The sequence below is a fragment of the Vidua chalybeata genome, chromosome 1 (assembly GCF_026979565.1).
Source record: "Vidua chalybeata isolate OUT-0048 chromosome 1, bVidCha1 merged haplotype, whole genome shotgun sequence".
In the NCBI taxonomy this organism is placed as follows: domain Eukaryota; kingdom Metazoa; phylum Chordata; class Aves; order Passeriformes; family Viduidae; genus Vidua; species Vidua chalybeata.
This window is the reverse complement of record NC_071530.1, coordinates 29,919,257-30,063,435: the sequence shown is the minus strand read 5'-3', so window position 1 is coordinate 30,063,435 and position 144,179 is coordinate 29,919,257. Positions and strand designations below refer to the sequence as shown.

Here is a 144,179-nt window from a genome sequence, read left to right as displayed (position 1 = left end):
GAAAATGAATCCCAGTCTTTATGAACAATCATGCATAGAATTCTATGTCTTAAACACAGTCACAGTACTCCACTTTATCTAAAAAGAATTTATTTATCTAAATAGAACTTATGCCCACTGGACACAGTAACTAGAGGGTTACTAGAATCTGAATAAGAAATAAACATTCTTTCTGCATGAATCATGCTGCTGAAACAGCAGATTGAAATTGACTGCATTTCAAATTATTGTAGAGAGAAATGAAGAATTACAGGTTCTATAAGGGCACAGCTTCACTCTAACTCACTGTTCCAAAAAGTGAAGTGTTGAATGTGCCTTCTTTCTTTCAGCTTCTTTACTTCAGTTATTCAATTCAGTTATCGAAACTGTCCCCAGTGCTTATACACACACAAAAGCTGCAATTACCTTCTGTGGGACAGTACAAAGATAAAAGGGGAAAGACACCCCATTCTATAACAAAATTGCAGATTTTACAACCTTACACAGAATGGAGAGCTCTCTTGCTGATGTTTTCTTGTTCCAAGAATTATGCACTTAATAGTGAATAAATTCTATTATACTATTAAAACGGATTTATTTCCATTGGAACATGAAAGATGATTCCTTCTAATCAGGAACTCAGCACCAAAATAGAGCGGGCCTTCAAAAAAAAGAAAGAAACAATCAGGCTTTGTTATTATTTGATGTCATTGTCTATTCAAGCATAAATTATTCAAGTCTGTATATTGTATACATTTCCAGCACAGTTGGCATATGGGTATTCAAATAACAAAAATGTGGTTTTTTTGTTTGGGTTTTTATTTTTCACTTTGAGACTCTTTTTTAGATCTTTCAGTATTTTTCTCACTCATGATACATCTCATAGCTATGAGAAAGGGATATTTTCTTCTATGGTACCAAAGGTATTGGTATGGCAGGCAGAATGGAGATAGAGAGTTCTGCAATTACATGTTCACTTCCCATTGCTCTCCAGTGATAATTCTCTATTAGAGACAGTGATTCTAACTGCCATCAGCCAAGATGAACTTGCCTAATCCAAGTGCCTGTGTTAGCCTTTATATCCAACTCCAAAGCTTCCACTTGCTTCCCAGAAATACTTCCACTGGCTTTATCCTCACATGCAATTTTTATTTCTCCTCCTTTTTTTGCAGAACTGTAATAAAATAGGCAAAGCTTCTATTAAATTTCAGATGCATTGCAAAAGAAAAATCAATGTAAACTGAAATAACAGAATTCCAATTTATTACTATTAGGAAATGAGAACCACAGCATTGAATAATATTGCAGTTACTAAACTAAAGAGTCTCCTCATCTACTGCAAATTGAAAAAAAATATTTTTTTTGCTTAACTTACCCTTTATTTCTTCTAAAAGCACTGGTTTTATTGTCTAATCAATACAATTTTTAATGACTGATGCAGAATGAAGCATAACTGGTTTCAAGAACCAACTGCTATGTCTGCCCATATGCATTACAGCATTACTTTCACTTTAAACAATTAACCAGCTGCAAAATGGTCAGAACCAAGTGAAATTCTCATTCAGAGAGGATCGCTTCTTCAGCTATCTACTACACAGAAACTGTATTTACATTTCTACTTCTAGGAATGCCATAGCCAACACTATTCTATACCAGGGTAAATGTAGGCAATTCAGCTGTAGCAGTCATCTTTTAGAACAGAAATACTGTTAGTAGTACCTTCTTTTGTAACAAATTATGCAATTTCTCTAATTCAGTATTAGATAATAAATTATTGAAATAGATAATAAAATAAAACTGCGAAAATAAAAAAGGCGAAAAACCTTGAGGTTTATTTTCTATTCATGTTAATCCCTATATTTAATTACTGGTTTCTGACAAAAACTTCCTCACCAAAATGGTTATTTTCTTTAAACACTGTTTGTTTTTTCCAGAAATTTAATTTTTACAGAGAAAGTTCCACGGAATTTACATTATTTTTTAAAATCACCCTTATAACTTTACAAGAATTCAATTACTATTAAAATTCTGGGGCCTGGATGACGATATGCAATTAGATTTAATTCAGTATTATTAGACTGAGACAATAGCCAACACATTTTCAACCTGACGCAAGTCAGATTCTCTCTTTTTTTCCCTTGATACGTGTCAGCAATAACAGTTCCGTTAAGATCAGTAGAGTTAATTATTCCTTTGCCTAAGTGAAGCAGCAACATTACTGGGAAAAGTCTGTAGACAAGAGGATAACAGCCTGCATACAAAAATCTGATGGATCATTGTGCCAATGTACAGTTGCGGCTTTAAGGGTGAAAAATAATTGTCTTTGCTTTGCTTTATGTGTGCTTAGCATATAGTCCACATCCTGTTATGATTTTGGACTTAAAACCCAACTATGAACAAAAAAAAGATACATATATTAGACCCCAGTTCTGGCCTTGCCTATCTATGCATTTCCCATTCACTCTGAAATTCACTCTTCTCATTCACAAACCATAAATGACAAACATTGGTATTTTCATCATATTGACTTCAACATACTTGGAGCAAGAAGCTATATAGGGTTATTTTTCACAGAGGTGAGTAATATAAAATGACCATATATATAACACAGCAATGGCAACCTAAAGATGAGGTAATCCTATGATATTTTAAGAAAACTACTTTAGGTTACATATCACATAGTTAATCAGTTTTATGCAAGATAATCACCCTCAATCAGAGTAAGCAACCAGAATTTAAAACCTTTTTTAAATATAGTTTACTTTTAATTTGTTTTGATTACATTTATGGCCTTAAAATACAAAAAATATGCCTTTTTAAATTCTCTCTCCTGAAATACTTAGACTGAAATCACTGAAGAAAATCCATATCTTTTCTCTTAACATGATAATGGATTTATTATGTTGCTTCATTATCTACACAGAAGTGTCTTTTGAGCTGACACTTCTATGCATACAACCTAAATTATGGTCCAAATGACAGCTGAAAAAGACTCTCAGTTGTGGCTCCTGCTGACTCTCCCAGCTCAGTCTCTTTTTACAAAAACAGCAATACAAACACTCCACAGAAATAAAGAGTGAGGAAAAATGATGCACACAGACTCCACAGGCAACCAACATCCAAGCAACTCTCTCCAAAAGCATGAATGACCATTCTGAGGATAAGTACATGTGAAGCCGTGTCAGAAATGACGCTCAATTTGTCACTACAAAGTCAATTCAACAAAGCCCCTCCAGATTTTTCACAGGCATTGTATACAGACTCACCATAAAAATTGCAGTGAAATTGTGAAAGCAGCTCAGTTGCTACTCTGTGGCCTAAAGAAAAATTATTTCATTTGTCAGACACCCAGAAAAATCTCCTACGCATACCAGTACTCTCTGTTTGCCTGTAATCAGAGTACACTGAAGAAGCTACAAACTTATATTTAGGCATCACTAAGGAAAACCAGTTATGGAGGGAATAGAAGTATGCAGACAGTTTGATGTACCCAGAGTGCATGCCAAAATCTGCTAAATTTATTTAAAGGTAATTTGGAAAAGATAGCAGCAAAGAATAATCAGGAATTATCTTTTATACACTTTTCTAGCTCCTCCACTGCTTTGACTGCCTGTCTAAATTGAATCAGCTTCTATGGTTTGCCTTAAGGAATTAAAGATCAACTGCTGCTAGCTCCAGTCCCAGATTCCGTACTTCATGCCATTTCTGCTCCAGCTAGGAAGGAAATGAGTACACTACAGTCTTCCATGCATGTCTACAGTAGATCTCCACCTTGAACAGGGCTTTCACAAGTTCTCCTCTTAATCTGATCTGTTTCAACAACAAACAATAAACAGCCCATCAAAGAAGTGAAAATTTCACATGCAAAGGTGTCATTCTGATCTCATTATAGTCAATTGCAAAACTCCTCACACACAAGCAAAATTCATGACGTCTTCAATCAAGGTCCTAATACTGCTAATATTAGTGTCACCCTCAGCAAATTTTTAGATGTCATTTCCTTTCACCTTCTTTTGAAACCTGCATTTTCTTCATAATCTGGACCAGTATAAATGATGTGCATTAGCACAAGGAAGAAGAATGGTTGATTAGCTCTCAGAAGTCCTAAAGGAAGCCTCATCACATTAATACACTGATACTGATCCAGTCATATGTATCTCACTAAAATGCTACAAAAACCTAGGGTTACACACCCATTAATCACATAAAACCTGTCCCCTTTTTCATTAGTTTCTGAAGTTAGTAAGTGGATTTTTTGGTCAAGAGGCTAACTTCACTTTTCAGTCAAAAGTAAGCCTTGAATCCTTGTTCCAACCGTTCAAAAGATAACAATATTTAACCACATTTTCATAACAGAATTTCTTTTTTTTTTTTTTTGAATGGGGTGAAAGCATACAGCCAGATGGAGTGGAAGACAAGGTGTATATGATGGCATAGAATAAATATAAACACTTCACAGTCTTGCAAGAGACTCTGAGTAAGCAACCTGGATATACTGAGAGCAGTTGAATATTCTCTTAGGTGGTTTCTTCATTTACAGTCTTCATAGGAGACTAATATGTTTGAAATAGGAGAGCTAGCACCCCTAAAAGATTTTACTTATCTTTTCTTTGTTACACTCTGCTCAACAGTACTCGGTGTTCTGTGCAGACTGTCCACCTTCAAGCATGGAATGTACATATGCTAGAGGAAGGGACTGCTAGGCTAGTACTGCAGTGGGTACCCATAAATTGAACCTACAAATGTAATTTACAAATGAAAATACCTTTCTGTGATTCATACTTTGGCATGGATTCCCCCCCCTTAACTATTCACTCTTGTAGGCTGTGGTCCTGATTGCCATAGGATTGAATCTTGACTACGTCTTTACTCTGTTCCTGTGGATGAGATTCAACTTCAGTCCCCTGCTGCTTCCTAATTGCTCCGATTTTTATGTAAGGAAAACTGCATACATTGAGGCCAAAAATAATCCTATGACAGCCTCCAGCTAGATCCCTGGTACTGTTTATGGCAATTAGGAGGGCAGACCTAAACCACATTAGAGGACTATGATGAGTTTCAGGTATAGAAAATTATTTTCCATTTTAACTCACTGATCTTTCAATTATAATATGTTTTCAGATAATATATAGAGTAGTTATTTATAGACAATAATAAAACAGTCCTGTTGAAAGCTGAGAGAGCTGGACCTGTTCATCCTGAAGATGAGGCAGCCTTAGCAGGGACCTAACACCAGCCTGTCAGTGCCTAGGAAGAGCTTTACCAAAAAGATGGAGCCAGGCTCTTCACAGGCATGCATGGCACAAAAATGAGAGAAAATACTCATGAATTGAAACTGGGAGACTATGACTCAACATGAAGAAAAAGTGCTACCAGGATAACTAAGCATTGGGTATGATTGTTCAGAGAAGTTGTGGAATTGCTTTCCTTGGAGCTTTTCCAGGCAGAATTGAACTAATCCCTAAACAACACAGTCTGAATTCTATGTTGACTCTATTTTGACCAACAGGTCCCCTTCCAGCCTCTGTGATTTAGTGTAATCATGAGCATTACAAAAAGTAACAGGAAATTAAATTTTCAGACTGAGCTTAATACAACCTAGGACACATCACTGAAGTTTTTCAAAAAAGAAGATGAAGTATTACAATCTTTGGACAACACAATAGAGAGATTTCTGTGGGCAGAGACTATTATTCTGATCACATTTACTGAAAAAACCTAAATTCAAACTGAAAAGGATATAGAGAAGGAAACAGAGATATATGGTGGAATAGAGATATTCTCCCATGAAAACAAACTGGAAGAGTAAATTCATGCTGACTAAATAAATGATCAGCAGATGTACAACTTCTCTTTGACCAAGAAATAAAATGAGGTAAGTAAAATGAGGAAAAATTTATACCTATTTACATAGATATAAATTGTACTAATCTATTCACCTAAACTTCTCCCTGCAAGTATATAAACATTTCTATGTCCCTTCCTGATTTACTTGCAAAGTTTATAGCTGGCGACAAGCATCAAAGCCAACAATAAAAGTTCCTTTAGGGGAAAAAGAAGGCAGTGGGAGAGATAAAAACATAAAAAAGGGGGAAAGGTAACTGTAAAAGCAAAAGGAGAAAATGAAAAGGGGAAAGGGAAAGCTCCAGTGGCTAGTCAAGAAGAGGCCAGGGGTTTCCCCGTTGAACACCCTCTCCCAGATGTCCTCTCCAGTGTATCAGGTGATGCACCATACTACTTTTCCCACAGAAACCACATAAATTTCCCCATGATCTGTTCAAATTCCCTAATGCCTGTCCCCTGTTATGATGCCATTAGCCCCAGATGAAGTAGTTTTTGATCAGAGGCTGGTGTTGCAAACTAACTAGCTATTACTGGGGAAAGCTGGGCAAATACTTGTCTTCCTCCTAATGCAAACTAAAAGCTGCAAAAAAAACATGAAAGAAAAGGCTGGTGAAAGGGGTTGGACTTTTACAGCAGTGTCAGTCGCCTCCATGACATAAGAGCAGTAGCACAGTATGGAGGTACAGGGCCATGAGAATAACAGTATGAGACCAAGAGCATGAGGACAGGAAGGCAAACACTGCCCTAGAAGCTTTGGTGAAAGGTGACACAGCTGCAATGGAAAGGCAGCTGCAAATGGAAGATCCTTGGTGATGTAAAAGGCTGAGGCACAAAAGGCACTGTGCAGCACCACTTCCTTTATGAATAAGTTCAGGCTCAAGTCTTCACATATCTTGTATGCACACAAGATTGGCATCCTTCAGGCCTGCCAATTTCTCTTTTGCACTGGACATCACCTTTTCAAAATACTCTTTAGATGAGATCTTCACCTCTCTTGCAGGTTAATAGAGCATGGAAACAAAAGCTGGATGCTGAACATGACAGTAGAGGCTCATGCATGCTCAGACTAAACCAGAAAACCAGACTCAAGTCTGAATGAAACCCCAAGAGTGACAGACATCCATTCTAGAGAAGGAGCACTCTGTATCTTGAACAGAAATGATCTAAAAGACTGAGCATCTCAGAGCAGAAATCAAATGAAGATATATAGAATCCATCATCTTCAACTCCAAAACTGAGGAACTGGGAACAAATAAAAGACATACTGTAAGGAATCATCTTCTTACAGGCACTTCTGAGCTACCTTCACTGAAAAGCATTCAATTTTCTTAAACAAAAATAGCTAACAGTTATGCAATAGATTTAAAACAAATTGTCCTAAAAGTTGCTACATATCATAAACAAACTTCAACAATGTATCATGGTTTGTGAATGACCAATGTTAACATTATATTGAAATATACCATTAACAATAAATTACTGGAAAATAAGAACAAATATTCACTTCCTATTACCTTTCCATCTCATAAGCAACATCTTACATTGAGTTAATGCTAATTAATTCAAGTAAACATCTGTCTGAAGGTTGTGTAACAAAAGTTTCCAATCACTTTTCCTCATAAAAGAATGTCTAATTTGCATATCACCTTGTCCACCTTGACTGGGTAAACATGCATGAACAGTAAAATCTAACCAAACCAAAGACCTGCTCAGAATCCAACACTTTTTCCCCAGATGCCCAACAGCAAATGCATAACGAAAAGTGAGGAAATGCAATTCAACCATGTGAATGGTACCTTCTTAAAATACTCTGAAGCCTCTAGATTTTTTGCTGGTTAGGGACATTCTGATTCAGAAGTATTATGTCTTTGCTTTCTAGCCTTTATTTTTTTTTTTCTTTTTTTATTTAGGAATTTGTCCACATCTTTTTTTGAACTCATGTTAACTTTTTGCATTGACAAACTTCTTTGTCAGAAAGTTATACAACTATATATTGTACAAAAATGGAGAAGCAGGGAGAAGTGTGTATATATCCTCACAGGAAAGGTCTAAGCTGACCTCAAAGTATTGAAACATTAGTTTTGAGCAGTAGTTAAGCACTATTTCACCATAATTTTTTAGCTACTTGAAGATGAATCTATAGATTAGCAGCACAAATAAACTTTGCAATTTATTATTAAAGTTGTAACAAGAAATTCAACACTAGCACAGTCTTACCCAGCACCCACTGATGTTCACAACATAACGCATTCATTACAAGTTATATTGAATAAGGAAAAATTCTTTGGTCATGTATGATCATCCTAATTTAAAAACTCAAAACCAAAAGGAGAAAATGAAAGGTGATTTCATCAAGTAATGTCAGCTCTAAATTGCCTTACTCATCTATCAGTTTCAGCAAACAATATAACATTAAGTGATTCAGCAATGCAACATTCTCTGCCTATTTATCTGGAAATCATAGGCTTTGAAGCATGACAAATATGTTTTATCATAGAATAGCCTAATGTTCTGTCTTTACATGAGAGCTATCTTTAATTTAACTCAACAGATGTATTATGTACCTTCTACTTGATTGCAGCAACTTAAAGAACATTTTCTTACTTTTGAGGAGACTGGAAAACTCTGATGAATACTCATTCCTTTAATTTGAATTTATATGGAAAGTTCATGTAAAGAGCATGCTTATAGGACACAGCATATAATCCTCAACAAATCTGGCCCAAAACTCTTTTGTAAAAGGGAAAAAGCCTCACTCCTATGATGCACTAAGCTCTCTCAGCTAAATGGTTCAGCTATGAGCATGCTGCAAGCCACAATACTTTCTATTGCAGTTTCAACATTCATATCCTAAGTAGCTTTAAATTAGCTAGTCTGAATACTGATGAATATAAAATAACAATATTACAAACACTCTGGTAAATATGTGCTTAATTTACCAATTTGGAGATGATTAGACTACATCCCAACTCTTTTGTCATTTTTCATTGGTTATAGTTGTTCATTCACAACAGGATTTGATTACTTTCAAAGCTACATTTCACCTACTAACCATAAGATGAATACTAAGAAACTAACTATTGCAATTACATTTAGGTACCATCAGTATTCATGGTAACTCATATCAGGATTCATACAATTTTCAGGATAGGTAAACTTAAATTTGATACATATTTTCAGTATGCAAGTAATATTTCTAACAGCAAGTCCTATGGGGTAGAACTTCTGTTTCAGGTAGTGAGATGAAGAACTGGAAGTTATTTTCCAGTTTACATGCTTTTTAGAAAGTATATCATTTTTATAACTGAATCTCTTTTTAATGTTATTTTTAACAAGAAATTAGAAAATAGATACGCCACTTAATTATAGTATTATCTTTTTTTTTTTTTTCCACAGAAATAAATTCTAATAGGAACAACTGCTCTAAATGAAGCATGTATTGACTTCCAGCTGTGAAGACACTATTTCGCTTTTGTTTTTAAACTGCTCTGGGAGCAGGAAGATGTTGGTGAACTGAAGATACACAGCAGCTTACAAATTACTGTTCCCATTTAGTCATGTACACCAAGCTTCATTTGTGGAAAAACAATTTAATGGAAAACCAAACACTACTGTTTTCAAAACTAACATTTTAAAGTCAGATTCAAAACATTTGGGTGTATTACACATTTACACAGACTTACAGAAGAATCTGACACTGAGACCAGTGCTTTAGATAGGCTTAACTATGGTGCTGTGTTTGCATCAAGTTGGTCACCAAGAAGTATAATGGCTTTTTTTTCTCTTTTTTGGAATCCTGAACTGACAATGACATTTTTGTTAAAAAGACAGCTATTTCAATATTTATATGAAGAGACTTGCACCAGTGGTACACAAACATGACTGACTGCAGCTTTTCTCTGGAGCCATGTCATGTTTATTCCAAATGTTTTGGATCACAACTTTGCCATGACAATGAAAAAGAGCTGCTAAAATAGTGTATTTGCATCATTCATGGTAGAAAGTTCTATGCAGTTGGGACATAGCTATTTTACACAAATAACAATGCAGCTTAAGTGTATGAAGGGATGGAATTGCCTTCCAAGACTGCTCTAGTGTTATGACACAGAACAAGCTGGCATCTCTTTCTGAACAAAGTAGGTATTCCTGGTACAAAACATATATGAGCTGGGGCCACTGATACAGGAATATATTGGACATGAGAGAAAATTTAGAGACACTAAGCAACAAGATAACTCAAAAGATACAGGGATGCTTTTGCAGAGCTAGGTGTGTGGGAGAGAAGATAGGAGTAGGACAAGACATTTGAGCAGGACAGGACATTTGAAAAAGCTTAATGTGAAATACCTTCCTTTTTTTGTTCATGAGTTCTCATCACATCTACAGGCCTTTGTGAGCTTGCAAATTAAATGCTGAATAACTGTCACAAAACTATTCTGTCACAGAAAACAAAATGTCAAGGAACTAAAGCTGACAATGTTGAAAGACAAATGTTTAAAATTCCTCAGTTTCTGTGTCAGTGCTTGCTCTATGCTGTTTGTGACAGAGAATCTCAACTTTTCCATCAAAAAAGCACATTCATGTATTTTCATACGTCAAAAGGTCTCCACAATCCACCTCACTACTTCTTCCTGAAAGATCGGCTTGTTTTAAATATTTGTCTACACTTAAATTCTCATGTTGTTTAACAGTGGGTTTAGACCTCATCAGAGCACTTAAAAATATAAACTGCTGTGGCTCGGGGTAGATATTCAAAGATGAATACGCATTTTGTGCATTATGAGTAATACCTGATTTTTTTCTATAAGAATGATAAGCATGAATGATTACTGATTGCTATTATGTTCCATTTCATATCAAAACTCAGACATTTTAGATGACTCAAAACAACTGTACCTTTGCTGGAAACTACCTTCCTCACGTCCTGCGCTGCCAACCGGGAAGCTGCCGGCCAGGATGCACACACCGCTTTGCCACCGTAAATACAATTATACAAAATTCTGGCCACCCACCCGGCACGGGAACGGGAACGGGAACGGAACGGGACGGGACGGGACGGGACGGGACGCCCCCGCCCTCCGCCTGCCGCCTGCTCCGGGCAGTCCGACACCGGCCCGGCGGCGGTGCCCGAGGAGGGCACACCCCGGAGTCGCCCACCTGTTCGGCCACCACGGGGCAGCTCCCCCGGCGCCCTCCGGAGCTCCGCGGTCCCAGCCGACCGCGGGGAGCTGGCACCGCCCGCTGAGCTCCAGCAGCCGTTCTCCGGCCGGCACCCTCGACTCGACCAGGGCCCCGCAGGACGCGGGCGTCGTAGAAGATCCCTCGGACCCAGAAACGCACCACCCGCCTGGCAGGGCAAGCGCTCGGGGAACTGCTCCTCCACTCACCCTCCCGCGAAGTAAAACTTGCCAGGGGCGGCTGTGTCCTCCCTCCCCGCCACTAGCCAGCCCTTACACAGTCCAACTTCCCGAAACCTTCCCTAAGGTCCCAAAAATACTGCCGCGGCAGGTCGAGGACAACGTCCGGGTGACGGGACCGGCCGGCTCCGCACTCGCTGCCCGCCGCAGCCGGGCGGGCCGGAGCGGAGGGGCAGCCGGCCGGTGCCACTCACCTTCCCGCTTCTCCGCCTTATCTCTTCGCTCGCGGGCTGCAACTTCCAGCGCTTCCCCCAGTTGCCATCTTCCACGGAGCCACGGGGGAAGGAGCGGCGCGGCGCGGGGAGGAAAAGTTGCGGCAGCAGCGGCCGCGGCGGCGATGAGGCGGCGTTTAGGTGGCGATGAGGCGGCGTTTAGGTGGCGATTAGGTGGCGTTTAGGTGGCCATCGCGCCGGCGGGGCGAGCCTGTGCCGTGCGCGGCGGGCGGGCGGGGCGGCGGCGGCAGCTGGCGCGGGGCTGCGCGCTGCGATCGCCGCCCGTGGCGACGCGGGGAGGATTTGCTAAAAATAGCGGCTCGCTCGGCTCGGCGCGGCGCGGGGGGAAGCGGGGGGAGGCGGCCGGGCTGCGGCGCTCCCCGCCGCGGCCGCTGGGGGCCGAGCGGGCCGGGCCTCGCAGCGCCGCCGCCGGGGACAGCGCCGAGCGGGCTCGGGGACAGAGCGTGCCCCGGGCGGCGCTCCGGGCTCGGAGCCCGAGGAGCTGCGGCTGCCCGGGCCCGCCGAGGGACCGGCTGGCGGCGGAGCCCTGGGTTATTCCACGGCACCCTTCCCGCTGGTGGGCTCTGTCAGCCCTCGGGGCAGGGGACACACCTGCCTGCCCTGCCAGCCGAGGAACGGCGCCGAGGCAGCGGGGCCCGGACGGGTGGAGCGGGGACGCGCGTCTGGGACGGCACCCGCGCTGCTTCCACCGGGTCCCGGCTTTCGGCACAGGGAGAAAGGAGGTGTTAGAGGCCGTGAATGTGATTCTGTTCCCTTGGGCTGTCACAGCCCGGGATGATTGCACATTTCTCTAGTGCTGCTTTCATCTCATGCTCGTCTTATCAGTCTCAATATTTCTTGGTATCTTCAACTAGAGAATGTCCACCTTTCTGAATGCCCACTCAGTCCCTTTGGTAGTGATCAAGTACCTCCAGAATTCTCTTTTCCTAATACAGCTTTATACAGCATATATAGCACTTTGGTCAATGGAATCTCTCTTAGCCACATTTATTTCTAGTCTAAATTTTTTGATAGATCTCTTCATTACTCAGGAGAGAAAGTGTCACCTTTTATTTCTTCTCTTCCAGGGAAAGATTAGGAGTTTAGTTCTTGGATATCTAAGCAATCAAAGAAAAAGAAAAAAAAAAAAAAAAAAAAAAAGCTGTTTTTCTTTGGAAGTTTCATGCTGCATTTTAATAGATTTTTTTTTTTTTTTTTTTTTTTTTTTGAGATTGATTGTATTTATTCTTTCTAGATTGTATTGCTTTCAGATGTGCTTTTTGGAAACAAGTGTTTCAAATTGTTATTCCCAAAACTGGTGAAGTTAGAAAAAGGTAAAACTGCTAAAAAAAGAGGTTTGGAATTTGGGCTTGAATGACATTTATTGCTCAAGGAATAAAACAGATGAAAACTCAAGTATGGTAAGCAGTGGTTTTTGTGACCCTCAAAATAAATCTCACTTCTCAAAAACAGAGCTGTGTCTGAGTATGTTTCAACTTGGAAAGGAATCTCATTGGTTTGTTTTGGTTTGTGTTTTAGTTTGGGAGTCAATTTCAGTGCTAATGCTGGATGTAAAGTCATGGAGTGCCATGTCACAGATCCAAGTCCAGACTGGCTAATGAAATCACACAGCACTGTTTCCTTGACAGATCAATACACTTCAAACTGATCCATAACTTTTGTTTCATTATATACTCTTGCCCTCTGTCTACTCAAAGGAAGCATCAGCATTATAATTAGGTTTCAAAAGACTAGTCACCATTCTAATGCTACATTGGGAACTCCTGAATTTATATTGGAAAATAACGTCTCTGAGAGATCTCCATGTTTGGATACTGCTTTGTTTGCCCCACTTATTTCTGCTCAGTGCTAATAAATATAATAAAGTGGTGGTGCATTGTAGTTCTATTCACCAGTCTTTATCTTGCTTTTCCTGTATCTACTCATGCTGTTCCATTTCTTCATTATCTACTTCTAATCCTACAGACCAAAAAATGATTTATAGGCTTGACTGACTTGCTGGAGTGAATATGTGCAGTTCTTCATTCAAATGTAGCATTCCCTATGTTATCACTGTCTTTCTGAGTTATTACAAACATTTACTGAAAGTCATGAGGTTTACAAAAGAATGTGCTGTGCCTGCATTATAAGCTTAATTTATAAAACTTGAGATGGGGCGCTGAAATCTTTAAAAGATTTTTATCCTTAAAAAAAGACACACATCATCGTTGAAGCTTCATCTCTGCCACATTGTGAACTGATGCCTGCTGACCTTGAAGGCCACGATGCCCTTCATATATTCTCTAATTTACAATAATTACTGGATTTTTGAATGGAAAAACTTATGTATTTATCACACAGATCATTAGAATGGTCATTTTTTGGGAGGGCCACAAACAGTTTTGGAAACCACACAGAAAAAGAAAAATTGTCTTCCCCATAATTTCTTACTTTACATAGTGCCTAGTGAAAACAAAAACACTAGGAAAAAAAAATAAACATTTTTTCTCTTTTTTCCCTCAGTCATATAGAAACACTGCAAATATTGAAAACTAATATGTATAAAACACTGTAACATTCAGTAAACCATTTGACACATATTTAATATGGTTAATACTGTGGAGAAATAGCTTTTGGAAATTCCATGTTTTCACTGGAAACTAACTTAGGTATTAAAAAGGCTCTGAGGTATAACAGCTCATCAAGCAGTACCCAAGTCACATCAAGTAGTGAGCAATTCCCTCACTATGATACTGAAAGAGAGCATCTAGGATGTTCTGTACTGTGTGACCATTAAAAATCAAGATGGTATTCAGCTATAGTCCTTTCCAATCCAGTTCATAAATCACCATTTCACAAAAAGTGAAACCAATCAAGATGAACAGAAAAACCATTGGACATTTAACAAGAACAAGCTGGACTTCCACTGTACACGTGCGTATTAAATTGTGGGTCTGAATAAGATTTTTTTACTGAGAATGTTTGCATTGTCTGTCTTTAAAATTTTAATATTTGCCTTCCATAAGAAGACCATCAAAATTTGGTGAGGTGAAGGGATGTAACTTATTTGTGATGTCTGTTAGACTAAGAATTAGTTAAAAGCTCTTCTTTTGTGTGTGTCTTCCAGTCTTTTAGCAAGTACCTTGCTCAGTAGCTCATAAACATTTTTGCATGTTTTAGATTGAGTATAATTGTTGATTTTGTTTACAGAAAGTGATTGGGTATTTTTCCTGGGAAAAGATCAGCCATTTAGCTGATCGGTTTTACACAATTCGTAAATAACCTCTTAACTGCCACAGTTATATGCAATCTAAGTAAATTAAGACAGATGCCAACATTTTAAAGATAATAGGATTTTTCAGACTAACATTAAAAAAAAAGAATTCTTTTATATATACTTAAATGTCTTATGATAATATATTTCCCACACACTGGAGATAATTTAATGTGTGATTAGCTCTTTCAGTGCCTGGGCTTTCAGGAATGTGTACACAGATCTACATTCAACAGGACTATTCAGGTGGTTAAAATTAAACATGTTATTACACATTTGTTTTAGTGCCAGTGGTTAGCCAATATTTGGAAATGTGTGGGCTTTTTTTAAAAAAACATTATAAAGTCAAGTGACGTTTGACCCTGACCTATTTGTATGCAGAGAATATAGACATATCTTACTCCTGTGAATGCAGTAAATCATGAAATGAGTGACCATACTGGACTGCTCACTCATAATGCCAAGCCCGCACACAACCATGCATCCAACGTGGTTCTTCTACTCACACAAGCAAGGATGTTTAAGTGCCCCCTAATGCTGTGGTGAGCAGCACAGAACTCACAAACAGTCATATAAAAAGGGGATCTAAATACAATGATTGAGTGTTTGTTGAAAGATTTCCCGTTAGTTTTTGGACTACTGGAGCTGAAGCTGTATCCTGTCCTTGTTTTCCTATACTGCTCTTGATCCTGAATCCTCTTCTGTCCATATCATAAACACCTCTGATTGTTGCAGTTTTGCCTGCTTTTTGTTTAAATCCTTCTTTCCCATTCTTAATGTTGCCTAACTATCTGAACTTTGTTTTGAAGACATTAGTATGTCCCCTTATACTAGTGCAAAGGACCCCTCAGATATCCTAACCCTGTTCTGATCTCTGACCTTGTCTTCTACTCATTCTGAAGTAGGTGTCTTTCTGAAAGTCATCTAACAATAGATGACAGTGACAGTCTTATCTGGAGTTTTGTTCAGGCAGAGCAGCAAATTCTGTCACTCCATCCCTGTTTACATATTCGTGGTGTTTTCTTACTGTCTCCTTGATATTCTGATGTCCTTGCTTCTTCCTGGCATTAATATGTACAGCTCCAGCAAAAGAGTGCATTTGTATTCACACCTTATCTTGGCTTACAGACTGAGCACCTTTTTCTGTCTTATGCTGATCCCCAGTTTGGAAGGTAGTTTGTATTCTTTGCCACAACTAAGCTAGCAGGCATTAAAGTTTTCTTTACTTACCCTTAACAAAATATGGATGGAAGAATATATCACAACTACATCAAGAACTGCCCACAGATCATAAATATATCTAGCTTACAAAATTCCAAATGCATATATCTTTGCAAAACTTCTTAATAATTGCAAAAATAAAATTACTGACCTTTGCACTTGATGCGTTTTATTTGTTGTTCATAATCATTGTTAGAGGGAAAAGAATGTTATAGAGGTGAATTTCTTAAGTTCCTAACTGAACACAGTGTGTTTAAGTTGAGAAGAGGAACTCTTTAAGGAACACCCTGTCATTAAACCTGTCCAGATCATGCTTGTTCAGATGGATGCTAGTGGCAGGTTTTGTTATACATTTATTACAATTAACTGCAATAACAGATAATATGTGATTCTGAATGAAAGAGTGAGTCTGAAATCACACAAATCTTCCTCACTATAATGACTCATCAGTAGGATTTCTTTATTATTTATCTTTTTTTTTGTTATTATCCCACACTCTATAGCGATGACAGAGGTGTGATGGAGAACAGGCAGAAGTTACTGCTGGGAGCTTTTGTCAAAACCTTGATGCAGGCAGCCTGGACCTGATGATGATTCATTGATGATCAAGTGCAACAAACAATTCCATGAGAGTATCTGAGCAAGCCATTTCCTGATGTACAAAACAATTTGGCTCCATTATTATTATTCCTTTCTGTCATTTCTTGTTCTGAATTGCTAATTTCCAGTATTGTTTCTTGCCTGAGATCCCACACCTTAGTACCAGGACAGTATGAACCATGATGTTCATGGAAAGAGCTTTTCCTGCAGTTTTCAGCCAAGAGGAAAGGTCTTGGATTTTCAGACAGGGATAGGCTTCCATGATATGGAAGGCTATTGGTAAAATAAAATTTGACATGTAACTGCTGATCTGGTGGAAATGAAAGAGATGGGCTTAGTCCCCCTGTCTTTTATGAACTTTTGCAAATGCAGTATGCAGTTCCCGCTTTCAGGTATTACTGTCAGGCTATGTAACTCCTCTTTCAATTTAAGGTAGGGCCGCAGACACCCTACAATTATCAGTTCTATCTGGCAACAGCCTTGTCAGCTCCCTTTTGGTGTGCATATATTATCAATAAAATAACACCAGTTTCTGAAAATGACCAGTTCCATTTACATTTCATCATCTGTTGAAAGGAAAAACGTTTGTGACTGAGTAAGAGAAGGAAGGAGCTGTCAACCCTGTTTTGTGATTACTTCCCACAAATGTTCTCACATTTTGCTTTAAGAAAGTGTTCTGACAAAAATATTAGCACTAATAGTACAGTATACATATGTTCTCAGAGTATAAATAGTGCAACTTCATCTCATGAGATAGCTCAGGGCTCTATCCAATGACTTTAATGAGGTTTGAGGTTGCTCAGTACCTCACAGCAGATGCTCAGCACACCCCAGAAAGGTGACATGGTAATCATGTGAGGTGAAAAGCACCATCCGTGCTCGTCCAAGCCAATGAGAGTCACAAAGCCTTGGCACCTGCAGCATCAAACCTTTCATTCTCCAATGAATGCAAAAAAAACCATTTCTTTATCATACAGGATCAGCATACTCCAACAGATGCATCCTCCAAACCACAATATGTATTGGCATCCTGCTTTCAGAGAAGTGAAACTCTTTTGCCCTAGCTTAGGTGACAACATTGCCCTCAGCTCCCTGGTCAAGCAATAGAGAGAAATAGTTTCAGAGGAACAACTTTTCATTCAACTGTAGGTGCTGAACACACCTGCAGTGTCTGCTCTCTGTTATTCTTTTTTATTACATTATGTCTTACAGGGGAGTTTTTACCAGTCAAGTGGCCAGAAAGAAATTCTTTGTAGGCCACCAAGGAGACTCTTGCATAAGAGTGTCTACTCTTGCATAGAGTAGACTTGCATATGTCTACTCTTACATAAATTCTGGATTTGTAGCTATTGTTAGTTTACAGATTCATGTGCCATCAAGGTGATGTATTGTGTTCAAGAATATCAAATGGATACTCCTTCTAAAATTGTAGTGTTTTGCAATTTTAACACTACAGGAAGAAGTGGACATCAACAATTATAATACATTCAATTTAGAGACATTGAGACATTGATAGGGTCCTGAAAAATCTGAGGGTGATTTCAGGGGAAGAGTCAGAAATGGGATTTAACAAGGGGTGCCTTTTACTTACAAAAAGTCCTATTAGTAATTAGTATGTTTCAAATATTCCACTCTGGGTTTTTGTGTGTCCTCCACAGTTTCATTCTTTTCTTTCTTCTGATTTGATCAATCATTATGGTTATTATCTCTCAGCTACAGAAATTCAGGAAATGTTGCTGAAAAGAGCCTACTATTCCTTTGTCATGTAACCGAATAACTTTGTTGAGGTCACTTTACTGAATGAATTCCCAATTTCTGAAAGCTTTCACACAATCTGTTGTACCCTAAAGAAAAAAAAAATGTACTTGTTCACTGAATACGACCTATTCTGTAGGAGTGACATATTCTACATTTTGGAGCCTTATATTTTTTGTGTTAATGGTTAGTAAAAATTTTGCAATACAGCATAATATCTCACACACATAAATATAAATATATATGCATACCTGCATATGATCTCTAGCATATCAGTGTACCATGTAAATAAATATATATATATTATATTTTTACATAAGTATGTATAAACATATGTATAATATTTAAGCATGAACATACAGATATATTCCAAGTTATAGCTGAAAGCTACCTCCATCCCCCTACACAAAGTGAAAAAGTTTATCTCAACTTCCTGCAGTCTTTTTATTGTATAAAAAGAATTCATGGTTATAACAAAATTCACCTGTACATAACCTTTGAAACTCCTCCTATTCCTCTGAGTCACAGTACTAGAATTATATAAGAGAAGTAGACAAAGGCTGTTCTTTCTGGATTTCTGTCTTTATATGTAAGGGAGAGGAACTCTGATCTCTGCCCTAAATCTTTTCTGCATACAATGTAGCTACTAGAGAACATTCAGCTACTTTAAAACGTGAGACTAATAAAACAGCAGTAATATAATTTGTTACAGAACTCCTTTAACACACACATTTATTTGTGTAAGACTGTTCAAATGAAAAGTGTTACGACATTTTTTCTTGAGGGTTAAGACCATGCAACTTAAGTAATCACTATAAACAAAACTCTAGAAAATCTTAAACTCACCTATGAAGATTTATATTAAGCAAGGATTTATTAATTGAAAAGTTTCTATTGATTTACTGCTATTTGCAAAACATAATATGTGAGGTGAGGCTTGTAGTGATGCAGAGTCCCCAGGCAGGTGCAATGATGAGCCACTTTATTCCAAAAACCTGGCCTTTTTAAGCAATTAACTGATTATCAGTTACACAGTTTTAAATCATAAGAAACATCATTCAACCAACCACCATGCACCCCAGTGTGAACACACAATGATTACATAACTCATTTCTCTACCTCTAATTCAGCTGAGTCACTTTCCCATAGTCCTTTTCTGCTTAGCCGAAGTAGAAGGCCCGAGCTATGATTTCACCAGGCCTTCCTTTTGTAAGGTTTTGCCTATATGCAACAATAATACATACATATTTCTATGTGATTGTGCTAACTATATATGACATAAACTGTCAAAGCTATTACTAAATAGAACAATTATTATCTTACTTATTTGTGAGAAGCATATATGTAAGACAAAATTCAAGTGCTCTATTTCCCAATTTTTCTCTCCAAACCATCCCTAGTAAATTTGAATTTGTACAGTTTCTTGTCTAGGATGCAATGAAGGACAATTGTCAATTCTCTAGAATGCCATGTTTTGATAATTTGCCAATGCCTCACAAAGGTATTTGTGCATTTTTTTGATGGCTGTTTCATGTTCTGATACTATGATACCATTAAAATTTTGGAGCATAGACAGTTCTCGGCATAATAAAAAAATCTATGAGGAATCGACTTCATTATGACTCAAACCCATTTTGTCTTTAAAGGTGTTGTACTGGTCAGCAATGACCAAACTTTTGGTTATCTTGAATTAAAAAGAGTTTTTTTTCACTATTGTATCCTAGAAAAATTGTCATGCTGTTATAATTCTGTGTCTGTGCCTGTAGCCGTGGCTGATGTCTGGCAGGATTTAGTACAAAGCTAAATACTGTCAGCACTGCTGAAACAGAATTATGAAGCATTATTCCTGGTAGCATGATAAAGAATGAGAAATCATAGAACTGTAGAATCGTAGGAAAGTTTGAGTAGGAAGAGACCTTAAAGATCATGTTGTTTCAAACTCCCTGCTTTTGGCATGTATGCCACCTGCTAAACCAGGTTGCTTAGGGTCAATCCAACTTGGCCTTGAACACTTCCAGTGATGAAGCTTCCACAATTTTTCTGGACAACTGGTTTCACTGTTCCAATTTCCAGTGCCTTGCCACCCTCCACAGGAAAGAATTTCTTCCTAATATCTACTCTAAACCTACTCTTATTCAGTTTAAGGCCATTACCCCACGTCCTATCCCTGCATGCTCTTGTACAAAATCAGTCTGCAGGTTTCCTGTAGGTCTCCTTTAGGTACTGGAAGGTGCTGTAAGGTCTCCCTGGACCCTTGTCTTTACCAGGATTAACAAACCCAACTATCTCAGCCTGTCCTCTTAGGAGAGGTGCTCCAGCCTTCTGGTCATCTTTGCAGCCTTCCCCTGACTCACTCCAACAGGTCCATGTCCTTCTTATATTGCAAGTAAGGGTTTCATTTCCCCTGTTCCAGTCATCGGCAACTTCAGCAGACTGCAACAACTTCTCAAATATGGCGGATAGTGTCATAGTCACCTAATCCGTCTGTTTCCTCAGGACCTGCAGAGGCATCTCATCAGGTCCCATGGACTTGTGCACCTCCAGGTTCTTTACATGGCCTTGAACCTGTCTTCTCCTACAGCAGGTGGTTCTTCATTCTCCTAGTCCCTGTCTTTCATTTCTGTGACTTGGCTGGTGTGGCTGGAGCACTTGCCAGTCCAAACTGAGGCAAAAAATGTCATTGAATACCTCAGCCTTCTCCATCTGCCAAGTAACCATGACTCCCATTTCCATGTGGTAGGGTACAATTTCCCCTAGCCTTTCTCTTATCATTGACATACCCATAATAGTTTTTCTTGTTGCCCTTGATGCTCCTGGCCAGATTTAATTCTACCTTTAAATCTATTCACTTTCCTAACATGATCCCTGTCTGCTTGAACAATTTCTCCGTATTCTCCTCAGGTTCTTTGTCTTTTGCCTTTCTCTGTAAGGCAAATTTGTCCAGGAGGTCCCTGTTCATCTATGCATGTCTCTGGGTGTTTTTGTTTGACTTCCTCTTTGTTGGGGTGCAGCACTGCTGAGTTTGAAGGAGGTGATCCTTATCATCAGTCCATGCAAAAATAATTTTCTTTAGAACCCCATCATAACTCCAGTGCCAATAGAATCATCTGAATGAGAATTATTTTGGTACATGTAGAAAAGTACTTTTTTTAGCAGAAACTGAGGACTGGTATCAAATTTAGCATCTCAGTGTTTCTTCATATTATTGACTGTCTGATTGTTAATGAAAAGTGATCAATAATAGTCCCTGTAAAAAAATACAAAATGTGTTAGATCTGCTTGTGACACCTCTAATAGTGACCAATAGAACAATTCAAACACGGTTATCTTTGGCAATCATTAGGTCCAAGGAATTTGCTTTTTTCCCTTTGCTCTGTCCAAAACAAACAATCCCAACTATATTTTCTGGTGTTTTCTCTCTTGCTCTTTACCTTCTCTTTACCTGAAATCACCTAGCAGCATTGTGTTAAGTTGTCGGCCATTCCCAGTACACCATAAGGAATGGCTGCTATGTTTTTACCCAAATCTTGCAGAAAACTAAGCAGTAACTCATTACGGCATTTGATTGTATGCTGACATTGATATCTTGCAATATCTTACATTCTCTGGAAGTTTGGGCCAGTGCTTTGGCCAGTGATGCAGAAGCAGATTACCTGCAATTGCAGGTAGTTTTGAATGGTAGAGAAGCAACTTCCAAATTCCAGTTGTCAGAAGCTGGAGCAGGAGGAGATATCCACTCATTTCTTCAATACAGAATGATGGCCTTGTGATTTATACCAAATTCTTTCAAATGCAGGAACATAGAACTGAGCATCCAAATCCACAGTTATGTGTTTTTCTGTCTGATGTTAATGAAATACAGTGACTTTAGCTCAGATCATTTTTTTCTATGGTTTCATCTTGTAGTTCACATAGAGCTTGCCAGAGACCAGATGTGATTCCTCATACTGCTGATTCTTCACCTTTCAGATTTCTTTTCATAATGGAGGGCACCTTACAGACATATGAGCTGAGGTTTTCCTGGGACTGCAGGCTCCTGGGGATAAAGCTGGGGGAAGTGGAGTCAATGATGGCAGGGCTGTGGCAGCACAGCATAACATGCAATTGCCTCATGGGTTAAAGGAACGACAGCCTCAGAAGTGGCTGAAATGGGATGATGGTTAGGCTGAGGTGAGCTCCACAGGAGGGAAGGCAGAGACAGTAAGGTTTGGCAGTGCCTCCAGCGGCCTGAAAATAGAACACTGGACTGCCACACACCTGTGTATTTAATTATGGTAGCACTAACTTCAAGGAAAATGTCATGTACCCATGAGTTGTTTTTCCCATTCATTTAAGAGTACCATCTTGATCCACATGGCCCCTGTGACACTCAGAGCAGACATAATGACAGAATGACACAATATCCTTTTCCCTCCATAGCATCAACAGCAGTGCCATTAATCGGTGTATGTGGGTCTCTAATGTAACAATTTGGAGGTCAGGATTTTCAGCAGGTATAGTACAGAAACACCTATATCCCTCAGCAGTGAAAGATCTATTTGCCTTGAAGAAAAGCCAATTACTGAAAGGAGCCTTAAAGTGCTTCCATCTAAACGTGAATGCTTTGTTATTGCATTTTAATTTTTCCTAGGTCCAGTCAATGCTTCCTTATAGACATGATCTGAGAACATGTTGGTTGTATTATCCTGATGGAATATTTTTTCTTAATTTTTTACTGTAATTAGAAATATATGAGTAGATATAGGAGAACAAGTCTGACAAACCTCAAACAATTATAATCTTAAAGATTAATTTTTTGTCACTAAAAAGAGTTAAAATTGTTGGCTCTTCTAATTTTCTGATAAGCTTCATAACAATCAGTATTACTGCCTAAAGCTGTAAAATTAGATGATGTACTCCTGTAGCAATCCAATAATGTGAAGATTACTCCTGAAGTAGGTAATTCTTTTTTTTTTGTTATTTTTGAACGCATACATGCAAATATGACATTTCCTTAGAAAGAGTCAGAAATATTTCTTGAACAGAAAAACATTTTTGCAATATTTTATTGCCAGCCAGGATTCATGGGTTAAATGGTTGTGAAGAAGAGATACCATAATTTATTCACACATAGTCATGTAGAATTTGTTCACACATAGTAAATTAACCCATGAAGTCAAGTAGAGACATACAAGCTCAGCTGAGTAAGGAACTGAACAAATAAAAAAAATGTTTACATATTACATTTCAGTAGCTTATGAGCAAATTAATGATCCATACCTGAGACATCCTGTAATACTTTACCCCTAAAGATTTTTTCATACAAGTAAATAGAAGGGAAGATACCTGGGAATATATATCCCTATTCATGAAGAGCTCTGAGATGCAAGATGATGGTCCCTGTTCTCAAAGCAGTATTTGAATAGACTATAAATGAACCAAATAACTCGGCTGTTTTCCCAAATGAGGTAATAAATGTTAATGTCTTGGAGCACAGAAACAGTAAATTTATTTTCACATTTGTGAAATAGTAAGCATTTATTTAAATGCATGTCATTAAGGCTAAGTGAAAGGTCTGTAACCAGAAAAAAAAAAAAAAAAACAGGAGAGCAACCCATTCAGAATTCAAGGGCTTAAGCTGTATCACTCAAGATAGAATTTCACAAATATTCTTGAATATTTTACGATCTTTAGGAATGAATACAAGTTCATCTATATGCTAGTTACATAACACTGTCACTCATGAAAATAGAAAGTGCTAAAACTTCAGCTCTGCAAAAGGTATAGCTGCCCACAGTGTTCCAGTTTATGCGTTCCGTCCTCCAACGCAATGAGCACTTTGGTCCTGGTCCAGCAAACAACTCATAGATCTGTTCAACAGTTTGCACGTGAGTAACTGTCTTATGCTAAACTGCTACTACAGCTAAATAAGAGAATCACAAGGTCCTGATATCATAGATTACATCTCTTCCTCACTGTCTCTCTGAAATGTTAGCTTTACACTTACCTAATTCACTGGGGTTTTATACACCACCATTCATAAAACTTAGTCTATAATATTCCAGCGAGAGAGGACTACAAAATGGATAAGCAGATATTTTTTTCCCTCTTACAAGTTTCTTCCAGGAGGAGATGCTTCTGCGAGCTCAAAGGGAATTTTGGCATTTGGAGCAGTTACTAAAGGAGCTGTAGCTGCCTTCTCTCTATTAACAGTACATAATGCAAAGTATGCTGGACATCACCTAACTGAGAGACGTTGCCCCTCACTTTCTCACCTCTTTATCAGCCTTTGCAGAAAGGGTGAATGCATAGCTTTGCACTATCTGTGCTGGTTAGCAGATTTAGGCAGTGGCAGTTGACAAGGCTTATGCTGTACTCATCGCAACATTGAGGCTGCTCCAGCATGCCCACCTTCAGAACTTCCAAAAAAGTTCTTTCTGACCCAGCCAGGATTCTTGCCCATGGCAATATGTTTCCTCTTACCTCTCTTTTCCCCATGCTGTTTGTCCTCTTACCATCAAAAGCATTTTGAAATCCACATCAGGTCTGGCCTTTAATGACACACAAAGTAGTTTGTCATTACATGAATTGTGCTTTGTGATGCACAGTATTATTACTAATACTTCATCAACATTTTGCACATATCACATGATGAATGTGGGCTAGTGCACTATCCCATTTTCTCTGTGCATCATAAAGCTGCTGCCTTCAATCAGCATTGTTGCAATCTCAGTTATTTTCTTTCTTGCTATCTCTCCATCCGTGTATAATACGACAAATTTCTTAGTCTCATCTCAGTATGAAAACACCAAAAGAATTCTTACATCTCCAGAGCACCCTAGGTTACTTTTTACCTAAAACAATGTTCAGATGGCTGTCACAAAGAAAGTTAAAGTGAAATGTCAAAAGCTGTAAGGATGAAAAGCTGCACATGGTAGATTCAAGATTCAGTGCACGGCAACTCCCTCTTAATAAACAAGCAAAGATTTATTGGAAGGAAAATTTCCCTGCATTTGAAATTTAACTGCCAACCATCCACATCCTACACATAACTGTCAGAAAGGATGTCTAAATCTGTCCTCATTTATAACATGTGTTGTGACAAGATTTGACAGACTCTGAAAGGGCTATAATTGCCACCTAAACATCCAGCATTTTGTCAACTGCGATCATGTTTAGAGAAAGCATTTATTTCACTTAAAAAAGCTAGCATTTTTTCTTTCTTCTGAATGAGATGACAGATTTTTTTATTTCTTTTCTCATTAGGGGTTGCAAGTCAGATTTAAGGATTTTTTTTGTTCATTTTTTCAGTTTTTTTCCAGTGACAGGGTTAGAACTTTTCAGACTAAAAGAATTATTAGCTTGAGGAAACCAATAGCAATTTAACAGAAAGGATGTTTACTGACACCACCAAAATTTTCTGAATGTCAAGCTGGTTTTGATAAGCATGTGTTCTGAATATCACAACATGAACTGAGGTCAAAAAGGGGGAAGAGTACCCCAATATTTGCCATTCTGTTACTCTGGATAAATGTTAAATAGTATTAATCTGTGCATATAGTCATCCTAATATGACCATAAACATTTGTAGAAGATAGAGATGGGAGCTGTTGATGATATGCCCCTATCCCATGATGTGAACTGTTGGTCTGAGAATTGAATGAACATTTTGGATGAGGGAAATGAGACCTGTCTCTTGGGCATTAACAGCCCATGTAGTCAGGATTGCAATCAATGCATAACCAATTAACTGCCCTAATGGATCAGTAGTACACGAGCTGTTACCAGGTCTATGACTAAATTGTACTTTCTTGAAGTACTGAGCACTAAAACTCCCCGCTGCTACAGCAAACACTCCCCGACAGTATTGCTTCAACTCACTATGGCAGCATACATGGTTCTTCTGTGTTTATTCACCGAAAACAATCCAGCAGTCAAGTTTTATTAACAGGAACGTTGACAAAATTGAACAACAATCTGTGCTTTGGAGAGTGTGGTTACTAGAACTGGTACTTTTTCATCCATGGTGGCTGCAGTGGAGACATGGCAGCAGAGCTGCATACAAAGAAGTCCTGGGGGTCATCAGTACTGACCTGCTCATTCTTGCCTGGCCTGCCCTTTCCAGGTGCACTGTTGGTGAGAACTGTTTGTCACCTGGCACATCTGTACTGTACAGTCATGGGGCTTTTGAGGAAGAACATGGTAAACTCTTCCTCTGTTAGCTAGAGGGGTCAATAATGTGCTAAACATTTCCTCCTGACTGGAGTTTGTCTAAGAAATGGATTGGGAAGCCAAAAGAAAAAGACTTGCTGGACAAGTAAGAGCACAAGCTTGCTTTGAGTAACTTTCTCCACCTGTTCCATTCTAATTGCAAGATTCCTACACATTATACTCCTTAAGTCTCAGTTCAGGGTCTCTTACTCTCAAATTACAGCCACTACTGGTTCCTTCTTACACAGTTAACTAGCCATAATGGGTGTCCACAGTGATGCCACACTACAATCCTGAATGAGAGGTAGGATGGCCACACTGTGTAGTCAATCTAAAGCTCAGTTTTAGAGCAAACAACTCATAAAATAATAATCTGACACCAAAGAGTCAGTTCAGAAACAGGAAAAGCCTCACAAACTATTAACTGCTATTAGCCAAATGCATTTCCTTAAATGTGACTGGAAAGGACAATCCAACATCTCCAACATCCACAACTGCAGTGAGGTATTCGTTATGACATGAGATGCTTAAAGGAAGAAAACCAATTGATGCCTCTATCAAATTCTATGAGTTTACACTGAGATACTGACAACCAGTACATTTCCTTAGGAGTATCCTTATAAAACAGAAAGCTTATTCCAGCAAGAAAGTAAGTAACTGATTCAGGTCTATCTGTTTATCTGATCTATTTATGTGGGCATACAAAATTACAACTCCTGGTTCATTTAGATTTGCTTAAAGTTATTATCTGCCCATAAATCCGAGTCAATTGAAGAAATTAATAATGAGGGTGTTGGGTGGGGTTGTTTCTTTTCCTTTTCTTTTCTCCTTTTTTTTCTCAGATTATATATCCCTTATGTGCTGAGAACTTCTCAACATTCTTGTGTTGCAGTGATGTTGCTTGCTTAGAAAAACCAGTCTCCTACCTACATGCTCTGATTCCTCTGTTGTACATAATGTAAAAAAACTTTGGAGTTCAGCCCCTGAGTGGCTACCGGGGTCAATGGAAGCTGGAGGAGAAAATATTAGAAATAAAGGACAAACTTAGATACTTGACATTGAGATCAGATTTCCAGCAGCTCCAAATGCCTTTGCAGCTGAAAACAGAGGGATATTTCGGGTTTTGCCAGCTAGTAAACTCTTCCAGAGAAACTGTTTCATCCTCTCTCTATTGATCTGTACTATGCAGCTTGTAAACACTAGCATCCTGAATGACCTGAAAAATAAAAAGTGGTAGAGGAAAGTTGGAAAAGAGAAATCCTACTATAAGAGGAGGGAATGGAAGTATTTTCTGTGGGATGAGGGTAAGAAAGAATCACCTAGGACTTCAAGATGTCTGTGGTAAATGCAATCTTCAGAATTTTCAGCAAATTAAAATTGAATGACAGAGCCCCTTTGATGTCAGGTTGGAATTTATGGTCAGAAGTATTATCAACAAATATCTATAAGGAGAATTGAAAGTAGTTTTTTTTAAAAAGGAGATATTTTAGAAATGTTAATTACGTTGCCTTTTTTTTTGGAAGGAAGGAAAGTTCTGCTCTCTACTGGTAAACAATGAACTTAAAAATTTGACTAAAGTTTACATTTCTAATCAACTGTAACACTGATGCAGTATAGTAATTAAAGAAAGTGTTGTTTTTTCACTCTGTCTTTTTGTTTTTATGATCCCTTGTATATATCTACAAAATCAGACAGTATCTAACATTGCAGTGGGAATACATCCAGGAGATGACAGCAAACAGGAGTTTTTGAGCTGTTCCTTCTGAGAACATTCCCACCCCTGACTTTGTATAGGTATTCAATTAGTATTAAAATGTAGATCATATTTCCAAACCTTTCCAGATGCTAATTTGGAATTCCCTCTGGGGTACCTGTTTCTAGTTAGCAAAGTAGAAAGATAAACTCTTATGTCTGTGAACCTATGCAGCCAGGTCAAGGAGCGCAATAGAAAAGATCCTGCCTATCCTAAAACGTCATCCTCACTAGACGTAAATAAAAGGGTTTGAATATAAATGCTAGCTTCCATCAAAATTTTATGTACGTAGATGTGAAAAAAATGAAAATAAACTTTAAAAATTTGCAGTTAAAATCCATTCCCTACTCCAGGGGAGTTTTAATTATTTAGTATAATGGCTATAGTCATTAACATCTGGTAGTAGCTGTCCTTACATTTATGTGCTAATTACTCCATTGCCAGAGACTTTAGTAATCAGTCTTTGCATTTTGCTTTTGAGATCAGAAACATATTATGCTGTTTTTTTCTGAGTCACCTTTTCCTTAATACTGAAGAGCAAGCATTTGGTTGAAAAATAAGACTAAGCTGTTTTGATGCTCAAATGGATGGAGTTGTGCAGCTCTGAATGCTAATAAGCTGTAGGTAAAGAATGTTTCCTCTTGTGGGAGTTTGCTCAAGCTAAAAATAACCAGCTGACCTGCCCTCATCACAATAACATTGTGGAACTTGTTTCTCCTTGAGTGACTGAGGAGCAGGTGACATAGCCATACATTTTAAGAAAAAAGAGGCCATTTCTCTCATCTACAAGCTGACTTAATGCTGGAATGACATTATTTATGTATCTGATGGGAAACTTGCTTCATGAATTTGCACATAAAAATCATTCAAACATAAAAGTCAATTCAGGAATTCTCCAATTATTCTTTGTAACAAAACACTGCTGTGTTATTTGTGCTTTGCATTCTCTTGTGTTGCTATGATACAAAGATGCTAACTTTAAGCAGGCTAATGACCACGAGAGGAGCACAGAGGACCTGGCTTCAGCTCTCTGTTAGGTTAGGAGGGCTATAGGAAGGTCTGTTTTTGTGCTTGTCAGAGGCCTCAGCTGAATGTCCTTGCAAGAAAGCTTCTCTATGTGAGATAAAGAGCTGATCTTGATGGAAAGGGAGTGAAAGGTTTGCTCTCTAATCCTTATAAATGTGCTGTAGATGAGCAAAAGAACTGGGAAATATGTCAAAAAGACAACAATAATATTTTCAGATTCAAAATGGGTCAATAGATTAACAAGCACTTAGATGAAAATATATTTATCTCAAATGGCTATGTTTCTCGATTATGTTTGTTCCACATTAATTCCCTCATTACAGGATGACTTAGATGCTGTTCGAGAAGTTTTACTTTCCATTTACTAATTCAACTGCAAGGAATGCAGCTGTGGCTGTTTATTGTTCTTAAAGACAGTGATGTTTGTGTTCTGTGACTATAAAAAGACGACTATACAAATACACAGGCAACAAATTAATTCTGTTCTGGAGTTTTTCTCTCTAAAAGTAGACTATTTATTTGGAAAATAATTAAATAGATACAAGAGTTTAGTTCATCTTTATCACATGCTCAGGGTTTTATGAGAAAGGCAATAAACTGGAAGTATTTTGAATGCCCCATGTCACCAATATTAAATGTAATGCATTTTGTTTTCTATAAAATGCTATATGTGCTGGATTTTAGAAAATAAAATAGTTATCACAGAAAATAGATCAGCTGTGCCTTGTCAGACTTGAGAGAGATTTTACTTTATCATTGCTCTCAAAAACCTCTAAAGGAGAAGCTTACACAACCTCCCATGACATCTATTTTAGTACTTAGTAATCCTTACCACAAGATTGGCCTTGTCTAATTTAAACTTTCTCTGCTGCTGCTTTGCAGAAGGACTGAGGCAGTTTGGTGACTCATTGTTACCTGCAAAAGGAACAATTATTTTTCCCTAGCAAAAAAAAAGATGAACCTCAAAGCCACTATCTGACCATGTAGCCTCTGTGCTGAGTTTCTGGGAACTATGAGTGAATCCTGTGCAGACCATCAGCTTAGAAAGCATAACCCCTACAATTTAGTTGTGTCCAGATTGCCTACACACAATTTATGTATTAATTCTGCCTTTGATAATACAGAACACAATTGGTTTATTGATGGCAACATAACCCACCCACCTTGTTATATGAAAATAGAAAAAGCTGTTGGTAAAACAACATGAAAAACTGCATACCTCAGTTGTGGTTTGAAGCACTGGAAATGAAAAACTGTATATAAAATAAACAGAATTCACTGAAAATAATTACAGGCTGTTCTTCTGGAAAATTGCATATGGATATTGGAATTGCTTGTGTAACTTCTTCATTCCCCAGATTTTGCCTTTCTCCCCATTGCTCCCTACAGTCACTCACATAATGGAGGCTGTGAATCCACATTTTGGGATTCACTCAGGCACCCACATCAATGCCCTAACACATTCTCTTTGAGCTATTTAATATGACACATATTAAATATTATAGAAAACATTAAATTTAGATGCATCTAATTAAGCCTGTAATCTCCAGTATATTCTTTACTGGATAGCAACATGTCCTGTTTGGATCCTCTGTGATGAAGGTGATAAGGCTTTGCCTTCTCCAGAAATAATTTGAAGAATAATTCCTGCTCTCCAGGAATGAGTACATTCATATGAGCGCCCTCTCTTAGAGTTTAAGTTCCAGACTCCTTGTAGAATCACCACTGCATGTGGAGAATAATGAATTTCTTACCTCTTTGCAGTAGTCTTCTACATATTTGTCTGGTTTTAGGTGTCAGTATATGAATTTGTAGACCACAATGTTTTCTGAATTTATCCTACTTCTGTGTGGGTTTTAACAGCTCTTCTATATTTTCCCCAATAACAGTCTCTAAGCCATTCAATTTAATTAAGAACCATTTTTTCTAAAATCAATTATCTTGTACAGAGTAACTGTCAAGTCTTCAAATACAAATCCCATATAAATATATCTCTTTCTTCAACTTTTCTAGAATTTTACTTGCTTCACATAAAACTAACTGCCACTTTTGATTAAATACAACTTATTACCTTCAAGTTGAAATGTCTGTTTTTCCAAGAATGTTTCTGCACTCTTCTTGGAAGACTGGGATTACATAAAGTCACTTGAATTTTGATTTTTAAATTTAAAAAGTCAAATGATGATCCTGACCCTTCAGTGGTTATGCCTAATAAGCCTTCTTTCATTCAGACTCAATAGCAACTGCCAAAGTTATTTGAGATTTTTTAGAAGGAATTTAATATACAATTTTTTTCCAATGTGAACTCTGAGGAGAGAAATTACATTACTCAGATATTCAACAGGATCTTCCTGCAAATACAGCAAATATAAGAGGGACTGAATGGAGGAAAATACAAGGCTGGAGATTTTGCAGTTCAAAGTATAATTTCTTGGAAGTGACAGACTCTCCTTGGAAGTACCACAGTCATATATGATCGTGTTTCACATACAACACAGAGCTCAACAGGCTTTGATTTATTTATATGAACAAAAACATTTTAAAAGCTGTAAACAAGTAACCTGATAAAGTAATTAGTCATGCAATATAACATTGCTCTTCCATAGTTTATTTTCATCAGTCATATCAATCACTGCATAGTAGATGTATTAAGGGCGTTCTAAGGTTAAAGCAAATGCAAAATTATAAACTGGAGCCATAGCTTATAACCTGAAAAACTTTTTGATTTATAATTCTGAGACAGCCTGTTGTAGGTTTCAACATCAGCTTCATGTGAATCTATTTCCTTTTTAAGTCTGTCTTTGATCATGGTGATGTTTATTTTGCATTAATTTTATGTGCCTTTGGAGATAATGTAACTGTGATAAAAGCCAATTAGTTTTGCACCATCAAGAAGGACAATGAATTGCGACTTGGCAAAACAAAGATAAAATTAACCATTTGCCTAAATGGTACTGTTCATTGTTGTTTTCTCAGAAGGCTTCTTCTGTAATGTTCAGCTCCATGAACAAAATAACTCAGGATAGTCAAGTTTGCCTAAAGTAAAACACATTCTGAAATGAACGCTACAGGAATGTAGCAACACTGTGCAGTAATCCAATGTGCATTTTCCACAAGAAATTAGATCTCTAATGATTGTATTTCACACACATGAATAAGTGATGCAGTGAGGAATAGTGAGCAAGCAGTTCAGTTCTTGTGGCTAAAGCTTTTTAAATAAGTAAATTGAATTGGGTGGGGAATACTTCACACCAATCATATGAGGTTAAACAGGGGCAAGCACCAGATTCTGCAACTGGGACAGGGCAACCCTGGATGTACAGACAGACTGGGGAATGAGATGCTGGAGAGCAGGGCCAAGGAAAGGGACCTGGGGGTCCTGGTGAGTTGAACATGAGCCAGCAGTGCCCTGGCAGCCAGGAGGGCCAAGCGTGACCTGAGGGGCATCAGGGACAGCATTGCCAGCCAGGCAGGGGAGGGGATTGTTCCCTCTGCTCTGAGCTGGGGCAGCCTCACATCGAGTGCTTGGGTCAGTTTTGGGTGCACAACATAAAAAAGACATTAAACTGTTAGAGAGTGACCAAAGGATGACAATTAAGATGGTGAAGGGCCTTGAGGGGAAGCTGTATGAGGAGCAGCTGAGGTCACTTGGTCTGTTCAGCCTGGAGTAAAGGAGACTGAGGAAAAACTCCATTGCAGCTACAACTTCTTCGTTAAAAGCAGGCATGGATCTCTTCTCTATGGGGACCAGTGAAAGGACCTGACAGAATAGAGTTATTATATCTGAGGAAACACAGACCTAAAAGGAACCATAGGTATGCTAAAGCAGAAGATCAGAACTCAAATTCCTATTGAGAATTTGATTAGCAGAGAAACATGAAAAAAAAAAAAAGATGAAATACAATTACAAAAGTAAAAATACTAGGCTTGGGCAAGAAGAATGCAAAAATACAGTATTTCAGTTACGATAATTTGAAATAAAAGCTAAGAGTTATATCCTATTAGAAAGTGAGCATGAGTTAGCAGTTTCATGCTGCTATGAAAAAGCCAAACATCACACTAGAATCAATTAACAACAATAGAGACTGCAGGAGACCTGGTACAATATTCCTGTTCTGTTCAGATGGATTGATTACATCACCTCCCAAGGTTGCATCCATTCCTCTTTATAATGCTGCTAGAAGCACTGTTACAATACTTGCTTTATTTCAGAAAAATAACTTTCCTTTAAACCATTGAGATGTTGATTTAAGGTTGAAATTTTCAGAAGACCTAAGTATCCAACTGCTACAGAATTCAGAAAGGTTTGGATGCTGATGGTAACTGAGCAGCTCCTGAAATATTAGAGAATATCAGCAAATGCATAATTCCAGAAAAAAGATTAGTCACTTTTTAAAGTGAGTCAAAATGTTCTCATAACTAATACTTGGATTGGCTCAGATATTTTTTTTTTTTGTTAATCACCTCTATTTGTGATAGATTGCTGCAGCCCAATTCACAACACAGATTCTTCTCTTTTGGGAATCCACGTTTGCTTTCCTGTAAAGGTAATAACAACTGCATTTTGATTGGGATTTTTCTCATTTTCAGGCCTGTATTTCTCTGATAACTCCCACTGCTTCAGAGAGACATTTCCACCTCTCTTTGTATTCTGTATCTAAAACAAGGAATACTTTGGGCCATCTTTATTGAAACAGCTGAATTCTCTCATGTTTCAAATATTTTTTATTGTTCGAAATGAATACTTTGGAATCAAATCTGGTTTTCAAAAGATCTTTGAATTTTCATGTACAAGAAACTTTCATATCTTTAAAATAGTCCTGGGACATGTTATAAGCTTAAACTTTTAAGGAAAAATAGTCACATTTCATAGCAATTATAAATACAAATCATCAATCAATCATAGAAACAACAAAAAAAAAATGGAGAATCGATCCACAAAATTATTCTGTCAAAATAAAACTTGTCATAATTTCAACTAATGGGCAGGTAAGGTCTCAATTTCTTATTTTCATGAGAACAAAGGAGAACAGAGGATTACATGCAATGGATAGCCTAATGCTAAGATGCAGTGATCTGTACAGAAGATAACACAGCATAGTGTTTCTATACTGATGTTTAAAGGAGAGCAGAGAAAACTGATCAGGTTCTAAACCTCACTTGTTCTTTTAGAATACAGGTTAATTTTTTTTTCTAAATTTTGTTCAGAGACATGGAAAATGAGTCCTCTCTAAGAATGAGGCTTCCTATTAGCACATTTGGAAATCTACTTGAAGATGTGCACCTCTGGAGGAATTCTGGAGCATTGGAAAAGGTACAGTGGTAGCTGTAACAAATGTGTTTAGCACAGGGGGAGAATGAGAGAAAGACAGATACTTGTTCTGTTGACTTGACCTTAGTTTACCTTTCTTACTGTTTATTTCTGGTTATTGATGACAGGTTTCTAACATGCCTCTGTAGTAGTAGGAATTCAGGGAGTTAACAGAATATTAGAAATAAGGAATAAACATGAAAGTTTAAACTGCAGAAGAGCATAAAATTAACTACTGAGTTACTTTAAAGCAATTTGTTTTTCCATGGAAATTTGTACCTTTCCTAGCTGGCATCTTTTAAAAGATAATTTCACTCTGTTTTTCACATAATAATAGAAATATTGCAATTTCAGCAGTTCAATCAAGAGAAATTGACACTGTTTTGATGAATCATAGTAATGATAAATCAAGATAATTTTAATTAATATTAATGCTTAGAGTAGTTTTGAACTACAACTGAATGCTTTAAAATGAGAGTGCCTTAAACAAAAACAACTCTAGATGCCTTAACTTCTCTATAAATATAATTTCAGGGAAATCCAGTCCATGGTAAATCATGTTTTACCATCATTCTTTCTGCTATGGGGGTGATGACATTTCTAACACATTCCCATGTAAACACAAAACTTCCAAAACTGAAAAAGTACCACCTAGAGCTTGTACTTGACAACCTAAACTGGCCCATCTTTTTTTTTTTTTTTTTTTTTTTTTTTTTTTTTTTTTTTTTTTTGAGGAAAAAACTAAGTGACAGTATGTCTACTAATGCAAGAAGATATTTATCGAACAGACTTAACTTGATTTCTGAATCTGGAAACAGAGATGGAAGAAACCATGGTAATGAAGTCCTTTCAAGCCAAAAGCCTGAGAGATCAGGATTTTTATATTTTCACGATTAAAATAAAACCAAAAAGCTGAACCTCAAGAGACCCCTATAGCATATGGAAAAGTTTAATAGAATTAAAATCAAACTGCCAACCTTTTTTAATGACACCACTGCAAGAACTAGTGGTGCTGTCAGGGCCCAGTAGGCATGAGAGCAGAGAGAGAATGGGGATTCTGAAGAGAGAAATGATTGAAGTAGAGTAGGGATCTTGCCTTGACTTAAATTGTCATTAGTGAAAAAAAAAAAAAATCTATGAAAGACTGATTTAGGCTTGTTAGAGCTTGCTTTAGGCATCTTACCAAGAGTTACATAAACACTAGAAATTAGGTTAGATTTTAGGCTCCCCACATGCCAGTTTGATGCCCATGTCTCTCTACTCCAGATAGATTGCGTACAGTCTAACATGCCTTCAAACAGAGAAATACTCAAAATGAAAACTTATATTACTTTGGAAAGTTAAAATATCCTTACTTCTTTTAAAGACCTTAGGCTGTCTGCAAAGATTACAGTGGTAATCCACAGAGAATTTCTGACTCTTAAAATGAAGTAAATTGTTGGGACTGCTTCCCATAATCATTTACAGCAATCTATTATATTCCTTAGATATCACACTCATCTCAACTAGAAACAAGCTTGGGATTGGATATGTATGAATATGCAAAACTGCATTTTGAAATAGTATAGCTACCCAAAAACTCAAATTATCTTTATAAATCTATTTAAATTAAAACTTATAAACTGTCAGTCTTATCAGCAAGACCCATGTTATATAAGAGGCTTGGATCAGCAGCAATGCATACAATGACATAGTTCCTTAGACTCTCCCCTAACCCCTACATATTTAGTCACTTTTGAAACCAATATTTAGCTTTGGAATATGTAACTAATTGTAGAAATCCTGAACATCACCCAAACTATATTAAGTCTGAATTACTTTCGCACAGGGATTTTAAAACAAAAAGAAATATATAATTTCAGGCTACACCGGGGACTTTTTCCAGTTTAAACCAAACAGCAGACCTATGGTTGGTTGACCTGCATATTGGCTGGGTAGAGTATACTGTTCCCACCTCAGTTAATGGTGCTGAAGTTAGTGAGTCTGATGTGACCACAGCTGAAGGCACAGAATATTTTGTCACTGGCATCAGTTACAGCAGGATGGGATTGTTTTCTATTTAATCAATTCAAAGAAAAAATAAAAAATAGAAAGAAAAAAAGAAAAAAAGAAAAAAAAAAAAAAAAAAAAGAAAAAAGAAAAAAAGCTTATATATCAGTTTCTTTCTTGAAAATTTTACTTTCTTCTCTGGCTTCTACTTTCAAAATATACCAAATTAATACCCTTCTACCTAACTTTGAACATTTTCTTTTAATTGTACTTCTTGCCTTCCTATTTAGTAAGCCAGAGTTTGGTCCATCAGCAATAACTGCTGGAGTTTTAAATTTTAGATTTTCCAGCTGAAAATCAGTGTTCTTGATCATTGCTGCATTTCAAATATATGCCTCAAATGTCATGGTATGTCATGGTATGTCATTTGAGACCACTATTAAAATTCTTCATGTAGCTCGGGTCTATGTGGGATGAAAAGGAAATCTGTTCAGTTTTCCTAACACATAACACTCAATAGTATCCACTGAGTCTCTCAGTTATGAGTTATACTGTCAGTCTCAGTAATTCCTTCCTATTAAAATGAAGGATGGACATTCCTTTCCCTTGGCTTTATTTGCATGTGTAACTGAACATTGAAGTCATCAGTGTGCAAAATTAACTTCCCTGTAGAGGGAAGAGTAACCTGGCCTGACTCCTAGCTGACTGTGCCTTGAGCAGAAGGTAGGACTAGAACCCTCCAGGGCTCTCCCTTTCCAGCCTGAATTATTTTATGGTCCTGCATATTCTGAACATCAGGACCTTTAAGAGCAAGTAATGCAGCCAGGGGCTGAAAAAATTGTGCAGACTGCTCAGGAGCAGCAACCAACACCAAATACTTGAAGCAGCAGTTGCAAGACTACTAGAGACTATTTATTTAGTAGTTACTGACTGGTTTGGCCAAAAATACAGTAAAAGAAGAATTGCAGAGGTGTTTCAGAGCCAGTATCAGGCTCTTCCTGGCCATCTCAGAATTATAGAAAAGACTAATACTTCAGTAAAGTAAAACTCTAGTCATACCCTCTAAAATTGATTTGGTCAGTGACATGGTTATAGGAAGAATTATATTTAAAAAATCAGAATAACTATCACCACAGCTTTATTTGCTTTCTCTTTCAGCATTTATAATGTTGCATTTACAAAAGGGTGCTGATCACTGTGCTTCTGCTAAGACTGCATTTAAAAAAATATGGAATAAACTGCCACCTAGAGTTAAATCCTTGATGTTAATTTTGGTTACATTTATATTCAAGATAGACAGCTTTACTATTACAATGTTCAGGACCCAGGTACTAGGTGTCAGCATAGTCTTTACACACTGGCAAAGGAAGTACACATTTGATATAGATTACAAATGGAATCTGATGATGTGCCTAATTTCTTGACTTATATAAATCCATTTAAAAATCAGTAAGGAGCTAGAGATCATTACTGGCATATGTTATTCTCACTCTGTTAATGGTGAGCAAGTATTATTGAAACCAGGGTACCAGTTTTTCATTTGGCAGACGCTTTCTGTCCATTGGGACTGCCTGTGTATTAGCAAGTCTCAACAAATTTGTTAGATAGTTAATTTCATCCTAGATGCATTTTAAAGCAAATAAATATCTACTGCCCTCTATACCTGCTGCAAGAATTCTGAATTTTATTTTTTTATTTGTATTTAAACTATTATTAACTATGTTAAGTAAATGTTATGTGTTGACTGCTAGGTGCCCACCAAGATGCTTTTCAGCTCCCCTCCTCATCAAGGCAGGGAGAAAAGAAAATTAAAAGCTCATGGGTCAAGATAAAGGCACTTTAATAAAAGAAGCAAAGGCTATACATAGAAGCAAAACAAATACCAAAAGAAAAAGGAGGAGAATAACTACTTCTTATCAGCAGGCACTGTTCAGCCATTTTCTGGGAAGCAGAGCCTTAGTACTTATACCAACTACTTCAGAAGACAAATACCTTAAAAACAAGTTGCCCATTTCTACCTTTCCCACACCCCCAGCCCTTACCTTTTATTGCTGGACAGGATATCACATAGTATGGCAAATTCCTGTGGTGAGTGTGGGACAGCTCTCCCAGCCTTCCAACTCCCTGCCACCCCCACCCTGCTGGCCTTTGGCAGTGAGGGGATGAAGAGACAGCCTTGATGCTGTGCAAGCATCTCTCTGCAATAGCCAAAACACTGGTGTGTTATCAACACTGCTTAGGCTACACAGATAAGCCTCAGCACCACAGTGCTGCTATGAGGAAAGTTCATTCCATCCCAACAAGTAACTTGAAAGTGCTGACAAGTCCTCTGCTGCCCTGTAGAAAAATAATCTCTGCATTAAGGCAGATGTGACAGCTGAGGACAGCAGAGAATACTACAGGTGGCCTTTGACCAGTCCTTTAAATACTTACCTTCCCCAGACACTGATGGTTTGTGTAATCTGATTTCCCAGAGCAGTTTACACAGGCATTTTTAAAAAATCTCCCTATTAGAGATACAACAAGTACATAAAAGATGCATATCATGCAGTCTATAGCAGAAAGGGGCATGGAAGTTAGACCCCTTTAATATCTTTCCTTACACTAACACCTGTCAGTCCTTTAATGCAGAACAACTTATTACATACTCTTTTTTTGTGCTAGTATTCTGATAGAATGTGGTTGACCAAATCATGCCATATGTTCACAAGTCTGGAAGCCTCCTCCCAGTAAGATTTTAATGCATTGTTCCCTACCAATCAAACTGGAAATCAGATTTCAAATCCTACAAGCTGTGAAGAAATCTATGATTGAGTAGAGAGAATAAACCTAGTTAGTGAACACTTATAAAGGAATGGCCAACAAGATTAAGCTGTTTTACCTCCCCCTCCCCTCTCCTTTTGCAACCAACTGATCAGCTTGGGAGTGAAGAAGTGGTAGATCAGGTTTGGTAAGCAAAACTTGCTTGAAGAGAGGGATAAGGTGGACCTCCAAAACAAGGCAGAAAGGGGAAAAAAAGAACTGATGAGAGAGAAAATATTACAGGGAATGATTTAATACTTTCTCTTTTAAATCAGCAGAGTTGAGTGCCTCTTTGGTTCCTGAACTAACATCCACAGCACAGGGAATGGATGAGGGGAAGCAGAATGGTAGGATAGCTCATGACTGGAGAGCTGTCATGGGTGGATGTAGGTTTTTTAGGCTGGACAGACTCTGGATGGCAAGGAGAGGGAACAGCCTTTCATGTGTGAGAGCAACAGGGATGCCCAGAACTCTGCCCTGGGATGGACAATGACACAGTTGAAAGCTTATGGACTGGGATGAGAGGAGAGATCAGGATGGACAATGTTTGGTGGGTATCTCCTACAGACTGTCTGATCAGTGAGGTCTCTTCAGACAACTGAAGCACCCTCACATTTGTAATTATTCATCAGGAATGATTTGAACCACCAGTTATCTGATAAACAGACAACAGAGCAGAGCACAAACTATCCAGGAGGTTTCTGGAGAGCACTGGTGGCCACTCCCGAGCATGGGCAAACAGAGGGTAGCTTTGGCTGCAATGACTCCACATGACATTGTGGAGTTCAGGATCCTGAGAGAAGGAAACAATTCCAATGAACAGAATCACAGCCCTGACTTTCAGGCCTCTTCAGGGGGTTACTTAGAAGAATCCCATAGAAAGTCCCAGAGGAACGAGGGGTCTAAAATATCTAGGTGCTTCTTAAGGATCCTTCCAGCTGATAGGCAGGACATCAAGCAAAGGCCTGCATGGATGAATAGAGAGCTCCTGAAAAAAATCAAATCTAAAGAAATAAAAACAAAACCAAAAAAGTAGGTGGTTTTTGCATACTCATTGTATTGTCACTATATACTGGAAGCATAATGCCTTGCTCCTCTGTAATAACTTACAGCAAGCCTCAAATCCACCGGTAAATTCTATCTCAGACAGTAGCTGATATGACATAACCATGTTACTCCCTGTTACAGAGCTCTCATGCAGCATTAAGTCTGTCATTAATGCTTCAGAAGCATTTCTAAAAGCCATGCTGTTACTCTTGCTGTATCATCATCATGGTTTGTGAAGACTCCTCACATCACAGACACAGAAATAGTGAAAAAGTTTGCACAAACCCATTAAATGTTAAAAAAAGCTGCATCTATTCTTGCAATTGAAGTACTTAGTCCTTAAAATACAGGGAAGCTGCGCAGTTCAGTCCATGTCAAGTAGTTGTTTATCAAGCTGTTGTTATAAAGTAATAAATTACTTTTTCCCTACTTCTAAGTCTGCTCTGCTTATAAATTTTCCCATCCCATAGATACCTAGGACAAGCAGTGTGAATACCTGGACTATCCATAAATGCATGACTATTCCCTAGAAGCAGATTATTTTTTTTTAATGTAGAATTGCTGTCATCAGCAGTATTTACATACAGATTTCTTCAAGGACTTGTGCATCTCTGTATTTAAGTTCAATGATAGACAATTATAAAAGCAATGAAAAGCATTTGAAAAAGCATATCTTTTTTTCATTCAGACAACTTAACTCCTTTAAAATATAGGTTTCTAGCTGATCACTTTTTTTTTTTTTCTTTTAATTAGACCTATGCAAAGGCTGGGTTCTAACTCTACTAGTAGCTCAGGCAGCCTTTGTTCAATAAGCAGCCTAAGTATGGGCAAGATAAGAAAAAGGTGGTATAAAAATAAACTGCAGTGACCCAATTCTAATATGTACAAACACAACCTATGACCTCCACAGTCTGGAATTTTGAATCTCAGTCCCATCTGGAAGACAAGAGAAGGGGTCAAATATCCCTGTCTCTACCTGCCTAACACATTTGCTTTGCTGCAGTTGAGTTGATTCACTAGTCAAATGCTTTGCCAACTTCATCTAGGACCACTGAAATCATGTGAGTAACACTGAAGATAGTGCTGCACAGAAAAGACCTGCTGCTACACTCTAAATATACCTCTGGCTGCAGAACCCTCTGTTTTGCAATTCTGAAGTCAAATTGCAGAGCTTAGCTAAAAGCAGCAGTTAATAACTTGCTCTGACATCTGTTGTTACTGAGCAGGCTAATAAAGTTCACAATGAAGAAACACAGAAACCAAACACATACCAAATTTTCCTTACAGATCTTCTTCAGAAATTCTAACACTATTAATGTATACACCAAGTACTTGATAGAGAGGCAGGATTAGTCTGGAAAAAGTCCTTCCTCGAGAAAAGAAGTTCTTTCATCTAAATTTCTCAAGCTAAGTCCTGTTTCCTCAAGCACACATCACTAAAGTAGTATCAGTTAATGGCTGGTGGGTTTATTTAGTAAGAGTCATTATCTTCTGACAAAAAGAAAGTAAAACTAATGACTAGTCTCAATAAAAGCAGTGAATTGGGGTAGGAGGACTGGAGGGAGCAGGCTGAGCCACAGCGCATTTCCCACCGCGCAGCCACACTCCGGCGCTGCTGGCCCTGCCGAAGGCCGCCACAGGGCGCTGGCAGAAACCACGGCAGTGCCCGGAGCTGCAGGAGGGCATCGCTAAGGACCCTTTCAACCCAAACCATTCCACAGTTCTCCAGCGTTTCTTGCTGAATTATGCATGGCAAACAGATCAGCATAATTCATAGCCGCACCCAGTGTAAAAGTCATAACCTCAGTACAAAACAAAAGTCACCCGGCACATGTTGAGAAACACCACACAGGCCCTTCTAAAGCATAAGGAAGCATCCAGTACCTTTGATTCTCCTAGGAAAGCATATTCTTGCTTATTTCACTCCTACTGCTTTTTCCACCACTCCTTCCTCTATTTTCTCAGATGCTACTGTGGAAACTTAGATCAAGCAATACATTAGTTGCAGATTTTTAGACAGGGAACTTGTTTTATTAACTCTACTCTGAGATGTTGAGCAAGGGAGCTTGAGAAGGAATAGGTTTGTAGTACACATGGAAAAATGAGAATTTTGGCATGTTTTTGCACCCAACAACAATCAATGGTAAGGGCCTTAATTTTCAAATAAAGGACAAGACAGAGCTTAAATGGAGGTCTAGGGCAGGGGCAGAAGTTGTGTGGGTCCAGGTCTCAGGTAAGGATTCTCACAGCAATTGCAGCCTCTCTGTGTGCTTGGGACCCTGACATGAGCCATAGGTCTTCATTCACCACGAGAATTCCTCTGGAATTACAATCATCATGATGAAAAAAAGTAACTCCAAACTTTTGCTTTGAGTGGCTCAACTGTTGACATTAAACAATCAGATCATCTCTGAAATCCTCTCAGAAAGAGAATTATCCTACAAGGGTCATTGAACATAGGTATACCTTTAGAAATATTAATAACACCAGTTGGGATGAAGACTTGGGAAAATACTTAATTCCCAATAGTAATGATCTGCTTTGCATCAGAGAATGCAATTTTTAATCTTCAAGAGACTCTGTACTAAGCAATTGTTGTGAAGAATAAGATACAGTAATTCTTGAAAACAATTTGTCCTAAATTTATAAGAAATGTGTTTTTTGACATGGCTGTCTGACAGATAGGAACTGCATTAGAGATATGTTCTGACTTTTAAAAAATCCTGTGAATTCATGCAGCTATCAGTAGCTTTGTCCTTCAGTTGGAAAGGTTTTTATTTTTAATTTTGTCTCAATTCTTCAGCTAAGCATAAAAGTAGAGCCATCATTGTAGAAGATGTAATGCACTAAATTAGGTCTCCTGGGGCCTATATGGGAAGAAAGAAGGAAATGTGATTAAAAGGAAATTCAGACAGATTGTTATGAAGCTGGCAAAATAAAGAATCTTACGGTACTCCTGAACTAATGTTAGAAGCTTGGGAGAACATCAGAAACTACTACAGATTCTCATGAATAAACATAATTATAATTGGATTGACAGACAATGTAGAACGAGCTTCACAAGTGAAATGCTCATCAGTGACACGCTGTACTCTCAATCCAGGGATGGCAAAACTACTGTGGAAGTGGCAGGCCTAGTCTATTATACACTTGAGCCACAGAGTAAGGGGTCACCCCTGAATACATATCCAGGGAATATGATGTGACTTCACATGAGATATATTGATTCAGAGGCTCATTCTTCTTCAGCTTTAGTTTGTTTCTCACTTGTTTTGCAACTCAAAATCATATACTTAATCCTATACTTTAGGACCCCGTGCGTTAAACCGAATGCATGGGATTCAAAAAAGATCACGATCAGAATTACTTCTTTATAATTGTTCATGGGCTTTATGTTAAAGCCACTATGAAAAAAAAAAAAAAAAAACAGCAAAAGAGAGTCAAAAGATAATGTGACTTTTTTAAACTTGAATTTGGGGGTTTTTTTGTGCACTTCCCTCAGAAATTATGAAATGGTTCTTCTTGTGCAACCTCCCCTCCTGGTAACTTGGAAGCTGGTAGCACGAGTGACCACAAAAAGCACTAAGGTTTCATAGCTGATATATATCCTCATACTCAGTGAAAAAGAAAACTATTCCTAGAGAGACAAAAGAGCTGCTACTAATGTTCATTAGTAATCATCTGCTTTGCATCAGGGAATGTTATTTTTAATCTTCAAGAGACTCTGTACTAAGTAATTGTGATGAATAAGATAGAGCAATTCTGTCTTTCTAGACAGATAGAATGGAAACATTTATATCCTATTTAACAGAAGTGTTTGGCTGATCTACAAACACTGGCCAGCCAGCCAGAACAGATGTAACTGAGCTAGTCATACCATAAAGACAGCAGGTAGAATTAAGGTAGATTTAAGATATGCTGAGTGGGTTCTTTTTGCAAATTGTGGTGGACATTTGAGACACTGCTAGGGATGAGGCCAATAAAGGTCTTGGTGAAGACCAGAGTTCTGCAATGAGTGTGTTATATGGACCTGAGGCATTATGGGATTATTGCAAGAGTTCATGGCTACATCATAAATCCACAGAAACCTAAAATTTAATATTAATTTTCAGTTTTTAAGACAGCTTATTCTGCTCCTTAAGATTATTAACTAGCCTTTAAAAGCAAATTTTTAACTTAAAATTACCATGAACATTAAGTTTTGTAATTCTGGGTCTTATGGGAAGACATTACAGAGCTTCCACCAAGTTATTTTTCAATCTCACACCTTAACTGAAATATTAAGAAACTGTATCATTAATAAGATAACTTTTCTCCATTGTGTGTTTTGATCGTAGTGTATAAGTAAATATATACTTAGTTATAAAACAGATTGGTTATAAATAAGTTTTTTTGATTGAACTGTGGAATGCATCCACAGATATTTAAAGTTTTTAATTAGACTCTTGTTTTTTTCTATCAGTGGTCTTCCATGCTAGTTTCTATAGCAAAATATTTTAGAAGTACCAACATTTCAAAAAAGCTACATAAAAAAATCCATAAAAGATCCATAAAAGATCACAAACTCCAGGAAAGTTTCCAAATTCTCACTATGTATATGCACCATTACATGAAAAAGTTACTGATGTTTGCCTTTAAAGCAACAGTTTCATGCATGGATGATGATTACTTCCCCAGATGTCCTCCATAATTACTTTAAAAGAGGTAAATAGTTGCCATTATATTTCTTAGTATTTTAGAACTTGGAACATCTATTGCAAAATGAAATATCCATCAATTCAAATAAGTATAGAATAAATCAATCTGTTTTTCTCCCAATTTCTATATTAAATGTAATTGCACATAGAAGAAAGCTTTAGTACTTCATCAAGCATTTTGAATATATTTGCATACAGAATAACCAGAAAAGACCAAATTACAATTTAGAATACATTTTTATGGTAGTTATAGCCTATGCCAAATGGAGACCATCTTTTCTATGCAAAAAAATATCTAAAAGTAGTATGTGACTGTAGTACTGCTGTTGCTATGGATGTTCTGAATGTCCTCCTTAACATCTTTATCTAGTTAGGACACACTATTAATGTTCAAGGACAATATATAACATATGAATTCATTAATCAAAATCACAAAAAATCCTAAATTATTTTTATAAGTGTGAAGTTGTGGGCATTTTTTCTTCTTTTTTTATTTTCTTTTATGTTATTACATAATTTCTTAAAGCTTTCTCTTTGACCACAAAGAAAGAAACTTTATGTGAGTGTGGGGGTTCCAAGAAAGCCCCAGAAGTCTGACAAAAGTCCATAGCCACATGTAATACTAATGAGAAAAGTTTTTTCTGCCATACAGAATTTGGATTGGAAATATCAGAAAAATGGGGAAAAAACGCAACAGTAAATCACTTGTAAAATATCAAAGGGGGCAGAGTTTCTTGCACTTTCGATTCCTTAAACTATTAAATCTGGTGCTCTGGAGACCTTTGCAGGTGGCTGGCAGTACCGAGTCTCTGTTAGTCAGTGGACATTGGCCTATGACTTCAGAGGTGAAAATGAGCTGAGAAGCTTCTGCAAATCTATCTTTAGATGTTTCAGTAAATTATCTGACTGCCATGCACTACAGAGCATCCTAGAGGGTTGAGGACAGGGTAGCAGGCCTGGATGTATGCTCCTGAAGGACACAGCCTATTTGGTGCTGCTACCAGCAGGAAACAAACATCTACACAGGCTGGATGGAGGCAACAGGTACCTTTTAAAAGTCCTCAGGTAATTTCATGGAGCTGGCTATTCCAGAGACTTAACAGCTGTAACATCAAAGACTACATATGAATGGAGGACTTGGAAACACTCCCAAAGCTGGTAAAGAAAGAAGACATAAAATCAGACAGCTATGCATCTTGAGTACATCTTAACCTGCATCACCCAGTTTAGGTATCAGCCAAGAAGGTCCTCCTCTGAGATAATTAGGGCGTCCTCAAGGTAGCTTCTCTAGTATGCATGTATGCAGTTGCAAAACAACTTTTCCTTTAACAAGAACACTGATAAGATTTCCTTATTTCACTTGGCCATTTTCCAAGCCTTGTAGGAACATATTTATTTTTAGAACTATGGTCCTAAGTTAATTTGGTTGGAATTAGCCAAAGGGCTCAAAGGTATTAATGGAAAACAGAGAGATAAACATGCAAGTGTGCATACATTCAACACACACACACAAACACATTTGAGCCCACACAGGCATTTTTGTTATCTTATAAAAACCAATTTGAAAATACAATTTAAAACACACCCTTCAGCAGTAATCTGCATGTTGTATAACAACAAATACATTAAGAACAGCTGACACTTTATTTGGTTTGGAAAAATTCTCTATTGCTCATAAAAGCTAAAATTGAACTATAGAATTAAGCTTATATAGGAAAAAAAGATTATTTTTATAGTCCCAGCAAGATGCTTTAACTATATGTAAGTCCCAGCATAATGAAAGATTTCCTATTTGTCAAGTAACAGCATGGTGGTCTGTAATAAATACTAATAAAATATAGCATGGCAGAGATCAAAGCTTCAGTCCTAAAAGATACAGAATAACTTATGAAAAAATAATTACTGCTTTGATTTAATCCAGGCAGTTTGCTTAAAGCATTTTTTAAAGACATGCAAGCATTTCAAAGAAAACAATTTTCTAAAAGCAAAACAGGAAATAATCTGGTTCTCTGTCCTTCCTCGTTTTATTTTGTGGCACACCTATTTTTGATATTATATAAAAAGTCCATATCCAACCTACTAATTCCCTCATCACAGTTTTCCTTCAGTAATGCTGTCAACTTCATCCAATTGAAGTGGAAATAGATTTCCTTAGCACAGGTCTCCTGCTCTGTGCTTAGCATCATATAAGCTATAACATGATTAAGATGTACAGTCATTTAAGATGCAAAACTCAAACTCACAGTTTTGCAGAATCAGGTCATGATTATACAGTCTGTTTAATGTGATTAAATCCTGCTGATTACATGCAAAATGGGTGCATGTACTCTTTAACTTGCCTGACTGTGTGCGCTCAAAAGCCTCCCTGCTTGTAGCAGCACTAAGGAAGATGCTGGGAGTGAGCAGCTGGGCATGTGAGGAGATGGAGTCAATTTATGTCAGGTTAACATGAGTGTGAGCCACCACTGCAGCTTCTTATTTGCAAGTTATCAGCATAGATGTAGATTTCCTTATTTCTATGAAGTATCTCATACAGTTGGGGTACTTAAAAAAATGAATTTTACTTGTAAATGTTGCCATTTTTAGATAAACAACTTCAAAATATTTATTATGAAGTACATTATTAGTTATTTATTAGTTTGACCATAGGATTTTAATGTGAAAACTGTCAAATCAGTGCTAATGCCTACACATGTCAAAACTGACCTTATGATAATTTGTGGTCTGCATGACAAGTTGCATTTTACCTTATTCTTGAAGAGAAAGGTCTACCACCAACGCTGGTGAAGTCAGTGAAGATCTTAAACCTACTGCTTCCTGAATAATCTAGAAACATGCATAATACATAAAAACTGGAAGCAAAAATACATTTGGGGTTGTGTCATTCACAACAGTAAGTATAGTCCTACATATTAAAACTGAGACTATTGGAAAAAGATGTAAGGGACCATGTATCTGTGCCTAAAACCCTGGGAGTTCCAATCAGTAATCACACTAGTAGGCATATGCACATGAGCTAGAAAAATGCTATCTTAAAAACAGCTCAACTCTTAAAATTAAATGTCATTCCTAATTGGAAAACAAATCACAAAATGCCACTCAAACTATTTCATTCTGTATGTTTAAAAATATTTTTTGCATCCCTTTTGCAATCTTTTAATCAGCAGCTGTGTACTTTACATACATGATGAGTGTGTTAATGTCAAAGAAAAAAAAAGGAAAGTGTTCCATAGAAATAAATGTAGTTTTGCTTTCTCTAGCTTGAATTCAGGACTCCAATTCATTCTAGATTCATTCCAATTCATTGTAATACATTCCACAATGAACTTTCTCTCAATATAATGTAAAAGTTTAAGAAACAGTTTACAAAGGCTTTGCCAAATTCTGCGTAACTAGACTAGTCCCAGCTATGTGGATCTGGATGAATAAATGCAATTATATTCACATCTCTCACCTAAGGTAAGGAAAGTATTTTTCCTTATCCTCACAGAAATAAATGTCCTCATGGAGCAGAGCTCTGTCTCTTTATAGCTATTTTTGGATAAAGACTGCTAAAGAGGTCTTCTATGTCCTGGAAATCTCCAAATTTTGGAGAAGAAGACTGATCACATTCTTTTAAATATTAATCTGCTTCTGGAGTGCTGTTTGGAATAGAACAACCCTGTCAGTAGCAGGTGGCAGAAGATGTCTAAATGTGCTTTGGTTACAATCCTATAGACACTTTAACATATTTGTGTTAAAGTATAAATAAAAGTTCTGTGCACTGAGTGATTATAAAATTATTCCAGTAGTAAAGTTAACACATGCAAAAGTTTTTGAGGATTTAAAGCATTATGAGTAACCAAGATGCAGGGGTTTGAATCCAGTGGTACCCGTATCACAAACTAGAAATGCATTTTTTTCTACTTACCCAGTTTTCTAAGACTTTAGGATTCACGTAAGTAAGCATTTCTGTTCCAAGAGGAAGGACAAAAACTTGCTTGCCTACAGCAGAATCCTTCATCATCACATGGCTCAAGCACATGTCTTCACAGATGGCAGCTTTAGGTCAAGCAACAAAACCAACCCCAGAACCTGCTGTAGTGATGAACTCTATTTGATTTTTCCATTTAAAGCTCTTTCATGTATACTGAAAAGCTATACAGTTTAAAGTTACAGAGAAAACATATCCTTTCCCCATTAGTGAGACTATTCTATCCAGAAATGCTTTTGGTAGCTACCATCAGCCTTATTCCACAGCACATTTCCTCTCAGAGATAGAAGCTCTTTGGTTTGAGGGAGGGACAGAAGACAGATGAATCCTGGCAGCTTGCTCACTCCCCTGGGACGGTACTTTCCCCAGGTGGCAAGCAAAAGACATATGCATGCTGAGCTGTGAGAAAGAGAAGCATTTCTGAAAGGAATATGGAGCTGTTGCCACACTGGGGGCCTAGAAACTGAAAGAAAGCATATTTCCCCCATGAAAATGGAGGAATAGAATTAAGAAAGTATTACATCCAGATGTTGCAGGGTGAAGAACAAAAGAAAAAATAAAAATGGCACTGAGTGAGCAGAGAAGTTACAGATGGATAGACTTTGCAAGGAAGACTAGACTTTGCAAGGAAGATGTTTACTTTCCACAGCTGGATGTAAATGGGATAGTAATTCTATTTTTTTTTAATCTTAATTTTTTTTCAGTATTTTATTCTAACTTAGTTTTGTTTCTTTCTCCTGATACGCTTTCTGACTGTGTGTTCATTGGACTGTTCCAGAAAGAAGCAAGAAAAGATCTAGTACAGCTGATTTACATTTTGTAACTGGAAAATGTTTGTTCCAGCCCTGTTCTTTGTCACTTCTGTCAGATAATTTGCAACTTAAATTAGAGGTGCTGTTTGGTTTTTAACTCTGGCAAGACCTGAAGGCATTACATAAGTTTTTAATTGCATCATGTATTGAGGAAGAACCTGATGTACCTAATTGTTTCTAACTGGCAAGTTTTTAATAGGTTTTAAATAAAAAATTAAATACATTTTAATAAAATTTTAATATATTTTTATATATTATATAAATACATTTTTAATAAAAATTCAAAATAACAATGTTCAGATCAGTCATGTATTAGGCTTGGACAGAACACATCATTTGTCTTTTCTTTTCTCACCTCCAAAGCACTGGTGAGTTTGCAGTAAGTCAGGCTTTTTCTGGCAGTTATCTGTGTAAACACAAAATCTTCATCACTACGATGACTAAGCAGATCTAAATTTCAACTCAAAACTACATTGCAAACTCCTACGCATAGTTGCTACAGAGGTTTTAGCTTAGTTTTTTACTTTGCAATCTCAACTTTTATTCTAGAGTAGTCTGGGTCAACTGTTGTTTACATTCAGTGTTTTCAAATAAAATCCCTGTGATTATACTTTTGCTTTGAGACTATATTTTGACTGCAGCATCTGTATTGCTTGTAATATGGGACATAAGTGTGCCTAAAGTACTGTATTCTCAGCCCGAAGAAAAAATTATATCCTTTGTTAAACCTACTGACATCAAGGAGAAAAGGAAAGACTAAGCATGCATTTTAAGCTTACAAATTCTTTTCTAGCTGGCATTTCCAGAGGAACTATTTTAAGAAAGAACAGGAATTATTAGGAAATTATGGGATTTATCATGGAAAATTTCACCGTCCTACTTTAGGATACGCCTTTGCTGCAAGGATTAATACTCAGATATGTGAGTCACTCTGCAAAATCCTATCTAAGTTTATGCCCTTACTGATCCTTTGTGACCTTCGATGTATTGCTGATGTCCTTGTGTCAGCAGTAGTGGCATACATGGTTCCAATTCTTTCACAATAAACTGTGGAGAAATGGGTTTGTCTTTCTGGGAACTGGATCTACATTATGAGAAAGGACTAGTGGCATTTAGTCCTCCTGGTAAAGTGAAGGAACAATACACACAATCAGAGATTTTTTTTTTTTTCAAACTGTAACATTAAGAAAAAAACCTCCAAAATCAGAAAACCAAACTTGTGAAAAACTTAAGGAGAAATCAGAATGTCAAAATTAAAGCCAGCAAACCATGGACGCAGTTAGAGGATCAAATCTTTATTCAGGGACATATCTTGTATATTAAAGTCACCCAAACGAAATTCTTCATAATGGCCTCTCTGACTATGCATCCAAAAATGAGGAAGAGGAGTGCCTGAGGAACAGGTTTTTCTGGTGAAGGAGGAACTTGGTAGTCCTTGTAGTACATGAAAACAAATTTGGCATTGGCATAGTTTTGACCAGTTTTTAACACTCCTTCAGGGGAGCAGGCACTGATTTCTTTTGTAAAGTCCATAGGGGAGAGTACTGTGAGAGCCCCAGATAACCAGAGGAAATGTTGTTACTCAAATAAAAAAAGACTGTTGTACTCCTCTGTGCTGCCTCCTCCTAATGCATTACAATGTATATTTGTAATTAATATATATTTGTAATGTAATATATAATGTAATTAATGTATATTTGTTTCAGATGTTTGAACATACTGTGGCTGTTTCCAGTGGTTAAATGAAATCTCTGCATTTTGTAGTTGCATCAGTGTTTGTTAAGAACAAACACCTGAAAGTAGGCAGCAAAACAAATGAGCAGAAGAATGCTCCCAATTCCCAAGGTGGCTTCAAAGGTCTAAAGCTTCAACTCTGAGAGCACATACAGTACCAATAAAGTCCTTCACACATAGACAAGATGTAAACATCAGTGATGCACAATGGAAAGAAAGTATAATAAGCTCTCCAGTATTCTCACAGTTTTTGCCAAGTCCTAGAAGTTTACTATAACTTAAAATATTTAGCTTCTTTCTTATAGTTTTTGGAGCCAAGTCATTTATTGCCAGAAGAAATACGCTTTTAAAAGATTTTGTAGTGTTTATGATTGCAAAGCAAAGCCTAATGAAAATACGACTTGAAAATTTCTTACAGGTTCGAGACACAGAAAATGTAAACAACTTTCAGTTCCAATGTCATGATTCTAAGGGCCTGGCTAATGGCTCTGAACACCTGAAGTTGATGATGCTGTAGATAGAATATTTATTTTACTCATAGCTATTAGATTCTTCTCATTTTCTCCCCCACATCCATCCCCTATAAGCAGATTAACTATCCTAGAAATTTTATTGATTATCACAGAATCACAGAATCACAGAATAATGAGGTTGGAAGAGACCTCTAAGATCATTAAGTCCAAGCTATGCCCTAACACCTCAACTAGACTATAGCACCAAGTGCCACGTCCAGTCTTTTTTTAAACACATCCAGAGATGGTGATTCTACCACCTCCCTGGGAAGACAATTCCAGTACTTTATTATTCTTTTGGTGAAAAATTTCTTCCTAATATCCAACCTGTACCTTCCCTGATGCAGCTTGAGACTGTGTCCTCTTGTTCTGTCAGCTGCTGCCCGGTGGAAGAGACTGACTCCCACCTGTCTACAACCTCCCTTCAGGAAGCTGTAGAGAGCAATAACGTCCCCTCCAAGCCTCCTCTTCTCCAGGCTAAACAACCCCGGTTCCTTCAAATGTTCCTCATAGAGCTTGTGTTCCAAGCCCCTCACCAACCTTGTTGCCCTCCTCTGGACGCACTCAAGCATCTCAATGTCCTTCCTAAACTGAGGGGCCCAGAACTGGACACAGTACTCAAGATGCGGTCTCACAAGAGCCGAGTACAGGGGAAGAATGACCTTCCTACTCCTGCTGGTCACACAATTCCTAATGCAGGCCAGGATGCCATTGGCCTTCTTGGCCACCAAGGCACACTGCTGGCTCATATTCAACTGGGTGTCGACCAGCACCCCCAGGTCCCTTTCTGCCTGAACATTGTCCAGCCAAATCCATTATGGATTAGGCCTTTAGGACTCACTAGAAAATATTGTTTAAAGAAAAAAAAAAAAAAAAAAGTTTTAGAATCATGTCTAAATACCTCTCTGCCCAGATTTTTTTTTAATACATTTCCTAACCAAGAACCTTTTGTACCATGTGTTAACTTAGTACAATTAGTCAGGCTTTCTAGACTTCTCAGGATGATATCTTCATCTGGAATTATGTAAAGAGGACCCAATAGACACTACTTTTGCAGAATACAAATATGGTAAATGATGCTAATTTTTTTAATGCATAATAAATAACTTTGCTTCCTATTTGTCTTTTTTTTTTACTAGCTGTTAGTCTTATTAAGCGGATATTTCCCCCCCCAGAATGTTTTAGATATAACTTATTTTGTGTTCCCTGTTGACTGAACATCCTAATTTTGTTCTGAAGTCACTGGCAAAATTCTGCATTGTTGTAATGATCACAGTTCCAATATCATTATAATTGCTACTGTAGCAATTTGTAACCTGAAAACTCAGGCCCAAACTCCTTCTTACCTACACCTAAGGTCTGGAAGGATAACTATGATATAACGATACAAACAAATTCTTCTTACCAGAAAAGTAAACTGAGTCCACTGCAACACCATCACCGAACAAAACTAAAATCTATGTACACAAACTGTTTGCAGTACATTCTAAAATTATGCATACATATGCTTGAGAGGATACCAAAAATATCCTTTTGAAGGATCCCTGTGATACCTTTTAGACCGTCACACAGGCTGATCTACCTGACAGATATACTCAGGGGTTCAGATCTCTGGAGAGAAACCATCCCAACCCTTTTGCAAGGGCTAGCTGTTGATACCAGGTCAAGCTTGGGTAACAGTAAATAGTCTGAAGAGCAATAGAAATATCTTTAAATCACAAATATGCTTTCATGACTCTTGACCCACTTGAAAGGAGTGGGATCATTTACCATAACATAGAATAAAAAATTCCATGTAACAGTTTAATCTACAAATTATCATATCATTCAGATAAAGAATTGCACTGGTTGTTTCCAAAGGAATTTTAAGAATAAAGGTGACTTTTCTAAACAGTTTGTTGCATTCTACATTGCTCGCCTTTGTGTCAGCAGTGTACAAATAGCATAAGAAGCCTTCTGTTTGTGTGCAAAAAAATCCCCAGCCAGAAGCTATGCAGCTGAGATGACTAACACTGTGTTATAATTCTGATATGACTCTAGTTGTGATAGACTTCTGATAGACTTCTGAAAGAGACACCATAATTTTGAAAGTTCTCTTTGTATTAAAAATATAGCTGATCTTTATTCTAATACTTACTTAGAAAACTAGGATTAAGATGCTAAGGCAAACAGTGTCTGTCTAGCCTGTCTAGCTGCAGACAGCTGTTTGAATACAAAATGTTCACTATAGCAAAGACATAAGCTAGCAAAATCTTTAAAAGAAATTTCAGCCTCCCATAAACAATTCTGAGAACATGAACATTGGGAGATATTGTATCCTTATAGCAAAGGATGAAGCAGGAATTAAGCTGATACTTGTTCAGTAATTATTTATCTAATGCCCAACATTGCGATTATATTGCTTCGAGTGGCCCTTTCACATACACCATTGCATCTTCTGTCTGTGCTGCATCTCAGAAGAATGATGAAAAAGTTTAAAGTGAATGAGATATTTAATTGGAAATTATACAGTTGTGATCCTGACCAGAAACAAAACTTCTGATCAGGCCACTCAAACCAAAGAGCTTAGAATTGGCAACATCCTGAAATAACGGAATATTCAAATTTCACACAAAAAGATACTTTGAGTTCCCCTTTCAATTATGTTGCTATGTAGACTTTTGGGGTCATGTGACCTTATTTGAAATGGAATGGAATGGAATGCAATCACAGAGAATTTTACTTAAACAGTTAAGACTTAACACTTGAAATATTTAATGACTACAAATTCTTCAGATCTTCTCCACCTCACCTCCTCCCCCAACAAAAAGAGTGAATCCCAAACTGATCAACCCTTTGCAAACTCTAACCATACTGCCAGCCTGAGCTACAAGCAACTTAAACGAGAGAACAGAAGCCAAACTTTGGTTTGCATCAGTTGTTACAGACAATCAGAACTAACTACAGCATTTAGAAATAATTCCGTAAAAGATCTTTCTATATTTTAAAGAAAGGTACAGAAGTTCAGGCTTACTGATGTTAGAAACAGTGTTGTAGCCACTTCCATAAAACTGCTTTGCAAAGCAAAATCAGTCTGTTGTTCTTTCAGTCCGTCCCTCCCCCAATCCTGCCTGTAGTTTCCCCTTTCCTTAGTCTTCACTTGTTTTCTTGTACAGGTCAGGAGAACATATCCTTTTTCTCTCCAAATGCAGGCTACTGCACTTTCAGAGGTTATCATGATGGCAATTAGGTCACCAATTTCGTTTTTCATAAGCTGGTGAGCTAACAGTTATTTAGGTTGTGGAACTGCCCTCCTTTCTGGGCTGGAAAATAATTTGCACTCCTTTGTGCTTTGCTGCAAGTTGGCATAGTTGCTCTTTTATTGCTAAATCCTGCTTATGCCTCTGCTTCTGTGCATGTTGTGTCCTCCCCTCATGACTATATTTTTGCCTCTTTATTTTCTATGCTCTTTATTTTTGTCTCTTTACTTTCTATGCTTTACTTTTCAAAATCTTTATAAACTTCTGGATGTAGAGCCTGAAGGTGCTATCTCTGTTTTCTCTTCCTGTATTTCAGATTTTAATGCTGCATTCATCCATCATTTCAGCCCCGTGGCTCCCAATGTCCCCTGTGGGATTTCAAAATGTGGATCTAGACCATCAGACCACTCCTTTAGCTTATAGTGAAAACTGTAATGAATGCAAAGAACACTAAGATGTTTGGCAACAGGTTGGAGCTGTTTTATAACTATGAAGGTATTCACAGCCATCTGCTTTCAGGTACTCCTTCTAGATGAGCTAAGCATTTGTCTAGGTTTAAGAGGAAAAAATTCTGTGAGTATTTTAAGGACTGAGTGCAAACACTTTCTGCCAAGTTTGCCTTTGACTGCAGATATAAATACTTGCCCTAACACAGTACTTCACACCATGCTTGTGGGCTTGTGGAAGTGACATGAAAAATAAGGTATGTGCTGCTCTGCCTGGATGAGTGTGGTGCTAACGTGGCTGCCCTGCTGCTGTTAAAATGCTGGCTTGTTGCGGTGTCTGTCCCAAGCTGTGTGTAATGAACACAAAAGGATGACATGGATAAAGCTCTTTTACGGATGACTTAACAAGTCTAATGGAATTATTGTCACTGGAAGATGGGCTCAAGGAAACAAGTATTCTAGATCTTCTGGCCTACCATTGATAATTCTTTCAGTCTCTGTTGAAGCTTCATTTCCAGACCTGTTCACACTAATTTAGAAACACCCTCCTTCCTAGGGAAAAAAAAAAAATAAAGTACATCTTTTCAGTTTATTATAAGAATGGGAACTGGCAACATAACTGCTGGTTTGTTTCTCTTCCTCCCAGCAGTTTTTCAAGAATTCCCTGATATACTCTTCCCAAGCTGCTGCTCCTTCTCACCTCTCCTTTAAAAGTCTGCTTCTTCTTCTGCCTTGAGTCTGTGTGGTTTAGTCCTTCCTCACAGCCTCATTCCTTGCTGTTGCAATTACACGGCCTTTCCCTTTTGAAGTTGAGATGATATTGACCAAAAATTAGAACAATGGAATCTAGCATTAGTAGCAATTTGTAACACTGTTAAGACTGTGCTGATTTCTGTAAAATTAGAGAACTGTTTTCAGCAGAAGTACTGGTAGGTTTATTCCAGCAATGCAAGAACAGAAGGTGCTTCCCAGACTGTTATGCTGTTGGGCTGCCAAATCCCAAGCAGAAGTAGGGGCAAATTCAAGTACAAAGTATTAATTGTGACTTCATCTTGCTGGGAGATTTGTGTAAGATTTGATCTTCTTTTACATCAGCACACTTAGGATATATACATCTTTGCAGCAAGTTGTCAAAAGGGATTATTTCTTTTGAAAACCTTAACTGCTATACCTAAACACACAAAGTAAACAGATACCATGCCTAGAAAGTTTGTTTTTCTAGGCTATGACCTTGATTCAATTACTATTATTTATATATATTCATAAATATAATGAGATTTTTTTACCTCTTGCTTAACCCTTACATTTTATGGAATAGGTAATTAATCTTATCAGTTCATGATACTGTGCCTTGCCCAGAGGACATATTTATTGACTCAATGACATGTCAAGCAGTAGGTGCTTTAAGTATTTTGATTCTATTTCCTACTACCTAAGTATGTGTTGAAGTTTTTTCATAATTACACACTACTGATCATTTACTGATCACTCTGCTATTTTATGGGTACCTTCATGATTTCCTGTAGCACAGGGCATTGTTTGCTTGACTTGAAGCACAATGAAAGCCACAAATATGGATCCTAGCTGTGTACATATACGATGGCCAAATAAGCACCTACACAATTTTAGGGGACCAAAGCAATACACTGAAATTGGTATTCCACAACTCCTATTTCTCAATGGTTTTTGAACAATTTTTAATTTATCAAGGTGGTGAAATACCATGTGCAAGACCTCTGCATGGTACTGTTATTGCCAAGCCTATGGTTTAAAGTAGAGTTGTGTGTGCTGTAATATTCCCTGAGGGATCAGCTTGGGGGAAAGAGTACTGCTAACATGAAACATTCAAAATCTTAGACTTAGAAGTAAAAAGTTTATTAGACACTTAGAAAAAACAGTATTTTTTATTATTTATAAAAGGCAAATAAACAATTATGAGTTTATTTATGAAGGGTTTGCTCTTTTTGCTTCACATGACTAACAGCTGGGTCTCTAACAGGGGAAAAACAGTTGTATGAGTAAAACTGAAACTCAGTAATACTCACAAATAAAACGAAGAAGTGGTCAACCTTGAAATGTTAAGTATTTAACAATACCTGGGAAAATTACAGAACTTCTGCAAAACCCATCAGCCTTAAGAACTGTTTAATGCCCTTCACATTTCTGCAAGAAAACACAATCTGCTTTTATTGAGGAGAAAAAACACTGTAATTGAAGAAGGTTGGTTTTCTTCACATTAAAATAAGTAGTGTTGTTTTTCTCCATCTTTCCTGCAAACCATTACTATTTCTTTGATGTGCATGTTGTTACTGGCAATGCAGGAAAAAAATCCCATCTTCTTCCTACTCTCCTAATGCACCTAAGGTTAACTGTGTACCTTAAAGTCTAGTGAAAAAGCAAGCACACAAACAAAAGCCCACGGAACAGTGCTTAAAGGAAGAGCAAATTTCAGACGGGAATATTTCTATGTATTCAAATACTAAGCTGTAGGGGCATATCAGCCCAGATTCTCTGGGCTGGGCAGATATGGCTCTGTTTCTGAGGAGACGTGTTTCTGTTCCATACTTTATGCCATTACTTAACAACACTGTAGGTAACAGACTTACAGAAGTTTCTTTCATAGAATCATTGAGCTAGGAAAAGACCTGAGATCGTCGAGTCCAAACGACCGATTGCCATCACTCCAGTAGACCACGACACTAAGCACCACATCCAGTCTTTCCTTAAACACCTCTAGGGACAGTGACTCGACCACCTCCCTGGGAGGCCCACTCCAATGTCTAAACACACTTTCGTGAAGAAATTCTTCCTAATATCCAACTTAAACCTCCCCTGGTGCAGCTTAAGACTGTGTTCTCCCGCCCTGTCGCTGGTTGCCTGGGAGAAGAGACCAACCCCTGCCTGGCTACAGCCTCCTTTCAGGCACTTGTAGAGAGTGATAAGGTCACCCCTGAATCTCCTTTTCTCCAGGCTAAACACCCCCAGCTCCCTCAGCCGCTTCTCAAAGGATTTGTGCTCCAGATAGGACACGAGGTCTTCCTTAGCATCTAGAACAGGGAATGACGCGCAGCGCTGCATACGTCACTGGTGGATGAGAGATGTGCTGCTTGGTCAGAAATTTAACAAAATATTTCGATTAGCGTCCGCAGCACAGTTGCCTGACACCGAAGAGCTCTAAGACAGGTCACACCAAGCGAGAGAAGGAAAAAAACCCGACTCGCAGTTTCGAGCTGCGTGCCTTGCGGCCGGACCCCGCCAAGGGCCGCCGGTGCCGGTGCCGGTACCGCCGCTGGTGCCGGTGCCGGTGCTGCCGGGCAGGCGCAGCGCGGGCCGGGCTGGGCGCAGAGCGGAGCGCCGGCCCCGGCAGGGGCGGTCCCGCGGTGCCGCTGGGCGGGCGGGGCGGGGCGGTGGCGCACGTAGCCGTCCCAAGATGGCGGCCGCTCCGGACCGGACTGCGAGGGCGGCAGCGGGGCCGGGGCCGGCGGGCGGGCGCTGAGCGGGGCGGCGGCGGGGGCTGGCGGCGCTCGCCTCGCCTCGCCTCCCCGCGGGGTGCGGGGTAGCTTTCCGCGCGGCCGCCAGGCTTCACCATGCTGCGGGGCTAGAGCCGCCGAGGCGCCGCCGCAGCGCAGCGGGGTAATAATGTTAACAGAGGTAAGAGCGCTGCCAAGGAGGTGCGGGAGCGCGGGGAGCGGCTCGCTGTCCGCCCGAGCGCTCAGCGCCGTGGCTCAGCCCTTCGCCGGGGCCTCCGAGTTTTCTCGGCGGCTGGCAGTTTTCCCCTTGGCCGCGGAGGGCAGAGCCACTGGCCGGCTCGCCCAGGGCAGCGCCGGGCCCCTCTTATCAGCCTCCGTCCTCTCCCGGCAGGGTGGGACGGCGGCGGGGCGCTCCGGCTCCGCGGCGGAGCCCGGTCCGCCGTGCCCGCTCCGTGCGGCGGCTGGGCCCGGTCTCTGTTCCGACGCGGTCCGCAGACGGCCGGGCTGTGCTGCCCGGTGCGGGCCGTGTCTGGAGGAGCGGAGCGCACCTGGCGAGGGGGCACCCGCCTCGGCCCTGGGCCGCGCCGGAAAGATGCCCCCGCCTGGGCCCCGCACGCCCGCTGCGGCTTCAGCCCCTCTGGCCTCCTTCTCCGCGGTGGCTTCGTAAAGGCTCCGTGTTTATTTTTTTGGAGGGCTTAAGCGGAGCGGTTCGGCTGTGCTTGCAGGAGTTTGTGTCAGTAGGTAATCCTTAGAACTTGACTGCCCCGGATCACCTCTGCCTGGTGGAGGGTTGCTGTCCCGAAGCAGCTTGGCTGTGAGGCAGGCAGGTATTTGAGGATCAGCGTGGGCTATAAATGTCTGCTGTGTCCAAAGGCATCCTAAAAGGTGGAATCTGGCAGTGCTTTCCAGGTGCTGGAAATTAGACTTTATCCTGTATTCTGTTTTGTCTACAAAGAGCAGTTGATTTTCTATTTTTAATGTCAGCAAGGTGTCCTGAGTGCCAGATACTTCTGCAATACAATGACTGCGTTACTCATGTTTTATAATTTGTCATATTATTTTACAGTGGAGGTTATTCATCCAAAAGTGAGTTGTCTTAAGTCTTGCAGGGTAAAGGCTTGCTTTCCAACACCTGAACATTTCAGCTTTGCTTTCCTGGATGATATGAAACAGTATCTTCCATGTTTTAATTTGCATCAGTTCAAAGTTTTAGGGCATTCAGAAAGCAGTTCTGTAGAGCCATGAGCTCTCAGATTTCCCCAGGAGGGTAAAATTTGCAGAATGAATTAAACCTGTAAAAATATATGACCTATTTTTGAATTGAGGGTATTTGGTGGGTGGTCAGGATTTATAAGCTGCATTAAGGAGAGTTGGTGAGTGTGATGGCTATAACTATTAGCCATAGTAATTTAAATTATTTTAAGGGTAGCATAGAACGTTCTGGGTCGGTGCCTCCTACTGGACTGTTTGTTCCTTTTGGTGGTGGCTGTGTGTGCTCATCCAAGACACTTTATCTTGGAACTGAATTTTTTTTTAACAGTGTTGAATTTCTGTGAATAGCAGTGTGGATGACAGTCCATTGGCTTTTTGAGATAAAGCTTCATGATTTCATGTGTGATGACCAGTTATGACACTTATCCTTGTTGTCAGGAGGGGAGGGTTCTGATGTTCCCTTCTTCTAGTTCCTGTACATATGTTATTTGTAGACAAGATGCTTCAAGGTGAAGTATTCCAGCCTTGGTCTTTGCCAAGGAGATGAATTTAAGTTTTAAGGGAGTCTAGCAAAACTGCAGGCTTTGCCTGCCTGAAAAGCAATTGTGGGGAGTTCTTCAGGCAGTCAGATAGCTCTAGGCTGTCAGGAATACCTACCTAAGGTGAACTGGAGGAGTCTTTTCCCTGTGAGCTTTTCTGGGTGTTCTGATGGTGACTTGATAGCTACAACAGCCTGGGGAAGCTGTACACAGTTGCACCCGTGAACCCTTACCACACTTTGGAGGAATATGCATATTGTTTCAAGTCTACTGATACGTGATTTCTTTATATATGAAAATTGGGATTGACTGTATGGTGAACTGACATTAGAAGCAAAAACTGCACTAGTTTTTGGTGCTGGATATTTGTGGCCTTGTCAAGTTTGCTACTGTCTAGAGTGGCCAAAATCACTGTAATTTTGCTTTTAGCCATTAAAAATTTAGATCCACTTCCCCTACTGTAACTGCTAGTTTTATAACTTACCAACGTGGAAAATATTTTTTCTTAAATATGTTTAAGAATGAGGGAAAGGCACATCGGGTTTTACATGTGTTTTTATCATGCAGTAACATAGTGTTGAGTTTCTCAGGGTCAGTTTCCTACATCCTTTGACTGTATCTGTATATGCAGACCCCAGCAGATTTGTTTCAGTTTTGTGTGAATGCAGTTAGGATTAGGACTTTGTAATCATAATTTCAGGGGAAGATCACACTTCCTGTCAGGAAAAAATACTGTGTGTGTTTTTTATTTGGCCCCTTCTGCCCATCTTATTTTATTTGTATTCAAAACCCATGCTGTTGAATGGCAAGCACATACGTTTATTTACCTAACCAGCAAATGCCATTTCCAAATTTTTCACCATGAAACTTATTTCTGCAGTAATGCTGAATTCATTCATGGCATGTGTTTAGAGTCCTGTTGTGATGGTCATTTCCCTAGTCTGTTGTGTTGGCCATTCCGTGCCTTTTCACTTGTTCCTCTTTTCTTGTTCATCAGATGTCTCCTCTGCTTTCCAGGCCCCTGTGGCCTGTTCCTGTGTGACTTACTGCCTCAGCACTTTCTCATCTGGCAAGGCCATGATGGACACAAGTTGCAGTGGTCTTTCTCTTGTCTTTTTGGACAACTGGCTTTGTCACACTCGCCTCTTGTGTGGTGGTAACTGCACTGCAGAGACTGCAGGGAAGCAATTGATGTTCTACAGCTCTGGCTCTTGGTGGTCAGTAGTGTCTTAAATTCTGATGGACCAAACACTCAGTAGGATTTTGACTTTAAGAAGTTTTAGGTGCCTTTCAAATTGATGGTCTGTGCTGTCTGCATTTGCAGTCTGTGTTGTCTCTGAAGAAGGCACTTTATCTCAGCTGAGAAGTAGGTTCCTTTTTTTCCTTCCCCAGCTACTCATTAAACTACTTTGAGATGCTTAGGGAGGACTTCAGAATTTATCAGCAGCTAAATTTTTGACAACTTAATTCTCAGTTTAGCAAGAGTAACTTGTTGCAGTACTAGTGACAGTTGAGAAGATTTTTGAAATGTAACCTTTTTTCTTTATCCACAACTAAAAATGAACCATATTAAATGAGTTCTAATGTGTTGGTATTTCTTGTTATTGCAACTGGTGAAGATAGTTCACTAACTATATGCTTCCTTTCCATTAAACAATCTATATTTTGTTTATAAGAGAGGTTTAACAACCTTTTTTTTTTTTTTTTTTGTTAAATTTTGGTAACTACTAGCCATTGAGAACTGTTTCTGAGAAAAACTAAGCAAATTAGCCTGATTTTTAAGAATAAAGGTTGACTCAGCAGCTTAACTTGCTCTAGAATAATAGTGAATTAGCCTTTATGCAACAGTAGCACATTGTAAAGTATATTAGTATGGCTCTGAAAGACACAGAACACAGTTAACTGCTTGATGTACTTTAGCATTTTTCTGTTCCTTGATATATGTCAGTGGCAAATTGCTCTGGTGCTTTATGTGTCTAAACTATGTTCCACTGGTAGAGCCATTTTCAAATGTGTAGACATTTACCAGGGTGCTGAAATAAGTAAGTTTTCTGTCCTTTTGTAAAACTTGTGTGCTGGGGCTTTCTTTAGTGCCAGTGTTTTGCTAGATGAGATCTAGTTGGAGCATTAGCTGCAAGCTCTTGGGAGGTAAAAAGCCTCTTTCTCCTTCAGTATTTTCTGTCAATGAGGTTTCTTCTACAGATGGTCTGTGTTGTGTCCCTAATTGTTCCTATTAGAGCTATTTTAATAACTCTGTAATTTATGAAGTGTCAGTTGAAAGTATGTGAAAAATGATAAAACTAAGAAAACTAACCTTTTGCAAATAACAGTTATCATATAGTCCTAAGTACTTGCTTTTAAATATTTTGCTAGCTACTAGTAAAACAGTGTCTAAACACTCAGGACTATTCTTAGAGTGTACAGTTGGGCCTGAACTGCTGAGACTGAGTGCAGAGTTCTACAACAACTCTAAAATGTCAGTCTGGACCATTCCCCAAAACAGCGTGGAAGAAGAAAGCATGAAGTTCCTTACTTCAACAAAAATAGTAATAGCTTGTCGGGTTAGATAGCTGAAGGATGATTTCCTCTGTCTGGTTGCACTCTAGGGAATTATCTCTCTTTTAAATATGTTTGTCGTCTTCTCCCCACCCTTACAAAGATGACAAAGCATGTTTTCTTTGAGCTAGCATTGGGAGAATTGCTATTATTAGAAAAGAGAAGTCATTGATATTGTATCTAAGTTATTTGCAACAGTGAAAGGATTAATATTTCGCAGTCTCACTAGCAATTTCCCCCATTGCTTGGTTGAGAATACCAAGGCTGGAATGATAGCAAAATCAATTGCAGTTGGCACTTGCAGTTATGTGAGCAAGAAGCTTCAAGAAGTACAAGGAATTGTAAGCTTATGCCTGATATTCTGATTTCTGAATTAATAAAGCAAGGCATTATTTCATGATGTAAGCATATTGACAAGTTTGAACAAGAGCACTCTAACCATGTTTACATAATTTCTGTGGGATCACACTTCAAAATATGATGGCATGATGGTGATTTACAGGTTTGAGGTGAAATGTGTGTTTGTCTGTACTGTGAGTAAGCACAGATAATTGATATGTTCAGCCACGGGGACTCCTTTTATAACTACCATTTGTTTTGGACAAGAGGTCAATTCCTACTCTGTCACAGTTTGGGAGGATCTGTTAAAGGTTATTATTGCTCTAAAACAGGAGTAGCTGTAAAATCCTGAGGCGGTAGAGATGGATTTCTGAAGAAGTTGCATTGTTGATTGACTTTGTGTTCTGTGTGGAATGAGATGTGATCTCGGTGTTGCAGTTAAAATAGTGTGAGCCAAATTTATTGCTGTATTCTAACACTGACATTTTACAAACATTAAAGTCTCACAAATTTTTAACTATTTTTTTTCAAGTGGGATGTTATGAAAAATCCGGGATTTCCTAGCACGGAATATGGAATTTGACCATAGTGGTTAGTACAGTAGTTTATTTTAAAGCTGTTTTACCAGTGACACTGAAATCTTTTCAGTCCTGCTGTTTTGTCTATTTTCTCAGACAGTGAGCACAAGACTAATTTGATTTGAACCTCACCAGTTTGTCAGTCCACTACTTGCCAGCAGGAGACGGAAATAAAATCATCTCTGCTGGCTTGAATCCCATTAAATCCCTTCATGCATCAGATGGCTTGTATGATGTCCTTTCTTCAACTTCACTTGGAAGGATTTTTTGATAATTAGAAATACTAAATTTCAAGAACTTTTTCTTTATTTCACAGATGGAAATGGCACCGTGTTTGTTCATGTGAGGGCTCATATGGCCTAATTAAAAGTTCACAGGTACCATTGATGTCTGAAATGCTTAATTCAGTATCCCATTGTGGTTGGAGTTCTGAGTAGGAGGAAGAGCTTTGCATGCATTTTCTTTCCAAGAATGTTCATAAGTTTGGGAACATTCTTTGAAGAGTATTAACTGCTTAAATGCAGTTTTGCTTTTGTTGCAGTGTTATTTTTTTAATCTTTTATCTTTTATGTCTGTTCCTTTGCCTTCTTCCCTTAATCTCATGCTTCTTGGAGGAAGGGAGTGATCCTGATTCTATTTTAATCACACCTGTTTGTGTCAGAATGTTTTGATTTCATAACTGTTACTATTGTAAGATTCTTGTTCATCAGTATATTTTTGCAATTCTAAGGAATGACTACTCAGCACTTCTGCTGGTGTCTCTAGGGCAGTGCAGGTTAGGCTATCTCTTGTGATGTAAGGGAATGAACTTAAGCAGGAAGTTTGAATTGCTACATATCCTGTAGGGCACCCTGCATTTCCACTCTTCCAGTCAGAGCTGTTATACAAGGCCAAGTAGAAAATAATTTAGAATAGCAAAATTCTTGCAGCAGCTGTCCAGCTGATTATGAAAGAGTGCCTCAGACTTGGAATAATTTCTCACATACCTCTTAAGTGATACTGAAAGCAACAGGGAACAAATTTGTATGGTATTCCCAGTCACCCCTCATTCAGGATTTGGCATTCCAGACTGCATGGATGAGTAGAAAATCTGGTGCTGTACATGCCTTGGGAAACAAGTGTCCAACCTGTGTTACTGTAGAAAGAGTGATTGCTTTGAAATCTTGCCTGTTGTCGAAATGGTCTTGGAACTGTCTGACTTAGAGAGATGAGAGAGCCTTGCTTGTTGCCCTGCTGCTGTTCTAACAGTGGCTGATGCAGGCTGAGATATCTCAAGAGTCTTGAGTCTTTTCTCCTTTATGAGGCCCACTTAAACCTTTACATTCCACGTCCATTATTATAAATCAAAACTTTGTTTAGATTGGGTTTCCCCAAAGGTTGTGGTGTTTCATACTGTTGTATCAGCTTACTTTTCTAAAGCCTATATAATGATTTTTTGTGATATCTCGAAAATAATGGGATCAGTAAAAATTGTATATATTTCTTATTCACTGAAGGACCTCTTTGTGCTTCAAAACACATCTGCATTCATATGTATTTGTGTGCTTTTTATTTTTTTTCTAAAAATCTATGCAAGTGGTTGTAGTTCTGTTCCACTCTCCCCTGGTATATCTTGGTATATTTGCTACTGATAGATACCTTAATTTTTAATGAAACCTATTGGGGATTGAGGTATCCAACCTCTTTTAATATATTTGGAAGAAAAAGACTTTTTTTTATCGTTTATATACTCAAATTAGTATTTTTGATCATAATGATAACAAATGGAAATTTCATTAACTTTGTAAAGCAAAATCAAATTTAATTTGATGGTACATATAATGAAATGGTAATTACTTTTATGCTTGTTTATTTCTTCTATAAAATTTAAAAATTATTGTGGAGAACAAATTGGTTTCTGTGAATATAATTTTTATTGTTTTGATAGGTTATTTATAATATTAGACTAGGAGAATATGGTTTTATTTAAAATTTTCACATTTACCAAAGCTTTTCTCTTCACAGTCAGCATTTTTTCTGAATTTAATAGAGTGCAGTAGGTGTGTTAAAAATAATTTGTCCTTACTTTGTGTATACGAGCACTTAATACTGGTACTTGGCTTTATGATCTTACAACTACGTATTTAATTTCTTCTTTAGTGCTTCATGCTTGACTTGCATGTGTGCTTAAAACTTTGAAATAAATGTTATGTTTATTTCTCTAAATTGTTTTTAAGGTCTGGATTTTAAATGGTACAGGTGTGTCTTTCAGTTGGCAGTTGCTCTACTGCAGCTTCTTAAAAATTCCTATGAAGATTATGAATTAGCAATAGTGACACCAACAGCAAACAATATGTCTATGAATGTTTCTAAGCTCTTACATTACTTTATTGGATATTTTCTTTTACTGAATTCTCCAATTAATGATGGTTGACTATTGCCAATCACTGTTTCTTTTAATTGTGCTTTATTTTACTGGCACCATTTTTATTTGAAATATTTTTTCTATTTTAAAAATCTCAATATAACATGATGCTTGCAGTCTTCTTATTTTTTCTCTCTAGATTTCTAGAGAATTGCCCATAACTCTAATTTCCCTTATTTCTGTTTTTTGATGCAGTATGCCACATGGTTTTGTTTTTTTTTTTTTTTTTGTTTTGTTTTCCAGTGATAAAAGTAGCTGCATTGTTTCTGTGTAGATTTGTATACCTGGGGTGGTCTATGAATGCTTCCACCTTGCTGTCTGTGTGGTTCTTCTTTTGTTCGTTCTTTTGTTTCTCTTGTGTGTTGCCCTCTTCTTTATTATTTTCTTTATATATTTTGTTTTCCTGCTGCTGTCACTGGCCATATATTTTTCTTTAGATGTCGTCTGTGCATAAAGGCATTTAAGATGCCATTTCATGTTTAACCTCACTGGATCTAGTTTGGCTGCTGCTAAAGTGGTTTTCTCCCCTCCACCAGACACAAGCTGGTCTGACAGCTTCTTGTTTCAGGTCTAGCAGCTAAGTAGCAACTGCATGAAGAATTCTTTTGCCTTGGTGAACCAGTCTTGTGGAGGGATATGCGGGTGGGAACCCAGGATAAGTTGCCAAATCAACAGCTGCATGGTTCAGTGCTAGGGAAGTGTACAGTGTTAGTCTGCATTTCCTTCGGTGTAGATCTAAAACGAGTCAATACCCAAAATAATTCCTGTTCTTTTCAATCAGGGAATGTCACTATCCCTTCTGTGACTTCTGAATGCATCTCTGTCTCCAGAAAAAATTAAAAATAAAGTTTGGTAGTGCCAGTTAGGTTTCTTTTTTTGTTCTTGGACATGTGGCAATGATTGAAGTTTTTAGATATCTTCTCTAAACTTGCCCTGGGAGATGAATATTCAAATGACTCAATTAGTTTAATCTATAATTAGTTTCAGTCTATGATCTTGAAGTGACAAGAGTTGGTGCACCATTTCTGTGGTTTCCTTTCTCTCCAAATTCATTGAAATTTGTTGGAAATATTCCATGCCGTTGTGTATGAGAATGAAGTGTTCCAGCAAGTTAAAAAAATTGTCCCTTTATGTAAATGTTATTTGTAGATATTCACACTTGCTTTCCCTCTTCTGTGTCTTTGTGGGAGAGGTAGTATGTGAACTTGGGAGATATCCAGGAAATAGTTGACATTCTGATTCTGGGCCCAGATTTTGTACAAGGAAGAAGATAACTTGAACCTAAAAGATTCATCTAGGATACTCAACAGGCTCTTTTCTTCCACAGAGAAGCCAGATGGACAGAGGTCATGGAGCAGAGTCTTGGAAGAAGTTGTAGGAGGCTCCACTCTACTGACACTTACCTGCAATGCTGCCAGCAGCGTTCTGTTGCAAACCACTAAATAAAACCTGTGGAGTTTCTCAGGGTTGTGCAGTCAGCAGACAGCAGTTTTCTCAGTAATGGTGTTAAGGGAAAGGCAGAAGTGCAGAGAGGACTGTGAAAGAGATGCATGGAGTGAGCAAGCCTTCCCAAAAGGGATGAGGGCCAAACATCTCTGGAAAGCAAGTGGGTAATGCACACAAGCAATAAGGACTGTAAGAGATATTGGAAAAGGGGGATATTAAATACATGAAGGGGAAAGATTTTATTTGTTTCTGCTACATTCCCGTTACATTTGTCCAATTGGAAAAAGACAATAATGTTTAAACAATTTCTCCTTCGCTGATTCAAAGCAAAGTCCGAGTGCTGATTTTCTGTGTTTTCACTGTCCATTCTGTGAAGAGTTAGGCATCAGCTGATTATTAAAGAGGATGCAGATTTTTTGTATATTGTGAACCACTGAAAAACTTGCTGACACTGATCTCTTTCTCTTGCTTTGCTTTCTGTAACTGGATGATACTTTGTCCATAAAAACAGTAGAACAGTAAGCTTTTAGGCTTACTCAAGCTTTGTGAGGGTTTGCGTCACTTTGTATAACAGTTGTTTCCATGGTTATTTTGTGTTCATCCAGTAGCATGCTTCATACGAAATTTGGCTGTGTAGGAGTTCAGATGTACTCTCAGAGACCACTGGGAATTCGTAGTGAAATAGTGGTTGTATCAGAGTGTATTTTGTAACTGGAGAAAATCTGTGGTGCTTGGAGAACTGCATAAAATTTAAACTTTTGAAGAAAATGGTGGAGTAACATCGTGATCTCAAAAGGAAGGTGCTAGTATTGTGTCAGTGTTTTTAAGTTTCTTAAAAATTGACTGTATTTGCACCTTGGGATCCTACTTGTTATTTGTGTACTGACAACAAATTCTTTGTGGTGCATACTCTGATCTTTGGAGTTCTATTTTTAATATCCATTTCATTTTCCAGCTTTTAAATTATGATGCTGATTAAAAAGCACTATATAGTTTTAAGAACTGTTGTGAAATTATCAGTACATTTTGGACAAGAAATCAGTTACAGTGAAGGGGTGATCATTGCAAGCAGAAGTCCAAACTGAAACTAGTTCATGGTGCTGGCACTGACTGAGGTCTTGGAATTAAAACAACAAAACAAATCTGCCAAAACAGTAAAATCTGTGAATACAGTGTTGGTAGCTGTTTCTTCAGAATCCGGTGTTTAGGCAGTAGATGCCCTTTATTACTTTGGTAGTAAGAGTCTAGAGACTACTTGTTTATGTTTGAAGACAAAGGTGAGCGCCAGGGAGAGGAGGAAGGGGGTAATCCTTTAAAAATGGTGTTACTTCTCAGTCACATAAAAGGAGGTCAGAATGTTAATTGGGAGCACCAACAAGCTTTCTGAATCTATCCTTCTCTTGGTGGCAAGTGTAGCCAGTGTGTGACTTCATAATATGGATGTATTTTATTTTAGCACAAAATCCTTTGTGGTAGAATTGGATGTTGTACACTGGTTTCCAGATGGATTTGTATTGTAACAGGAAGGCCAGAACTGGACACAGGACTCCAGGGATGTCCAAATGGAGGGGAAGGGTCACTTTGCTGTTGGCCACCTTTGCTGCAACAGCATGCTGCTGACTCGCATTCACCTTACAGCGCACCTCGGGGTCTCTTTGTGTAGAGCTGTGTCGCAGAGAGTGGGCCTCAGACTGTATTGTGGCCCAGGGTTAGTTCACTCCAGATGCAAACCTGTGCTTGCTGTTGGACTCTATGAGGTTCTTGTCAACCCCTTTCTCCAGCCTGTTGACACACCTCAGATCCCTCCAGTGTAATGAGTGCTCACCCCACTTCAGGATTCTGTGCGCCCTTTTACTGAGAGCTCACTGTGTCACATCACCCACATTGCTTAGGCATCATCAGTCCCATATTGATCCGTGAAGGTTCCCACCTAGTCACTGGCTGCACGTTGAACTCTGTACCACTGATCATGTGTTTGCATCCGGCATTTTTTCACTTACCTTTTAATCTACTCATCCGGCCTCATCCGGCAATTTAGTGACGGGAAAGCTGTGGGATATTGTGCTAAAGGCAAAGTGCATGTCATATAAGGCCCCACCCTTGTCCTCAGCATCACTCCCCTCATCACAGAAAGCAATTACGTTGGTCAGACATGATTTGCACTTGGTAAATCTCTTTTGGTTGCTCACAACCTTCTTAGGGACTGAGGTGATGCTGACTGGCATATATTTTTCCTTCCTCCCTGGCCTGGACCTTCTTTCTTGCTGGTGGTCTTGTGCTGCCAGTACAGTTTGAGAAATCATTTATGGTGGCTTTCTGTTAAGCCTTGTTTTGTGGATTCCATGAAAGCAATTACAGTACTGTCTTCAAGCAAGGTGACATTTTGCATTACAGGTGAGAAACTCAACATGGTTTTCCTTTATAAACACTGCATTATTGCTTAGAGCTTTTCTCCTCCTTTTTAGTAAATTAAAAAAACCAACAAACAAAAAAACCCCAAACTTTTTTTAGGGATAGTAAAAAGGATAGGAATGTTTTTAACCACATTATTTCATTTGCCAAAATAATTCTACAAGGATAGGTGGTACGATTGACTGTATTTAGAGACAACAGCCTTTATAAAGAGGGACAATGTGGAAATCAATTTTTAGTTTTGTTGAGTATGTCTGTTACTGGAGGACTCCTGGCAATTATGATAGATAATGTGAATTGACTTCTTCCACTTGTATTCTTTCAGATTTGTAACCTGACCTAATAAGGCAAGTAGAGTCAATCTTTTTATTTAGTACAATCCTTGAGAAAAAGATTCTAAAGTCACATTTTTAGCTTAGTATTTTTAAAGTAACTTTTTCATCTAGATGAGGAATGTTGTGTATTTGGGATGTATTAGATTGTGGTATGTACTGCCAAAGAATACTGCATCCAAAGTGGTTGCTTCTTAACTTTTGAAGTTATGAACTACTTCAACACATCCACTAGGAATAATGCTGAAAATTTTGCTGCAAATAGCAACATAATATTACCAGTGGGTTAAAGAACTTAACAGAACTCTTTGATGACTAATTTTATAGCCTGACGAAGCCAGAGTACTAAAAGGTTGATCAGAAATTAATGACTAAATATTTCTGCAGTAACCTTACTGCAGTACTGGATTTCATATGTGTATATATAATATTTCTGTATATGCAAAATATGTATAAACACGTATAAAATGTTTAACTCTCACTAAAAAAAAAAATCACACATCCTGCAGATATGTATTGAAATGTATGGTTTATCAGGCTGTTTAGAAGAAACTACTGATTTTAAGAAATTTGCTTGAAAATAATTATTTGCTTATTGCTGCTTTCAAGCAAGTCATCAAGTGATAGAAACAAAAATCTTAGTATTTTTGTCAGTATAAAATTTGAAGATGTTGTCTACTGTTTACATGTGATGAGTTGTTTAGGAAAAAGCAAAACAATAAAGATCAATGACTGCTGCTGCAATGTGCAGTTCCAAAATGTTCCAAATTTTATATAATTTGTCTTATTTTATACCTTCATGTCTTTGACACTTCTGTATTTGCAAAAACTGTGCACTTTTACTTCATTTCACTTTATGTTATAGTGTGGTTGTTGGCTGAAGGTAGCGAGATTTCCAATGTCTTATATTTTCCAGAAACTGTATCATTGTGGAACTCTTTTGTATTTATTTTATATTTAAGCTGATTCTATCAATTCGAGATTGCACAAACTGTTTTGCACACAGCCACTCCTATGAAATTGTGTGGTACCTCTATAGAAAAAGAATGGATTTATTTTAGAAGTAATCATTGTTCATCAGACCTCTTAAAACCTGTCTTTAAAGTAGTGTTTATATAAATAATCTTTATATATTTTTTTTTTTTTTAGTAATGATATAAATTGGGCAAGTGTAATGGAGATTTAAGTTCCAGGAGTCGGCAGATGCTTATTGCTTGGTAGAAGGGATGCTGAGTTAAAATTACCACTACAATGGAAAAACAGCTTAGAACTAAAGAAAATTCTTCTCTACCTTCGAAAAGCTTAGCTCTTAAAGTATTAAGAAATCTTTTTAAAAACGTGTCCAATGCAACTTTTTCTGTAGTACCCGTCAGCTCTGCCTGCATGTTTTTGTTAGAATCATAAAGAGATGACCACTAGATCTGATTCTTGTGGAGAGAGACTCATTTAATGCATACAGATAAATTTCCATTCAGATAAACATTAGAAGCTGGAGTGGTAGAAATTGTTCTCAAAGCAAAGCTCATGGTTCTTAAAGTTCTTTCAGTGGAATCAGGTTTCTTTAGCAGTGAAAAAAAATGGTGAAAAGAACTTCTAGATAACTCCTTGCTGCAGGAAAGAAAAAAGCTTAAGATGCTGCTTGAGCTGTCGTCACAAATGAAATACCCAATAACAGTTTCTTGACTTAGCGCATGTGACCTCATTATTTTGAGCCATATAGGAGAAGAGATCTCTTTTTTTTTTGCCTGCTAAAGATTTTGGAGGCTGCTTCTTCTCTCCCCTTTGCCACTATTTTGCACCAGAAAAACTTGAAATAGATGTAATCTGTTTATCCAGAGGCTGAATGTAGAACAGTGTAGATTATCTCATTGGCTTGCATTCAAAATAGAGTTAGAGGGATTACTTTATTCTCTCACTTTAGATCACCTTAGGCAATCCTGTCAAGCCTGACCCTGTTTCAGTCACCTAAGGTGATCCAAAATGCTTTTATCTTTTTGTCTTGCTTTCTGTCCAAATAAATAAATTAGCTTGGATACAAGTCAATATGGATTGTTACAAAAGAAAATGATCACTTCCTTGAAATTTGTATTAAAGATGAGTTTGAGTATGTCACTTTTATATTCAAGAAAGTAGCAGAAATTTGGGCTTGCCTCTCTTATTTCCCATTGGTATCCAAGATGCTCAAGTGCTTCTTTTAAATTTGACCAAAATTTCACGTCCTTTAACTAGAACATGATTCAGACTGGGTTTTAATGCAGGCCTTATCAGAGAGTGTGTATCTGTGAAGGTAGCCTCTTTATTTTTCACAGCAAGTTAAGTACTTGGGCCACTCAAGAAAAGGTTGCATGGAATGAAACTTTCTGTCCCTTGCTGGTATGTCTGCTATATAATAAAATAGCTGTTAGCACTGGGAAAAAAGGTTAGTAAAATGAAGGTCAGTTTAACATTGAATATTTTGCTTCCTAATTTCATGTAATGATCAGCAATTGTGTCAAAGCCAGGTGTGAAAGAGAAGAAAATTTGTCACTGAAAATATTTACCATTTCTTATAGAACTGTAAGTGTTAAACATAAAATTGGTCTTTTTCTTGCAAAAAAACCGAGTTGTATCAAAATATGGAACATAATGTTTTTATTTTTAATTATATTACAAGTTGTGTAGTAATATTCTGATTATTCCAAACAGTAAAGTTTTAGTAAGGGAATTTGTTGTTCTCTAGATAAATAGTAAAATCAAAGTAATGTGCACAATAACTTTTAATCTTTCTAGTTACACACTGTAATATTACATATTTAAAGAGAATATTAGTATGTATTTTCATTTAAATGTTTGCACTTCTAAAAATGAGCTTTAGCAATAAAACTGCAAAACTGCAGTGATAGTGAATACTGATGAAAAATTGTCACCTATCCATTAGAGCCTAATCTGTTGGCTGTCTCAAATAGCCATAGGGGAAAGTAGGGGAAAATGATCCCAAAAGCTTTGCTGTTTCATGCAGTGTGAGGAACAGCAGGAAAACCCAAACTCAGAACAGTTAGACTTGATTATGTTTGAATTAATGCAACTGTTAAGTAATTAAGCCATTTGACATACAAAGTGTGCGTTAGCAGAAAAAGAGGAGGTGAGGTAGAGAGGGGACAGATGGACTCTTGCTTGCAACAGAGAGTTTCCAGACTCCGTAACCGTGAGGGACCAGCGGGAATACTACACTTAGCTAGAAGAACCTTCATTGGCCAAACTTCTAAACTCTTAACATTAATTAACATTACCTTTTTCATTTAGTTAAAAGATTTTTAGTGTGTATTTATATGCTCTAGTATTTTAAGCTTTCTTTGGAAAAAAAAAAAAAAACAACAATCTGCAGTAAATTATTGTGTAGATTCACCACAATTATTTTTCCATAGTATGAAGTAGGAGTGGAGTTTAGGGTGTGCTTTTCCTTTGCCTTTTTGGGCTGAGGAAGGAAAAGGGAAAAGGATAAGAAGAAAGAGGTTAAAAAGAGACCTTTAGTGCTGTTAGGAAATCATGATATGCAGAAGTTGAAGCCATGTTGACATATATTTCAGATGATTGCTTTAACTTTGGCAGATAGGAGAATGTAACTAGGAAGTTGTTAATGGTTTACTTCAAGATTGTTAAATATTTCTCTGAGTAGTGTAATGTAACAATTTCATTGCACTGAAATTGGCACTCTGGTTGGTACAGCTTTCCAATTTTACTTGTCATGCTAGTGAAAGAGGCAGTAATTTGAAACCTAAAATAATCTTTTTAATCACTTGACAAAAGTGACACACACCTTAATTATAGAAAGGTTTATATGTGAACATGTTCCATGTGCACTCAAAATGGAAGTCAAATTAAAAGGCAGATGTGTGAAATTAACAAAATTAAACTTGACATCTACTGTAAATGCAATCCCTGACAATTTTTCTAATGTGAGCCCAGAGAAGGCATTAAAAAAAAAAAAAACCCTAATAATTTAAACTACCCAAATGGCAAAAAATAGTTTATCAGTCTCTGTTAGAAACAGGTCAGCTACTGTAACTTTTAAAATATTAATGGAAAAATGTAATTTGATCAACAAAAGTGAAAGAATTGTGAGCAAAGCAACATGTTTTTGTTTTTAAATGTTGCTGTTCTGTCAAAGCTCAGATTATTCTGTTGTGACCATTAAATGTGAAAATAATCACAAATTATAATCTTCCAAGGTAGAATCAATCCTTTGGATGCTAATGTAAGATCTAAATTGTCTTTTGCTTCAGCTTTAATAAGATTGATAAGCAGATGATTCTAGAGCCCTGCCTTCCCATATGAGTGTTCTTAATTTCCTCTTGAACTGTGTCTCCAAACCTGAAACCGCAATTCTCACCCAATGTGTGTGGGAATTGTGAAGAGAGACAAGTGCCGGGAAGAAGAGCTTCTCATCGGAGTAGGAGGATGGTGGCACCCAGAGCCACATAAGTGGAAATACTTGTCCTCTGTTCAGTGGCAGAGGGGGCTGGGAAGAGCCTGTCATCTGAACTTGTAGAGTAACATTTGTTTTGCCCTAAACCAGACACATGTGTAACCTTACTGCCAGCTGCAAGCTAAAATTGACAGCACTAGTTCAAATTCAAACAACAAACTTATATTACTTTGGTGAATCATTTCTAGAGAAAGATGTGTCAAGACCAAAGATCTTGCTTAAAAATGGGTGTGGGGCAGAGGTCTGAAAGATTGACAAATGGATTAAGCAAATAAGAAACCTGTTGAAGCTACTTTTTAGTAAGACAAAATTGTGTTTTTTTCTGGAAGAAATAATTTCTAGAAACTTCTGTGTGAATGGTCATGTTAAGTGATGTAATCAGTCTTAGCTCAGCACTGCTTCCCATAATGGCATGCAGCTTTAACCATCAAAATGTTGCCTTGATTAGGAAGCAGAAACCAAAAAAAGAAGCAGCAAATATGCTTAGAAAGCAAATTCTTTATGTACTGCTTTTAGTACTTAGCTGCATATTGTGGAAGAACCATTCCATGTGAAAAATGGACAAAACCTAGTCAAAAAAACCAACAAGCAGGTGTCATTGAGGTGACAGTTTTGTTAGCTGTAAAAGCTGAATCAAGCACCTATGAATATTCACCTTTTTGTGTCTTCTCACACCTGATGAGCCTCTGCAGTGTACTGTTGGAGCTTACAGACACCCCTGTACTTCAACTGCCGTTTATTTTGTTGAAGCAATTCCAACTGTGGAAAGAAAATTACCATGTGTGACCACAATGTTGCATTAACCCATTATATATATATGACCTCAGTAATATTCTGCAGAAGCCTTTGCAAAATCTTAGACTTGAAAGCTAAGAAGTGATGATTGTGAGGCAAACATAGAGCATCTGTAGTGGTGGTAAGCAAAAGTGGCTAAAACTGGTGAAGTGGAGCAGCTGCTGACATGGAATAAACATCCGTTACCCATGTGTATGCACACAGTATATACCCAACCATGCCTACCACAGCACTAAAACCTGTGCATCTCTTCAGGCTTTAGATAACTGTCCCTAATTCCTTGAATGTCAGTGAATAGCCCTGTGCCAGGTCAGCTTGGAAGTTTGCCCTGCCAATATAGGGCAGGTTAGCTTCTTTTAAAGGGTCTGGATAGCTGTGACTGAAACACCAGCAATTACACCATTTCTTCAGAAGACTGGTTTGTTCTTTGTGTTAAGGGTGATAAGCTTACACCCTGCAACTAACTTTAGTATGACTAATACAGCTTCACTAAATCTGTAAATCTTCTAAAAAATTAACATTATAAATAGAATTTGGAAATAAGCTGTAAGTGAGGTTTGAATTTAAATGCCTGAACTGTTTTCATACTGACCAGCAGTATAGTCATATTTGTTATGTTTGGACATTCTATTCAAAAATAGTGGGTTTTTATGTATAAAGAACTTTAAGTTTTCATTTTTTTTCCTAGGAGTCTTACTGCTGAAGTCCCTTCAAGAAGTGTGGAGTCAGGGAAAGTTTTGTTTACAGTCAGCAGAAAGGGTACCATCCTGATTATTTAATCCCTTTGAATGTCTCAAAATCCGTAAGAATATAAAGCACTCATTAGAATATACAAGAATTGGGCCAATATCAGTTGTGCTTCCTGCAGTGTACCAAGTTCTACGATTTTTAAGAAATCCTATTAAAATACCAAATGAGATTTGAATCTCTGTACCCATATGCTAAATTGCAAAACTGGAGCATAGGACAAAAGGTCACTGTTTTATTTATTAGAGTTATAGAGCTTTCTTTGTTAATTATGGATTCATCCAACTCTGACTATACAACCCTCTAGTTTAATTAAGTAATTTAGAGTGCTTATCCCATATTTAGTGCTTAAACTTTTTTGAATGATGTGATTAAGCATAATGGGTTTTTGACATAAAAAGACCATCATTAAATGCTATCTTCTGTGTGCATATCTTCCTTATCATGCTTGTAGTGCTCTGCAGAAGTTTTAAAATTTATTTCTGAGGGTACGAATATGCTGAATCTTCTTTTTGTATTGAAATGTAGATGTGCAATGGGATCTCATGTTTTAGTTAATTCTTGCATTTTGCCAGGTTTTCTTTCTTTGTGTCAGCTGGTGTGTCCTAGAATGGTTTGGGTTGGAAGAGGCCTTAAAGATCATCTAGTTCCAGCATCCCTGCCATGGGCAGGAGTACTTTCTGCTAGACCAGGTTGCTTAAAGCCCCAATCTGGCCTTGACCACTGCCAGGTTTGGGGCATCCGCAGCTTCTGTGGGCAGCCTGTTCCAGTGCCCACCACCACCTTATATCTAATCTAAACTTAATCTCTGTTTGAAGCCATTCCCCCTTGTTCTGTCACTACATGCCCTTGTGAATAGTTTCTCTCTTGTCTTTCTTGTGGGCTCTCTTCATTTACTGGAAGACCACAATTATCTATTGCATTTCCTTGTTATGAGTCAACAAAACAACAAAATCTTCTGCTCGGTTGTGATTTTAGTAGTGTGGATTTTGTCGTTTATATTATCTATTGAAGCAATTCCTCAGTTTAAAGAGAATTTAATAACTTGCAATGCATTTTTTTTAATTGCTGCGCTTTAATTACACTCATCTACATACTTGTGTGTTTAATTTTTCCCAGCCTCAAACACTGAGAACAAAGCCAGTACAAATTTTATCTCCTGCTAAGAAAGTTCAACTTGGAAGAAAATAGAATTTCATCTCAATGTTACATTAAACTTTTAACTAGAAAGAATTAAATAATTCTGATTATTACAGTTTAGATCTGTGAAAGTCTCTCTTCAGATCTGTGATTTTGCTTTTTGATCTTGCTTTCAAAAAATAATCATAGCTACTTTATATAGGAGTCTTAATTTATATTCTTTTTCATTCTATATAGGATTTTTAAAACTTTTTTGAAAAAGTTGATTTTTTTAATCCTATGCCTAAAATGAAAAGACGAAATCTAAATAGTTCCTTGAGAGAAATGAGCTGCAGCTCCTTCATATTAAAAGCTAAAAAAGGGCTATCTGCAAATCTGGTGTTCAATCTCTGTTTGTTTTCTAAATGTCAAACTGCAAGACAAGTTTATTTAAATACTTTCTTAGTGTTACTTGTTGACACAGTTGTCTGAGTTCCCATTGGGTGTCATTTGATCACTGTTAGGAAAGGTGTAAATTAGACAACAGCAGCAACCAAAAAGAAAAATATTGAGAACCTTAGAGCTGGAAAGTTTGGGTGGCCTATAAATACTTGTCATCGTTGTGTTTCACACTCTTGGGACTTGGCTGAAGCGTGTTTTCCATATTGAACTAGAGACTAGATTTAATTAAATTTATATAAGCTTTGTTGATTGCATTGCAGCATTGTGACGGTCCAAAAACTATTGTAGCTCAGATCAGTCAGGTTTTCCCTGCCTTGCTTTTTTAGATTACCATGCATGTATGCACAGGTATGTACAGGCACACATCTATCTATATAGATAGATAGATCAGGTATGTGTGTGCATACATGGGTATATATAAATGCACGTACACTATAACCGGAATCTCGCTGCTTTTTTTGTACTCCTGGTGACTGCCAGTGCAGGAGTTTTGCCTGCTGCATTAATGCCAGACATCAACTCCCAGAATCCCACCAGCCCCACGTGTGCTCTTGTGACTGACTTTAACTTCATCATGGGCTTTTCAAATAACCACTGTGCAAGTATCAGTTGCTGAAGTTTCCCTCCCTTTTATTTATGTGGAAAAGTAGACTTGTGCCAATTATTTGGTGCACCTGTTGACCCGCCTCTGACTTGACTGGAGAAAGGGACACCTTTTTAGTCTTGCACCTCCTTTGATCTAGGGAAGAAACAGTATTGCTTGGTTGTAGAAAATAACATGTTTAGATGTGTAAAACAAGGCTGTATTGTCTATTCCTGTTCTATCACAAACCCTACTTTTTCCTAGGATATGGTGGAGAACTTTTCTCAGGGTGGGGATGGGGGGAAGAGGTGAGGAGGAAGGGATCTCAAGAAACAAAAATGCACAAAGGGAGAATAGAAAAGAAAAAAGTGGTACCTTAAAGGATGACAGATGTATCTGAAGTGGGAGATGAGGAACAGTATTTGAAAGAAAAATGCTGTAATGTTGGCTAAACTGGATTAGTGGCCCACAGTATAATGGGGGGCATAAAAACAAAGGTAATTTTTTATTTCATCAAGCAGAGCTTACATCTGGTTAAAATGTATCAAACATTATAGAAATACAAGTATTGCTCTGGAGACATAAAGTTGTATGAATATAACATTAATTATTCCTTTTCTCTGTGTTCTTGTTTACAGACCAGTCTTTCCATATGGGGATGGGGAAGTCTTGGCCTTGTGCTTTTTCTAGTAACTTTTGGACCCTTCGCTATATTTTACTTTGCATTTTATATCCTCTGCTTTGTGGGTGGGTAAGTATGTTATTAAGTGTTTTGTTGAATTTGCCGTGAAAGTAAAATTTTAATGGGTGTGTTAGCAAAGAGCTTGCTCTGAAAATCTGAAGTGGCTTTATGTAATTTGAGCACGTCTTTATGAGCAAAGTTTTTGCAGTTGAGCTCCCAATTTAGCTATTTTTAGTGGACATTAGAGGAAAAATGCTCGCATAAAAGCAGTGGTAATTTCAGTTCATACTTTTTATTAGTGTCAGTTCTTTTCTCAGGTACTTCTAAGTACTTACGTTTCCTTTTCTATCAGAATCTCATTTTCCAATCTAAGGCACTTGATTCATGGCAGTGGATGTTGTCCTGTGTATGTGGAAATAATACTACACTTTGAACAAGTAGATCAGTTCAGCAGCTGTAGACTTTTCATATATTATCTATATAGGCAGGAAGGGAGCAAACGTGAAGTTTTAGCACCATTGTTACATAGTATATTATGATGTTTGCCTTGTAACCATTAAAATATTTTTAGTGGCAAGTTAGAATGTCTCAGTGGGATATTCTTTTTACCTTCTTACTTGATACCATACAGAACGTTTGTATATTCCTGTATATCTCATAAAAAATGTAGTAGAGTTTAGTAGCTAGAATTAGAGCTGCTATGCTTGGGTTTCAACTGTATTAGGCTTGGTATTTCATCTCTGAGAAATCAGAATAGTCAGTCTGCTAGAAAAGGGATTTAGTTAAGGTAAAACTAACTTGAAATGAATGCTTTTGTCTTGTTAAGTCTTGATACAGGTGTGGTTGGCATATTTTGCTATCTGTTAGTCCAAGACAAAAGTCAGAGTTTATCTGCTTGCTGTTTTGTCTTACCACTTCCTTAGTACTTGCAGTATGGAAAATAACATGGGATATAATGATTTCTTAAGATGTTATCCTTCATTCTTGCACAGTTTCAGTTTGGCTTTTCAAAGCTAATCGTCAAAGCAGGGTCTTGGAGCACATCTGAAGTCAGCTACAGTTTGGCACCATTAAACTGCATGTGGTGCCTGAGCTCATTCATTCTCAAGTCAGCTGTCCTATCTCTTTGCTGTGGTTATTGTAGTGCTTTGATTAATTTTTGTAGCTAGTCAGTAAACATTGATCTTGTTAAGGATTCATCTAGTGGTAGTGTATCTGCTGGAGCAGAGTGTTTACTTAAATATATAGATGTGAAGTCTCAGCCCTTGCAGTAGAATGTCATCACTTCATTACTATAACATATACATCTTGGCTGTGACTGAGATCTGGCCTTTTTTGCACTGTTAATCTTTTGAAGAATGACACACTTACTTTAGCATTCAGCACACAGAACTGTGAGTGATAACTAGGCCAAATAGGTTTACAGCTAAATTATTGTTGCCTGCTTTTTTTTTTTTTAATTTCCCTGAAGTTTCACAAAATGCTTGGTCATGCTTCTGTTAGAAACAAACAGAAATTGTTATGAAGTAACTTTTGCACTTAGGATTAGCAATTATATGTCATGACATCATATATATAAATTTAGAAAACAAAAATTCAGTTCTGGTTCATGGTTACAGTCGTGTCTGTAATGTTCACTTAACTTCTCTGGAGCAAAAAAACAATTTTGGACATGGATTTTTATGGTTGAATTTTTTGTTGAAACTTGGAGTTCTTACCCAATTTCACACAGTTTTCTAGGTCTTTATATTTCATTCAAAAAAGAAGTGGCCCGTCAAAGGTTTCTGACTTCCCGTAGCCAGAAGTCCAGCTTTTGTCCCACTTTGCAGTTTTAACAAAAGAAAATGCTGAATCACAGCTGGTCACACTCTTAGTATTGACCCTAAGTACTTAAATAATATATCAGTGGGCTGTGCAGGAAGATAATGGTGATGCCATATCTATGTCAATGTAATCAATCTGTTTATACTGTTTAATTCCTATTATGTGTAATTATTTCTTTTTATATGCACTCAGCTATGTGATTGCACAAATGACTTGTAGTAAATGTACTATTGTTTTTGGTGTACATGGAAGAATACTGAAACTATTTGTATATATGAATAAAAGTTCAAAAGCACCATTTCTCTGTATTTAATTTTGTTTTGTTTTAAGACTGATTTATAAAATGTTAGCCTTTTTCCAGTCAGTGATCATTCACTTAGGGATCTGAGTTCGAAAGCAGGAGGCTAAAGATAGATACTGTTTACTTAACCTGTGTAGAATATTACAGGGTGGTAGTCTTTTTTCCTCTCCAGTTCAAGTACTGGTGTAGACCCCTTTACCTGACTGCTGAGCCTGTTACCATCTGCCTTTCTCACTAAGAGTGTTTCTTATCTTATTCTCTTGCCTTCCCTCTTTCAGCCCTAAGAAAGTGAAATAAAAATGATGTGAATTGTGGTTTTGCCAAATACAAAAATTGAAATTTCTTGAAATCAATTGCTTTGCCATTTAAAAGCATTTGCTTGGTCATCAAATCCCGTAATTATTGATACTCAATCACATCCATATATATGTGACTGTCTGGCTCCGTTAATGATTGTGACTGCCTACCAAATCAGGGATGGTTCTGTAGCTGCTTTTTGACTTTCACAAAGCATTCAGCTGAGACTGTTACTTTTCAGAATTGAGGGGAAAGTGATAAATCTGTAGTCTTCATTTTTTTATCTTTTACCTTTGTTCTGTTGTTAATTTACCCTGAAAAAGCTGCCCATCCAGTAATCTTTGGAAGAATTTTTTAAAAATGAAGAAAAATACAATCTTTTTCCTTTTTCTCATCTATTCATTTACAGAAGACTAATATGATTTCTTATTCATGTATTGAAAATCCTCTTGATGAATTAAATAAGCATTTACACTAGAAGATTCAGGTTAGCTAACAGATGTCCTGAATGTTCAGACTATGTATCCTTCTCTGATGCTCACATGATTTTACATTAGAGAATAAAATGTGTTAGTTTCTGCCAGAGAAGAAGCAGCTCCTAGCATTTCAAGCATAGAACTGATAATACTTCAAGGCATCTAAGAAGGTTAGCCTTTTTTTTAACCATATTGGTAGTATTAGTATTTTTGAATGAGTCATTAACTTTAAAAGTATCAAAATATTTGAGAGAAAACAGAGATATAATCTATAGGTAGTTATTTCCAAGGCTTCATTCCTTTTGAATAAAAAAAGAGAAGCAATTGTCTGATAGATGTTCAAAGTTAAAGTTGATTTTAGGCCAAACTTGAGTATACTGTTTTCTTTAAAAGACAGCTGAGGTTTCTAATAGCAAAGTCATAGGTAATCAAAAGAAAATCCAAACTTAAATAATTAAAAACAAACCAAAACATTAGTGAAACTAATATTGTGATTTTTCTAAGCAAGTTGTTGTCTGTGAACTCTGATAGGTGTTATGATTTTAAAGTTGCAGGGAGCAGGGGGGCAATTAAACCTGCTTTTATTTCTTGCTGTCATATGGCAGGTAAGAATGGCTGTAATGGAGTTAGAGTATCCAGTGAATTCCTCTTACGGATTTTCAAGTTACTGATAATAATTTGAGTAGCTTTTTTTTTTCCCCTCTTTCATGGAATTAACCTCATAGCTTCTGAATTTCTGGGCCTCTGAGGGGCTTAAAAAGTTTTTTTTTTTTTAATTTTCGGAATTAAAACCTTTAAATGGCATATTTTAGATTGGATAGTATTTTTTTTATGTAATCTTGTAAGTGAGAGTATCATATCAACAGCAATCTGTATTAAAAGAACATATTACTTCAGCACATTTCAAGCCCTAGTGTCATAGGCTGTAAATAAATTTTTGCTGTTCTAGCAAGGGTAAGCACAATGTCTAAACATATGCAGTGGTTAGTTATGCTTGCTGCATCACTTTATTCCTGGACTGTGATTTTGTGGCATACACTACAGTGGAGCAGCCTACAGATTTTATTTCTTCATAGTTTTGGAGACTTTTAATATAAATGTAACCAGTGCAACTTCTGTATGTACCCCTCTTCCCAAGTGCTAATATTTGTGAGCACAGGCAGTGTGCCATCACAGCAGGCACACTGTAGCATAGACAATGCTACATAGATTTTCTATGTGGTAAGAATATATCAAGACAGACAATACAAGACTGGGAAACTTCATGCTTAGGGTTGTATCACTTATTTTGAGCAGCATGTTACAATGTGAAAAAGCACAAGAGTAAACAGCGAGGATTATCATGTATTGTCATTTTATAACTAGCTGTTAAATACTTTCTAGAGGTGAGAAAATGTGGCTGTTGTTGTACCTGGTCTTTCTTTTTCCATTTTAGGGGTTTTGTGGTTACTCTTTTATTTGGAAAAAGCAATTCAGAAAAATATCTTGAGCAGTGTGAACATTCATTTCTCCCTTGTACATCAGTTGGGATCCCTAAGGTAAGGAAAGTTTCTGGTCTTAACTTCTAGATCAGATTTTATAACTTGGTTGGAAATAATCAGTTTTAATGTAAGAATTGTGCCCATTTCTCAAGGTAAAAGAGCCTGCTTTTATCTTTTGAGTCAGCTGCAATGTGTAAGTGGAATGCAATGCCATATTTTTCCTTTATGAAATACAATTTTTTTTCAATAGGTTGTGGAAAGTTTGATTAAAGTATTGTTTCTTCATTGTGAGAAATGAGTATGATATGACTGGCAAATATCATCTGTGAAGAAATTACTAAACCATTCCTTTCCAGACTGCTTGTGTTTCTTGGTTTGTTTTGGGGGCTACCTCTTTCTTGCTTTTTTGTGCAAGATTGTCACAACTATTTAGGTGTCTTCCATCACTGGATCTGTAGTCTCTCCACTTTTGATTATGGTCAAAAAGTTGTCTGCCTAACTAAGAAAGTCAAACTGTTACAAAGTCTAGATTTGCAGTACTTCAAGGATGTAGAGGTTATCTTCAGCTCTCTTCAACACCAAGCAAAAATTCTGGAAAGGCATAGATGAATGCAGAGCAGCAGTGGAAGCCACTTTTCAGCTCTTTTCTTTTCTGAATACCTAACAGCCACATCATTTTGGTTGATGGACTCAAGTTCAGGGTTCCTAACTTGATAAATCTGCATCTGTTTAGTACAGAAAAAGTTGTTAAAACCCAGGAGGTAGAATTTCTAGGAATCCCTGGTTTATGAACCAATGCATCTTTTTAGGTCAGAAATTTAAATATATCTTGGTCTAATCCATTTGCACTCATGAGAATAAACACTTTAACCCAAAGATTGCTAATTTTATTACATTTAATCTGACAGCTATTCTGACTGAAGCATCCTATTATTTCTTAGCTATCACTCACTACATTTCATGTTTATCTAAGGGGGTGAGTAGAAATTTACCTTGTGATTGAGCAGTGTCTTCTAGTCACAGAACTTTTTCTGTGACTGGTTCATTGCTTGTTTGGTAAGTGGCCTTTTCACTTAAGGCTTTGAATATTTTAAGATAAATCTGAAAGTATACCCTAAACTGTAAAGTCAAGTCACTGCTCCAGATGAAAAGTACAAAGGTTAAGGCTGAAAAAGGAAAAGTCAGTAGTCAGCTAATGTTTCTGTTCTGTTAATGAAACCTCATTTTTGATGGCTAAGATTCTTGGTGCCATATAGACTTTAGTGCTTCTGTTATATAGGTTATTACTTAATGTCTTGTGTTTTGCGAGCAAATTTAGAGAAGTTTTTTCTGTTTTTTAAATTTCCTCTACATGCTGAAACATTTTTTAATGTTAGTGTTACTTTTTTGGGTTCAGCATGTATGTATGCGCTAGTTGCTTTATAAAAGAATAAAATCTTAATGGAGTTTTTTATGTACTCTTTGCAAATCCAGTACTTTGGCATCTGATTTAAGTATGGACTATTGACACAGCACTTCCCTCAATTGACCTGTCTTGACTAATCTCTGGATTAGTTTTGTAATATGAAGGTATTTGTTTTTAGCTGACTTATGAAATGCTATTTGATGCTGTTCACCAAATAAAATCTTTTTGTCTTCTACAATAGTGTTTTCTCTTTTGCCACTGCATTAAAGTAGCATTAACAAGGGTATGTCAGCTTTTCAGTAGCAGTGCAAGTAGAGGTGAGTCCCATCCAAAACCAAACATGTTGTTTTGTGATTCCTATTGCTATTTCTCTATTAAATTGCTGCTGACTTGTATGGAAAATAATATTTTTAACTTTAATTTTTTTTTCATGTTTAAAGTCATTTTGGACCTAAGTGGTCTTGAACAATTAATATTCTTTCTAGTGGCTGATGTGTAGAGATTATACTTCTTCCATGAACCAAGTACAAGCTGAATTCGCCTGAACATGAAATTATTTTGTGATAGTCTAAGGAGTAACCTGGTGATACTGGTTCTTTATAAGATGCTCTTTTCATCTGAGTTTTATTGATAGTTTTGGGGTATTTTTGGTACTTAGAGATTTTCTTTAGGCTAAGATAAATGTTCAGATGCTTGATTTTACAGAAATCAGTAATAACACAGAGAATCAAAGTTGTGGCTGGATGTAATGTGTAGAATGTACCATACATTACAACACCAGATTTGGTGCTGTTAGGTTTCCTTGATTGCTGCAGATTATACTTACTAGAAAATATATAGTGAATACATCACATTAAGGAGAATACTTAAGGTACATTTGATGGAAGATGGTATACCTTTCTACAATTTGTTTGTTTGTTTACAAACACACAGGGAGGCTTTCAAATTAGGCTTAGACTTGCTTTTCTTTTTGCAAGTTGTATACAACTTCTATGTCAGGAACCTACAGGATGATGCAGTAATGAACTGGATCTGCAAGATACACAGTTGTCTGCAGGCTTGTATTAAAACAATGTTGAGTGAAGGGTAAGTTTAGAGCCTTCTGAACTGTTAACTTGAACTTCCAACTGAAATTACAATTTCACTCCAACAGAAGTGTGAAATGTTTGGTTATGATAGTTTATGTCTATAAGCTTTACCCAAAAGACAAAGAGTAGGCTTGGTGCAATATTGCCAAAGTACAGTAAGAAAACAGTGATAACAACTTACAAGCAGTAGTTGCATGTTGGATCTCTGAATAGTCTCTCAGTCTCTTTAAGTCAGTTGGTCATATCCTATGTTACAGATTTGAGGCAGATGTGTAAATGCTCTGTCTCTTGTCCACTCATGAAACCCTGTGACTGCAGTTTCAAAAGAGGACTTCAAAAATACCCATTAATGCAGTGAAACAAAAGTCTGAAATAACTCAGTCAGTGCAGTTAGATGCTTGTGGAGCCTGGTTTTATTTCTGTTGCATCTCACATTGTGGAGTCTGTATCTTGCATTCCTCCTAGGTGCTTCCTCCCTGCTTAAAATGAAGCAAGGAGGTGTCAAATGTAATAAGAAGTGATGTCCATTTTTCCTAACCAATGATTTAATACTGGTAGAGTACATCAGACTAATTGTGAGTGAAGTGACAGTCAAATGGGACAGTTGTCATGTAAGTTGGGTCCTTCCTTTAAGTCTGTTTTCTGTGTCAATATCTGGAAGGCAGAAGTAAAACCAACAATGCTTTCCAAGTGAGACTACAGTCAGCTGTTGTACCTATAATGGAATAAAAGCACATACTCTAAAGTTTAGATGTTTTCAGACATACCGAAAGCGAATTGAATTATACTGCAGGCACATAAGGATTTCTCTGGAGATAAAGAATATGAAAGAATGGTCTAACCTTGTAGTTGGCTCTGCTTTGAGCAGAACATTGGACAAGATGAATTCCTGAAATCCAGGTCAAAACCTGGATTCTATGAGCATATGAACATTCCAATTTTTACCAAGTAATCTTGCATATTCTCTGTGCCCCTCTCTTTCTTGTGCCTGCTGCTTTTTTTTTTTTACTGCTGTATTTTTCTCTCTTTTTCAAATGTGGTTTTATGCATGCAGTCCTTCAAAATTATTTTGACTTTTTTTTTTCTGGTAATTTATATGATGCTGTGTTTAGTAAAAATATTTAATTATTCAGGTCCCTATAATTTGGTGGTTTTGACACAGTCAACACAAAAATACTTTGCAAATTCATTAGTCAATAGGTGGAATATGCTAATTGTTTGAATGGGACCCAGTCTTAATTGTATTAAAGTGGCATTGAAGGTTCACTTGCCTTGAAAATTAAAAAAATATACAAAATTTTGCAACAAAGTATTACTGTGTTGTGATACAGAGTTGCTTAAAGAGGAGAATGTTTTTTTTTTTTTTTTTTTCTGGCCTCCGATATTTCAGTGCCATTCACTGTTAACTGATTTGAATGAGAGATACACAAGGCAAGTTTTAATCACATGGAATAAAAAGCTTGGGTATATGGTTTATAATTCCTTCATTTATGGCATTGGCAGTTCTTTTTTTTTCCAATTTAGTCATAACTTTAGATCAAAGAAATTACTGATTTATTTGAACAATAGTAAGTTGTTGGGATGTTATTTCTGTGAAAATAGAGGAGTTTATTGCCAATTTCATAGAAATTTTGTAGAAAGACACTGCATTTAGTCCACTTGAGAGAAGCACTTATAAAGGGAGTTCTTTTTCAGTATGTCACTTGCCAAAGGTCAGCTCTGATGAGGTCATTCTTGGCGTTAACTACTTTGAGTTATAAATCCTTCTATAAAGTAATTTCTTTCCCTCCTCATCAATAACTTTCCAAAGGCTCATCTGTTGAGAAGCAATTGTACAGAAAAGTAGTTTCTCTTCTGGCATATAGAATAAACTGAGGTGGATAAAGAAACCAAAAACCCAACTGAAAATTATCTGCCTGAGATTGCACAGTCAAGTTCACAAACAAGAGGGGAACTGGAGTCTTGCATAAAAACTACTTTGTGCTGTTGTGTCTCACCCTTCCCTCCTTTTCTAACTATTTGAGTTTTATTTCCTTCTGATTTAGTAATTTAGCAAACACTTGCTTGTTTATATTAAGCAAGAAGTAGGTTTTCATTATGTACTATATAGAAAAAAATACAGAAAATATTGTTGCTCAGAGCAGAGGCGGATGCCTCATCCCTGGAAACATTCCAGGTCAGGTTGAACAGGGCTCTAAACAACTTGATTTAGTTCAAGATGTCCCTGCTCATTGCAGGAGTTTTGAACTAGACCTTCCAACCCAAATAATTCTATGATTCTATGATTATGTTTTTTCCATAAATTATAATAATATAGAAAATATATATAGTCATTACTGGGCATATGCATATATATCGTAAGCAGTAGAGCTGTTTTTTAATTACAGCTAAACCCTGCAAAGTTACGTTTCCCAATCTCTTTCTAGTGCATAGAAGAAATGAAACGTGAAGCCAGACCTATTAAGATTGACAGAAGACTGACAGGTGCAAACATAATTGATGAGCCTTTGCAACAGGTAAGTTCTAACCAGGACTATTTAACCTACTTTTTTTACTTTGCCAATATTGACTATGTAATGCAGAAGTAGCTGAGTGACAAATAGAATTTCAAAATTTTACCATATATGAGAGTGATATATGAAAGAACCATGGGAGATAGGCTGGGATATTGGGCAATATTTGAGTATATTTTTGGTATATTTTATTTTATTTTCTCAGTGTAGTGGTGGTAAAAACAATGTGTGCAAACCAGTCTGAAAAGAAGTTTCAGTGTGTGAATTCTATTGTTTCACTCCCAGTTTCATAATGGCAAAGGAGTATTGTTCAGTCTGGTAACCTTTTAGGATAACTGCTATTGTGTTATCAGGCACAAAAAACTGTTGTTTTTTTTTTTTTTTGTCCTTTTTCACTTTTTCATTAGTTCTTTTTTTTTTTTTTTTTTTTTTCCAATTTCAGGTAATCCAGTTTTCCCTGAGAGACTATGTGCAGTATTGGTATTACACACTAAGTGATGATGAATCCTTTCTTCTGGAAATTAGGCAGGCTCTTCAGTATGCACTTGTTCAGTTTTCTGCCAGGTAAGATTTGTTTTTATTTGCATCAATATACTGTGGGTTGTATGGTAGTAGGTACGTGGTTAAGTTTATCTACTAGCCTAGTTGTGAATTTTCAGAAAGAACATGTAAAAATTTAAGATTATAATATAAGAAATGCGATCTTTTGCTGATCCCCTAGGGAAATAATGGAGATGGCAGTGTTTGAAGTCATAATCTTTTGGAAAATGGCCATTTAAAAATTGTCTAAAATCACTGAACTGCTATTTTTTTCCTTTTTTGTGACTTAAGCATTAAGTTTGTGAATCATTATTTCTTTGTATTCTTCATGTAAAGAGTAGGGCCACTCCCGAGGTAAGTCTGAATTCAACATGTGTATCATCTGAGATGATTTTTAGAAGTGGTATGGCTCTTCCATGTGTAAGAACAGTGGGTATTTTAGAAAGAATAATAGTCCAGGAAGTGACATAGAATGTCACATATGCAAATCTTTTTTTTTAAATAGGATTGATTGAGGACAAACGGATAGTTTGTTAATTACTCCTTATTTCTGCTGCTGTTCCCTGACTTTTTGCTACTTGATTAGCAACTTGTCTGGGAAATTCACTTCTTTAGTATGGCTGATTTCTCAGCCCAGGTGTGTGTGCCTTTATATCCATATACTTGTTTATTAAGTTTTTATTGCAGGTGTTCATCCGACTGTGCTTATTGTTACTTGCTTTCCCTGCAGAAGAGGTTGTGGGTCACCTAAATATAAGTAACTTCTTAGCAATTTTATGGTGTTATCCCCTCCCTCTGACTTGAAAATGTAGGTTATTGTGCTTTTCTGACAGTGAGGGCCAAAGATGGAGAACTGGGTGTAATACTAAGAAAAAATAATTATAATTATGAATATAATAATATATGATGTAGTAAAATAATGAAAATTCTAGGAAAAAGTATTGAAATGGTGAAAACGATGCTAAATAAACTGTTACAGGAACCAAACTTAGGCATGAAATGGACATGACTACCTAGCTTCAGTGTTTTTGTCTGTTTGGTACCTTCCATTTCATTGGACAGTGTTGAGCACTGAGTTTGTGTCGAAGTAGGTCAAATTCTGGCAAGTTTATTTTTCTTTTCTGCAGTACGATAGCTCTTCAAAAATAGGCACTTCTCCTGTGCCGTTGTGTTCTGCTGTAGAAAGCAAATCAATTTCACAGGTCTGCAGCAGTTCTTCTTCTGCAGAAAAAATGATGTAGTGTATTTATAATGCCTGTAATTGGATATAGCTGAAGCAGTTTAGATTAGTACCATCACCTGTACTTTCATACAGCCTGTCAGCTCTGGGGAGACTGAGTACAGTGGGAATTTAGTATTGCCTGAGAGCTGCAGCTTTGGGAGCCTGGGTTAAGGCTGCCATCCAGAGGTTTTGTGCGGTTCTGTCTTGTGCGGATGGGGATCTGGATTGCTTGATCGATGGCCCTTTGGGACAGCTCTGCTTCTTATTTACACATCTAGATTTTGCAGTAGCCTTCCCTTTCTTCCAGAGTTCCTTAGCTCTTTCTCCTTGAGAAAAGAAAGAACAGGTAAGGGAACAAAGACAAAAAAAGGAAGTGTTGTAGAAGGGTTAGTGTTATAACACCTTGAGAGAGTTCAGGCAATAAAATACTTACTGTGGTGTAAAAGCTATTACTGGCATCAAGGTTCATTAAACCCGTAATGCACAATCAGGTTGTTAGGTTGCCTAGTAAGGCACAGATATCATAAAAATACCTCTATCCTTTTCACACCATTCAGGTACTTTTATGTAAATCTAACAGTGACTATTTTCTGATCTAAACCTATGTTGTTGGAAGAGTATGCTAAGAACCTCATATAATCTGTGGAATCAATTGTTGATAATATTAGATTGTGTTTAGTTTCAAATGAAGTGTGTGTTTTCTCACTGGTGCATATTCTGCAAGTTGAGAAGAAAATTATTTAGATTATATGCCTTCCAAAATAGTAGAAAGTATGGCTGAAAAAGATCTGGAGAGTATTTTAGTTTTACATTGTGAACTGTTTATATCAGGACTTCTTACAGATATCTGACAATGTCACAAATCAGAATGCTATTCTACATGCAAGTGTTGACTTTCAACTAAATCAAGCATAAATATTAATGTGGTTCAAGAGTGGTGTTTTACAATATTTGGGTTTTCAGTGGATAGGCAATTAGGAGACTGATTTATTTCTTTGCTTTTCCATGTTTACAATCAGTGTGGTTCTTGACAGGAAGGAAGGAGAGGTAGGAATTTATTATTGTTCTTTGTGTTCACAATAAAATAATTAATTTCCATGGATGTCCTTTACTAATAGGTCAAAGGAGACAGACTGGCAGCCTTATTTCACTACACGACTTGTTGATGACTTTGGCACTCATCTTCGAGTTTTCAGAAAAGCTCAGCAAAGGATAGCAGAGAAAGGCAATCAAATGAAAGGTAATGGGAAGATTTTTTTTATTTGAGTCTGAGTAGGCTGGTATCTTATGTGCGTGAAATATAGTTAGCTTTATTTTATAATTCAAGTTCTCTCTCAAGTCTCTAGTCTTGACAAAAACATGGTTTTTTATTTTCTTTTGCATAGATCAAGCTGAGGAACTTGTAGATACATTCTTTGAGGTTGAAGTTGAAATGGAAAAAGAAGTCTGTCGTGATCTAGTCTGCACTTCTCCCAAAGATGAAGAAGGTCTCTCAGTATTATCTTCTGAGTAAATCTTTTAGTATGGGAGACTAAATTAAAATACTAACAATTGTGTTCACAGTATAAAATGCATTAAAATCTTAGCATATGACTTTCAGTGTGGTTATGTACCATACATGTATATTTCTTCCGATTTGGACATATTAATGTGATAACTAAAATGAAGCATGTACCTATGTAAGTCTTCCTCCTTTTATTGGAAGAATTCTAAGATAAAATTATTTTTTTCCTGGGAGGGAGGGGATGGTTTTGCAGATTCTTACTGCTTTTTGGTAGATGTGCCTTCCTTATCACTATTCTGTAGTCTTGCTGCAAAAAGCACTATATTTTTAGGGAAAGTGTTGAAGGAGGGGAGAAAAACCTGAATATGCTAAGTAAGGAAAATGCATTAGAGTTAGATTGTTGGGGGTTTTTTTAATCTTGCAATTTGGCTTTTGTTGTCTTGGGTTTGAGGTAGATATTTTTCATGAGTGCTGCTTATATTCCATCTGAAAGGTGTTACTGTAATGCTTGGAATAAAAGCATTACAGAGATACATGTATTGTATGTTTGAACTCAGAATTAAGGATTTATCTCTGGCATTTGGTGATATCAGGTAAGATGTGAAGTAACATAATGTGAAATTGTGCTGAGGCGTTTTTGTTTTCCTTCTCTAGGATTCCTAAGGGATCTGTGTGAGGTTTTACTGTATATATTGCTACCTCCTGGAGACTTCCAGAACAAGATCATGCGATACTTTGTCAGGGTATGTACAGACTCTAAAAGCCATCCCAATTCTTTGGTTTAATGTCATAAAAATTTTTAAACTGCTGGTCTTATTTTCTAAAATTGATCTATTTTAATATTAGGGTATTTTAAAAGCAGTAGAGTCTTGATAAGTGTTTAATAGCAGTGAACAGTTTGTCTGAAATGTTTTTGAAGGTTCTTTTAGCTCTATCATGACAAAAGCATGAAAAAGTGAATGTTGGTTTTTTGAGATTGTTTTCTCTTGAGGAGTTTTTTCTTGTAATTTCTTGCAATTACAAATTACATTTGTAGTGTTAATTGGAAGAGAATGTGGTAGTGCCTATTAAATGCTCTCTGTAATTACACTTTTGTGTTTTAAGCTCTACACAATAATGTTTAAATTGTTGCAGTTATACTAACTTTATGAATAAGTGTGAAAATGATGATATAAAAATCCTTTGTTTTTTAGGAAATCCTCTCCCGAGGAATTCTTCTTCCATTAATAAACCAGCTCAGTGATCCTGATTATATTAATCAGTATGTCATATGGATGGTAAGATATAAAATGTTTAAAATTGTTTGTATTTCCAGAACATTTTCATATAAAGCTTTACTCATGTTCCCTGTAATCACGATGGATAAGTGTCTGGTATAAACGTTACCAATGGATATGTTGGTAGAGATAGTGAACTTAGGGCTGCAATACTAAATTTTATACACACATAAAAAAAGAGTCTATATATTTGCACTCTTCATTTTGATTGTTCAGCAAAAGTTGCCTGACTGAGGACATGTATCAACAAAATGTAAAGTTCAGTCCTCTGACTGTTCTGCTTGGCTCTATGGGAAGTATGGCAGTACCCGTGGAGGTGTTTTCCCCTGTGTTTACAGTTTGGTCTTTCAAGCTTAAGAGACCTCAAGAATGAAAACTAAGAAACATTTATTTTCTGCAAAGGAATTTCAGGGCAATTATTTTAGGACTGTTTGTGTTAACCCAAATAATTCAATGGAATGGGCAGAAACATTTTTTTTACTTTGATAACTTTCTAATGCACCTGCAAGAAAAGCCACTAAAATTTTAAAGTAGTATTACATAGTAAAGCTAACATAAATAGAATATTTATGCTTTAATTAACAATATTGATTCTTTGGAAAGCAAGTTAAAACTTACTCTTATATGTCATTATCCTGTATAGTTCATGAATCAAGTTTAATTTTTTTCCCCAACTTTTCTCTTTTTAGTGATATATTTTGGTCCTATAGTGTACATTCAAATTCTATGCTGAAAATATCTTTGTATTTCAAAGTTATTCTTATGTATGGAATTATAAGTGTATATGTGCAGGCTTCAAGTGTATATGTGCAGTGTTTCCTTCACTCCAGCCTCCTTCACTTCATGTAAAAGTTTGCACGCATTCTACTGGAACCTAGCTTTAGTAAGAAAAAATATTGCTCATCTGGATCAGAATTTTCAATTTTTGATTCCCCTCTTCTCCTACGCGTGTTCTTTATTTGTAACTTGGCCTCATTCTTTATTTGCTGAGCACTGCCCCTGGCTGCATCCAGAGATAGGATTCTGTGCTTTTTATAAAGCTTTCTGTTGTGATAGTGATGTCCCAAATAACTAATTTTCAAAATTGCTTTCTGAGATGAAGAAACAAATGTGCTGGCCAAAAGATAAGGAAAAAATTTAATACAAGTCTTATGAAATGGAGATTGTTGCAGAAATTAAGGTCAGAAGTAGAGATGACCGAAATAAATCCTGGCTTCTTTTGGAACATTTAAGATAAAGTCACACTTGAATGAAAGGATCAGTTTCTGGAAAAGAGAGGTTTAATTCCAGACATACCACAGTCCGATACTAATTCTGTTTCAATAAAATACAAAGCTTCGATACAAAATCAGAAGTAAATTCAAAGGTCTCTCTTCACTGTGAAATTCACAAATTTACAAAATGTTTTAAGTTCAAGTACTGCTTGTACTATTACTTTAAAAGCAGATTTTTAGGGAGATTTTTCCATTAACTTTGATCAATGGTATCCAGTCTTCATTCTTTCTGCTTCATGCAGCTTGTGTCAATGCACTTCTTCAGTGCAGACCAAGTATTACATTTCCATATCAAAGTGAGCACTTAGAAGAGATGTGGGTGAAGTGACTTTTTTAACTTCAGATGGTTGAGTTCTAACGCTGTCTTTATCCTCAGCACCTGTGTGCACGTGTTGTAATGCTGCCAACCTTTCCCTGATCTCCATGCTGCATTCACAGCACAGTTTGCAGTGATCTTGGCAGCACAGTAGGCTTCCTTCACTTGCACAAATTCCTTTGAGTCCCAAGAGCAGGTTATGCCAATACTGGTAAAATTGTATGTATTTAAATAGCTTAATAGTATTTGCCAGGGTATCTGAATTAGGGTTCCAGAGAGGAGTCCTGTAGATTTGTTTTTCCCTTAGTAGGTTGGGATTACATTGTAGAATGTTTTAATTCTTTTTGTAATTCTGTATCTTAAGAAGCCATTACTCTGGGAGCATGTGTACTTGCAGGGGATCTTGGTGAAGCTGAACCTTTTCAGTGGTCTCACCATTTTCTGCCTGCTCAGCTAAGGAGATAATAGCAGAAGATGGTAGACTGGATTTTGGACATCTTCATTAAGGAGGTTAATGGACTTCCCATGTGTCTATGTTGTAGTTCTTGGAAACAGAAAGTGATGAAGTGAAATAGTTTTTGACTATGCGTGCTTTTTCTGTTTCAGTCCATGTAGAATTTGAGTACCAAGAGGAAAATTTACGAGTGTCAAAGAACTTTCAAAATGCCACTTTATAGTGCTGTATCAAACTAATTCACTTGAAGAAAAATCATGTCTTGTACTTTTAGCTGGTTTGCATTACTTACACTGTAAAACTTTGTGTTTCAGATTCGTGATTCCAACTGTAACTATGAGGCCTTTATGAATATTATTAAATTAAGTGATAATATAGGCGAGTTGGAAGCTGTGAAAGATAAAGCAAGTGAAGAATTGCAATATCTTCGATCTCTAGATACAGCAGGAGATGGTTAGTGCTGCATTGCTTTGCAAAATATGAAATGTACTTACCAGCATGATCGCTGTAGAATATTGCAACAATTAAAAAATAAAAGCTCTGATGCAGCATAGTATAAAGTATTTCATTTAAAAAATGCGTAAGAATTCATAAAACTCGAGTTTTTGTTTTCATAAGTGTTTTCTTTTAGTTTGTGTATGTGTATGTTTGATTCCTTTTTGTAAGTATAGAGAATTTGGTTTGCTAAGTGTATTTCTGTTAAATCAAAACTGCCTGACTGGTGGTTCTTAATTTCGGTAATATTTAAGGTGTTAATGGTAGTTAACCATTAATATGAAAAAGGGAAAAGAAAAATAGTTGTTCTTGTTCACTTTCATTAGCAAGGTATTTAAACTGAAAAGAAAAAAAAACTGAAGACTTTATTTAGTCATCTGTATTGCTTAATTGTCTTTGTTTTTGCTTTCAGATATCAACACTATAAAAAATCAAATAAACAGTTTATTATATGTTATTAAAGTATGTGATTCAAGAATTCAGAGGTTGCAGTCAGGAAAAGTAAGTGTTTTAAAATTTTTTTGGTTTCAAGAGAGTGAGGTTGCAAATGACTGACTAGTTGATAGTTTTGCTTGTTTTATCATTAAGGGTTGATAGAGTTGGTTTGTTTGGTTTTACTTAATTTCTTGATTCTCTTAATTTGGCCTAGATTTGGTTCCAAGGTAATATAATATTCTGCATGTATTGACTATTAAAGTGATTAAGCATTTTATAGCTGGACCTGAAGGTATTGCTGTAATAGCAAGAAGTGTCATATAGGCAGAGGAAAATGTGACAGAGATTAATTTAGTTGTGGTGAACTGCAGCCCATCAAATGCTGAAATTAATTTTTTAAAATTTATTTTCTGCTACTGTCACTGTTGATGAGGTATGCAGGGTTAATTTGATCTGTAGAGTATTACATGAACAGCAGTATTAAAATCCAGCTTATCATGTAGCAGAACAGCTGCAGCTGGTTTTGAAGACAAATAATTAAGAAAACATGACCTCCTAATCTAGACCTTAATTTACTAGTGATCATGAAAATAGCTAATTATTGAGATGCTACTTTATTATATGTAATGTAATTTTTTTAACCTATATGCATTGTAGTAAGTAGAACTTTTGAAAGTTAATTAAAAAAAAAAACTATGAACACACTGAACTGTGTCTTACAGGAAATAGATACTGTGAAACTGGCAGCAAACTTTGGAAAACTTTGCACAGTCCCTCTGGACCATATTTTGGTAGACAATGTTGCACTACAGTTTTTTATGGGTAAGTGTTAATTCATCTGATCTGTTTTATTTATAAGGACGATGCTAACTCACAGGACAGTGTACTTGGAATTGCTAAGTGTCAGTACTAAGAATATCCATCACTTTTGTTGGTGATTGTAGTCCTTTTAATGCAGTAGATGGAAACAGTCCAGGAACTTCCTGGAGTGCATGGGAGGTACTTCCTGACACAGCTGGTGAGGCAGCCAATCTAGAAAGGCACCTGTCTGAACCTGTTGTTTGCAAACAGGGTGATGTGATAATTGGAGGCTGTCTTGGGCATAAAATGAACATCCTCTGTCAGTTTGCAGATGACACTTAAGTTAGGCAGGAGTGTTCATCTACTGGAGGGCAGGAAGGCTCTGTAGAGGTAAGAAGGCTGATTTTATGGCCCGAGATTATTTGTATGAGATTCAATAAAGCCAAGTGCCAGGTCCTGCACTTGTGTCAACCTCAGGCAGTGCTGCAGGCAGGAGCAGAGTGGCTGGGAAACTGCCTGGCAGAAAAGCACCTGGGCGTGCTGATTGTCAGCAGCTGAACATGAGCCAGGAGCGAGTCCAGGTGACCAAGAAGGCTAATGATATCCTTGCTTGGATCAGCAATAGTGTGGCCAGCAGGATTAGGGCAGTGATTGCTCCCCTGTACTCAGCACTAGTGAGGTCACACCTCAAATCCTGACCTTCACTACAAGAAAGACATTGAGGTGCTGGAGCATGTCCAGAGAAGGGCAACGAAGCTGAGGAAGGGTCTGAAGCATGTCTTATGTGGGGTGTCCCAGGAAATTGGGGTTTCTTAGGCTGGAGAAAAGGATGCTCAGGGAGGATCTTAGCACTCCCTACAACTGCCTGAAAGGAGGCTGTAGTGAAGAGAGGGCTCCTCTCTTCTCCTAGGCAGCTAGCAACAGGGTGAGAGGAAATTGCCTCAAGATGTGCCAGATGAAGTTTAGATTGGGTATTAGGAAATATTTCTTCACCAAAAGGGTGAAGCATTGGCTTGACAGGCTGCCCAGGGAAGTGGTAGAGGCATCATCCCTGGAGATATTTAAAAGACATGTAGATGTAGTGCTTAGGAGCATGGTTTAGTGGTGGACTTGAAAACTGTTAAATTGGCAGTCTTGAACATGTTTTCCAGTGTAAATATGATCCCATGATTCTATGAACTTGTTTTTTAGAAATTCAGTTTGAATTTTGTCTCCAGTTGTATCATTCTGTACAAGCCTGTTACATTCGCACAGTAGTGATGGATTCACATTTTACATGTGCATCTGAGGATTCAGTGCTTAGTTCCTAGACTTTGCTCTCAGGTTTTTTTTTTTACTATCACCAATATGTACATATATACATACATATCACTAATATGTATATGTATTTTTCAATTGACTCTATATGGTAAGTATTCCAGATGTATAACCAGATCCTGGTGTTCCATATGTAGTCAACATCATTCCTATTCCAAGATGCACAACAGTAACTAAGGTCATGTGGTGTCTGTTTTCTGGAGATTACATGCAGCAAACTGGTGGCCAAGCACATCTGTTTTTCTGGATGACAGTGGAAGGATACAGGGTTACAGCACAGCAACAACTGGAGGTACTTCAAAGCCGGCAGAAAGATGGAAAACATCAGACTAATCAGACCAAGGGTCTATTAAGAGCAGCTGCATTTGGAGTTTATGAGCAATATTTATCAGAAAAGGTAGGAATAACTTCATTCTGCAGTTTATTTATTCTTCATACTGATACTTCTTTGATATGGTTATGGCTAAGTTAATATGAAATGGTTATTATGTAGTACAAGTTGCTTACATGTTGACATTTAAGCTATTGTGTGTGTATCTTCTCTCTCTCTCATCTCAAGCAGTAAGGAAGTCTTCCTCTTTTGTGTTCCCCCTTATTTATAAAGGCTCATATTGCCACTGACTGCCTTGTCAGATGCACTGTGTTCCTCAGAAGTTGACTTTCTAGAAGTCAAGACAGAATAAAAAAAGCGTCTCTCTGCGTATGCTGTCCTTTTCCTTCCATTTATTCTGCCCTCTATCCTTGCCTGCCCCCCTTAAGAAGTGTTACTGAAAAAAATGGAACTGAGTATTTGTCCAAACTTGGATTATGATTGGGTTATCAAATGAAATAGCTTCCTGTGCCTCTCTACAATAGTCTGTGTAAATTGCTCAAATATCACCATTGGGTATCTTTCAATAGGCAGTAAGGATTCCTCTGTGGAAGAAACTGCTCATTAGCTTGTATTGACAAAGCATTTTTGTTCTGAATCTGTGTGTGCATAAAAATCACCTCTCACTCAGAAATGGGCAGTTGACAAACTGTTAGCCTTTCCTCAGATGTTTCAGAACTTCATCCTATTACTTTTTTACTGGCTTGTTCTTGATTTCTAAATTTTAATCTTTTTCATAAACAAATAAAAACTGTTTATAAGTCTGAGTAAATCTGATTTAGGTACTGCTTCAAAATGTATGTATAAATTGTTTTTGAGGCAATTCCTAGTGTTTAATAGTGAAACTTCCAAGTTTTAATACAAACTCTGAACTTAATTTGGGGGTGGATGGGATCTGACTCCTATCATATGTTCTAGACAGTTACAGAGATACTTGTGAAAAAGAAATTTAATTTACTTAGAGAGTTGCAGCATTGTATTGGATTTTATTTTATTTGATAATGTAGAACTTTCTTATTTTTATGCTGCAAAAGTTGATTAAATCTCTATGACAGGCATCTCCAAGAGTTAATATTGATGACAACTTAGTAGCAAAACTTGCAGAAACACTGAACCATGAGGATCCAACACCTGAAATCTTTGATGACATTCAGAGAAAGGTATACTCTATTCATCCTTTATTTCATAAGAACTGTTAATGCTGTAGAGTAGAAAACATGACTACAGATGCTAGAAAAGAAAGAAGTCAAATATCTAAACCCTAAAAGCTGTGTAATAATTTTTCTGTTCTATGAAAATCACACTCGTTTAAAATTGTCAACTTTTGCTTTTCCATTCGTTAGCCCATGGTTTTCAAAGCAGTAGACAGAAGGAGTAAGTGTCCTTCCTGTATAAATCTAAGTATGAAACACAGTTTAGAATTATCGTGCTTTTATTTGTGTTAATGCACCAATTTAAGAAAAAAGTAATGAGTAGACTAAAGCATACAGTTTTTGTTCAGTTTTACTTCTCTTTTTCAAAGGTGAATGTAATGGTCCCATCTTAAATCCTATAGCTGTTCCCAGAAATTAGTTTGACTCATCTGTTTCTGCAGACTTGCCCAATGAAGCGCTAGAAGCCTCAAGTACTGAAGAAAGAGACAATATATTTACTACCTGCATATGTAGACTTTATCATTCAAGTCTAATATATGTATTTAAAAAGGAAAAGTGAATGATTAATATTCTGGCAATAACTTACATACCCAGTCTGAAATGTTTTTATTTTAGATCGTTACTTCAATGTTCTCATTCATGCTACAAATTAATGATATGAGCTGTAGAATTTAGAATGACACTATTTTATGTGGGACTCCATTTAAGACTAATTAAAGTCCCTTGTGAAATCTGGGCCTTACTTGTGAATTCTGCTGAAGACCATAAATTTCCCATATGTTACAAAGGAAATGAACTTCCTGAAAACTGTATGGATTAGGTTTTTTCCTATTCTTACTAGAGGATAGTACTTGAACAGTAGTCCATGGAAAAAAAAAATTAAAATATTCTAGAGCTGACATGAGTATCCAAACATTGTAAATTAATTCCTGCTACGTAGAGATACTTGTATATATGCTGTAAAGGTAAATTGTTTGAGGTGGTGTGGTTAAATCTTTGTGAAGTATGGCTATATTGTATTGGCTAAACTAGGAATTGTCAGAACGGTCACATATGGTGTCTTCTCTCCCCTTCTTTCCCTCTTCTCACCTCTTGCCCTTAGTGTTTGCAGGTCTACATTTATAGTTTATCCACAAGGAGGGACTGAGATAACCTTTTATGAAATAGATAAAGATGAAATAGGTTTATACTGCAATTGGAAGGGTTAAGAGCAGAGGACAGAAGCATATACAGCTATGGTGCTACTTCCCTTCCTAGATGTGCACATCTGACTAGTTAGATATTTTCTGATAACCTTTTCATTAAGAGTAAGTCAGAGACGCGTTTGCACAGGTACTTCTTGTTCAAGTAGAATTTATGAAAACTAGTTTGATTAAAAAAATGCAATAAGTATTTCTGATTTTGGCATTTTTGTTTCAATAAGGTATATGAGTTGATGCTGAGAGATGAGAGGTTCTACCCTTCATTCAAGCAGAACGTGTTGTATGTGCGTATGTTAGCTGAGCTGGATATGCTGAAGGATCCCAGTTTCAGAGGATCAGATGATGGTGAAGGAGGTGAGCTCTGTATCTCTAAGGGTTATTTTCTGGGACCATTCTTTTCTCTGCTTTAAAATGAAAATAAAAAAATTATCCACACTGTTTTTACGAAATTAAATACTCCTGTGGTGTCTTTGATACTTAAATTTATTTTCCTCCTTGTGCTTTTGTGTGTAAACTCACATAGGGTTTTCACTGTAATAAGTTTATTAATCTTATATAAATTCTTGTCCGGTCTTGGTAACTAGTTTGTCACTAAAATAAATATGCGATTCTTCCATTCTACTTTTTTTTTGTGAAAATATTTAAAACTCTTCAATATATTAGGTTCTTTTAATACATAATAATACTCCTCTCTGGAAAGAGAAATTGAAAGTACATAGGAGATGTGACTCTTTAAAGCAAATAAAAACATTGTTCTTGTTAACTGAAGTACAAATCCAGTGGAAATTGTTTTCACTGTTAAACTAGCTTGTTAACACAACAGTGCCATGTGGGGATATAAACTTTAAAAAATGTTATCTCTGAAGTATTTATTTAGACTCTTTATAAACCTACATTTCTTTAAGTGTCTTTACTGGAAATTTGAAAAACACTTGCTTGTTGGATGCAGCATTTTGCCCAGTGCCATGATTGTCCCTTCATTTTTCATAATGTTTTGTGGATGCATTTTTATTTATGTGTGATCCTACGATGTGGAGAAATCTTCTGACTTGGCTTTTTCTTTCCTTTTCCTCACTGCTCCCAGAATCTTTTAATGGTTCTCCTACTGGCAGCATAAATCTGGTAAGTGCTTTGATTTCTTTTTTTTTGTGTCCTCAACAGTAGAGAAAGTGTGATAAAATAGTTTAACTTAATGTACATTATAGGTTTTACTTCACTGCAGTTGAATTTCTGAAAAAGTTTTTGAACCAAATTAAAACACACAAGTTATTCATTACTCTGTAAGATAAAACATCTCCTTTTTGTATTTTCCCATGTTTAATGAAATTTTACATTGTTTCTCACAGAAACAGTTAATTTACGGAAAGCATAATTTCTTATCCCTATTTGCTTTTCTTAAATAGATATAAATTTGGAGTTACATAATAATAGGTGAAAACAAATCCTTTGAAAGAGAAATTTCAAAGAATTAAATTCAAATAGACTGTAAAATGAGGCATTTAATTACATTTTTATTGGTTGATTTTTTTTTTTTCATTAGGAGTTGATTTGGAAGCATTAAAGTATCTGGAGTTTGTTCCAGCCATGAGTCTATGTTTTTGGGTTTTTTTTTAATCTAATTTCAAGTTCAGTTTTATTATTTTTAAGTGATTCTTGACCTGTGTCAGTTTGTCAAAACCTTTTCTTTGTTAAATGAGTGTACCTGAACCAAAAATGCAAATACATATATTTAAAAAGGAGAAATCATAAGAAATTTGGTATATATCCTCCTCATGTTTCTGCAGACAGTGTGTAGCTGAGCCACAAGGTACACAAGATTCAGTTGGGCATATGACAGTATGTTTCCAAACCTTTTCGTTTCATGAAGGTTTACGTAGAGATTTAGAATCTGCATGCAATTTCCTGGGTTATGCGATGCCTGGGCCCTTCTAGTTTGTTCTTGGAAGGTGCTGTAGCTCCTTAGGAGTTCCATTGCATTGATAAGGTCATGCTTGCATGAAAAGGAATGAGTGTTTTCTAAAGGAATACACGTAACATTAATGTCAATGTGTTTCAGTGTGGGGGTTTGTTGTTTATGGGGTTCATTTTTTGTGAGTTTTGGATTTTTTTTTAATTTAAACTGAGATTTTCTTTCCTATTATTTTCCTGTTGTTGACATTTTGAAATGTAAAGAAAAGGGGAGGTGTTCGGCTGATAGAATTAATGCAAACTCCTGGTAGATGCAGAAGAAAAACTTAATTTAGCCATATTTTTTCACAAGAGCTTTTTAAATGACTGATCTCTTTAAAAAAGATCTTTCAAATGTCTTTAAAGTACTCTTTCTAATAATGTTGTGCCATACCAGAGTTATATTTTATGGATGAGGATTTGTCATGATTGTGGCTTTTCTGGCTAGTGGTTATCTGCTGCTTCAAGTGACTTTCCAAGCTAAGTTAGAAAGACCTAAAGAGTTTACCAAGCACTGTTGCACTGCAAATAGGTATTAGCATGGGACTCTTCAAAGACTTGATTTTTGTTTTTGTTGTGACAAGGGTATTTATAGAATACTGCATTTATTATAAAGAGTTAGGAACATTCTAGGAGAAATCCATAAGTAAATTTCTCTTTATGCAGAACTACTCTTAGTTTTCTGTAGTCCATATTGTTCAGGGTGTTCAGTGCTTTTACAGGTGTTTGAATACTGGTAGATTAGTTTTTGCTGGCTGAATTCCATGTCAAGAGTAAATTTCTGTACACATAGTTTAGCTCCCTTGTGTTAGTCTGTTACGTAAGAAAAATAGAGCTTGGAGAGGTTACTTTAAAGGTCAGGAAATTTCTGTACTTGCAGCTAATGACAATGTATTAAATAAGATTGGGTTGTGATATTTTTAGGTTTTTAATTAACTTGTGTTCCTGTGAATATATCTAATGGTAGATATATTAGCTCATATTAAATGTCTGTTGTGTTATCTGTTCATGTTTCAACCTTTTAATTTACTTGTATTAATAGTTGCTGTATAGTGCCTTGCCACAGTAGTTGAGTGTTTCCTAAAGTTTCTATTATAAAATAAATTGTCTGCAATTTATACTTTCACTGGAAGAATTTGGAAGAGAGGCTCAAAACTGTTTTGAGGAAAAGTTGTTTTACAAAAAAATCTTATTTTCTGCCTTTTAATTTGATACATTAATTGACTATATTAAATCAATGGGTCACATTTTTGGAGTATAAAATTATTATAAATATTAATAGACTCTTGCAGATTTCCTCTAAAGGATCCATAATGGGAGCTTTGCATTGAGTAAATATAAGGATTTACACAGGTGTTCCAAGACCTTGAAGGGCAGCAGAAGTGACTGGGTTGAACTTTTGGCAATCATTAGCATATGTCAGCTTGAGCCCCACTCAGTAATCACAAAGAAATCTGAACTTGAGTGACAGTGAAGGGAAGCAGGAAAACAAGAAATAATTATGCCTTTTAAAAATATAACAGTACCCTAATATCAATATTTTGTAGAAAACAAAACATTTGAGCAGTTGGCAGTTACTTGTCTTCTCTTGTAACATCACATCACTTCCATCTTATTGATAATCAAATCCTAGAGCTTTAAAATCAAGCACTTTATCCAAGCTTCCACAAATGTCTTCTGCTAGCCAGTTTCAGGTGATACTCTGCTCATAAATCGAACACAGCATTATGGAGCAGCACCTGAGAGGGTCATGGCTGTTCAAGGGACTTGATCCAGAATGGGCTAAGTGGGAGTGTTGTGTCCAACACTGACTGAAACCAAACATAAAGATTAAAGGAAAGCCCATTTATGGTGATACATTACCAGAATAACTCTCCGGCATCCAGTAACTTATAGATTCTTGAGGTAAAGATGATGTCTGCTGTCAAAATATTTTTGCATAAATTCATCTGTTCTACCATTCAACAGACATATTTCTAGCACTATAGCATGTAGTGGCAAAACAGATTTCCTCAGAAGGGCTTTTCTTTCTTCTACCTTTTCTCAGTGTGGGGCTTTGGTACTAAAAGTGTACAAGCATATCATTGAGGAGACTCCCTACTCCAACACATGTTATTCAGATACTTCTAAGATGCCTTTTATTTGGTATCTAGATTTTACAACAGAAATGTTATTTCCCTTACCTTCAATAGTAGACATTTAGGCAGAGACTGATTGAGGTGGTTGAGGCAGGAAAGAGCCATTCCTTGTAGAGAACTAGAGGAGGAAGCAATGGAGTATTATGTTGGGATATTGTGGAGTTGATAAAGATTCAGATGAAGAAGGGGCAAGAGCAGAGTCTTTAAATAAGTCATGTTTAAATCCAGCCTATCTTTTGATTGTGATTTCGTATATTGTTTTATGTTAAGGAAACAGAGATTTAGAAACTGAATTGATGTAGGTAGAGGTTTTAGTTTGATATGGGAATGGCATGGTTAACTACTAAGTCCCATTCTAGATTACTTTTCGTGGTAAGTCACTATTAAACTGGCTTGGTTAAATTATAAAAGATAGCAAATAGCTATATTCATTCTGAATGTGTTTCTTTGGGGAATTCTGGGGTAAAATACATAAAGTAACTGGGATCTGAGTGTCTGTGAATTATACTTAGGTAGCTCCAACTCTTTTTTTTTTAACCTGATAATTTAAGATTAGGATGCATAGTGGCCCATCCTCTATTTCTATCAGTTGCATAACCAAGTCTTCCAACAGTCTTGAAGAGCTTTATTATGTTAAATCTTAGTAATCAGGTGTATTAATTTTAACTAAAACCAAAGCTTCTCTAAAAGACCCACTAGACTTCTTTTGATCCCAGTAATTATTAGATATGGAGACAGCATTAACCAGCTGAGAATGTACCTGTTCATTTTTTGCGACAGAAAATATTCCTGAGAAAAATGTTGGCTTTTGGTTTTTTTTTTTTTTTTTTTACATAAAGCAGAAAAACTTCCAGTTTCTGCTTCTGTGTAACTTTTGTGTAGGGCATAAAGACATTTGAAAGAAAATAGAATGCTATGAAGCTAAAAGCCAAACACAACATCTGTTACACAACATCCGTATCTCCCCAGTTGTTTGGGAGCTTTTCTGGCTTTATTTTGTTTTTTTTTCCAATGCTTAGTAAAAGACCATTTTTAGCTGTACTTTCATTAGGGTTGAGATATCAAACTGAAGTGGCAAATATGTTTGATCAAATATGAGTGGTCACAAAACTATGTGTGAAAATGATGGGGCAAATGAAATGCCCTATACTGTGCAAAAGAATGGCTTTGGTAACCAAGTAGTACAAACACCTGCACTGTTACAGTGCGCTAAGCTTTTAGTATAATGAACTGAAAGTTTGAAAATTAAATAGATTAATCACAACACATCTCAAATGCAATGTATTTCTGATCTTATTTTTTTTTTCATATTTTTCCTCCTATATTATCTCCCCACCTGCAGTCTTTAGATGACCTTTCAAATGTCCCTGCTGATGAGTCAGTTCAGCTCCATGCATACATCTCAGATACAGGTAAGTGAATCTGTTACGATGTCTTCTAACTTTTTTCCCATCATTTATTTTGAATTTTGTAGTATTACAGGCCCTTGAAATCCTGGTTGTCTCATTTTTTTGGCCTCATAAAACATTTGAATTCATATTTTCCATTAAGTCTTTTTGGAAATCTTTCCAGTATTTGTTCTGTTGGTCACAGACTATATATCACTTAAGAAGTGATTTAATTTTTGTGTATGGTATTATTATTATTACTACTTTTATCTCTGGAGAATCATTCATTAAACTTACTATTGAGTAGGATTTATTTTAGCAATTATTTCAAGAAATTCTGAAAGATATCTCTCTTTCTAGTCACAGAATTCTAAGTCTTGACTGTTTCATTCTCTTAGTATAATACTTTTCCCTTATTCTTTGTGCTTCCTTACTGACTTAGCTTAGTTTAAGGAAGTGAGTTCTGTTGTTACTGTGATGGCATTTTTCAGTATCTTTTAAAAAACTTTGCCTAGAAAGAAATTATTTTTCTTTGTTACATGAAAGTAAATAACAAAAATTTCAACTAATATTTCAAATACTCTAATTAAATTAGATTGCATTGGGCAATTAAATTATGAAGTGATCTTCAGATACTTTTTGGGTAGATTTTACTACCCAAATAATTTTACTTTGCAATAAGCTCCTAAATCTATGAATTTATGTAGTGGACACATGCTGTCAGTAAGCATTCAGCTACTTTACATTTTAATTAAACCTATTCCAACTCAATGTGAGGGTAGTGTGCAAACTGAGTGTAATGGTAGTCAGTCCTCAGGGAAAGGGGAAAATGCGTTGAAAGTTAACCAAATTCTGCTTTTTTATTAAAATGACCTGTGGTACTTTTTTTCTGAATTAAACTTAGAAGTTTCATCATTCTAACCTAAGAAAAAAAGGTAAACTTAGAACCACATCAATCGTAAAATTTATAATCTTAAGGACAGCATGTATTGATAACTACCATTATGACTTTGAATACATAATGCTCCAGTTGTAGCAGGAGATCTGTACAGGTTTGTATTGTAAGATAGTATTAAACTGCATCTGTGAACAGCTTCTTTTCTTCACCCAGTTACTATCCTTTCCTGTGTGTGAGGGTTATATACAGACAGGATTATCTCTGTGTGTTTCAGGATTCACACTGTCTTGGGTTGCAAAATAAATACTAATTAAGAGCTATGGCATAAGGGACGGCAGATTGCTACTTCTTTCTTTTTCTGCCTGAAGTGGTTCTGAAGATGCCACTTGGCAGTGCCCCTGGAATGTGGTCTGGTGGCTGCAGGGCAAAGTGGTCAATGTCAATGTAGAGGATGGGGCTTGTGCAGCATCCGTAGTGCAGGGGGTTCCTGACGGCTCTCTGGGCAGTCTTTTGGCACCATCCTGACTGCCTGCTCATTCCCCTGAGGGTTCAGCACTCAACATTCTTCTTTTAGAGGTTGGATTGCAAAGACAAGATACTCTGTGCCCACTCTTCTCCTTTCTAGTATGTAATTCTTGCATAGGCAGCAGCTGAGACCTTGATTAAAAAGACTTTCATCTAGCCGCTGGATAACTGTATGTACTGGATATTGGCTCAATACTTAGAAACACTACATGTTGCCAGTTTAAATGGTGTGCAGTGTAAACAATATTGGTTCTAGATTATTCTCTAAATAAAATGGAAGGTTTTGAAATAAACTGTACTTGGAAAATTCTGTGAGGGAGGAAGTCCAAGAAGACTTAAATATTTAACGGAGATCAAAAAGATGTTTGCTTCTATTTTAGATAGCTATATGTGTTCTTTTTATTTATGAATTGACTTTTCCATACAGTGTGTGTGTGCGCACACAGAGAATGAATTATATATATGTACACACATGTCTGTAAATATACTTAACTAAAATATTATGGGAAGTGATTTTTATCCTAGAGTTAATAACAAACTGCTGAGTTAATAAAAAACTACTGATGCCAATAACAAAACTGAATGCTTGCAGCTTGCAATCATTGTCTTGTATTTATAGACTTTTCTGATGGGCAGACTTTTGCAATGTGATTAGACTACTTTGCAGACTGGAATTTCTTCTGGTTTCACACTTGTCTTTCACCCCCATCTTGAGTTCTTTAGGTTAAAATATTTTTTTAAAGTTCTATTTACTATTTAAAAGTTGAAAATTTTTCTGTTTGTTTATGTTTTGCATGTCATTGAACCTGTCTAGCTTTAAAGCTGTTTAATCTCTAAGTTTATGCAGTAAGTTTTGGAGGGTACCATACAGTGTTTAAGTTAAAGGGATAGTTTAGTCTTCTGCTTGCATGTCCATTTTTATCTTTCAAATCTGTCATTTCAGACATTTCTTCACTTCACATTTGTGTCCTTTCGTCTTCCTTCTTTCTGTTTGTTCCTTTTTTATTTTTGTTTTTAAAACTGCTAGTCTATGCTGACTCTGACCCATATGCTGTGGCAGGAGTGTGTAATGACCACGGCAAGACATATGCCCTGTACGCCATCACCGTTCACCGGCGAAATGCAAACAGTGAGGAGATGTGGAAGACATACCGGCGCTACAGCGACTTCCATGACTTTCACATGAGGATCACTGAACAGGTAACCAGTCTCATGAAAATCTTTATAGGTGCACTTTCCTGTAGTTTAATAATTGATGGTAAATATATGATTGCTCTTTGAAAAAGAAATGGAACTTAGAAAGTCTCCCCACCTCTTCCCATACGGCTTAATTTTACTTTAAATCTTTCTTTGGAAGTGCTGTTGGTCTCCAAGAGAGTTAGTTATATTTGTCAGAGATTAAGAAATAAAAGCTGAGGTTGGGAAATAGGTATTTAGGTTTTAAGTGAATATTAAGAATTGGTGGGGTTGCAAAAGGGAGAGCTGGTAGCACTTCACTATACTACTACCAATCTGCCTTTTACTGCTGTACGTTATTCTCAGACTCTTTATCCTCCTAAAATGAAAGAAGGAAGAAATAGAGAGTTGTAATTTACCAACTGGTACAAAGTAGAACCTATTGACATGAAAGAAGGATGAAAACACGGTGCCTTTAAAAGGAGGCTGAAGTGCTTTAAAACCAAGCCTTTGCAGAAGTCAGATTTGACTGCATAACCTTTGAACTAGTCAGAAGTGTCAGTTTATATCCCTTTACTCTGTTATTAATTGAGAGTCATAGGGAACAAATTCTGTGCAGGTAAGTTAGCATTTTAAAGTTACAGCAGTAATAAAAACTGAAAAGGCTTTGTTAAAAAAGCAAACATGTTGAATACTTGGATTAATTATGAATGAAGTCCAACTTTCCTTTGAATTTCTGATGGTCTTAGTGTGCTGTCAATAAAGTTAAAATACCAATTTTTGTACTCCTTCAAATTTATTTTCTTAAATTAATTCAATGTTTTGAAGAATCATGGATCTTAGAGTGAATTAACATCCTGTTGGTATGGGACAATCATTTAAAACCAACATAACTTTAAATGAGTAGAAATAAATGGCAAAAGCAAAGATGTTCAAAATATGAAAGCTCAACATTTCTGGTTGCTAAGTCTGATTGAATTTACGGAGACTGGAAATGTTAACCTAGAGCACTAAGATTGCAAAAAGTAAACAGATTTCTGTGATTCACTGTGGCATCTCAGATGTGCCCAACAGTTTTGCTTTGTCTTGACAATAAAATAGACATTCTTATTGTCTTGTGTGCTTGTCTAAGACGTTTTTATTGACATGTTAAGGGTAAAAGTTAGAATCATTGATTTAAAATCAGTAAGAAGGTCAGGGACTGTTTTTCAGAGAAAATAGATAGTCGATCCAAAATGGAATTGAAGTAGTTCAAAGCAGTTCAAAGTATCTGAGGTTTTTTTTCCTTAGAGCATTGAATAGATTCGCACCAGTTCCTTTAGTCAGTCATGTAATAAATGCCATTTGAAGTAAATACCTATATTTAAAATAGAGGCTGTTAGTTGCTTATATTGCTTCTGGTTAGATATAAGAGTCCAAATTAAAACTATGAAAACTAGACCATCTTCTGTTCAGTTATTTTCCCTTATGACCTACTTGCAAGGGAATGGGATTTCTGAAGTTGTAAAGAACTATTCTTTGGTGCTTCCTGCAGACCATAAATTTCATATGAGCTTCGTGGCCCTCCAAAGTTTAATGATGCAAGAAGAGATCTTGCAAGGACTGAATGGAATCCATGTCTTTAAATCTGTAATGTTGTGGTTTTTTCTAAAGAGAAAAAGGATGCAACCTCTTTCCATATTGTTTCTTAAAGCCTAGAATACTGTATGTTTCTCTCTTTACCACCTTAAGGATATTATTTACAGGAAGTCTGGATTCTATATGGGGATAGTCCTGATTCTTCAAGTTTTGTTCTTGTCACTTTTTAATTTTTTGTGCATTGTACCAAATATATTCAGCCTTATTAAGTGTTAGGGCCTCTTCTTTCCTTTCTCCTTCCCTGGGACTGCCATTCTTCCTGCAAAACTATATCAGAGCACATGTCAATGATGTACAGTGTCAAAGACTACAGTGCCAATCACTGTCATTACCTGGAGAAAAAGCACAGATCATTACATATAGAGCAAGTTGTGATAACCTTTGTGTAAACTAGGTGCTGCCATCTCTTCAGGGAGAAAAGCTTAATTATTTCCTTAATAGAATTGATCAGGGTAGGAAAGAGATTTTAGAAAGATTTACAAGTTCTCTTAAAAATCTTTACTCTTTATAGTCTTATAATTGTAGTAACTTCATTCCAAATAATAATAATGATAAATTTTGAGCCTAAGCCTTTTGCACACTATTGGTTTGTATTTCAAAAGTGTACTTCAAAAGAGAGTTTCACAATATATGAAATTTTACCTGTGATAGTCTCCTGGGAATTTTCACACATTTTTTATTGACAGCGTACCTCTTTCTTTAGCTTCTCCAAGAATTCTGAGTTCCAGGCATGATGCAGAATTCTTTTTGTCAGGTGTTAGATGATACATAAGAATAGATGAATAGAATGTCCTTATATGAAGACTTGAAACTCTTTAAAACAACAAAAAATCTTTTCTTTTTTTCTAGTTTGAAAACCTTGCAAATATACTAAAACTTCCTGGAAAAAAAACATTTAACAATATGGACAGAGAGTTTTTGGAAAAGAGGAAAAAAGATTTAAATGCTTATTTGCAGGTAAGCTGTTATTGGGTTTTTTTAGCTCTGTGCTTAGAATTATTTTTTCAGAGGTGGCTTGCCTTTGTGGATTTTTCTTTTATAAAAAAAAAAAAAGCTGTTTTGTAGTTGGTATGCAAAACTAAATAATATACCATAAGAACTTGATACTGTCTTATAAGTGCATTTTCTTTGGTGTTTTGGTTTATTCTTGGCCAGTTCTGTCACAGCTTTTCTGAGCTGATGAAGTTCCAGGTATGTTGGTTTTGAGCTTTATGCCATTGATCTTCTCCTGCTGACATGTTTGTGGTCACTTTCTCTTGTGCTGCTGTGTAAGGATTTCTGTGGTGCTCACTTGAGCAGTGTAGCAAACCACACAGTCCCTCTGTTCAGATAAAGCCTGTATCAGCCCAAACAAAAAAAGTCTTCCTTCATAGGGACTTTCTAGTCATTTAGCACTAAAATATGTTGAACAAGTCAATGAACATATTAAGAATAAATAATGAAGATGAGTAAAGCACTGTGAAATGACAGTTTGATGATAAAGGTGTATATTTTTCTGTGAGATGCTATAATTACCATAGTGGTTAAAATTATGGTAATTACTAAGAAGCCCATTGTTTCCATCTTGAGACTACTGTAATGTTGGAATAAAATTTAGGAATTAAAAAATACATTGCTACATGTGATGTCTTTGATTGTCTTGTTAATTATGTATTAAAATAACTTTTAAATATTATTTTACTCAGCTCTTGTTAAATCCTGAGATGATGAAAGCTTCTCCAGCTTTAGCCCATTATGTGTATGACTTCCTGGAGAATAAAGCCTACAGCAAAGGGAAGGGGGATTTTGCACGGAAGGTAAGAATGTTTTGTACAGTCAGGGGAACTTTAGAGCATTCATTCATGCAATGATTGCATTAAACAGACATGTTGAACTGATATTAAAGAGCTATGTAGCACTTTGAAAACATCTTGCAAATGCGTTGCTTTAAAACTTTCAGTGGCAAAGTATCTGAGGACATACAAAACCAAAAAATTGCCATTTTTATAATAGGCAAATCTGTTTGTATGACAAGAAAATAAAATTTTGAAATTGGACCCAGTGAATTCCACTGAGACTTCTCTACTAGTCTAGAAGTGTGTTTGTTGCAAGTTGCTTTCTGTCAGACATCTGCGATATTTTTTTTTATAGTCTTACTCAGATTTCTTTTTTCATTTCTTTACTCTGTATTTACTGCTATTACCATGCTTTCCACTCTTCAGCCCAAAACACAATATGCATTTCTCTTCAGAAGCACCTGTTATGTATTTAGGTGTAACCATCCAGAGTCATTGGTCAAATTCAGAGTTCTGGGTTCTTCATCGTTTTTGTTAAGCCACCAGAAGTGTCTTCAGACAAGTGGTTCTTTGTTCAGTTGACCAGTTTGTGTGAGCATCTGCTTTGCAAATGTAGCCATTTCTAAAATTCAAGCAATTTAGATATAAAAAGCATCTGCAACTCTATTGTCACCTCAAGTTACTGTCCTGCCTATATTCCTGAAATAATTAACAGAGAAATAGTTAAATATTTATCAAGGTTTTTATAATGATGTGTTTTCCAGCTTACAAGATTCTTTATAAGCATAACTTTTTAAAGGGCATCACTCTTGTATTTGTGCTTCTGTTTGGACTGAATTCAGAGTATATACTGAAAGAAAAATTGTAACAGTTTCTGTGAAACTACTTTATGTTTTAAATTATACTTGCCATGATACATACTATTCCAGTGCTGTTTAGAAGAGGCATGTTGCAAAGATGAAGAGTTGAAAGCAGAATTGAAACATCTGGCAGTAGAAAGCTTGGAAGGGAGAAATGGTGTTGAATGGAGAAGAAAAGGAAAATAAATTTAAGCTAAGAAAAACCAAGGGATGGGAAATGGAAATGACTCAGGAAGACATCTGTTGAAAGATGTGAATAGCTGCAGTAGGGATGTAACAAATGAGAAATATAAATGGAAGTAAAATTAAAAGTGTATTCTCTATTCTGCATTCTGTAATGAAGTTAAGTAGTTTGAGTTGTAAGAACAACTATTATGTTCTTGTTCTCTGTGCCATGCTTCTCATAGTGTATTAATATGCTGGTGTCCTCATAGATTATACAATTCTGGTTAAACATCTTCCCCTTCAGATGGACACGTTTGTAAATCCACTGCGTAACTCTATGAGAAACGTATCAAATGCAGTCAAGTCTATCCCTGACAGCCTGGCAGAGGGAATGACTAAAATGTCAGACAACATGGGTAAAATGTCAGAGAGACTGGGACAAGACATAAAGCAATCATTTTTCAAGGTAAGAATGTATTGATGGTTAATACATGCTAGTAAATCAACAGAAGAGTCACTATTGACACACTGAAACTAATGTTATATAGGAGAGTCAAGTCATTAAACAGAAGACCAATCTGTTTTGTACCTGCATCTTTTTAATAAGGTTCAGCAGTGATTTTACTGCAAAAATTGAGGTCTTTGCAATTAAGTAACGTGTTTTAAGATAGCATCTACAGACTGTTACAGTTCTCCACTTAATTCAGTAAAGTAACTTGAGAAGAACATGAGATTCCTGGCTTATTTTTAACTAACCATTCTCAATCGGCTAATTTCCTGCATCTGCTGTTTTAGTTAGGGGAAAAAAACCATATATTTTGAAACTTAGAATAAAGACATATCCCCTTTTTTGCTTATTCCCTGCTGAATTCTGGTTTAAATTTTTTTTTTCTGTCTTTCCTGCCATCTTCCCTCATCTCTTACATTGATAAAATATAATACTTTAGAGGTGAGGAATGGTAGTATGGTATGCAATTTGGAAGTCCTATGAAAATAGTTATGTTCAGAACATGTTCATCTTTTCTTTGTTTCTCTGGTCTTCCTCTTCCTGTATGTAGCTGTAAGGTCTGTGGTTTGTGCTATCAAAGCAGTTATATATGGCAGATGTAGAACAGCAACTGAGATGGGGGAATTAACCCTTAAATCATGAAAGAGGATAATAAATTGGGGCCTGGGAGGATATGTGAGTTTTTTTAATTACTTGCAGGGTAAAATGACTGTCTCTGGACTTTATCATTGCTAGTAAACTTCCTTGGTGTGTGACTAGCAATATAATTGCAGTTGTACTTGCTGGGAAGCCCTTGACTAGGCAGGAGTCAAGATCAGCATGAAATATCAAAAGAAATCTCAGTCTCATAAGAGTTTTTAGGTGTTTTTCAGTTGAAGCACTAGGCACTTGATAAATCAGATGTGGATTGTCTTAAAGGTGTTGATAATCTGGGTAGCTATACAAAAATGTACAGACTTGATTATTAGTTTTGGAAGGTGAAAGAGCTGCTGTGTATATATTAGCTTGCAGTTACTGTTGACCAAATGTTGTTTTATATTTTCATAACCAAACTGTTTATGATTTTTTTCTCATTTATTCATACCCTAAAGTACTTTTTACTTTCATTAACACAGCCTTTTTTATTGCAGGTGCCACCTCTGATGCAGAAAACCTATTCAGATCCTGAACATTGCCGTGTTGCAGCACCAATTGATGACAATGTGAGTCTGATGTTTGTCCTTTCAAAGTTGACACTTCTAAAACCAAACTCATTACTTATTCTGTATTGAGCTACACTTTTATTGTTTTCTGACACTATACCAGGCACATCAGAACAGTTCTAAACTTTTTAAAAATAAATTTGCATACTTCCTTTTAAAATGAACATTTTTGCTAGCACTAGAATGATTTGCACAACATTGGAATGACTGTGAAGTGTGCATGTACTACTGTTTCTGTGTTTTATGGCTGGGGCGTTTAGTTTTTTGATTTTTTTCTCTTCTCCTTCCAACATTGTTTTTTGTAGGCCAATCTGTGTAACATTATCTACTAAAAAAGTAAAATTATGATCCTTTTCTTAATCTTCAAGCATAAAAGCACAGGATAGTTATGCAGGTTACAATGATGTCTAAATAAAAAGCAGTTAATTGCAGTGAAATGTCACTGTTTTTAGTGTCCGTAAGAAAATGGTGCCCAAGAAAAGCTCATTCCTGAGTTTTTCTGTAAGGCAGCTGGAAGCACAGCAACGAGGAAGAGGTCAGGGATGATGTCTCTTTTTAGGACATACTTATATGTATTAATTTTATTCAACTTCCATAATTACTGTTGACTTTTGAAATAGCTGCTTCTTCTTGTCATATTTTAAAAATTCAGTGTATCTGGTTTTATATTTAATTTTCAGTCCTTCTTTGCTACTAATGATGTAGAAGATTTAGGGACAATTTCACATTACAGTAAAATACAGAGTAAAGTGTTTGTCATTGTTGTGCTTATACTGAAATGTTTGACAGCTAAAGTAGCTTCTAAAACTATATCTTTCTTGAACTGAAATAAAAGTTTACTCTTTATTCTTTTATTTGGTGGTCAGGTGGATGACAATATTCCGCTGAGAGTAATGCTCCTACTTATGGATGAAGTCTTTGATTTAAAGGAGAGAAATCAGTGGTTAAGAAGAAATATTAAAAATCTGCTTCAGCAACTTATTAGAGCAACATATGGTGACACAATTAATAGGTACTGCTTTTCTTATATAGAGCAATCATGTGAGTGACACCGTATAGTATCTGTCTATACATCCTTCTTGATGATACTAAATTATTGTGCTTTAAATCTGCATGCATTCCTCCGTGGAGAAAATCAATAAACTGAGTGCGAATGTGGTGTACAATGGAGATTAAACACAAAACATTATTGAAAGAAAAATTCCAGTAACTTTTACATGCCAGAGAACTTACAAAGGAACTTTCACGTGTTAGAGTTCACGTTTCTGTGAATGTAACTTAATATTTATGCTTTTTGCCCTGTTTTACCACTATACCTTTTTTTATTAATATTATTTATTACTTTCTGCACTTTTTCTGATTACATCTCTTTCATGCCACAAATGATACACTAATTCACAAATTATGTGAACTGTACTGAGTTGCTGTGTTAAGCTTTTGCTCTCACACTTAAAAGATGGAAGTGGGAAAGAAAAAGGACTCCTATGGGGTCTGTTTTGGCCACTCCATGTTCTTTGTACTTCACATGTACACTTATTCATGCAAATGCAAAGCCAGTTAATAGTGCTAATTAAGTAATGCTTCTTGCCTTCAGCTTAGAAATATACAGTTTCCAGGCTTGCCTTCTAATAATTTGTTTCTGAAATGTGAGCAAATATAAACAACAACAAATTCTAGAACTGCATTGTTACTCTCAATTTAGTGCCGTGAATCAAAAAACTTAATTTCTAGATGGTGAGAAAGAGCTTCCTATTACTTTTTTTCAGGACATTCCTCACTGTGTCATTTCTTTTCACCCTTAACAATTATATTTGTGATGTTTTTATCATCACTGTTAAACTTACAGACTTGTGGAAGCAGTAATGAGGTAACTATGTTGTAAAATAGCACAGGGATTTCTCAATTTTATGGCCAGTTGAAAACTGTCTTGAGAACTGTACTTCCAAGAACATGCTGCCCTGTTGAACAGCTCTGAATACTTTTTGCTGTTTTCAGATTGTAGTATAAGCAGCAGTTTCTGCACAGGCTGCTGCTTCCTTATTGCAGAGATGGCTGTAGTGTATTTCTAGTTTGCTTCTGCATTTAGAACCATTTCAGATACTCATGGCCATACCTTGTCCTGGCAAGTTCTTAGGATTTAATAGCATTCTGCAGAAAAATCATCTTGTTCTGTTTCTTAGAAAACTAAATTCAAATTGTAGTTAGGGAAACAGTCCTGGGATTGTGGTGATACACAGATGCATGTATCATTTCTGTAAGCATCCTAGATTTGGATATAGAGCTATATGTATGGGTTGGTGAATGAAGGCCTTCACCATATAGAGCTATATGTATGGGTTGATGAATTATCAGTCTGTATCTCCTGTTAAGGATTGTGAAGTAACTGTACACATTGCAGCAAGTATTTTGAGATTCTGAGTAGGTCCTCTGCTTACTCCTTGAAGAGGAGCCTGAAGAGGAGTAGTCTAGAAGCAAGCCAGTTATCTAATGCTGACAGGAGATGCAACAGCAGCTTTGCAGCCAACTTCATTATCACATATTTATCCAAAGAGAAGAAAGCTTTAGCTTTAGGAAGTGATCAGTGAACTTAGATTTCTATCTTGAGAATCAGTGTTTGCCTTCCTATTGTGCAGTATTATAGAACCTACTTACAGAGTTGGAAAAAGTTTAAATTATGCTTTGTTTTCCCTAGAATGCTCATTAAAATGCTTCACTTATGGGTTTCCTGCTTTAAAAATTAAATAAGAGACTTGTTGCTTTGATTTTAGAAAAATAGTTGATCATGTTGATTGGATGACATCTCCCGAGCAAGTAGCAGATGCAGTGAAACGCTTCAGGTATGTCTTTTATCACAGATGTTAAATACAAAGCACTCACCAATTGATGTCTAATATGTCTTCCTTTTCCTCTTACATGAAGAAATTATTATTCTCCAGAATACAGCTGGATCATACACTGCTTTTTAGACGTTAAGTGAGAGAAAGCAATTGTCACATGGAAAAGAGTATTTTTAAGTTTTCTCCTCTACCTTAAAAACTTATTTGTCAACCAGTCTAGAAGAGCTAGGGTACAGGCATACTTAGAAATTTCATAATTTATCACTGTAGTGATGTAATATCTTGTTTGCCTTGATGAAGGCATGTACGTGCCTTGCTTTTAAAGGCAAGCAATTAGTGCAGAAAGAGCCCTAGCTCTGAGATAATGTTTCACTTTGGATAGATACAATGGAACTGAAGTTTGAATTTGAAACTATCAATATCCTAAAAGTTTTAATGGCTTCTACATTGGTGTTGAGAAAATGTTACACACTTTTTTTCTTTCCGTATATTTTGGGTTTTTTTTGTTGGAGTGAAAGTCAAAGTAGGGTCATATATTCTCCGAAGGGTCATACTTTACAAGTGTTCTGTTACTCTTTGATTAAACTGTAAGAATGCTTACTTTTTATTCAGAAAAAAAATCATCTTTCACTGAGGAAGAATAGCTTATTAGAGGCATGTCTTTTGCACTGGACTTTCTACTACACTGAAACTATTTCTTCTCAGCTTTAGCTTGTTGAAAGGCTAACTGCTAGTTTCAAAATTTTGAGGGAGCAATTAATAGACCTAGAACCTCAGCAGCAATAAAGCCTGCTAAAAGCAAGGCTTAGGTCTGTTTTATGTAAGAACTATGTGGTATTTGAGTAGTTTTGATTTGCATTATTTTATTAAAATTTCATTTCTTCTGATTCTGTACAAAACGTATATGTTCACTATTGATTGAGTGTATGGTACTACTTGCTTTTAATTTCATCTTCTTCATCATTCTTCATTTTTTTTCTTAGGTTGTGTGCAAATTATTTTCTTGTATTTATTTTATGAGATAGCCTTGAGAGATTTAAAAGAGCTTTTCACTTGATAAAATGTTAATGTATTTTTGACAGATTTGCTTTTGTTACAGAGACGCTTTTTGGCCCAACGGCATTTTAGCAGAAACTGTTCCACGGAGGGACAAAGCTATTAGAATGAGAACAAGAGTGGCAGGGAAAACCAAATTGCTGGAGGTAATGCCAGGTAAGTGAGTCTGGGATTAAAGCCTAATAATCCATATGATATATTGTTACTGAAATTAATGTCAGGATTCTTGTTGATTGTTTTAAGTACTGCACAGAAACCTTGATAATATGAACAGTATTTAAATAAAAAGGTTTCTAATTATTAAAGCATTGGACATTTTCACGTGTAATCTCAGTAATTCTCTTAGAGCCACCCCAGCATTAATTTTCTAGAGGATTAAGTTGTGCCTAAAATGGGTATATTCCAAACCAGTCCGATTTCTTGTAAATATGGTTCCCACATGTGTAGAGTATGAGTGAAGTAATTTTCAGAAATGGTCCCTTCTGTAAGAGAACTTTTATTCATGTTGTGTAGAGTCACTGTTACCTCAGATTTCAGGCTACATAGTTTGAAAGACTTAATATTCAGTTTAAGTTTGTTGTTAACATGGAAGTAGAATGTTGCTTAAACTTCTGTGGGACTTCTGTTTTTGTAGATGAACTGAAGCACATCATAGGCGCTGAGACTACACGGAAAGGCATTCTTCGGGTCTTTGAAATGTTCCAGCATAGTCAGCTGAATAAGAGAATGGTGTATGTGTTTCTGGAGAGATTTCTAGAAACCTTATTTCCACAAAATAAGTTCCCTGAGCTGTTCCACAAACTGCATTCAAGGTCAAAGCAAATGCAGAGATATAAGCAGAGACTACACTCTACTCAAGCGCCTTCCTTACAGAAAAGGTGACACTTCAAATCCATTTAGCTGGTGTTTGTTTGTCCAGGATTAATTTCTTGGGCAGATTCTCTGGGGCTTCAAACTCACATGCCGTCATTTCTGCACCAGTCTTCTAGTGTCACATATTAGATTATTAATGCATCTGTAAGACCTGTGGATCTTCTCATCTTCACTTGTAGTTCAACCACGACCAGAATGGTTTGTGTGTCTTAAATGATTTGGTGCGTCTTCATGCAACATTGGGAAGAAAACTGGCCCAGTATATCAGAATGCTGATCCCTTCTGTTCCTGAGTCGATGTTTTGCCAGCAATGCAAAGTGCCAGGCTGTTCAAGTAAAGCACAACTATGGTGAAACAATTGAAGAAAAGGGTGTTTTGGCACTGGGAGATAGTGCAATGTGTGAGAGTCAGGTGGAATTGTTTGGCGTTAAAAGTGTTGAGGCTCTGTAGGGCTATTTTAACATTCCTGTAAAGGCTGAATTAACTGGAAAAGCAGTCTGTGGAATAGCAGGTTGATAGGAGCAGGGAGAAATAGCTATAGCCCCATCATAAAAGTACATTTATTAAATAAAAGTGGAGGTAAGGTGGCTTGTATGCCATATTTGCATCACCTTTCATATTTTGAAAATTAAATTAACCTTATATCTAATGGGGGTTTTAGTAAAAGCAGAGGTGCAGTAGAAACAAACCATTCATTCTGATTATTCTGTAGTGTTTAGTGGCTGTATGCTGCTCTTACAGCACCTGGCATACATTTTGCATGTAACTTCAGTGGAGAAGGAGCATCATGTTTATGTTCAATTGGTCTATTGGAACATAAGTCAAGTTGGTATTTGTAGAAGGAAAGGAATATATGTTTCAAAGAGGATAGATATAATGTTAGAAGATGAGGAAATTGCACTAAGACACAGTTTACACACAACTTCCCACTAAAATCTGGAGCATTTTTGGGATGTGAAAGAACTATGTCCTACTGAATTGAAAGATTCCTTATCTTTTAGTGTGTAAGCCTCATATGGAAAAATGCTAGAATTACTTGGTTCCTCACAGGTAAAAGATTTCATTAGTCATATGCAAACACTTGGAAATTTCTGAATGCATCTCAGTGTATATATGAAAATAAAAAGGAAATAAAACTACAATATTTTTTTAAATAATTTTTTTATTTTTTGCATAATGTAAAATTTTAATAAAAATTTGACATCAAGGCCCCACATCCATCTGTTTAGTTTCATGGAAGAAGTTCTGTCCGATTAAAAATATAGTAACATTTGAATAATCCTGTTTGGCCACAGCATATCTCAGTTTGTGTTTTCTTTTTCATAGTCCCCAACTGTTTGAGCACTACTATCTTGACTGAATAGAAGGTAATCTTTTAAAGTCCCTTTTTTTTCTGAACACTAAACACAGGGTAAAATACAGTTATGGATCAAGGATCCCAAGGATCCTTGTTGTAATTTGTGTGTTAATGGGAGCAAATGGTCCTTTTATGAAAGAGAGAAACATAGACCTTTGATGAAAGCATTCTGAGACAAGATAGAAGGCTCTCAAAGGACCTCGTTAAATTGACTGACACTTCTATATTGATAATTTTTCTCATGGACTCTATTAATGAAATGTAGCCTTTTATCATACTACTTAATGATGATCATATTGTACTGTTAACATTCTCATACAGTATGCATGGGCTCAAGTGCACTTGTTTTTTTCTTTATTGCAGAACTAAATGCTGTAAATTAAATCCCTTTCTTTTGTAATCCCTAGGAAGACAACTTGGTAAATATAGAAGAGCCCCTCTCCCTTCCTCTCTGCAGGTTCTGTGGAAGTGTGATGGTTAAATGCTTTTGAATTTAACAAAATTCTTGAGTTCTGTGTGAAGTAATCAACATGGCCAGCTCCTATTGTTTACATGCCTGTATCTTCTTCTGTGAGGGTGCTCATGCATAGCTCATATCTGACTGATGAAAGATCATTCAGCAGCTGTTCTTGGTGATACAGTAAATATCTCATTAATCCTACCAAATCTAATTTATGTCTTTTAAGTCACTGAATTTGTGAAGCAGTATGAAAATGGGAAGTTCAAATACTGTTATGTCAAATCTGTGGAACCTTTTATCTATCTGTAGGTACCATGAAAAATTTCAACAGGATAGTGATAATATACAAATTTGGCTTTTTTTAAATTATTTTTTAGTTATCTGGTACATTTCTGTACAAAAAAAATAATATCTCTAGGAATGTGAACTAAACATAATACACCATACTTATTAGTCATTTTACTTAATGAATTTATTACATATACCTATACACACATTTATATAGGCATGTGTGCATATGTATATATGTATTGAAGTTTTATCTTCTGTATTTAATTACAGAATGTGGCTTCCTAATTCAGTGGTGCCTCTTGGCTGGCAAGAACTCTCAGAAATGAGTACTTTTTGTTAAAGCGAGTTTGTATGTATCTTTATTTAAAAGGTGTTCCTGTCAACAATTTGAAGTACCCACGCTGTCAACCCATGCAGCCTATTATCCTAGGAAGTCTCCAAAACCGAATGTTAATATACAGCACTTAAGCGTCTGGGTGTATCTTCTGGCCTTTAGGTGCTGTGACTGACCGCTGAAAATTGTGCCACTGTCAACAAATGCACTTGTTTTAGCCTTAATTATTTTTAAGATAAAATGAGCAATTGAATTTTTCATTTGGTTCATCCTCAAGCTTGTGCTGCTGGTGTTTGCTAGAACTAAACAGTTAATTTTAAGTGCTACCAGAATGTGTACCAAAATGAAACTATATAAATTCCACAATCTGAATTTTAATTTTGTGCAATATTTTCATTTAATGCATGTGTATTTGAATAGCTGTAAAATAAATGAATTTTTAATGTTCTGAAGTCTAGGTTAAAAATGTCTTCTCAGGTGAACAATTCTGCATTCTGTTGTTACTTTAGTTTATTTAAGGACTTGTTTTAAAAGTCTTACTTGTTACTCCTTTGTTAATTCCTTTGTTCTCAGTGATCCTTGCTCGCCTGAGCAAAGCTCATGTATTACAAGGGAAGAATCTGAAGAACACATCTCATAAACTCATAAAGCTGTTATAAATTACTTGTGCATATCATTGTACAGTAAGTGTCAGCTGTGTGCCTAATTGTTCTATTGATGCTTTTCCCCTCCCCTCCTCCTCCTCTCGTTTCTGTAACAAAGAATGAACATGAAATGGGCTGCCATGGTCACTTCTACTGAATGGCAGAGGACTCTGAATTTTTTTTGGAGTTTGCATTTATGTTCTGTCCAATAGAAAGCTAAAAAATTACACTAATAAAGTATTAACAGGATTAGTATGAGACTCCATTTATTTTTCAAATAACTTTCTCACTAGCAGGTACGAAAGGTCGCTAAAGATAAAACTATTACTGTTTAAATAAAACACCTATTCTTTGAATTTTTTTAATGTTTTAAAAACTGAGTTTACTTCTTAACAAATTAATCTCTACATTCATTTTTGACCAGTGTTTGCAGAGAGTACTGTATTTTAAAAAGAAGCAGAAACAATGGGATTGTATGATGTAAGATGGGTTTATATTGCAGGTTTTTTAAATCTTCAGCTCTTTCCCCCCGGGTTTATTTTTGCAGCAGCTGGGTCTACCATGGGATCGCAATTGTTACCCTTGATGTGTTTATTCCAGCTGTTTCACATTCATCAAAAAGATGTCCTGAGCTAGAGAGATGTTAGTTCTTTGAGTAAAGTGTTTACCACTTTTGCTACAGGATATAGACGCATATCAGAAAGTTTACTAGCTGATTGGAAGTTCTAATTTGTTGAACCTGTTATCCTAGGGTAATTTCATGGCAAAAATACACTCCATAATAAGCTTATTTAAAAAAAAAATCTTTAAATTATCTACCCTTTGCTAACTGAGGGTTATATGTGTCTTGTGGCTTATTTAAATCTTCAGTCTGTCACATTATTTAATTTTGGTTTTGATGTCTAATGCAGTGTGATTGCTAAAGTTTATTTAGAGTTCAGTAGTAGCATCAGTCTTCCTTGACATGACACAAATTCCATAATTTATCTCTTGGAAGAAGAGAAATTACATCATGAAAACAATTAGTTCACTTTTGTTATGTATTTCAAAAGAAACTAAGCTTTAGTAAACACTTGAAACATGTACACCACTATAGTGTGTCCCTCCCCAAAATACGTTTGACTACTTTTGTATTCAGAGGTTTCAAATAACTGTTTCCCAGCAATTTGAGATACTTGCCATGTCTCTGAATTACTATGGCATGTTGGGCTTGGGGTAATCTGCATGGGTCAGTTAAATAATTTGATACCTGGTTCAGCAAGGGCTAACTGGAATTCTCATTTGGCATATTAGAATTAGACTAGTCTGCAAATTAATTCTGAGGTTGGGTTTAAGTAGAGAACAAGATTATATTGAATTTGTTGGCAATCAAGACGTACTAAATGGAAATAAGGAATGTAGATTTAAAAAACTGTATTTTTCTTTCTAGCCATAACACTTTTAAACATTATTCCAAAGTAGTCTTTAGAGGTTTTTATGCTGAATTTTCTCAGCTTGAGCTCTGAAAACATGTTAATTCTGAATTAAATTGAGAGGTAACGATGAAATTTTTGTTACCAACTTTTGGGAGTTTTAGGTAAGAGATTATCAAAATTATTTGAATTGGAAACATTCTTCTTCATTTGCAGCATGTGGAATATGGTTCTGCAAGTTACCTGGTAATTCCATGCACAGAATAGCCAGAACTTTCACTTTGGTTCTTTTTTTTAACATAGCCAGCCTGTATTAGGGTAAGTACAAACCTTTGCATATGTCATCTCCCCTACAGGTTTGTTATTTTTTCAGTGTGACGGTGAAGTTGGAATTTGATTATCAAAGGATTGTTTTTGTTATCAAGAACTTCATACAAAGCATTCCCTTATAGTCTGTTGAAAAAATTGGTTTCACATCTTACTCAATTTTCTTATCTATGTTGATTTAAAACACTGGTTTTCCATTAATCCTGAACATCATTTCTGCAAGTAAACAAGACCTGCTTATGTCTAATGTAAAAACACGACTATCTGGAAGAAATAAGGGATAGGATCTTCATGCAATGTTCTTCTGTCTTTTGGAGTTGTATCAGTGCAAAAGTGAAACTGGGATGTCATGCATTTGGTAATTCATCAGTTTTGCTGACTTTGTGCACTGCTGTATAAAGGAAAAATGCACTCATGGTTCTCCAGTGGATCTCAGGGAAAAGTATTTTAGTTTTCTTCTTGTTGAATGTGGGTTCTAAGTGTTGCTGAGGCTAGTGGTGGGTAGTTGTGGTAAGTGCCTCTGAATGTGCTGGAGCCTCATTGTTCTGCTCATGAGGGAAATGCGGCCTGTAGAAATGTGTTACTGACAGGGGTTCTGTAGAACCAGCACACGGGGCTCTCACCACTGAAAGAACTTGCTGAAGCACCTGAGTGGTTCCACACAGAAACATTTGTGCTGTTCTACTTGCTATAAAATCCATCCTTTTTTTACTTTCTGTCAATGGTATTGCTATTGCCAAGAATATTGTGGTCTCTAGAGGATGTGTCATCCTGAGCCTAAGGAGTGTAGTAATAGATAGAGGGCTGTTTGTGTAGGTGGACTCTTGGCTTGACAATTGTAATACTTTTCTCCTAGTATTGTGGACTACAGCTAAAAAGAATCCAGAAGAAGCAATAATAAAAATAAGATTAATTTTAAATAATAATTAAGATGACTAATTAAGAATAATAATTTAAAAATTATTTTACCTGGAAACTTTTTTACTGATGATTTATTTGATGCCAAGTCAAGTGATCACTTACTTAACTTAGAGAGAGATATGGCTCTCATAGTGGGTCTACTAACCTGTTTCTTAGAAAACAAACAGTAAAATTTTGTACTCATTTAGCAACAGCATGTGAAGTACAATATTCTCAGTTCATTAACTTGAGAGAGAATTGAATAATCTGAAAGGAGAACACTGCAGAAGAAAAATTGGTAGGTCAGAAATATCTCTCAGCATCACATTTATTTTGAAAAGTTAAATAAAGTCTCCATCAACATCCCATTCCAATACTTTACGCTTTTACACTGTTACAAACTAGACAGTAATTTATTTAAATATGCAGCATAATTGATTTTCTGTGCATCTTTTATATTGTGTGCATTTGCACTTCTGAGACTTACACATTTTATATTGGGCATTTCACATCAGAAAAATACTATTTCACATGCAATACTTGTTTTCTTTCCCATTAGCCATTTGTAGGTTTTTATCACAGATGAAGGGAAGCACTCTCCAAATAAACTGCCAAGTCTTTGCAAACTGCTTTAGTAGATCACATCAAAATCAGTTACATTTTCTCAGCTAGAAAATACTTCGCTTTTGTTAAAAGAGACAAAAGAGTCTAAGTTTGACAAAAGAGACTAAGTGCCACTCCTGGGAAATGACAGAAATAATGTTTGTTTCTTCTGATTATTTTTTATCAGTCAGCAAATCAAGGAAGTCTAACATGTAGCATTAGGTTATATATATGTACATAAGTGTATGTTGTGTATTGCAAAGTATAGAACTAAGTACCACCCTCCTGACCATTTTGGGGGAGCTGTGCAGTTTTAAAATCAAATATGGGGAAATGAAAAATGATGCTTTTTATTTTATTCTAATATAAAATATGCCTATCTTAATGCATTTTTTTGTATGATTCTTTAATTGCTGTATGAGTAATGTTTTGACCAATGCTTTTGCCTTCTACAGGAATGGTGGCCATTCCTTTAAGTTAAACAAGAGAGAAATCACAGTTAGGACTTCTGTTTCTGTGCCTGTATTTTATGGGCCTAGAATAATTTCATTTAAATGAATCTTCTTTCTCCTATTAACAATTCCACATGTAAGCTAAATTCCATTCTTAACAGCCCGCTGCATCTTTTAGGTAATTTCAATTTACAAGTCCTAATAAAAAATATTGCAAGGATAATTATCTGAGACTTTCCATACTTGCACAACACATGAAATTAAAAATATTCTACTCTTGATTTTTTAATTATGTTTGAAGTAAACCAGGCAATTCTAGTATTGTTTGTGCTCAGTAGGTTTTACAGCAACAACTGTTTACTCAGGGTAGGAATCAGTTTGAAAGACCATTTCTTGTTAAACTAATGTAAATACAAAAAATGTAAAATATTTACAAATATAATTTAACCTGCTAAAGCAACTTTTTAAAATTTGCTCTTTTTCAACTCTATTGTCAAAAATTAACATTGTTGTTGTTGTTGTTCCTTAAGTTGTTTTGTTGTAAGTACAAGCATGGGATAGTATGTTTCTAAAAGCAGATGTATTTTGGAGGAGACTGCATAGTGCGTATGTAGGGTTGAATGATCCGTGTGACAAGGTACTTGTGGGCAGGCAGCAGTTACTGAGCTCAGTTAAGAGCAAGTGGAGCAGAGGAGCTGAAACCCTCTTGAACTGCAGAGGTTAAAAAGAGGTCAGGCACTGAAGTTCTTGGATCTATACCCTTTCCTCTTGTCCATCCTTCCCATTCCCTGCAGTGTTTTGGTTATACTTTATGGCTTCAAAATTCAAGAAGCTTATCTCCTGGCCTGATTTGCTGCTGACCGTTCATAAGAATAATTGGCTGTATGAGATGAAAATAAATACTTCAGAAATATTTGTGAATTTTCATCCAAAGCTTCATGTCAGCTAGTTCCAGGCCTTTGTTCTCATTTATTCTAACCCTGAGCCACGTTCCTGGTCTACATTCCTCTCTTTTCACAAAGTGTTTTATGTTCTCTGCTTTTTATCAGTGTGTGATGGTCCAGTAGTGCCTGAGATCTGCTTGGTATAAAGAAAGTGGTTATGTATGTCAGTGTGATCAGTGCATGCGGTAAGGGAGCTCCACTGGGGGAAAACTGACACACAGCAGGTGTGCAAGGAATAAGCAAAAACATTTTAGTATGATAAAGATCATGAAACTGAAGGCCCAAGAATGTCAACTATTTCTAAGACCCCTGACATTTTCATAAAATGGTCTTATGGTACATGCTTGCCATCATCTGTTCAGCTGTGGAGGGTTTTAGAAAAAATGTTAATTCAATGCTGCTGTCATTGATAGAGTTCCAAAACTTGATGTTATTGCACAAAAGTCTGTAATCTTAAAAATTAGTGGAAGGTGTCTTTTGAAGTATTTTCTTCCAAAGCACTTGTCTTTGTGCATTGTAGCACAATTGGGGTTGTTTGTGAGTGGGATCATGCTTTGAACTTCAGTTTGGAGCACAGGATAAGGCTGAATGCTTGCTTCAGCCATGCAAGATGGGCACAGCCTCACACAGACAGAGGTAAGCTCCACCAAAGGCTTTTGTTCTGATAATTCTGGTGCTTTTGGGAAGAGGGAAAGGTCTGCTTTGAAAGCTGCACTTCTGAAGTTCTCTGTTCCCACAGACCTGCCGATCCTTGTGTCAGAAGAGGGTTTTCTGAAATTACATAGTCTCTGGGTGTACAAGGAGGTTGTCCTGGATTTAGCAGTTGGATATGGCATATCTTCTATTTAACCTTATCCTGGCCAAAGTCAGGGGTCTCCTTAGCATCCGGAGTCATCAAAAGACGTGTTTGCAGGTCCATTTGCTGAAAATCTGCCATAGTTTCCCTCCTAGGAAGAAAGCTTTGAGAAGGAACAGGTTGTGTGGAGCCTGCACCAAGCAGAAGCCTTGAGTAACATCTGAAAAGTCCCCCAGCTGAGAGTGGACCAGGCTCAGCACTGAGCCCATGGGAGCCTCCATGTCTGAATAGGAGAGACTGCCCTGGCAGTGGAAGAAGAGTTTTGCACCCCAAATTGTGGTGTGGCCGGAGAAATGGTGTTCAGGTGTAGTGGTATTGGGGTGATCTCCTGCACTCTCACAGGTAAAGCCTTTCTTTCATGGAGCCCCAGATTGAGCCTATACAAAATCATGGTTCTGCTTTCAGCAACACAGAAAGAGCACAAGGCTCTGCAGGGAACAGTTTGGTCCATTGCTTTTCATTTTAGTCCTTCCCAGGAGCTTCAGGATGGTGTTCATGGGTTTCAGCTTATTCTCTGAATGATAATTAGGAGGATAGCCTTGAATGACGCAGATAAATAAATCCATGACTCTTCCAGCCTGGTGCTACTGATGCCTCGAGAGGTTACCTAGAACAGAGGCTAGACAGTGTTATAAAGTAGGAATAAAGTAGGTATTAAAAAGGCCTTCAAAATATAGACCTTGGGCAGTACAAAAGCCCAGCCAAGGGCTACACCCAAGATGGACTCCAGGTCACGAATTTTTACACTTTTATAAGTTTTGGTTGCTTTACATATTGGGGTTAATTGTCCACTTACAGCTTCAGGTTATGAAGTCCCATCCTCTCAGATTGCTCTCCTCAATTTGCTGCTGTTTACACTTTTTGGGCCCAAACCTGCAATGCTGTTCTTGGTTCTCGGGCTGGAAAAAGATTTGTCTAACTAAACTTAAGACATCACTACTTTAAATCTCTGTCTTTACTGCTCTTTTTTTAAAAAAGAGAATTTAACTGGTTGCATCACTATATTTTTGCTTTGGTGTATTAACCTTGGCCAGCCTAGCTTCACAGTAGTAGGCACTTTTACCCTCTTGGAAAAAACCCTTTCTTGCTACAGGTGTTTTTCTTTCTCTGTAAGGGGGTTCTAGAAGGTCACAGAAGCATGAAATGAATCCTAATTCAGCTTAGCTGCTAATCACAGGGAGAGAAAGGAAAGTGTGACTGAGTATTGAGTAAATGTCAGTTGGCACCTGTTTTCACAATCTCAATTTGTTTTTCTTCTCACACTATATTACACCTCTTAATTTAATTTGTGACTAGCCTTTTCTCCTTCCAGCTGTCCAGGGCTGCAGGGCACACGTTCCAGCTGGTGTTATCGAGGGTTTTGCTTAGCCTGAGGACTGAGCTAAGCAAATCACCCAAGTCCCACAGCCGTTCAGGATCTGGGTGCTCTATTGCTGCCTTATCTCACTTACAGGCTGGTAATTTGATTCCCTGGACCTGAAATGGAATATGCATATTTCAAATACCTTTAAAAAGTCTTTCCCATCCTAACTATGTTGTTTTGGGATTAAAATGGACTTTAGGTAACAGAGTGGCCTATTCATCAGCTTTGCAATAATTATAGTGCTAATGTTGATTTAAGTTTGTTTTTTTGAACAAATTCCTAATGGCATTTGCAGAAGGGTAGGCTGCCTGGCAGTTGTATTCTGAGTGTGTCACGTGTAAGAGCTGCAGTCTCCTTCTCTCCCGTGTGAAAGCACTTGAAAAACAGCAGGGCTGGAGAAATACAACATCCCACCCCCATGCCCCAGAAAAGTTTAAGGCAGTCCCAGAGTGACATTCAGAGAAGTAGCAAATTTAATTTCTTGGACCTCAGGCTATGATAGCTTAATCCTTCCTCTCCAGAACAGCTATCTTCAAAAATAAGATGCATGACTGTCTGGCAAAATTAACAGACAGACTGCAAGATTATGATTTTGCAAGATACAGAAGCCAGTGTTATCTCCAGAGCTTCCCTTTGTGTAGATCTTGGCATTCCAGGTCAAGAAAGAAGGAAATTGCTCAGCCCTGTTCTCCCCAAGCAAATGTTTCTCATCTTCTGTCAAGTCTGAATTTCTAAAACTTATCGTGTGTGTATGTTGTAGTGCATATTATTATATAGGCTGTTAATTTGCTGTACAGAAGCTAAACTGTTACCAGCTCTGACTGTCACTGAAATCTGCTAGCTAAGGATACTTCCATCCTGATAAGCTCTTTTTTTTTTTACCAAAAACATTGGCACAATTTCTCTGACTACTATTAGCAATTTCTCCAATTTTAATTTGGGGAAAGTCCTGTATAGTAGTATGGCCCCTATATTAAATGATACTGCTTCTTTTCCTCTCCATAAGTTGTTCCAGAGTGAATATGTTAGTAGTTGTTTTTGAATAAGTAGTCAGATTGAAAGTATATTTCTGAAAATGGCTTCTAAACTGAAGAGCTGCATGAAGGATTTTCTGTTGACAGTTTTTGTTTGTTTGTTTAGTTTGTTTGTTGTTGATCTTTTTGGGGATGTTGGTGGATTTGGATGGAAAAAAACTGGAAAACATTTAATGTAGATGCAATTTTGGTCAGCATGGGCTGTGGTTACAGGTGGTATTGGCAGGGCAGGCATTAGTCACATGGTCTTGGAGTTGAAAAGGGCAAAGATCTTGGTGGGAGTAGCCCTGCCAGCTCACACAGGCTGTTTAAGGAGGATCTAGAAAGTCTTTTTCATTTTCCCAAACCCCAAATAATTGCGATGTTTGTATTAAGGATGACCCAATATTGAATTTCATTTCAGCAGGTCATTCTCTGCTGCCTTTCTCTATCACTTTCTTGGCTTTGTGTAAAAGCTCCTGGTGGGCAAAGGATCTGACATCTATTGAATTGTTACCCCCATTCTGCATGTATTTCATGGATATGGGATGGATATTTGAGAAGAAACAATCTTTCAGTCTACAGGTTTTGATTTTTAGTAAGTCTCTGTTTGCACATGATGACTAAAGAGGAATTTTTAGAAAAGTCACTCTTGTCACAGCTGGTGACTGCTTGAAGCTTGAAACTTAACACATGTTGAGGCTATCATTGTATAGGTTATTGCAGTTTGCTTTGTCCCCCAGCCTTGACAAGGGCAATCTTACCTCTCCAGAGGACTGTCACAAAGACTGTATTTTTAACAGCAGCTATTATAATTTTCTGCTTTTCCTACTGTAGCTGTTTTCAGCATACATGATCTTTTAGTCCCCCAGAACCTGTAGAAGCAGTAACAGGAAAAATTAAGCTGCAGAGAGATTCCATAGCAAAGTCAGAAAAGTACACATTGTCAGTTTTTGGCAAATTATATTTTAAAAAACCTCCACATGCTCATTTTGATTTGCAATAGTCCTATTTTTTTCCCCAAGAAACTGTCCCAGCTGTACTACTTTATAGTTCTCATAGACCTGCCTCCTGTGTACAGCAAACACACTTTGAGCAAATATGAAGAGTCTGGTGCCCAGGTGCAGCGTGGTGGCTGCTTCTGCAACTGGTAGGAGACCTGGGTCACCTTCCTAGTCACCCTGGTGCAATGCATGAGATAAATACATCCACTAAGTGATAGAGTTTAATTTTTCTTTTATTTTTCTGATGCTTGCTCTCCTTGTTGTGCCTGATATTTTCAAAATTCAGAAAGTTAAAGGTTTGTATAAAATGTTGGAAGAGATTTCTGACTTGCTGGCAGTCTTCCCTCTCTCTTGCCTCACTTTTCCATCTTTATTTTAACACTTACATTGAACCCTGCCCTTTCAAAAGGGTATCACAGGGCTGATATGGCAAATAATTTTACTTGTATGCCTACTGCTGATGGCTGAAATGTCAGGTTAAACTTGAGCATTTGCCCATTCATCTGTAGAAGCTGCTGAATTTCTCTTCCATTCTCTCTAATGAATGATTACTGCTGCCTAAGATTGTCACACTAAGATAGGGAAAAGTGAAGCTTGGAAGAGAAGTAAACACTGGGAAATTTTATTTGCCTAATTATGCCTTGTGGGAGTAGGCTGGATTGAACCTCCCAAGATCCTTCAGTGTTCTGGTGAAATTTTATTTTTCTAAGTGCAGAGAAATTCCCTAACAATAAAACAAAGACCAAGGCACTTGGCTTTAAAGTAGGACCACTTAAAAATAAGTATTCCACTTTTCCTGTAAAAGTAAAAGTTGCTATTCTGAGTATTTCAGGCCCAGCACATCTTGAAAAATAATGAGGAGCAACATCCAAACAAAGTCTGTAAGGAGAAGTGGTAAATCCTTTTCCTGCAAGGAGGAAGAGGCTTCTCTTGAAAGGAGCCATATATTCAGTCAAGAGAAGGTTTCCTGGTTGAAAATGCAGCGAGATTCTCTAGAGAAGAAAACACAGAGATTTATTTTATCATCTCTGAATAATTGACTCAAGTAGATGAAATGAGACTTCTAAAATAATTGCCTGTTTTAGAAGGTCCCTGTTACATGGATACTGTCGTGTCTATATGACTTCTCTGTCAGACCTGTACAACTCTTGTCCTGTGGCTCTTAAATTGCTCACATAGAGCTCCAATCCCAGCCCAGCATAGTGGGGGAAGCAGGCAGTAAACTTGTTTCTGTGTGGCAAAAGAAGAGCTACAGAGCTGGAGAAGGGTCTGCAGCACAAGCCTTACGAGGAGGGAGCTGGAATTGTTGGCTCAGGGGAGAGAGACCTTATGGCTTTTGACAAATGCCTGAAAGGAGATTGCAGTGAAGTGAGGGTAAATATTTTCCTTCAAGTGACAGGACAAGAGGAAATGACCTCAAGTTGCACCAGAGGAGGTTCAGACTGGATAGTAGGGAAAATGTATTATCCAAGCATGCTGTCAAGCACTGACACAGGCTGCCCAGGGAAGCTGTGGAGCTGCCATTCCTGTAGGTATTTAAGGGAAGTGTAGATGTGGCACTTAGGGACACGGTTTAGTGGTGAACTTGGTTAATGGTTGAACACTATGATATTAAAGATCTTTTTCTATCTAAGTGATTCCTTGATTCTCTGAAATTTGTCTGAAGCCTCTGCTGCTGGAAGGGCATGGCCTGGGCACTCCCTCATTGGTCTCTGCCTGAACTCCAGTCCTGCAATATTTCACTGATTCAGCCATCTGTGTTCACCTGGATCTTTTTGCATGGCTGAGAATTAAAACTGGTGTTTAAGGTCTTTTGATGGTAGTACCTAATAAGTGAGAGCTGCTGTTTTTTCAAGCTACCTTTGTTAATTTTGCCCCCCTGCCTCTTTCTGTTCGGGTTTTGTAAACATGCATTTTTAAGTTAGACATACTTCACTACCCAATCTACTCATTAAAGGAAACTTTTCTGCCTCTGGATTTTGTGGCTGACCACCTGACTTAAACGCAGATGCAGGTTTCCCTGAAAGAACATCTTTTCCAGGGTAATTGTGACTTTGCTTTTGGCTGCTGACTCCTGTGCCAGTATCGTGGTGTATAACTAAGGCAGGAAATACATGACTATAGTTGTTGCCTGTCTTGTTGCCCTTGTTACTGGCAAGCCTCAGAAATATGAAATGAACAGAGCACTATGTTTCTCCCAGTTCATTGGCAAATCAGGGTTTAATAACTGGTAATATTTGGGTGCCTTTAGACAGAAGTCTGTTCAGCTAAAAGTGCAATTAATAACTGTAACTGCATTTATTTAAAAAGTTAATATTTTATGTAAAAAACTTCTTAAGTAATACTCAAACTGATGGATATCAAGCATTTATTGAAAGGTGGCCTAGATTTTTTGTGTGCAACTATGCCTAATCTAAGCACACTGAAACATAACAATATTATCTAAATTCAAGGGGAGACATTATATTGGGTTTTTTTGCAAGGTTTAGCACAGTGGTGGTGCCCTCCCAGCATTTCCCCTCACAGAGGGATGGCTGCAGGGCTTTCTGGCAATGCAGAAAAAGCATGCTGCTGCGTTTTTCTTTTCTTATATTTACCAAGAAGGAGGGGTGCTGTCAGCAACCGTAACAAACTTGAGCAGAGGGCATTTCCCAATGACCTGATGACTGACTGGTTTTAATGACCCTCAGCTTTTCTCTGGGTCATTAATTCTCCTAGGTAGTTATAAATCCCCAGGAAACATCCTGGGTCTCAATGTTCAGTGTTTAAAGACAAGATAGTCTCTTGCAGATATTTTTCCTACAAAGCATCCAAAACACATATTCAACTAAATTTTTTTTCTTTCCAGATGTTCCAGTGTTTTTCAGTCTCCAGGAGGAATCTTCTCTTATCTTAGTGATTTATTTTGGTCTCATGTTGAGTTGGTATGCAGTTAGTGCACATCTGTGAATTGAAGGTTTCCACACCCTCTGGTCTTGGGGCCTTTACTCTAATTTCATTAAATGAACTGCAAACGCCTGTGCACAACATAATGATTGTTTTGCTTTGAAACATGTAATTTATTGACCTAATTCTTACTTTCTGTCCTTTACAGTCACTGTGCTGTACTGATGCCCAGAACAGCAGCCTCTTGCAGAGGATGGAGGGATTGATGCTGTAACGGGCACAAACCCATCCATTAACTATGAGAGCCAAGGATGAAGAGCCCTGGGCCTCAGCAGCCACAGCATGGCTTGAATGGAGGGTGTCTTAAAGCACCAGAAATTCTTTGGTTCTACTATTGTGTGATCTTATTTCCCTTAATATAGGACTGCTTAGAGTTATCAGGACAGTTCTTTGAAAAAATGTACATGCTGATGAAAAAGCATCTGCTGCAAGGCACAGCTGGATCCCAGAGAAAACAGCCCAATTCAGGTGCTGATCTGGGAGGTGCAGCCATGCATTGGTGCACCAAACACCTGACTTGCCACTGGTGGGGACCCTGACACTTAGCAGGTCATGGGACACTGCTGAGAAGCCTCAGCTCCTGGTGCTCTCTGTGAACAAGATTTTCCCTTAGTGTTGAATGTTTTGGAATCTGCAATGCCTGAAATGAAATGGTTTGTTACTAATGGTAGACTTCTGTAGAGGCTGATCTCTTGGTTTTACACACAGCTTGCAAGATGAAGTTCTTTTCTCCAAACAAAGAACTTCTTGAAACATTTCTGGAGTGAAAAATAAGTTATGTCATGTTGCCTTGTGTTAGAATAATCCCTCTGGAGAGCAGAAGCACAGCTGTGATGCCTGTGAAAGGTCTCAGTAAAACTGTTCTCTGTGGTACACCTCTGTCTCTCAGTGTGTCTCTGTCTGCACCCAGGACCTTGAAAAGCAGAATGGCCAAACTTTTCCAAAATGCCCAGAAATGCTATGGCAGAAGACTAGAGCTCAGGGAGCAAAAAATCATCCCAGACTTGTGTTTCCTCCTGTTCAATAGTGATCACAGAGTTTGTTGTGGCAAATCTTCCATTTCCTTCTCTGGGTAAGGTGTTGGTGGTGGCTGGGATCAAGCCCTGTGTAAGAAGTAGCTCCTTCATCTTTATTTATAAGAAACTCTTTTCTTTTCTTTTTTTTTTTTTTTTTTCTGCACACCAGGGCTGAATTACTTTGTAGTGTATGCAATTTTTTGAGTATCTGTTCAAATATAATTTTTGTGTGTTCAGGCACCTATTAATTTTTTATTTTACTCCAGGTTCTTCTAGGAAGCCGAATTTACTGTATCTTTCCAATATCAAGCTTATCTGTGCTCATTTCATGAGGAAGGCAAATCCCACCTCCTGTAAAGAAAGAGCTTTCCATTGAATCTGCTTCCACTTTAAAAGTTCTGCCTATGACGTAAGCCCATGACAAGTTTCTCCACCCTAAATGTAATTATAAATAAGAGACCCATTGCAAAATAATTCTATCTGTCAAGAACAACTTTTAAAAATTGTTATTTCCAGTTGGAATGCTCAACTTTAATATATCTTTATTTCTAGAGATGAGGAGTCTTTTTCTCTTTTCATGTTATGCCTATAATAAGACGTAGCTGCCAATTTAAAATTGAGTTGGTTTTCATTATTTATTCTGCAGGCACACACAGGTCAAAGTCCTGATGCTGGAGTCTGTCTGGCTGAAAACAGCACAAGTATGAAACAAGATTGCCACCTCCTGGTTGGAAACTGAGCTGAATTGGATGGGTTGCAACAAATTTAAACAGATTTTATGTGACAATATTGATGCCTGCTTTTCTGTAGTTAACTGTATTCCTGGTCAACGACTGTGATGAGTCAGGATCCCTGGGAGAGGGTATCACACAGGGAAACCACCAGAGTCATGCTTATTACCTTTATTTAGCACTGTGGCCCCTTTTAAGCCCCAGAATCCAGAGGGCATACATAATGAAAAATTTAGAGATATTAGGTAATTATAGCTGTGGGAAATCCAACTAGTTAGAGCTGTCTTTTCTGCATTAAAAATGGAAAAATAATTGTAGTGCCTGAGATATTCCTGTGGTGACAAGACAAGGCAAATATTTAAATACTAGACCTCTTTAAACTACCTCTTGGAAAAAACAGTGGTGGGCAATGTAGATGTTTACCAAAGCAGCACTTTGGTTTCAGAATTTTGTACTAATTGCCCAATTTGATGTCTGGAAATGAGGCTAATCAATATTGTTTTAAGCACTGTTAAATATCTCCATATTTAATGCACGGTGGTATGGATAAACATTTGCAGGCCTCTTGAGCTCCAAACCAAAGGTGACTTCCTTAAAGAGTAGGAACTGCAATATCAAAACTGAATCACTTCACTGATCTGGTATTTTTCTAGTGGAACAAGCAACCTTACATTTACATTCCTACTGCACATACTATTTTTAAAGACATATATTTAACTGTTGGCATAAGTCAGTCTAAAGAAACAGAAGCTCTAGACCTTAAGACACAATAATTTATAAACAAACTATATCCCTAATGATTTTAAAGGGAGTGTTTTTCACAACTGTCTGGGGGGGGGCCACTGTGGATGTAGAACCTTGCTGCAGGTCCCCTCTCTTGGCAGGTGCCTTTGCCTTGACCCTGTGCAGGGTGGCAGTGGCCATCCTCTCCCCATCTGCCCAGTTATGCATTTGCTGGTTTTGGCACTGATTCTCCCTGTGACTGATGTCTCCCTCTGGACACTAATAACAGAGACAAGCAACACTCTGGGTTCTTTGCACCATTTTCTTTAAAACATAACTTGTCTTCTTGCCCTGTCATCTCAAAGGCCACACTTACTGTCAGCTGTTTTCTGCCACACAAATGGCATCTGAAGTGGCACATTTGCTAGAACATCATAATTGAGCATTATTTATGACGGCTGAAGTTATTTCCTTGACCTTTTTTCAGCTGTGAAGGAAGACTGTAGACTGTATGATGTTGTTTAGACAGACATCCAAACTAAGGATAAATCTTCTTATGCAAAGTGTATGAGCTTTATCATCCAAACAAAACTAGGTAACTTCATTTGCCTTAACCACCCTCTAAATATGTTAGATATATTATGCTCTCTTTTAACAGCATGTATTTAATTAGAGCAAGTACAAATATTGATATATGGCTGTGGATTACAATACTCTTTTCAGGTTAACTGAGCTTTTCTCTACTCCCTACAGCCTAATGAAATTATCTTACATTGCTACCTGGCCATAAGGAAAAGCTGCAGAAGAAAACTTAACCATGACAGAAACGTTTTGAGTGTGAAGTTTGTTAAATAGGGTCCAGAAAATGGATGTAGAAATAATACTGAGGGTGCTAATTACTTATTATTGCTTATTGCTGAAATAGAGAAGAAAAGAATTCTTAAGCTTTTGAAAACTGGGCCCTTCCAGTGCTCAGACGGGACTCTGGTTTTGTCCAGCATTTCCTTCCAGAAACTGAAATATCCTCCTGCAATATGTGAAGTGCCAGGTAATGTGCTATCTGAAAGAACCCTTGGTGTTGAGGAAACTGTGCATAATACTCTAAAATGTGTTTAAGCTGACGGGTGTTGGAGGCTGCTAATGCTCTCGGGTAGTTTGTGTGACAGGAATATCCAGTCACGGAGCGGCTGCAAGGTCTCAGTTGCTGGGTTAATCTCACACTCACTCACTGGGGTACAGCTGGTTGTGTGCAGCCACAGCAGGATAGGGCTCACATGCCCTGCTTCCTTCCCAAGCCTGGGTAAGTAGCTGAAGAGGAGATATATGGTGTTATTTATCTGCTGGGAGCTGGAGTGAACTGACTGAGTCACTTAGCAGAGGTCATTACTTGGAGATTTGCAGCTGTCTCAGTCACATTGCTGGGAGGAAGACTTTAGACTCTCAGCCACAAAGCACTTGCAAAGTAATGCATTAACTCCTATTAAATTCAGCACTTGTTCTTCCTTTTTCAGGGTTTGCTTGGTGAAACAGCAAAATGAAAGTGTATGCCTGGAGACAGAGCTATGGCAATAAGCATTACTGCTGAAAATTTGAGGAGAGCTGCCAACTAATTAACACATCCAAGCCCCTAGGCTTTCCTGCTGAGTTACAGCTGCCAAGGGACTATTCAAGGAGCTGGTTGGGAGCACAGTGGTGCTCTGTGCCTTTTTCTGGACTTTTGATATGTGAGCAAGTGACAAACTGGAAGAAGAAAAACATTCAAATAAATACTTTTAAAGTACCCCAGGAATTACTCATAAGCACACGTTCCTGTGAATAGTAATATATGATTTTTTAAAAATATCCTGCTTGGAAACACTGAAGATATGCTTACTACAGAAGGGTTGATTTAAAAGGGAGGGATTTTCTTCTTTCATATTTATGATTCTGACACCTTCTAAGAGTCAGATTTGCCCCATCTCCTATTTCATCAGCTGAGATCCAGATTTTCAGAAACAGTCAAACTGGTAAGTGTATTTGAAAACATAATTATAAAGGATTCTTGGTCATTTGGAAAGCCAGTGTATGATTTACACTGTAAGCAAGGCTGGAATTTGTCCTGTGGGAAAGCTGGGACACACATGTGAATGGGCCTTTCTTTTCTGTGGCACACAAATGAGATAGGAATTTTGGCCTTCATAAGGCCTTGGAAGAGGTTGTGCACCTCTGTCCTGTGTCTTGGGTACCTGTCAGACCTGCCCTGTCATCCTGCCCCTCCTCTTCATATCTCACATACAGGTCTGCCATTAGCTCTGTTTTGTAGCTAGATCACAGACCACTTAAAACTGTTGCTCATGGTGGACATGACCTTTGCATCAGGGAAAAGACCCCAAGGGGAGTGGGCTCTGGCTTTTCATGGGCAACCATTGGATCTTCACTTTGACAGAGCAGTGCCACAGCTGTTTCTTATTTTGGCTTTACTTTGCTTTTTCTTTGTTTTTCCTCTCCATGCTGGCTGCAGACCATGCCAGCTCCTGGCTGCACCCACTGCATCCACAGCCCCTGGACAGACAAGCTGGAAGGGTCTTCAGCAAAAGTAACCCACCAAGAGTGCTGGAGAAACAGCACAGGCATACAGCAGGGCCTGCTGCTTTCCTTTGCTATCAAAACAAAATTGGCTTTTCTTTCCACCTTTCTCTTGGTAATCAGCCTCATGAATCATTGGCTTGCTGGCCAAACCAATGTTGGAAATCAGAGCAGGTTTCAATGTGTTTTCCTGTACCATCCGTGCTGCTCCAGGCTTTTGTGACAAACCCTTGGGCTGGCACATCCACCCTCCCTGTCACCTTCACTGGAGAGCACTGGACATTGTGTCCCAAGTTATTGGCTCTTCAGGTTAAGAAAAGTCAGGCTCTAAATTCAATTCCCATCATTTTCACTTTGTTTTTTTTTTTTTTTTCCTCAATAAAAAATCAGCAAACCTACTACATGGACTATTAGTTTAAGTTTTAGTAGTCAGTAAGTAAATAAATACAAACAAAATAAGTACCATCTATTATTACTATTATTGCAGCTTAAATTCTCTATCTAAACATTTAGAAATGTCAAGCTTAAAGCACAAATTCATTGTTTTTTTCTCCCCCCGTGCTGGATCTTTCAGTTTATGAAGTTTGAGCACCATTCAGAGCAATATAAATATAAAGTGATTTACATGCTGCATTTTATGGATTTAATATCTTACCGAAAAATTGCTTTCCTGCTTAACATGACAAAGCATATCTAGTTAAACCCCAGAAGAGCTCTTAAAGAAGGCTTAAAAAATAATATTGTTTTTTCAGACAGACATCTGCAACAACTACAGTAGAAAATACTGACGAGCTTTAAATTCACTGGCGGACTCATAGTGCCACCTAGTGAATAGAGAAGAATTAACCACCTTATACAACCCTCTACTAAACGAATTTATTTTTTTATAAATACGTCATGAAGTTTGAAAGAGTAGCTTTGAGAGTAAATACACTTTCATTGGATTTCAAGCTTGAAATGCTTGGACATTAAATACATGTTGTATTTAGCCTTTTGAAAAGGCTTGTCTGCTTGATAAGGTATTGCCACTGGGTGATATTTATCATGTAATGGACTTTTTTTCCAGATATGTGATTTCCCAGAAAGCCTGTGCAAGTTATTTTTTGTGGCCTCTTGAAAGTTTTCCCATGCTGTGTCAACTTGTTTTATGCTCAATCCTGATCACAGGGGTTGCTTGTGCATTTAATATTGTTCCTAAGTGACATTTTCACTGGAGGGATTTAAGGATATGACATCAGGAAATCAAGAGCAGGTGAACTATTTTTCTGTTTATTTGGTTGGGTAGGTTTGTCTTGTTTTGGGGTTGTTTTTTATTTGTTTGTTTGTTTGTTGTGATTCAGGTTTGGTTGTTTCTCTGGATTTTTTTTTTTTTTTTTGAGAAGCGAACTCTCAGATGGTAGATTTTGATTTGCAATATTAATCCATATTTTGTGTCTGTCATTCCCCTTGTGACTGCTTTCTGCTTTGTGAAACTTTTCACTGAGAGATGTGCTGTAAATATTTGGTCTTACACACAGAGAAGACATATAGGATACTTAGTGTTTTGCCTTTCTTGTATTTCACCACTTGGGTGAATGCAAACAGGTTTTAAAAGGTATTTGCTTTAAAATATACAAAGAAAAAAAGGGAGCATTTCAAGTAACAGGGAAGGAAAAAGCAAGAAAAAAAGATGGCCTCTTTGTATTTGGCAGAAGTATTTTCTGTATTTTTTTTTACTTCCATTTAAGCTATCCAAAACACACTAAATTCTTACTGGAAACAAGAACATTTACCATCAATAACCTTGATGTGTCACAGTGTTTGCTTCCTGCTTTAAGCTATTTGTCTTTTACAAGAAGAGAGATTCTTAAAGAAGAATTTTTTTTGTAGTTTTCATCCACTTGTTTGAATTATTTGGGAAAAAAATTGTCTGTATTTCATTCCTGTATTTTTTGTCTATTTTGGTAATATTTGCTCTCATTTTCCTCATACTGTTGTCCGTATACTAGGAGCTCTCTGCCTGCAGCTGATTGCAAACAAAAGCTCCCTTGTGGCTTCCTTGTATCTCAGTGTTGTGGGATTTAGTTGATTTAGTTGTATATTATTTTTGGGTTTTCCCCCTCCCCTGCTCTGCATAGAACCCTTTGGTTAATTTTACTAGGATGTAAAGGTTTGTGACTGCTCTGCTTGGAAGTTCTTTCTCAGCCAGAAATAATGGAGCGGACGCTGTCCCTAGGTGCCTCAAAAAGAACTTCCAGGTTGGATGAACCCCTTTTTGAATGAGGCAATGGCAAATTGTTGTAAAAAGGAAATGCAATTAGGGAAACATCAGCCCGAGCTCTAAGATATGAGTCTTCAGGAAAACCAACCAACAACAGATGCACAGTCTATTGCTGACCTCCAAGGTCAAAAACTGACCTAAGAGAAAAATGCTTTGGTGACTAATGGAGCTCTTGCAGTAACATCCTTTCCCAGCCCTGGAGAGTGGCCATTTCAGCTTCATCAGAAAACTGCCTCTAAGTTGTATCACAGCCCTGATAAGTAACTCTTTCAAAGTAGAAACAAATTCTAAAGCATTCAAAAGTGTCTCTGAGCTTTCATCTTTATCCATCCTGTGGTGAAAAGAGTGTGTGCACTCTGGACACACTATGAATAGGGATGCAATAAGTGTGCTGGCAGGTACTTTTTTTTCAAGGAAACCATTCTATTTAATGCACTGAAATGAACTCCTATGAGGTAAAATTTCAGATATAAAACTAAAAAGTGGGAATTTAGTGGCTTGTTGTTTCTTTAATAACTCCCTTGTGAATAATGCGCATTTGTTTTAACGTCAGAATCTTTCATGGTATAATCATGTAACACTGATTAGCCTAACCTACTAATATATTTGATGATACTGATAATAATGTAATTTTTCCTCTTCAACGTGTATATTTTTAGGGTGTAATAGGAAGACAGTGGGTTCAAGTTCTTAAGATTTTTGAGAGTTTCAAAACGAACGTAGCATTTTTCTTTAATATTTTAGCAATACTTTACTAAAATCTGAGGTTCTTGTCCCCAGAAGATGATAGAAAAAAAGTAAAGTAGAAAATAGTGAGGATATTAGGCTGGGAAAAGGTTCTGGTACTTAATGTTTATACACACAGCATGGAACAGGCAGCTCCAATGGGATGGAAACAGACACCTTTCAAGCCTGTTCTTACTGAGAGCCAGCACAGGCCTTGGTGTGGGATCACACCACTCAGATTCTCAGAGATGCTGTATCTGTTTGGCTGTATAGTCAGAAAAAGGACATTTGTTTGTCCATTGATGAGTCAAACCAATGATTTTCAAGGTGTTGTTAAATTAATGACAGTTTCCCAGAGTTGGGAGAGAATTTTGTTTTATATCCCTGTTCCTAAATGCACCTCACATGCTCCTGTTCCTATCGTGTCCACCATCAAGAAAGGTGGTGTTTGAGCAGCTTTTCATCATAGCTGCATAGAGACCTCACCTGGCAAATACAAGCCCCTTCATGATTCCCCCACCCAAAGTGGTGGCACTTTTTTCTTTC

The 144,179-nt window shown here is 37.1% G+C and overlaps 1 protein-coding gene across 5 annotated transcripts; it reads left to right on the top strand.

Moving 5' to 3' along the window:
• Positions 1-59,392: 59,392 nt before the first annotated feature.
• On the top strand, positions 59,393-124,041 carry SNX13 (sorting nexin 13). Of its 5 annotated transcripts, none has more exons than XM_053948130.1 (26): positions 59,393-59,484; positions 79,931-80,043; positions 84,308-84,410; positions 89,273-89,362; positions 89,802-89,923; positions 92,240-92,361; positions 92,507-92,608; positions 93,280-93,368; positions 93,819-93,902; positions 96,261-96,399; positions 96,854-96,942; positions 97,599-97,698; positions 99,198-99,391; positions 100,420-100,524; positions 101,942-102,074; positions 102,805-102,842; positions 107,148-107,217; positions 109,677-109,816; positions 112,280-112,387; positions 113,116-113,226; positions 114,535-114,696; positions 115,869-115,940; positions 116,807-116,952; positions 118,709-118,777; positions 119,877-119,989; positions 120,468-124,041. In XM_053948130.1, the coding sequence occupies exons 1-26, from the start codon at positions 59,473-59,475 to the stop codon at positions 120,713-120,715; spliced, it is 2,874 nt and encodes a 957-aa protein (XP_053804105.1). In that variant the 5' UTR covers positions 59,393-59,472; the 3' UTR covers positions 120,716-124,041. The 5 variants fall into 5 exon arrangements, with proteins under 5 accessions (XP_053804105.1, XP_053804095.1, XP_053804112.1 ...); XM_053948120.1 differs by having other exon boundaries at positions 109,644-109,816; XM_053948137.1 differs by lacking the exon at positions 92,507-92,608 and having other exon boundaries at positions 109,644-109,816.
• The last annotated feature ends 20,138 nt before the right edge of the window (positions 124,042-144,179 follow it).

What these genes read in the sequence shown, in the direction of transcription:
- SNX13 (XM_053948120.1), top strand. An exon ending in GAAAGGCAATCAAATGAAAG is followed by an intron (nt 92,362 to 92,506) that starts GTAATGGGAAGA and finishes TCTTTTGCATAG; the next exon opens with ATCAAGCTGAGGAACTTGTA. An exon ending in GATGCAGTGAAACGCTTCAG is followed by an intron (nt 118,778 to 119,876) that starts GTATGTCTTTTA and finishes CTTTTGTTACAG; the next exon opens with AGACGCTTTTTGGCCCAACG.